Source organism: Patiria miniata, unplaced genomic scaffold (assembly GCF_015706575.1).
Source record: "Patiria miniata isolate m_02_andy unplaced genomic scaffold, ASM1570657v1 HiC_scaffold_14, whole genome shotgun sequence".
NCBI classification, from domain to species: domain Eukaryota; kingdom Metazoa; phylum Echinodermata; class Asteroidea; order Valvatida; family Asterinidae; genus Patiria; species Patiria miniata.
Genome location: NW_024037052.1, coordinates 2,625,756 through 2,732,329, shown reverse-complemented (window position 1 = coordinate 2,732,329; position 106,574 = coordinate 2,625,756). Strand labels below are relative to the sequence as shown.

The 106,574-nt window shown below is 40.2% G+C and overlaps 2 protein-coding genes and 3 long non-coding RNA genes across 6 annotated transcripts; 1 reads left to right on the top strand and 4 right to left on the bottom strand.

Moving 5' to 3' along the window:
* Nucleotides 1–11,856: 11,856 nt before the first annotated feature.
* Nucleotides 11,857–39,139, bottom strand: LOC119721882 (acylamino-acid-releasing enzyme-like). 2 transcript variants are annotated; one of them, XM_038191817.1, is made up of 22 exons: nucleotides 39,028–39,139; nucleotides 37,830–38,089; nucleotides 34,390–34,480; nucleotides 33,450–33,525; nucleotides 32,187–32,341; nucleotides 30,762–30,899; nucleotides 30,044–30,135; nucleotides 29,359–29,399; nucleotides 27,560–27,681; nucleotides 25,943–26,000; nucleotides 24,057–24,166; nucleotides 23,708–23,848; nucleotides 21,878–22,022; nucleotides 20,819–20,905; nucleotides 19,322–19,402; nucleotides 18,650–18,738; nucleotides 17,964–18,074; nucleotides 15,984–16,032; nucleotides 15,728–15,758; nucleotides 14,278–14,383; nucleotides 13,127–13,233; nucleotides 11,857–12,193 (listed from the first exon to the last, which is right to left on the bottom strand). In XM_038191817.1, the coding sequence occupies exons 1-22, from the start codon at nucleotides 39,052–39,054 to the stop codon at nucleotides 12,094–12,096; spliced, it is 2,217 nt and encodes a 738-aa protein (XP_038047745.1). In that variant the 5' UTR covers nucleotides 39,055–39,139; the 3' UTR covers nucleotides 11,857–12,093. The 2 variants fall into 2 exon arrangements, with proteins under 2 accessions (XP_038047745.1, XP_038047744.1); XM_038191816.1 differs by lacking the exon at nucleotides 27,560–27,681 and adding an exon at nucleotides 27,370–27,491.
* Nucleotides 39,140–42,917: 3,778 nt separating this feature from the next.
* On the bottom strand, nucleotides 42,918–53,259 carry LOC119721881. The gene is made up of 2 exons (XR_005270333.1): nucleotides 52,933–53,259; nucleotides 42,918–43,948 (listed from the first exon to the last, which is right to left on the bottom strand). It is a non-coding gene; the product is annotated as an uncharacterized LOC119721881 (long non-coding RNA).
* On the bottom strand, nucleotides 44,664–46,216 carry LOC119721880. Its single transcript, XR_005270332.1, has 2 exons — nucleotides 46,146–46,216; nucleotides 44,664–45,995 (listed from the first exon to the last, which is right to left on the bottom strand). It is a non-coding gene; the product is annotated as an uncharacterized LOC119721880 (long non-coding RNA).
* Nucleotides 47,265–51,577, bottom strand: LOC119721879. The gene is made up of 2 exons (XR_005270331.1): nucleotides 47,664–51,577; nucleotides 47,265–47,446 (listed from the first exon to the last, which is right to left on the bottom strand). It is a non-coding gene; the product is annotated as an uncharacterized LOC119721879 (long non-coding RNA).
* Nucleotides 53,260–54,536: 1,277 nt separating the features above from the next.
* Nucleotides 54,537–101,452, top strand: LOC119721878 (pre-rRNA-processing protein TSR1 homolog). The gene is made up of 22 exons (XM_038191814.1): nucleotides 54,537–54,723; nucleotides 58,677–58,747; nucleotides 59,130–59,216; nucleotides 60,953–61,068; nucleotides 61,530–61,722; nucleotides 62,313–62,383; nucleotides 63,978–64,134; nucleotides 65,423–65,608; nucleotides 66,762–66,912; nucleotides 68,402–68,511; nucleotides 72,099–72,239; nucleotides 83,854–83,921; nucleotides 85,969–86,061; nucleotides 86,764–86,908; nucleotides 88,063–88,114; nucleotides 90,749–90,807; nucleotides 91,635–91,697; nucleotides 92,463–92,546; nucleotides 93,486–93,588; nucleotides 96,150–96,290; nucleotides 98,599–98,673; nucleotides 100,694–101,452. The coding sequence occupies exons 1-22, from the start codon at nucleotides 54,609–54,611 to the stop codon at nucleotides 100,882–100,884; spliced, it is 2,472 nt and encodes an 823-aa protein (XP_038047742.1). The 5' UTR covers nucleotides 54,537–54,608; the 3' UTR covers nucleotides 100,885–101,452.
* Nucleotides 101,453–106,574: the final 5,122 nt, after the last annotated feature.

The following is a 106,574-nucleotide window of genomic DNA, read 5'->3' as shown; positions in this document are numbered from 1 at the left end:
GCTGCGACATCAGACAGATCCATCCGATGTCCTTCTGAGGACACTAGCCTACCAAGATACCGTGTTTCCTTCTGGAATAATTCGCACTTGGAAGGTTTCAAGGTTTCAGCTTGACTCCATGTTCTTTAATAAGGCGCCTCAAAACCTTGCGGAGATTGTCGAGATGAGCCTGGAAGGTGTTGCTGAAAACCAGCACATCATCCAAGTATGTCATTGCGATGTCACCATTCAAATCCTCCAGACATATTTCCATAAACCTTTGGAACACCGCAGGTGCGTTGGTTAGGCCAAAGGGTATCCGTACCCACTCATAGAGTCCCCAAGGCGTGACAAACGCTGTAATATGGCGACTGTCCGCTGACATGAACCCTTGATGATAGGCCTTCCCCTGGTCGAGGGTCGAAAATCAGGAATTTACTCCAAGGTTATCCAAAACATCTCGGATGCGTGGTATGGGTTGGCGGTCAGGTACTGTCTTACGATTAAGCTCACGGTAATTAACACACAGTCGCAAGGTGCCATCTTTCTTACGGACACAGACAATGGGTTAGGAGTGTGCTGAGCTCGACTTTGTTATCCACCCTCCAGCAATGAGATCAGACAAGTAGTTCTGTACCTCCTGAAACAAGGGGCGTGGAACAGAAGTGTACGTCTTTTGCACGGGTTGGTCGTCACTCAACTTTATACTCATCTGCAGAGGATCAATGCATCCCGTGTCCTCTCCATCTCTAGCAAAGGCTGCAGACTCTTCATGGAGCAGCTTTTCTACAGCAACTTTCTGAGGTGGAGACAAATGGCTCAGATCGATGGGGGGTATCCATGAGTCATGAAGAGACATCAGTGTCAAGGACTGCATTTATTGTGGTGTTTTGCTGGGGTACTCTTGTCCACTTATCTTGGGTTGAGAGACATAGGGGGGTGACTGATTGGACCAGTTGCAGTTGACCAAGTGGTGTTCGATGCTTGAGGACGACGGTGTGGTCGGTGGAATTTGTTACTCTGATGGTCACAGGGCAAGACTTCCCTCGAGACAGAGTAACGACAGATTCTTCAACTTGCAAGCCCTCTGACCACTGCGAGCGAACATCAGGTTCAAAGAGGACTGCCATCTTATGGTGCACTGGACCAGCATGAACATGGCAGCGGATGCCGACATTACTCTGTGGTGGAATGATGACATCCTGCTTACCCGATATGACATTACAGAGGTCATCTGAGTCGTTGGATTGGATTAGTTGGACTAGGCTGGCTACTTCGTGGTGGCCAAGACTCCGAACTGCTTTACCAAGGACGTTACTTTTGGGTCTTCTCCTGGACTCTTCACAATTTCCTCGATAACATTGTACCCGATGATTGGTTGCTGCAATTGGCCTACGGTGATTAAGGCAGAAAAGGATACTTTCTTAGGCCTTCCTTCTGGTGCTGTCAATTTTAGCTGAACATCTATCCATTTATCGAAGGGGATAGGGGTTCCATTGGCTGCTTGCAGGTCTACTTTCTCATCGCAGTCCAGTAGCTCAGAAATGGGACGGAGTGGGGTTCCTCGTAAGTTTTGGTCGACCCACGCAGAACTTAACATGGACACCTGTACACCGGTATCCCACAGTACTGTTGCTGGCACATCATTGAGGAGACAATCAACAGTACATCTTCGTCTTATCAGTCTTGTGATTTGGTAGTGCTTCTTTGGACTGACATGACAAACAAAGACATCATTGGAGGATGGTGGATACTTGAACTGGGAGGGTGACTGTGAGGTTAACTGGGACGCTGTCGTTTCGGTTACTCCCTGTCCCGTGGGGGCAACCCTTGTCCGTTTCCCTGCTGTGGTGACGGCTTACTCCTTCAACCACGAGCAAAATGCTCAAGAGAGCCACAGCGATAGCAGTGTGGGCATGTGGCAACGGTCCCAGCACGATCGCAATCTTCACAACCCCGACGAGTTGAAGGTCGGGCTTGTGATCGGGTTTACTGCTGACGTTGGGCCATCTGAAAACTCTCCTGCATGGCTGCTGTCACTCCCGTCTGGCTAAAGCAATTTAAGTGAGTCCCGTTTGGAGACCCCAAACCACTTGTAAAAGACAGAAAGAATTCAATCACAAAAATGATATAAATTTCAAGAAAAATATGAACAAAATTTATTAATAGAAAATAATAATTAATTCAATTATATTTACAATTATATACCGTATATCTAGTCAACCTGGCGAATTTACTTGCAGGCCTCCGTTAAAAGCTTATAGGCCAAAGGTTCAAACAAATTAACCAATCAATGAAATGTACTCGGTAAAGGAATGATCAAGAATTAAACGGAAATGCAAAATAAATGCGTATATAAAATAAACGTCAGATTTAGCCACAAATTGTGCTTAGGAAATCACTCAATCGACCAGTAATTAATCAATTAAACCTACAACTTAAGAGTCTATTGCTAGCTTAAATCAAGTACATATATCATTAACTAACTAAACAATAAATAAATAAACAATAAAATATTCCGGAATAATTATGTGCACTTTTATGGGCCCACCGCGGTTTTGTTGCACCAGACTAGTCTGTGCCTTCTATACCGTTCGTCTAGAGTCCGGCGATCCCCTTGCGTCGGCTCTCTCGCTTACTCGTCACAAGCTTGGTAGACGGTTACAGATGAGCAGAGGCCACGTCCGGCATACTTCACGGCTGATGAGTGTCCATCAGACAGCCTTGACTGCTGTGTGGTGCGCTCGGCACCAGACTATGTGGGCTTTATGGACCTGTCTTGTCTCATATGCTATACTAGTTGCTGGCCTGACATTAGCTCCGGCTAAAGTGCCGTCTTCAAATAAATTAATGTTACACAATGCAAATAATAACAATTTATCTCCAATTATCATAAATATGTGTATCAAAAGACAAACGCTAATTGAAAGCTATCACTCTCATTCGTGGAGCAAATCCTCATAAAATGAATCTAGCATCACTAAATGCCTCAGAATAAATCATATCTTCTCCTTATCCTCATTTTAAGAATTAAGGAGCAAACATTAAATTACAATTACACTGCTAATCTCTTATATCTTATCGTGATCGAATATCTTATCGTGATGGGCAAAAAGCAACTTAGTCACCAGACTATTCTTTTGTTCAAGCCAGGTTTCCGACAATACATTTCAAAATAAATGCAAAATTTGTCATAAAAATCCAAATACACCAAAATAATGAAATCAACCATACTTACAATCAGATAGGGTCTTGGTCCCTTGGACTTCTGGCCCTTCACGACCGATCCCGGTCTCAAATCAGCGAAAATGTCGCTCAAAATTGCATCGCAATTGCGGATCAACCTCTCGGGTTATTTTCTTTCGCGGGGATCCTTCTCTCTTTCATCACATGACTACGGCACTTATTTACATTACAAAATACTTACTAAGACACACACGCAAAAAAACCAAAAGTTTCTACGGCTTTATTCATCAACTTATAAATATTCATATACATGGTTCGCTGAATCTTTCAGCGTACAGGCTATATGCAATTGTATGCGCACGTAGGTATTGTTATTATTATTATTATTATTATTATGCATTTAGGTACGCTATTCATAGTATAACTATATCACAGCGATTACAGTAGTAATGAGCAATATAACAACAAATCATTAAACATTATACAAACAAAACAACAATAATACATCAATTGGGAAAGAGGTATGTTTTGAGGATCTTCTTAAACACATCCACTGATGGAGCAGATTTAATATAGGAGGGAAGTTCATTCCACTCCTTAGCTGCTGTAACAGTGAATGTACGATCTCCTGCCTTACTACGAGTCCTGGGAAAAGTTAGCCGAGATGGATCTGCATTGGAGCGAAGATTAGTACGCAAAGGTCGATACAACTCAAGACACTCATTAAAATACTCTGGGGCCTGATTATGAAAGAATTTGTATATAAATAAAAGAATCTTAAACACAATCCTCTGTTTAATTGGTAACCAATGAAGCGATCTTAGAAGAGGCATGGCATCATGACGGCGATCCAACTTAAAGATGACACGAGCAGCCCAGTTCTGCAAACTTTGAAGTCTCTTAATATGCATCTATTGTTCTCTACGTACGCCATTATACACAAACATTGAAAGTGAAAACATAAGAAAAATCAACGAATAGCTATACTTACCTGACCTTGCGCGACAGAAAAGGAAAGGAAAGTAAAAGTAAGAAAAGGAATTACTTGAAAATAAGGGGAAAAAGATAGAATTTGGCATCAACTGTGACAGCTGCCATTTGGGTCTTAAGTGAGGCCATCTCTTTTGTCAGTGTGTTTGGCTTGGGTGGGGCTTTCTCCTTCTCATCACAATGCACCTCCTGAACGGTGGGGGGCCTCATTTTACTTAGCTTGCTTTGACGCTCGGTTTCTACACTGGAGCAGACGTTCAGCTTTGCAAAAAGAGTCTCATCTGTCATCTTGGGATCTTCCAGGTGGAGACGCAGTTCAGACTTTATGCTGTCACTTCTCAGTCCTGTCATCACAGTGTGTTGGAACATGTTCTGATCTAGGACGGGGTCATAGCGTAGGCCAGACTCGACCTCCTGGCTTGCAAAAACAACCTTTTGCCGGAGATCCAGAGCTTTCATGAGAAATGCCTGCGGCGATTCTGTTGGCCCCTGAGCGAGCTGAGACAACTGTTTGTATAGGGCCGTCGCGTCCTCCTCCTGATAGTGGCACCTTACAATTCGTCTCAGGCCGGGGAGTGAAATGGTGCTCCGTCCCTCCAAATAACCTCTAAGCGGGGAGCCTGGGACAGTCGACCTGATGACGGCCTGTGTGATGTCCCTATCACTATATCCCTTCTGGTGGGCACTCTCGATTTGGTTTGCAAGGCTGGAAAAGGTCAGCCGATCTTTCTGACCTGGCTTGCCAATTTGTCCCGCGATCTTCAGTTCTCTCTTGATGAGACTGGCTAGGGTCACCGATTCCTTATTAACAGACGACTTTACGGCAAGGGGTGGTACTTCCCACTCTGGGGGGGGGGGGGGGATGGTATCTGCTGGGGGAGGGGAAAGGGCTGTTTCTGCTACAGAGTCCACTGTTGCTTCTGCCGCAGAGTCCACTTCGGCCTCTTCTGGAATGATGCTCTCAAGGAAGGTCCCAAGAGCCTGGAGGACCTGTTGTCCTTCATCCGCCATCTCCTGGACCTCATCACTGCCAAGGTAGTTTGTAACTCGCCTTAGAATACGCAGGTAGCTGTCTTCCTCTTTCACCTGCAACTTCAGTTCCGCTGCAACCTGCCATGGGCCGGAGTAGGTAGGCCTCTCAGCTTGGCAGTTACCTTCTCGTACGCTTGAAGTACGTCCTTCATGACTGTGTTGAGGGGCATGTTGCTCTAGCTTTGCCTCGACCACCGTTGATGCTGTGACGTGAGGGTCCCTCCCTCCACTCACTTCTGTTCCTGTGCGTCAGGCTTCACTCCTTCCAACCTTCCCTCGTCACCAACTCATCAGGACTTTCGGCTAAGTGTAGAATGCATCGGTCCGGTTCTGATCGCTGGATGAGCGCTGGCATCTGACTGACATGAAGAGTTGATCAGCTGGACACGCCCATCCGGGTGGTGCCTCAAAAATGTTACACCTGTTGACAGAATAAATCTGTAAGCAAAGGTAGAAAGGGAAGAAGCCATACAGTTTCAAATAAAAAAACTCTACTAATAAAATTTTAAGGGGTTGTGTTAATCCAGCCAGGTAATTTCATGATCTCTACACAAGGAATATGTACGCGAACTTTCAGCTTGCTTCGTCAGGTAAAAATATGAAAAATATGTGTTAACATTTTTTTCGCTATGGTGGTAGAATTTATACCCTGGACGTCAGTCATACTGCAATGAAGACGTCGTCCAACCTGAGCTAAGGGAACATTCAAGTCGGAACGCTCGGAATGTATCATCGGGGAACATCACTTGTTCCAATTGGGAATATGGTTGTTCCCAGTGGGAACAGCCCAGGAATGCCAGGTGTTCCCGCGTGGGAACCTTGGTCTATGCGCGTGCATGCTCGGGAACGGCCGGCTCCAGTTGGGAACACGCTGGGAACACAGCACGTTCCCAATGGGAACTCACATTGTTCCTAAAGAAACATTCCGAGGTTTGAGACGTTCCCTAAAGTGAGTCGGTTTGAACACTTGCAGCCAAGTACTATTTGGACAATTTCTTTTTCGGTTCTGCAGAAACTTGTAAATCATATGGGTATGACTGTAAGATGTGCGGATTTTACCAGGTTAACCCTAAAAAATGAGGGGCCCCCATGCCAAAAAAGTTTGTTTTAAGTCAGGGAAAGTGTGCTTTTTGTTGTAATGTCAGGGAAAGTGTGCTTTAGGGGTAAAGAAACTTGTAAATCTGCTGAACCCTTCTTTCATAAGGCTGCCAAACATACCGCCACCACGTCTGCCTTCACCAGTACCAAATGTCATTAGTAGTAGTAGTATTATTAATTGCTGGTTATGAAACCAAGAATCCCTCAAAAAGGCAAAAAGGCACTAGGCACTATAGCTCGCAAGCCAAAAGAAACCTGTAGAGAGAAGACAATGAGAAGAAATTACAGTTTTAGAGGTGGGAGGAAAACCCCAGAAGAAAATGCTGGGGCAAACCCACGGAATCGGGTAGGGACTGATGAAAGCCCAATCACATGTTGGCCCAGGCAGGATTCGAAGTGGAAGGCGAGGAAAGTATTACTATGCCAACCTCACATACCAATAACTGAGCCTTTGATGTGTTTGTAGGCATTTTTGAAGGCGGATGCTGCAGTTTACAATAACGCCAACGTGGAAGAAACAAATGTGGAAGCAAAGTATTATATGACAAGCATTGTTGAGGTTTTGATGCTGAAATTTTAGAAAATATCAGTGATTCACATGTATTTAGAGGATTTGACAATTAGGATTGTGGTGGCGTGTGTAGCTAGTTTTGAAGAAAAAAAAATATTTGAAACGAAAGTGCAAATAGTTGATGTCTGCCAAGTTATGCAAGGTGTGCTACATAAACTTGCCCTAGGACGTGGGTGTAACTGTGCAGTAGAAAATCAAATGTTGAAATTGTGCTAGTTTCCCTTTTGAAAGTTGAGAATTGATGATCCACTGTCCACATGCAAATGAATATCCATGAGCTCAGTTTAGCAATTTGTATTGGTTGAGAGCCTGTCACATGCACATGGGGGGGGGGGGGAGCAAATTTTTCCCCAAAAAAGTTCCTTAACTTTTTCATTATATTCTCAATTTATCATTTTTCCGAGTGTGAGCAGGGGAGCATTTGGCCCCCCCCCCCATCAAATTAAGAGTAATATGGCTTCGCACCTCTTTTCCCTTTTTTTCGGGGGGGGGGGGGGGGCCTTGTCCCCCTTGCCCCCCCCCCCTCGCAACGCCCATGGTCACATGGTGTCACATCAATGGGCTGTAAAGTTCTACAGCAAAGTTCTACTGTTACATCTTCAAATATATGCTTGTTGAGAAATTGCACTTGCACTCACATTCCATAACAAAGTTTTCAATCCTAAAATACTGAAATGTTTGTTTAAATACACCAGGAGATAGATCAGTTGCATTTATAGCGGCCATCTTTGTGGTGTGGATTATGTTAATTGATTAACAATGAATGCACTAGAAGTCTACTCCTGTGCCCCAAGTGTCCTGGCCTACTTCAGGGCACTGATCTCTATATAAAGACTGGATAGCTAATAAAGAGCCACACAATGATCGAATTTGACGCCATATTGGTGAGACCGGCTGGTGATCTACAAAGGACAAGTTGCCGTTTTTATAGACAGCATGATTTCTTTTGTAACGTCGCGGTTCACTTGACTTATATTTTGACCACCACCACTGACCAAGGTTAACTACAATTTTTTAACGTCGTGGTCACTAAAATGCCGCAAATATCACTTTTTTGGCGTTTTGAAATAATAATTACTACGGAAATGTGTCCCTTTTAGAACATCATAATATGTGTAAGTAACCAAAATGCGCGTCAACTGTTGATACAACGCGCGCGTATTTACGCGTAGAACGTTCGTATTATACGCGGCCATCTTCGTGAGACCGGGGGCGAATTGGTCAATATGCAAAGTCTACTGTGTGAATGTTGTATGCATATCCCCTATCCAGTCTTTATATAGAGATCAGTACTTCAGGGTACCGGAAGGTCAGCATCGCCATTGTAGTAGGCAAAGATCACACATAACGCAGTAGGTACGTGTAGTAGGCAAGCCTTTAAAGCTGAGATGGCAAAACTGTGAGAAAAACATGAAGTCAACACTTATTACTAGGTTGTGTGATTGACAACCTTACACGGCACGGGTAGTGACTATTATGCCTTCTGGTAACGAATTTGCCATTAATTTATGTGAAAATTAGCCCCACTGTGTATTTTACTACGCACGGCGTGGTTGCTATTCCAAACGCACGCCTACTACAATGGTTGCTGATAACGGGAAACTGGATGGTCACTTGGTACGTGACGTCATACGATTGGACCCTATCCCTGTTGAACAACAGCAAACACACTATCTTAAGATAGCTGCAGTGCAAATGATCTATAGACTTTTCACTTCTTCACAGTTAAGTTAATGCTTTTGTCTAAAGGGATGAGATTGTAAATTTAAAAAAAAAGTCAAAAAAATTATGAAATGTCTGAAAGATCGCTATCTTTCTATAGAATTAATGTCTTTCTCTCAGATTTGAAAAGTCTGATTTTAGACAAAAGTCTGAAAAATCTCATGCCTGTGTCTATGACCCAAAAGCTCAATGTAGGCTTATCAGTACATGAGCATGGCCAGTAAATGTCTATACACCTGTATAAAGATGGTTTAAACAACACTTTGTACAAAGAAATATTTTAATATCACACACACTTTATTTATATTTTTGAACAGGGAAAATATTTGTTATTTAAAAGCACTATTGGCTGTGTATATATTAACTTGAGATACCAGTATTGTCCTGAATTGAAACTATTGTATTCAATATGTTTTTAAAATGTAATAAAGTGAACTTTGTGTAAATTGAAAAAATCCTGTGTAACTTGCAACTCGTATGTCTAACGGCAACCCTGAGACGTGATAAAATATCCACTATTTCTTGGCATTACATCTAATAATGGAAGTCAGTTGGGATATAGCCTTGACAAAGACTGTCTACATTGGAAAAAGATAAAAGCTTTACCATGTGAAGTAACAATGTCAAAAAGAGAGATGGATTCAAAGCGAACCAAAGGCTTTACCTTGTGGTCAGTAAGCTCCGACTATTATCATCTTTCACTTTACATCACATATCTGAAAAGCCTTTTTAAGTTTTACCCACAGAGCTATATTAAATTAGAGCGCTAACTCCTCATTCTGCGAGCAGACATTTTGAAATCATGTGTGTTTCGGGAGAACATAATGATATTAGATGGCATGAATTTGTATTTTACATGCAACGCGCAAGAACATCATACGCAAACAAAGATGGAAATCAGATAACATTCGATTAACAATATATAAAACCAAGACCACGAAAATCAAGTAAGAACAAAGACTAAAAACCAAAACTTAAACCTAAAAAAACCCAAGGACTTTAACCAAGTTAAAAACCAACAGTATTTAACCAACACAGTGTGGTATAAGGTGGACCTTAAAGACACTTCTGGCAGAAATCAATAACTCGAGCAGATAAACTCTCAAACAGGGCAAATCGCACCCAAGAAAATCAAGGGGGAAAGAGAGGAAATATAATGCACGGTCCTCTCTCTACTGCCGCTGGTCTGCTACTGATCATGAGGGGTCTGTGGTCTTACAGGGTGGCAGAGCACATGTGCATGGTCTTATCAAAGGGGCTATTGTTCTAAGAGATCATGTTACTGGGGAAGAGGGAAAAGTTAAGCAGGGGTACACACTTCTATGAAAGGGTAGGGGACATCTAAATAAAAAAGGTGATTTATGCAGGGGAGCTACTCCTATACTAAAGCATACAAAAATACATTGGAAAAATACAAGTTAAATTTGGCCCTTCCACACGTGCTTAACCCCAAGTGAAGTGACAATAAGAATCTCCATGCACGCGCAAATGTTAGCACATCCACACGATGAAATAGTGCTTAAGGTTAGCACAATTTACTGCTATAGTTAGCACAACTTTTCTGCTGTTAAAGCCCCCCCCCCCAAAAAAAACATACTTCTGCTTCCGATTACATTGCATCTGAAAACAGGGTAGGTAGGTAGGGATTTTTTTTTGGCCAGTTTTTGTGTGTGTACGATCATATGGAGAGGGTCTGCATGTAGTCAAGGGTAAAAGGTAGAAATTGATGGTTTTGGGTTTTTTCATTTTTCCCATAAAAAAATTAGGGTAGGGGCTATCAGAATAGGGTACGTAGGGAAACTGGAAGCAGAAGTATTTTTTTGGGGCCTAATCAGCACCATGAAAGTGGGCCTTCCTGAACAGTCCAGCTGCTGCTGGTACCGAAGACCTGCCTGTTCTAGTTTGCTCTGCTTTATGTACTTGGTTCGTAACACACCCCCCCCCCCCCACCACCACCATCCAAAAAAAAAATGACCATTTACGCCCATATGAAAATTGATTGGATAATCAACCACTACTTTTCTGTAAACAAAATAATAATAACTATACATATAATCTCCATAGTCAAACAGAAATAGCTAAATATTTTTGTTGACAATATGATTCCATTAAAAAAGATAGAAACTTCACAATTTGGGGAACAACCATTAAAACATAGTGTGTGCATAGAGCCCTTAACCTTTGGCATCTACAATTCTAGCCCTACTTACTATACATCGGAAACCCTGTGAATAACACGTAAGTCACATTTTACATCCTAGTGTTGAAGTTTCTCATTACAAATATGATTCATATCTTTAAACGAGGGTGCACAACAAAAACTATTGAGCACCATGCGGTTCTCACTAAACTTCTCTGTATTGCGGCAAGTTTAGTCTGCATATATCCGTGGTCATATTAGCACTGAATTTCTGTGATCATTAAAGTGGTGGTCATAAGTATGGGGGGCTGTGGTCCAATGGTTATGATGTTCGACTCGTGATCCGTGGTACATGGGTACGACGGGGAACATGGTCCTTGTGCTCTTGAGCAAGGCACTTTACCATTATTGCTTCCTTCGGATGGCATGTAAAGCCGTAGGTCCCGTGTGTTGTGTGATGCACGTTAAAGAACCCAGTTACACATCGCTAAGAGAAGGGGTTTGCCCCAATGTTTCTGGCAGTGGCTGCAATATGCGCCGCAGCACCATGTAAACCCTTTATAAAGGTGCTACATAATGGGTCTCATGTTTCTCATAAACTTTATTTACCTGTCTTTAAAAATAGACATAATTACCAGCGCCTTGAGTACCTAATTGTTGGTAGATACGTGCGCTCTATAAGAGTCCGGTATTTTTAAGATTCTGATTCCGGTATTAAGTACAGAATTTCATGGTTTCCAGAGCGTAAAATTAGCCCCTGCCTTGAGTAAAAGAAAAAATGTACTAAGGCCCAAAAAAAAAAAATAGTCAGTCTCTGGTCAGACCGAAGTTCCGGAATTGATGCGGCGACACGGTTTTTTTTTTTTTGGTGGCTTTTTTTTTTCAAGCTTGTATTGTACAGACAAGGTGGGTACTATTTTGCTTTTTTGTGTCCTCATTATACATTGGTGTCCTCCATAATTGCCTTGGTGCCCTTTATCATTTGCCTTGGTGCAATTTCCCCATTCCTTGGTGCTCCTTGGTACACAAATTTGAGGAGGCGCGGCAATAGAGGGCGCTGTTGTAGCTTCCGTGTTAATTTGAAGTTAAAAAAAAAGTTGACACGCATGATTAAAATCGACGCGCGCGCTGACCAGAGACCGAATATTTTTTTTTTTTGGCCTAACAAGTTCAGATGTGGTGTGAGGGAAAAAAAATACAAGATCAATTCCCACACAAACTACCGATACATATTGCATAGTTAGTATCAACACTTTACTTGTCATCATTATTCGTAATGTCCGCACGTTAAGCCAGCTTGACTTTTGATACAAAAAAACTCAATTATCAGTATGACAGTTAATTTCTAATGCTGTTCAGGAAAGGTGCAACATTTTTATATAAATGAGGTGAACCACTTATACATATTCATGAAGCAATCAGACTCTGCGTCAACTCTGGCCAGACCATGGCAGTTGCCTGCATACACCAACATTCTGAAAAGGAAAAAAATAAAAATATGGCATTGACGGCATAATTCAACATTAACCCTCCTGCTATATTTAAAGAGTCACAGACAGTCAAAATTCATCTCCACTTCCCCTGCTGTACTTTTAACAAAGGCTAGTCACCAGCAGTCAGATCACATGTCAAGCAAGCACCGTGACTTGTCAAACTAAGTCAACAGACAAAACAGGCAAGTTGTGGTCACACTGTTTTATCACTCACCCTGAGTCAACGCATAGCTGTATCAAGTTACTAAAACAGTCCAAGGCAGTCAATCCTGCTTTATGTGGGCTGGGAATTCTTAAAGAGGTTGTGGAATGCTCGAAACATTTCCGTCATTTTTCGGGTATATGTAGCCTAAGGTGTGATGAAATAAAAACGACTATTATGTCTGTCATGAAATGAGTACAAAAGGTACTTTTGAGAGCTGTTTTTCAGGTCCTGTTTCGACCCGAACGTGCAATTTGTGTAAAAGTCGTCATTGGGGGCAGCAAACAAAACATAGAAAATCGTGACGTAATAAACAGGACTCCCGATGCAGCGTAGTATAAACGACCCAAACGTGCAATTTGTGTAAAAGTCGTTGTTGGGGGCAGCAAACAAAACACAGTAAATCGTGACGTAATAAACAGGACTCCCGATGCAGCGTAGTATAAACGAGTCCTGTTTATTACGTCACGATTTACTATGTTTTGTTTGCTGCCCCCAACGACGACTTTTACACAAATTGCACGTTCGGGTCGAAACAGGACCTGAAAAACAGCTCTCAAAAGTACCTTTTGTACTCATTTCATGACAGACACAATAGTCGTTTTTATTTCATCACACCTTGGGTTACATTTACCTGAAAAATTACGGAAATGTCTTCGAGCATTCCCCAACTTCTTTAAAAAACTGACTTCAATGCAATATTGCATACTTACTTTGTGGTGACACCATGTGCCTTGAGAGCCCTGTAGTATTCCTGCCCCTGTTTGGGAGGAACTCGTAGATCCACATCACCGATCACAATCATGGTAGGTGTCTTTACCTATGGCATCAGAAATCATAATCCTTGTTACTGGTTAAAATGCATCCTACTGGAGATTCCCAACAATTACATATCTACAGCCTGTCTCCAAAAAAATGGTACAATCAGAAAACAAATTGGTTAAATATAAAATTTCAAAATAAGTCATTCTTACTTGGCATAATATTAAAGAACAAAGACTGGGCTTTCCAATAGTGTTTGTTTGATCTTATTTGCTTTTGTCAATTCAGAGATATAATCAATTTAGTGCGATACACCAAAATCGATTTTGTGCCACTTTTATGCATGGGCAGAGTTGTTTCGACTACTGTGGCACAAACTCCATTTTCGTGTTCCGCAGTAAACTGGAGTTATCTCTGGATTGACAAAAGCAAATGAGATGAAACAAAAAGTATTGGAAAGCCTGGTCTTTTTTCTTTAATGTGATGTTCAAAACGACTTACTTATGTTGAGATTTAATATTGAAAAAAAAAAATCGTTTTCGATTGTATAATTTTTTTTTGAGACAGGCTGTATACATACAACCACAAATGGAAAAGATATAGTATCCTATGTTGAGTCATGGACATTTTTAAAGAATTTCTTTTCCCCTAAAAGCATTTCTCATTCCCATATTCAATTTTTTGCAGACTCGAAATGACTCTAGTCAGAGACTCCACTCTGGTCTGACTTATGTCACAATTTTCAATGACTTGATTCAAGTCATAACGGGCAAATGACTCGACTCCACTCAAGTCACTGTGAGCAAATGGCTCAATTTGACTTGATTCTCTTATCAAAAGACTTGACTCAGCAGATATCACCATCCTCAAACCAGATGGTGTCCAGATGTCAGCCAATTGAATTGAATCAAGCAAGAGTTTTACCACATCACTCGAAGTAGCCAATGCATATATTTGTATACTCTACCCTATATACAAGTACCTAGTCATTCTAACACAGTGTTTTACTCAAGAACATACATCCTACAAGTAATTAATAAAGACAAACTACAATATAAATCATCTAAGCTCGTTGCCAACAATCTCTGATGCTAAGACGTACCTTGTTGGCATGAATGATGGGTGATTTACTCAGCATAGCTTGGTAAATTTCAGGAGATGGCAACTTGTCAAATTCAAAAGGTCCCACACCAGCTTCACAGTAGTTCCTACGAAAAAAAGAAGAATGTATTAATTTTATAAATCCTATTAATAAATACCTTGGAGAGTTGATGGTTTCTGATTGGTCGAGACTCGATCACGTGGGGGTGTATTAACGGTGATATAAAGATCGGCTTCAAAGAACAAGCGAAAAAATGGCCCCTGAACCAGCATTGATCCAGTCCCATGGAAGGCAATGATTGGCCAAATTTACAACAGTCATACGGCAACTTGTAACAATACAGCACTGCACATGCGCTCAACCACCTTCGCGTGAGACTGCTGCGCGCGTACGCAACACAGTTGCTATGTAGGTGCATGTAAGGAAGTTTTAAAACGACATCGTACAGCAGTGCAGTATACTGAGGATGTTTACGACGCAAGCGTAGATCTACGATTTATTTTCTTTAAACACTTCACCCATCGACATATTTACCTTTTCTAAACCAAGCATCTTTGTAATTTTGGACACAAGGAATGTGTAAACGAAATTTCAGCTTCCTCCATCAGGTAAAAATATGAAAACATTGTTGTGATTTGTTTTGCTACGGCAGCAGAAGTCCAAACCCTGGACATCGTACGCGTACGCAATGAAGACGTTGTCCAGCGCAGCCTGGGCCCGGCTGTGTTGTATATAACAACGCTTATTGAAGAGACAGGGTACCACGCATATTTTGAAATATGGCCCATGAACATGAACACAAACAAGTCTGGAAATATCGCAGAAAGAAAGTCACAAAATTGAAGCATTTTAACTGTTTATTTCGTTAAAAAGGTATTTATTAATTTATTAAAAAGGTATTTATTAATGGGGTGACTGCTGTTAATGGACCTCGACTTCGTCTCGGTCCATTAACAGCTGTCACCCCCAAACCCGGTCATTATCACGCAGTGGAGACCGGCTCCTCACACTGTTATTCCCTTATTGTAGCCTAAAACTGCATAGAGACTATGCTTTATCAAAAAAGTAATTTTACCCTCGAGAACTTTTTGCTTAACCTTGTCTAACACTGTAATACTTCTAACTTATTTTATTTTATGGAAAACAGACAAGAGATCGCCCTCGGATGTCTCACAACCAGTACATTGTCAGGCTTATCAGCATGGGATATGAGTTAACACTGAGAAATATCTCCTCTGTTGCTTAAGATAAGGCCAGATGGAAAGAGATTGTGACCGACTGCGGAGCAGTTGACTGACGATGATGATGTAGGACTATATGTAGTCATTTTATATTCATGATAGCCTATGACACACACATTTAGATTTTTTTTTTGGCCTTCAATTACGAGCAATTCCAAAACAATCCTAAACTGGAAATTCCGCTCAGAATGTTTTTTCTCCAGACTTACCAATCGGGAATGTCTGTGCTTCCTAGCATTGCTGTGGAAAATGAATAACACACCATTAATATGAATTATGATGACCTAATTATTTTTATAACAAATAATTACGACAAAAATCATCTCACTACAACAAAGCTAGGAACTTTTTCCACATTTAAAAAGAAATAAAAAGTACCTTAGAATGTTTAATGCTCATTTTTGTTCAATACAAAATAACTGCAAAACTATCTGATGCACTAGATTCTGGAATACATGTACTCACATGCAATGTTTACAACTGGGTTTCTCGCAACACAAGCTTTGTAGAAGTCCTAAGAATGAAAGCAAAATCGACATTGATAAACAAATATTTGAATATTCAATAATTGAAAATATTTTGTTAACTCAGGGTAACCCCTCACCCAAATTTTATAAAAAGTCAACCCTAAATGAGTTAACTGTCAAGAAACCAAAGGGCTGGACGTCAGTGTATGACAATAGATGCGTTGCACTGCAGCCATCTCTGAGGACTGCGCTTTTGTTTTTCAGGGGCACACATGAGTTGTCCATTAGTGCATTCATTGCTATTGAATACAAATTACCTCCAATGATAGCTGCTAAATGCAAATAGTCTCAGAGTTGTAACGAGTCACTAATTTTTGTGACTCGAGTCGAGTCGAGTCATTTTAAAGAAGTGATTCGAGTCGAGTCGAGTCATTTTAAAGAAGTGACTCGAGTCGAGTCGAGTCATTAGGTCAAAAGGTCGAGTCGAGTCAAATAGTTAGCTCGAGTCAATTCGAGTCACGAATATTTGAACACTGTATACCAAAATTTATAAAAGGATGCCATAAGTTTAACCAGCGTCCGAATCCAAGAGGCTTTATAAGAAATCGCCCAAAGCCAATGATGAAACAGCGAATTAGAAAATGTGTTTAAAAATCTGGTTCCTGGATAGTATTTTGTGCGTTCTAGAACCATGAGGTGGGAGTCAGTGGCACGTTGTATATTTGTACATGACTGCTATTCGCAATGCGAAGTGAGCATAAATTTTGCACCGTAATCATTGCAAATACTTTTCGCAAAGTTTTGCTTTTATTTTGGGGACTCGAGTCTTATTAGCCTTCGCTCGAGTCGAGTCGAGTCTTCTGATGAGGGACTCGAGTCGAGTCGAGTCAATTGCTCGCAGTGACTCGAGTCGAGTCGAGTCAATTGCTCGCAGTGACTCGAGTCGAGTCATTTACCCTTAGGGACTCGAGTCGAGTCGAGTCACCAAAAATGTGACTCGAGTCGGACTCGAGTCGAGTCAGTGACTCGAGTCATTACAACTCTGAATAGTCTATACCCTTCCAACTTGGATGTAAAATGAATTCAATATTACCAGAGGGGGAAATAAGATTGGTCCTCAAAGGACCAACCACAATCAACTTAGAGTTGCTACATACAGTTTAGAATGCACTAGTAGCACAAAATGTGCGTTTGGAAAAATACAGTGCATGGCAGGTGTTCTAGCCTGGTACCCTACCGTAATTTCACTCTAAATCTCTGGGATACTTCAAGAGTAAAGTTTTCAAATATCAAAATAAGAATATGGTTCATGATAACAGACGGGCAGATTTTTCAAGGATATAAGTATTTCAAGCATGTGTTGCAATTGGATGTTTACTTCACTTTTCAAAATAATAGATTCCTCTACTGCTGGGACACACAACTTTCTGTTTGGGAGATTATCTTGAATTCACTCTGTGTGCCAAAAGAAGATGACGCTTTTGACAACTTTCAGGAACTCCAGTGGGGGAGACACACCATGTGTGCACCCACTCTTGTTTTACTATACTCTCGAGGACAATGTGTTGTGTTTCCCTTTGTCCCTATAATATAACACTCTCCCATAGACTAAGCACACAAACTTACCACAGAGGACCGTTTTCAACAAAAGACCCAACTTCCGAGGACTGAAAGGATCTCCCTTTGTGTGTCGGTCCTCAGGGGTTATGTAGAACACGAACACACTGGTTCCCGCATGTATGGCACGAAGTACGCAAGATTATTTGTTTCGAATGTGTATGAAAACAGTGGCGTCCTCGCTCGAGTGCTAGACGCTGTTGGGAATGCGTTCGAATGCTCCTCCCAGTGGTCTCCCCCAACTCTCCCTTGGCAACCGTTGAGGGGGTACTTGTGCACGGAGTCCATATAAAGGAAACGTCAATCAACTTTGTCAGGGTTGTTGATTGGAGGACAGGTACCAATATGCAAATATACTTACCGGATACTGACCAATCAGATGTGTGACTAGAAATCCCCCATGTGATCCTCCCCAAAGAACAACTCTATCTTGATCAACCTTCCCAGTTTGCACTGCTGCCAGCACGGCATCCTGGGAAATGCAAGGCATCATGGGAGTCTAGTTATAATATGAGGTTCCCTTAGAAACATAAGGCGGTGTCAGTTAAGATTTTGGTTAAACATATTTTTACATATTGCCATTTTTTTTTTGCATAAAGATACTGAAAGTAATTCCATTCTTTTCTCAGTAAATTTTCAAATTTCGAATATAATTTTGCAAGTGAACGGATGCACGGCATGGTATTGCACGTGCCATGCTTCATAGTACATGTAAATTGTCAATTTTCACCCTCACTTGTGATAAGTTGTTTAATGTATCATTGATTAAAAGAGGATAAACACATATGCACCATTAGGCTTTCATCAAAGGCTGCCATTTTGGATTAGTAACAGTCCCGATAACTAAGCAACTGCCTTGTGTACATGAAGCAAAACAACTGATTGGTGATAATGGTTCCGAATAGCTAAACGTATGCATACACGTATCCATACTTTTAATTTGCAAGAAGCTTTCACGGTCACTACAACACAAGAAACCTTTAATAATCTTCTTGGCACAAAAAAAGGACGCGTGTCCCTGGTTTCAAGTCAAATGGAGATAGATACCTGCACATCATCCACATCCTGTCGTCCCACGTTACCTGGTAGTGATAGGATACTGGCTTGACCAAACCCTAAAGAGCCTCGGTAATTCACTAGAAATAAGAAAAAAACAACACTGGGTAACAGTTTCCCCGATTAACCCCAACTCCCTAGGCCTTTTTGCTAGGATGAAGCCTCAATCCTGCAAAATCCTCCAATTGGCCTCATGGAAAAATAGCATATAGCCTCAATCCTGCAAATTCTTCCATTATTTCTTGAATATGGTCCATGGAGGGGTGACCACTGCCTGAATCCTGCAAAATCCTGCGGCAGTGACTGTCAAGACTTGGCCAGTGACATCCTGGAGCAGTACGGAGGATTTCAAGCATAATCCAGGCCTATATTTATGCATGGCTGAGCAAAAACAACACAAAGTCCGGCCCAAGACCTTGAAAAAGTGCATCCTACGAAATCAGTAACGCACTTTTGCCATGTAATCTCAATCCTCCAAATTCCTCCACTTTGGCAAAGAGGATTTTGAAGGATTCAGGGCGGTTAGGGTTAAGTATGTTGATTCAACTATCATGTGTGTCCCACATATGTGTATTTAATTGCACTAGCAAACTACCAGTGAATCACAGAACTCAGCCAAATCACCTGAATTCAGACATACAAAAGTCTGTATTATTCTCTTACCCAATAGAATAGCGAATCCCAGCTTACAGAACGCCGACACTGACAGCAGATACTCAGCCGATAGTACACTGTGTGGACCACCTACCGGTACAAGAGATAATAAAAAATTCCTAATATTTATTCTGCCTACCCGAATTTTCAACGTAATTTCGACACGCGCACGAAACATGCACGATTCCACAACACTGCTGTCGGTGTACAGGACTTTTGCACTACGCGATGCGTTGACGGAAACATGGTTGGTACATGTGCCCGGCGTTTTTTGTATTCACATATATGACTGCGATCGGAAACCACCAATAACTGAAATGATAAACCTGATTTCCAGGCTGAATGTACGTATGCTCAGCATACAACATGCCCGCACGCGGTGAAGCACGCGCGAGGCGCCGTTGTATACTATGTGAAAGTACGTTGGCCGACTGCCTGTATCGCATGTAGGCTCGGCAACAACAAAGACTGTTTTTAAGACTGCTTTAACGAACAACGTTGTGCCGTGTGTGCGCCTAAATGTACTAAATCGAGAGCGCTAACGAGGTAAAAATCAACGCATTTCCACAGTTTTTCTTCCCTTTTTCCGGTTTATTTTGACGGCCAGAAAAACCTGAATTTTGTGAGATTTTTTGTAAAATCCGGAATTCCAGTTAAAACCGGAAAAGTTGCATATCTGATCAATGGGCCTGGCGGCAAAAAACGAAAGCGGTCCATTGAAAATGTACAGGGCTACAAACAGTTGGGTCATTTCCCTCAATTTGTCCAGGATTTGTCGCTTTTTGTATCTAGAAATTCCCTATAAATCGCCAGAGGCATTACTTTCTGGCCTAAGTGGGTTTTTTGGGGACACAAAATAAAAAGTGAAAAATTTGCTTTCCTCCCGTGTGCACAAGGATGGAGGAAATCACCGGGGCTTCTTTCTGCATGCGTGAACCAATATTAACTGTGTGCTTCAGTTACCCTGTTAAAGGGAAGATGCAACATTTTCAAACATCAAAAAACGAAACGATCAAATTATCAAAAAATATCTCACTGGATTGTTAGGGAATGACAGTCTAAAACATCCTGTAAAGTTGTGGCTCCTGGTGTGCTGACATTTTCAAGAAAAACTGTATTTTTCCAACCCTGGGCGGCTGACCAGCATTGGGGAAAACTGGCTCTTTTTCAAAAAATGCTCTTAATTTTTTTCATATTTAGTTCGTCTGCATTTTCTTTGCAATGGATTACACACCTGTGACGACTTCAAGTCTGCTAGACTGATTCTCTGATCTTACAATTCCCCAAAGTCTATAAATTGCTCCGTTTCATCTTAAGTGGGGTCAGGGAACCAGACGACAAGAATACGATTGGTTTTCTTGGTTTTTCCAGCATCTACAAACCTAAAACGTGAAACAAGTCAGTGTAACAATAGTGGCTATAACATACAAATCCTCCAAATCCATTTATTTCTGAAAATTGCAGCAAAAGCAAATGTTGTACATTCCCTTTAAGATACTGACTTACCATGCGGTAGAACAATAAGTGGTGGTGGTGAGCCTCCATTAGATGTCTGGCTTGGCGTCAGAAGAATGGCCTCATAGTCAACAACACCTGCAGAGTTCACCATTCATTCAACGCATAAATAAACATCTTTTCATTTTGGGTATCAATGTAGCATTGACTGTCATATGAATTGTTTGCATGCTTTTCACAATCATATTTTTCACAATCAGCAGGTGGGCACCAAGCTGCATCAACACAGCACTTTTCAGATCCCTGAAAAGTTTGACATGCATATATTGTGTAAAAAGCTAGATTTGATAAGAAGCCAGTAAATAGTTTTAGTTGCCTGCCGTGCGCCACACCGCGATATGGCATACTGCATACTGGTCCCAGGGGCGGATCAAGGAATTTTTGTGGGGGGGGGGGGGGGGGGCTGAGGGGGAGGTTTCCATTAGCAAATAAATGCTGAATTGTAGACATTTTTTTTTCTCTGGACACTTGACCTTTGTAAAATCAATTCGGGGGGGGGGGGGGGGGGTTGTACCATACTTTCAGAGGGAGCGCTGTTCAAATCAGACAGTCATGAACACTATATCACAGAATTGTGTACAAATACCCCCGTACCCCAGCTGGCTCAGTATGAATTTTGTGCGCAGACGGACATCATTACCAGTATAATTGTCATAATTTTGTTTCGGGGGGGGGGGGGGGGGGCAGAGCAGGAGGCCCCCCCCCCCCCTGGTTCCAGTGTGCGGGGACAGTACGTGCACCTTCAATCCCAACATGCATGTACTTAGACATGTCCGAACAGCAGGCATTAAAATTATGGTATTCAACTAAAAAACTTGCAGAGTTGGAATGCACAAGTCATTCACAGGTCAACTTTCATGTTGAACCACAAGTCAGTTCAAAGCAACAGGGGATGAACAAAGCAACACGGGATGAACAATGACAAAGGAATGCCTTTTATTACAGTTCATTTGAATAGCTTGTGACTTGACTTCAGACTGCAGGACTTGTGACTGACTTGTAGCTACTCGTGACTCGCTTGATCAGGACACTGAAAAATAATGGACTGACCATGTGAAGGATTTGGTTGCGTCTTGGCCTTGAGTTGAAGGATTTCCCAGGATACATGTAGGTCGTCAGGGTTGGCAGCACTAGCATCTAGTGAGATCCAGGCAATGCCAGACTCATGCCCCTCACATGGTAGCTCACCTAACACCTAAAACAAAACAGCCAATTGGGTCCAAGGTTGAAAACACTATTTGTAAGGGAAGGGAGAAACTACAGGGCGAGTAAAAAAAAGAGAAACCCAAATGTCGGGACTATTGTTTTAGTGAAGTTCTGCATGTAGCACTTTCAAAATCTAGGATATGAAAGCCCAACTCATAAGCTTTTCTTTTAGTACAAGAATCATTCAAATCACTCATGTACTTTTCAAGTTACGGATTTCTAACCACATGCACCGTTTTAAAGTTCTGTCCACGTATCACAAAAAGGTAAGTGTTCTTTCAGCAAAATGAAAAAAATCACATAGGGATGTGTGTGAATTGTTTTCGTTTTGCTGAAAGGTACATCTTTTGTGTGATCCGTGGGCAGAACTTTAAAACGGTGGTTGTGTTTTAACTTGAAAAGCGCATAAGTGATTTGAATGATTTTTGTACTAAAAGAAAGCTTATGAATTGGGCTTTCATATCCTAGATTTTGAAAGTGCTACATGAAGAACTTCACTAAAACAATAGTCCCGACATTTGGGTTAAAATTAAGTCCAGTGGGGACGGCTGCACAACTAATGTTCCTGTTAAAGATCTGTTCCTACAGTGCTCTTAAAAAAACCCTCCTTTTTTGGGGAGGGGTCTGCAACCCTCTAAAAAAGCTTTTGTTTTGGGCACAAAAGATATGTTTTGCGATCAGACTGGCTCCACGTCTAACGTTGTCAATAATGATTGTGAGGCGGGAACCAGCCTATCCCGCGGTAACAGAATGATTGTCAAGCCGCAGCTAATTCATAATTTTGTAAAGAAATGAGTCAATAACTAAGTATGGGTCGATTTTTGAGGGGGTCGATGTCTCTTTTTGGATAACTTTTGTACTGCTAGTAAAATAGCAATGAAAAGGACTCTATTTGTTGGGATGAAACTCAAAAATACGACGGGGAATACAACTTTAAGTTACTGCGACTGTGATGTTACAGTGCTGGGCTGAAAGATGACTTGGGAAGTTTCAACACAGCCAAATTAGTTTTACAAGGATGCCAATACCAAATGAAAACAACTCAGCGTTGTTGATCTTATGTAACCATGGTGTCAAATGACTTCCTAACATTGTTGTCAGTGAATCATTGTTTTACTTAAAGGGAAAATACAACATTTGCAAACATCAAAAAATAAAACTACCAAATCATTTTGAAATACCTTGCTGGACTGTTAGTGAATGACTGTGTAAAGCATCCTGTAAAATCATGGCACCTGGTATACTGTCATTTTCAAGAAAAGTGGTATTTTTGTATCAATTTCCAAGACCAGCGTTGGCTTTTTTTCAAATACTGGCCCCAATTGACCATCGCACTTGTTTGCAATCGATTACACACCTACGAACGGGTAAAAGCCAGCTAGACTGGTTCCCTGACCTTACAATTCCCCAATGTATGTAAACTGCTCTGTTTCTTCTTATATGGAGTCAGGGAACCAGACTACAGGAACATGATTGTTTTTCTTGGTTTTTATAGCATTTTCGAACCCAAAACCTCAAAAAAGTCAGTGTAACTATATTTGCTATATATTTCCAACCCCCTCAATTCCATCCATTTCTGAAAATTACAGCAAAAGCAAATGATGTATATTCCCTTTAAGCAAACTACACCTAGAATTTCCAAAGGATTTTAGTAAAACACTCCTTCATACTCACCAACTCTGGCCGTCTGTTTGGAGCACAGCGTGTGGCTAGTATGATATCATCCATAATATCAAGCACAGTCCATGCCCCAAAGATGGGGTCAGAGGTCAATCTGGTCACTGAACACTTCTCTGTGTTTATGACAAGAAGTTCCTGCGTAATATTAAAAAAGGAAGATTTGGAAATATGGTTAGCAATGCATATAAAAATTAAAACTCTATTCATTGATGAAGTCACTGATGTGCAAAGGTGAAAACAAAGTTAATTTTGCTGATGTAAGTTATTATAAATTTCAATTGAATAAAAGTGGAACTGGTTACTTAACAGGACACGCATGGATACAGCTTATTGAGTGCATTACCTCTTTACTTCCCCAAAAAGAGGCCATCACAAGACGCTTGTTATCACTCATCCAGCATTTATCCACTGGATTAACACCAAAGATGTAGATACCAGGGAAGGGGGAGCCAGCTAAATGACAAAGTGAACCAAAAATACATATGAGTAATTTACAGATGTTTATGCTATATTATAATTATATAATATTGGATGGCTTTGAGTTGGATACAAGAATATATTGCACGAGCTATGACAATATTGCACGAGTCGAAGACGAGTGCAATATTGTCATAGCGAGTGCAATATATTCTTGTATCCACCGAAAACAAGCCATCCAATATTATAATTATTATTTATATCAGGCTGACTTGATCCACAAGAAGCACAATTCAAGACACTGTCTTCATTACATCTTTTTCGTTCACATCAAACGTTTTGAAGCTGCCACTGTAATTGTTAACAACAGTACGCATATACCTGGCCTTCTGCGCGCTGCATGCGCGCAGCGTGTTCCGTGTTCGACGGTACGCGCGCGCGCTACGCTCTGTTGAGTGGTTGACAACTGTGACTTTCTATGCTCTTGATCAAGCGGGAACCTGCGAAAATGCCCGGATTGACTGCAATAACAATGTTATTGCAGTCAACTTTTTATGAAAGCATACAATATGCTGATTTATTTTTACCGCCGGAAGCCTGATATAAATAATAATTTCTAATATTGTATTTCCCAACATGTAACTCAAACAAACTTGAAGTGAACTGAGATTATCTCACAAAACTGAACTTTACAATTAATCTTCAATTTCCTAACAATCAATTTATTTTCACAAACGATTAATCTTTAACCATTAAATTTGCAAATTAATCTTCTTGGTCGCATATTTTTTGCTAAGGTTGATTCTGACTTTCTGTTGAAAAATAACATTAATGGTTTGACAATCTTTGTGAAACACCCTCGGATGTGCCTTTGTGCAATGTGCAGATAATTGAGATAACCTAGAATATGTGATTATGTAGTCTAGGGGCTAGACTTTTTTATGGTTCGATACGCGATAACCCGCCTCAGCAGTAACCTGCCGCCACCGGAGGGCGCTATCACGACCAACCAATATTGCCCACAGACTTGTCAGTACCAACATCGAGGCCACTTCCTAAAATCCCCCCCCCCCCCGAAAAATGAGGGTAACTAGTGCGCATGCGCGACTTCTGCAGGCAATTACTGTTCATGTTCAGTCTCACACATACTACACACAACAAAAGAGCTGACCAGTGAAGCTGCACAAATGTCTTGCTGCATCTTTCACATAACTGGAAGAAATTTGAGAGTTTGCTTCGGAACTACTATGATTTTTTTAATACACGCTACATATGTGATGCAATCAAGCTACATGAGCCGTTTGTCGACCCTGGTCAATTTTTATTTTTTTACAGATTTGAAAAGAGCACAATCTCAGCATTACTGCTGTGAAAATCGCATGCTGATACCATCTTTTAAATTATGGAAGTCGGAACACCAAGAGATGTCAAGAAGTGATGCGATGAAGTGATCTTATTTTGGCCTGTATCTCCAAATAACAATTCCCGACAAACGACTCATTTAGCTTGATCGCATCACATATATTTAATAGGCCAAACAGGTGCGCGTGCATTACACAACCAATAGGAATTGGCCTAGACGTTGTTCTGACGGGTTCATGGGTGATATTGGTTGGTCATGATAGTGCCCTCTTGCAGCAGCGGGTTATCGCTGCGGTGTGTTATCGCTTTTCAAACCATAACGACGTCTAGCCCCTAGACTAGTGATTATGCTATGGGACACATCTGTGACACTAAATATTGTAATTAAGTTTATATCTTCTAATCAAAAGTGTTATCAATTTCATACTTATATCCAGAGTCTAGTCGTACCTGTAGGTTTCTGCACAGTGTCTACAACAATTGTGGTCTTCTTGGAAGCCCAATCATACTGTAAGAAACAGATAACAAAAAAGTCTGCAAGTAACCTACATGTATTTCTCTTGTTGGTGAAATGTGAATAATATTTGGCAAACAGGTTTTATAAAATGTCAGGTTTTGAGACACATTAACTTTGAACTTGTCATGCAGCAGATAATGTGTATCACAATGGTTTGGAGAGGCTGTTGTGTTATGTGAGGGATGCCAAGTACCAATGCAATGTTCACAACAGACGAATATTGTAATATAAAAATAAACATGGGTAAGGCCAAAAAAAAAAAGTCTCCGGTTTCTGGTATGCGCGCGCGTCGCCGTAGCCATGCGCGTCGGGAAAATGAAAAAAAAAAAATTTCAATGAAAGATGATGTCTCAAAACCGCCAAACTCACTGGTTTGACTGGAATCCTGCTACTGCACAATTTTAACGTGTTTTTAGATTGGGTTATGGTCGAGAAAAAGCTTTATGTGGCCTCTCTGGACTCCCATATATTTGCGCTAAGTTTAGTCGGGCACCATTTGCAGTAATCAGCCGACATTTGAAGCAAAAAAGTCAGGTAAAAAAAAAAAAAAAGCCGCGTCGCCGCACCACTTTTTGGACAAGCTCCATACCAGAAACCGGAGACTTATGTTTTTTTGGCCTAATTATACACCAATTCTAATAAGTATCAATGCACGGTACAATGAAAACAAGCATTCCAGATTTGGAGGATGCTGGCACTGTGCTTGTTCCGAATATTGTGATATTGGGGTGCTGTGGTCTGATGGTTTAGTGTTTGACTCATGTGCCGTGGTACAAGGGTTTGAACCCTGACTGGGAACATGGAGCTTGTGTTCTTGGGCAAGACACTTTACTACAAATGCCTCTCTCCACCCAGGAGCATAAATGGGTACCTGTGAAGGTAACGACAAAAAAAAGGGCTCATTCCTGATGAACAGAGATGATAATTGTAAAGCACTTTGAAACCTTAAGTATAAAGCGCTATATTATTACATATTGCCGCATCAGTGCAACAAAGTCGTAACTCCATTCTGCAACAAAGTCATGTCTCGCGCGAATACGCTCCGTGCAACAAGATCATATCGACGTCAGTTGACTTTGTGTGTACATCCGGGTTATTTTAAGTGAGATACGACCTTTTGACATTCTGAAACTTGCGTTTCACGTCGGCCCATTTTAGGAGATACGACCTTGTTACGGGGATACAACAATATTAACTGTGTATTTAGTTAAGGTAATAACTAAATTCACACAAAAATAAAGGATTACGAGATTCAAATTTGAAGGCAAAGAGAGAAAACGTGACTAAACAACGACACTGTGGGAAGAGCACCCCTCCTTTGGTCATGTGACCTCCTTTGAGGTCTATAATTGGCCCTTACCATGACAACCTGACTGCAATGATGATGGGGTCCCCCAGCATCATTACACAAGTAAACTAACTTGCTTTTATCCAGGCTAAATCGGGGGCACCATATACTTTTGTCCGTCGTGCTCAGTAGTTCTGTTCGCAAAAAAAGTAATCAAAAAAACCATTGTGACTTAAACAAAACATTTTGAATGCAATCTTACCACAACGACTTGGCCGCAATGCCGGTGCGGTCCCCCGACTTCATTGCATAAGTACGCCAACTTAGTTTTGTCCAGACTAAAACGTGGACACCACAAAGCCAAGTCTGTTCTACTAAGGGCTTCTGTTAACAAAATGCAAGGTTTAAGAAATCAAACTAAGCCCCCCAAAAAATCAAATATACTCCCTACAATTTGAATTTTCTAGAATTCTAAGAAGAACATGCAGAAAAAAAAAACTCATATAAAAATGGGAAATATAACAATGGGCAATTTTTAATACGACAGTCGAGATTTGTAATGCATTTCTGTTTGAATTTGTTTCTTTTAACTTTTTAAAACAAATGTACACTAGCTAGCCCAGGTTGGACGAAGTCTTCATTGCATTACGACTGACGTCCAGGATGAGAATTCTCTACACAAGACCACCCAAAATTTGGACCAGATTTTTGTTACGTTTTACCTCGTTACAGAAGCTTTTTCACACCTACATTTTCTATGTGTCCTTCTCTATCGATCCAGGGGTTCAGGAATTCCATATGTGATGCTGACCGGCATTAATCAGGAAAATAAACTCTAAAGCAACGTTAACCTTGTATGTGTTTGTAGTCTCTTTTCATCAGTTTTATTTCCGAGTCGTACGTCATGTACGTGCGCACGAAAGCACGCACGCACGCTAGCGCCCTCATTTGTTTAGTTTTGGTTGGAACAGTGACGTCACTCCAGCCAACCGACGTCACGAAAACGCTCAACCAATGACCAAAGCCGAAACATGTTTCTGGTAACTGGCGCAAAAACACGCTCGGTCATTGGATTAGTGATGATTAGATTCAAGTAAGTGCGCGTGCGTATGAGGGTGGTTACTAAGCAAATCGCGCGTGCGCACTGCATATTCACACTGCATAGTCTGGCTCCCAGACCAGACGTGATATGAGCGCCGAGAATAATTGTCAGGTCTAGGGAACCAGACTACACGCTGCACGGACGTACGTCATGTACGACTAGAATAGACTCGGCGGTGAGAAACTGATGAAAAGAGTCTACAAACACGTACAAGTTTAACGTTGCTTTAGATTTTATTTTCCTGATTAAGGTCGGTCAGCATCGCAAATGGAATTTCTGAACCCAGCGGCCCAATACCATAGATAAGGACACATAGAATACTACGACGTAAAAATTGGCTTCTCCAACAAGGTAAAAAATATTGAAAATATTCGCCCGGTTTTGAGCACTTCATACCCTGGACTCCCTCCGTAACGTAGGGAGAAAAGGGAGTCCACCTGGGCTAGTACACTAGCCAATTTGGTATTTCTACAATGCATGTGCACATAAAGTTTTCACAAATTTTACTTGGGACTGAAAACAGCGGATAAATGTGCCAAAAATGCGATCCGTAATTTTCCATTCGTAATCAAAAGAAAATGGAAACTTTTCTTGACACTTGGAGCATACACAATACTGTGCAACATGGTGCAGTGCAAAACTTGTTGATGTTTTGTACTTAAAGAGTCCATAACAAGAAGCTTTCTTCAATTTTGTCAGTATCCTGTATAACTATCCACACATGTGGTAAATTGTTAACCAAGGAAAGGAAAATCATCAAAGAAAGTCGGAATACTAAACTGGCTTATATTTAATAATGAAGGACAAAAGCTAAATTGCTCAAATTGGGTACAATGTTTGCCTCAAACGGCTTAACAAGAGAAGATGTAAATATACAAGTACATGTGGTCCATATTTGTTAGTATACAAATACAACAAACACAAGTATCAACATTTTCAAGAAACAATAATGGACTCACCACAACTGTTGCCTTCAAACTGGGCAAAGTACAAGGCACTCCTGGCAGGAATAGAAAACATGTAATGCGTTCATCTATGAGTAGGTGGTAGACCACATTACAATCTATACACCAGTATACAAATATTACATGGTTTGAGGGTGGACAGACAATATTCACTCCGTGAGGTACCAGTATTGGAAGCTGACAAACTAGTTCCCGAGGCGAACTAGTTTGTCAACTACTGGTAGTTCAGAATCTTCGATTCATTCACTGTAACTATGCCACCTAACATAACTGTATTCCTATGCACTATGATTTTCAAAGCTCAATTTCATAAAATGAAAAAGAAAAGAAAAACAATTACAGGCACAGACTAACAAGCAGGTTTTTAAAATAGTAAGTAAAGTCTGTCACGAGCCAATGTGGTCCATCAGGCCGATGTTTATCTCTGGTTTCAGTAGCATGAAACGACTGAGAGTATTTCTATTCCCCCTGGATGGGATGCTAGTCCATCGCAGGTTACTCCCCAGCTAATGCCGGTACCCATTTATACTCCTGGGTGGAGAGAGGCAAGTGGGGATGAAGTGGCTTGCCCAAGGACACAACATATGGCCAGTGACTGGATTTGAACCCATGACTTTCTGATCATGAGTTGCAAGCCCTACCCACTCGGCCACACTCCCCCAAAACAATCATCCCCTACCTTCTATTATAGCAGTATCTCACACCAAGTCTGTATGGTTCATGAAACCAACCAACAAATACAATGCCAGAGTCATTGGGAGCCCATATTGCCTGTTTGTGAGAGAGAAAAAGACACTAATATTGCAGAAACATTTTTGGTGAATGAACAAATAAGCTATCGAGTTTTTAACAAACTTCCGCAAACAAAACAAGCCATCTACTGAATAAACACAACAGAAATATTTGTGTATGACAACAAAGTGAAGTGGTTCTAGTAACAAAACCCTGTACCAAAAGACACCAGTAGGGCTATGCAGTATGCATTTAGTATTGAATACTCAGATTTCATGGATGAAGATTTCATTTAAGTGGTTTCTTTACCTTGCTTTATAAAAACTGAATCAAAAATAATTACAAAAGATAAATATCAAAGGTGCGATTATTCTGTGTCGAGATGCCGCTGCTTCCACGATGATCACACAATTTTGCAGTTTTGTAACCTGAGCACGACTTTTGTGCTTGATGCCGACGATTCCATCTCAACGCAAGCAAATTATTTGTGTTCATCGCTATGGACTCCATGCCCAAGAACTGCTCAGCAGTTACTACGAGAGAATTGAGACCACTGAACTCTTCATCGCGTTGCCAATGGTGCCTGATGCCCACATGAAGAGGTTACCATTTTAGTCAATTACTCATTTGTCAGTAACATTTTCCTCACTGGAATAACTACTTACATGTCCTGCAGATACTTCATCTGGTACAGAGTCCAGTATGCTGATAGTCTGGTTCTCGGTGTCTAGTACACAGACCACAGGATGATGTTTGGATACCAGTGTTTCACCCCATTCCTCATAAAGGACATTCTCATCTCCCTACAGAATACAACAAAAAAGTTGTAGAACAATGTATGGTCCCTCATCAACACAATGTTATTATGCTTGAATAAGCTCAATGCTTTCTTAGAGAGTCAATGAGGAAAAGCACATTATGTACCTACAATACAGATCCTAAGAGGACAAAATTCCAACCAATCATTAGTTATTCAGTTGACATCTAGCCTTTCGCCAAGGCTTTAAAAATTATTACCCCTGATGATCAGGCACACAATTCCTAGAGCACATATTCCTGATGCAGCAAGGTTGTATTTCACATCCAGTATCTGACTTTACAGATTCATGGGGCAATTCCATGGTACATGTATCTCACGTTACATTTCAGGGTTCGACTTTAGAGGTAGCCCGCTAGCCAAATGCTAGTCAAAACAGCGGCAGGCTCAGTCAAACTTTTCCTTCAATAGCCTGGCTGGCGAGTCAAAAATGATTGGGATACAGCAATGATGAAAGGACAGGAAAAAATAAACAATTAAATTCAGAAAGCAAACCTGTATCAATTTGTGTCCATTTTTATTAACTATTTAGGGTTAAATTATTAGATCTGTTTATTAAAAACACTGACAAGATTTATGTTCCCTTTGACTGGATATCACAGTTGACGTTGCGATGCTTGTAGTTCTCAAGATTTCATTAAATGTTCCACTTTTTAGCCATGTCCACTTTACAGCATTTGCAAACATCGAAGTTTTTACGAAATACCTTACTAGGATGTTGGTAAATGACAGTCTAAAACATCCTGTAAAATTATGGCACCTGGTGTGAAGTCATCGTCAAAAAAATGGTATTTTTGTATACATTTCCAACGGTGGTCGGCTGACCACCGTTGGAAAAACCTAACTATTTTTCAACTACTGCTCCAAATTTACAATTTTTTTCAGTCCAAACTTTGTTTGCTATTGGTTACATGTTCATGAACGGGTGCAGGCCAGCTAGACTGGTTCCGTTACCTTACAATTTTCCGACCTCTATAAATTGATACATTTTATCTTTAGTGGAGTAAGGGAACCAGACTACTTAAACATTTTTGTTTTGTTTTTTTGGTTTTTCAAGCATTTTCGAACACAAAACTTCAAACATTTCAGTTAAACAATATTTGATCTATTATACTAACCCCTCAAATAGTTCATTTCTGAAAATTACAGCAAAAAGCCAATGATGTACATGAATTCCCTTTAATATGGAATTGCCCTTCGATATCCAATACAAGTGTTACTGGGTGTTAGCACCAAACCAACCCTCTATGTACACCAGGAATGAGGCCTTTACCTTGACTGGCTTGTCTTTTCCTGAAGCCTCCTCCTCAGTCTGTACATTTGTCTGGGATTTGGGGTCAAAGTATGAGATGGTCTTAGGCTTTTTCTTCTCTGCTATGTACACCAGACGTGTCTCTGATGAATCCCAGGCCAAACTGCCAAACAACTCTTGAAAAAAATTAAATCAAAATGCACCAATGTTAAGACAATACTTGTGAATAATTGTGACGTGCTCTGTAGAAATGAGTCCGATGTAGCAAATATGACATTTTGAGTTAATGAAAAAGCTTAATAAGCTATTCATAATACCTAAGACAGTTTATCCATCACATGGCTGGCTTTAAACGGATAATAAAACACCAGCTAGGTGCATTACTGGTTTTAAACACTTTTCTGATGTCACATGAAATTTGGACTCTATGAAGTCTGGTCCCTTTTTCCCATTTATTGCTTGAACGTTCACAATTTTCATTTAGGAATACATGCAATACTACCAATGAGTCCATATTTTGAGAGTCCTAAATTCACACTACACTGCCACCGCCGGGTTCTGCACCACATCGCGCAGTACGCGCCACGTGCGCCAATCTCTATATAAGGAGTTGTTTACGACTACTCGCGAGAGGGACATACCATAACAGAGCTAGAAGGGGTTGATAAAACACTAACTGGTTTTAAACACTATTTTCCGGTGTCACATGAATTTGGACTTTTACCCTTTTATTGGTTGAACGTTCACAATCTTCATGCGCAATACTACCAATGAGTCCGTATTTTGTAGAGTCCTAAATTCACACTACAACAGCACCGCTGTGTTCTGCGCCACTTCGCACAGTATGCACCACGCTTGCGCCAATGTCCATCTAAGGAGATTTTAGTACCACTCCCCAGAGACACATACATGTACCATGAACATAGCTAGAAGGGTGTTCTTCAAAACATGAAGTAAATGTGTTGAACAAAATCATCGTTGGAAATCTATAATCTTTTATTTTTTACTTGTTCAGACTTTTTGACTGAAAGATATTTAATGTGAATAAGAATAAATATGTGCTTGGCAGGTATTAAACAAGTAGGTTTAAAACCGGCTTGGGGCCTGGTCGCCAATAATGTTCGGCTCGGGCCATTATCCGCGTCCAGGCCTCAAGCCGGTTTAAATGTACTTGTTTTAAACCAGCCAAACACAAGAGCATAACTTTATTAATTAAAATAGGTAGATGCTTTTCTGGGTAATTGCAAATGAAGCTAAATGGCTTAAACTAAACAAGACACCTACCATCTTCATATACTTTCCCGTGCTTTTCCTGTGCTGATAAATCTATGTTGTGAAGTTTATGGTTTGCATCCCATACCTAACAGAAGAAAAACACATGGGAAAAGGAATTTGTGAAGGTATTCTGAGCTTGTTATATTGTTAACCTTTACCCTCCTTTTGTTTGATCAGTCACAGTCAGTCAAAAATCCAATCCTGTTACCCTACCATGCTTTTTACACAGGGCACAGGCTAGTCACCAACAGTTAGATCATATTTCTTGTAGGCACTGTGACAGCCAAATTCCATCAACAAACAAAAGCAGGTGACTGGTAGACACAGCTGGCTTAGCTGGCCAAAGCAAAGCTATGACAGGTTTCAGAACAATCAAAGCCAGTTAATCCTATTTTATGAACGTCCTTAACCACGACCCTTCAGAAGTCCCTCGATGGGTGTTACACCAGAATGTTGAGAATGGTGCTTAACATCGACTAGAGAGACCACGTGCCTAGTAACACCCTTTACAGCATGCTACCTTGGATCTCACAAAGGATCGCATACAGGCGGATAGGCATGGCAGGGCACTGCTGCAGACACCCTGAGCTACCAGCAAGCCGTCTAGTGCTGTGGGAACCGACTCATGGGCTGAAGCTGAGGGGAAGACAGAGGACGAGATGCCGGGGCGGAGACCACAACAGAGTTGGCTGCCTGCATAATGGATAGGGAAGATTGGAGACGCCGAAGGGGTTCCCGCCTGCAGCCGACATGATGAAGGCAAGGACCACTCCACTGTTAAAGTCACTTGATTTATTTTGACTGCTGGGCTGGCCTTGTGGAAATTGCCAGCCATAGAGACAAGTACCTCATGACTGATACAGCAACAGGTACCCAGTTCCAAAATTACCAGTAAGAGCACAATACAATGAGATAAATCCAAGATGGCAGTATTCCTTGAGCCACTGACCTCTACATATTGCTTCTCGTCTCCCTTCTTGTTCTTGACTTCCCTAATGACTGCCCGCTTAGCTCCAGAAGGACTCACACTGCTCAGTAATCTGAGAAAAAAAAAGTGTGCTAGTTTTTCTCTTGCCATTTGACATACAAAAATGTAACTTTGTAGTAAGGTACAGGCAGAAGGCCATGTTGGCACCAGAAAGCACACCCACATACTTACCTGTTCTGTAGCTGTGGGCACCACACTAGCGATAGTTACCGGTATTGTTAAAAGTCCCCACAACTCCCTCCTAATTTCCCCCAACAATAAAACATACCACCCCACAATGTGGTCACACATACTGGAATTTGTATCCTTGTCATGCTTGTGGAGTCATTTTTTTGTTCTCGTGTCCTAAAGTTTTCGAGTTTGCAAGGGTAGTTTCAAAATGCTCCTATTGTAAGGCCCCCCCAAAAAATAAGTCGGTCCTCCTCAATTTTTTTTTACCAAAGAGCACCAAGGAATGGGAAATTGCACCAAGGCAAATGATCGAAAGCACCAAGGCAAATTATGGAGGGCACCAATGTACATGAGGACACCAAAAAAGCAAAATAGTACCTACCTTGTCTGTACATTTCAAGCTTGAAGAAAAAAAAAAAAAGAAAAAAAAAAAAAAGAAAAGCCGCGTGGCCGCGTCAATTCCGGAACTTTGGTCTGACCAGAGACCGAATATTTTTTTCTTTTGGCCTAACCAGAAATAATTAATGAAATTCAGAATTAATATCCTGTACATAAAATACTTCAATTTGCGACAGATCAACCCACCTTGGAAATTCCTAGTTTTAGAGTAAAATCCATATATCTTTTTTGCGATAACCTTGTGGAGACACAATCATCTATAGAAATTGCTCTGTGGAGACATAAACAATCTTTTGCTCCCTATTATGCACATGTCTCCACAGGGTACCATGTACCAGATTACTGCTAACGCACCTGGAGCAACTATAGAATGCAGGGCCACGCCGGAGCAAGGTTTTTTAATTTGCTTGGAGGCGTGGATGGATAGGAGTAATAGATATGCAAACCTGCAAAAAGTGCTAAGTACAGCGAATGCACTTGTCTTCTAAGCTTCTCATGAAGGATCGGAAGGGAGGGCGTGCTTGTAAACGTGTTGGGGGCACGGTACGGATCGGAGTGGCGGAGGCGCGGAGTCTGGGAGTCGCAGAGTCTAGTCGCGGCCGGAGACGCGGGGCACTGGAGTGGCGGAGGCGCAGAGTCGCGGAGTCGCAGAGACTCGCGCCGATAGAGGGCGCAATTCTCGGCGGAATTTTTTTGAGAACGAAGCATCCGTATCCATTTTAAATGGGCTCGCAAATTAGGAAGGGAGGAGGGCGACGGGGTACTGTCTGGAGTGGCGGAGGCGCGGAGTCTGGGAGTCGCAGAGTCTAGTCGCGGAGGAGACGCGGGGCACTGGAGTGGCGGAGGCGCGGAGTCGCAGAGACTCGCGCCGATAGAGGGCGCAATTCTCGGCGGAATTTTTTGAGAACGAAGCATCCGTATCCATTTTAAATGGGCTCGCAAATTAGGAAGGGAGGAGGGCAACGGGGCACTGTCTGGAGTGGCGGAGGCGCGGAGTCTGGGAGTCGCAGAGTCTAGTCGCGGAGACGCGGGGCACTGGAGTGGCGGAGGCGCGGAGTCGCAGAGACGCGCACCGATAGAGGGCGCAATTCTCGGAGATATCGACTGAGCTGCGGCTCCACGACTCCACGATCGATTTTCGGAGGTAGGTCGACTGCGGCTCCACGCCTCCACGCAGCCGTACGGAGGCGTGGATGTAGAGTAAAGTGGCCCTGCATTCTATAGTTGTACCACGCACCTACATGTACACACCAAGTCTGGTTTACTCTACTTCCAAGGACCGTTATTGTTCCCTTCTTTCGTTCCTATTTTTTGTCCTAAGCTTTGTAAGAAGGAATTTTGCATCAGATTGATGTAAATTCAATATGTACAACATGTAAATTCAAAATTGAATTCAAAATTGAATATACATGTACATCACCCCGACGCAAATTCCATCTTGTGAACAGTTTCATTGCGGTACCCTCTGCTATATCAGATTCGAACCAGCCAACCGATTCCGGCAAGCTCAGCGGAAGAGTGGTAAAACGTCTGCGATAGAAAGCAGGAGGTACATGTAGTAGATTCGAGTCCCACTCGAGTGATTTTTTCTCACTCGAGAGGTAATACACTGAGTATACAGTGTTTATACGTCAGTGAAGGGCAAAAACCAGATTTTGAATGTCCTATAATGTTTGTAATAATAATAATAATAGTGGGTTTTTATAAAGCGCACATATCCACCCGGACTGGTGCTCAATGCGCTACATCATTATTACCCCTGCTCATTGGGCCAATGAAGCATTCCAAATACCATCTCAGCTCCCTGGGGTGTTTATAGCTCAATGCTGCCTGTTAGATGCAAGGAAGCTAATTTAATCACAATAACCATCTCTGCCCTCACAGGTACCTATTTTACCTGGGTGGACAGAAGCAATGAGTGACAAAGTGCCTTGCTCAAGGGCACACGCACCATGACCCCAGGCTAGACTTGAGCCCACAACCTGCAGCTTTACTCGCAGACCATGAATCCAATGCCCTTAACCACAAGGCCACAGCACTCCACTGCACACGAAAACCTTCGGAGGACTTGGGTTCAGGTCCTCAGAAGGTTGTTAGCACAAGTAGCCCATTGTTCAAAGTCCTCAGATATAACAGATAACCAGGTTACAGAAAAGCTGCTCACAGTATAGCAGTGAGGCAGGTCCATTTATGGATAAAATGAAATATGTTGCATTGCTTTTGGGGGAAAGTTTGCAATGTAGCACACTGCATAGCAACCACTGATCTCTATATAAAGACTGGATAGCTAATAAAGAGCTGCACAATGAATGAATTTGACGCCATATTGGTGAGACCGGCTGGTGATCTACAAAGGACAAGTTGCCGTTTTTATAGACAGCATGATTTCTTTTGTAACGTCGCGGTTCACTTGACTTATATTTTGACCACCTCCACTGACCAAGGTTAACTACAATTTTTCTAACGTCGTGGTTACTAAAATTCCGCAAATATCACTTTTTCGGTGTTTTGAAATAATCATCACTACGGAAATGTGTCCCTTTTAGAACATCATAATATGTGTACGTGACCAAAATGCGCGTCAACTGTTGATACAACGCGCGCGTATTTACGCGTAGAACGTTCGTATTATACGCGGCCATCTTCGTGAGACTGGGGGCGAATTGGCCAATATGCAAAGTCTACTGTGTGAATGTTGTATGCATATCCGCTATCCAGTCTTTACATAGAGATCAGTGATAGCAACCCATAAAACAGCTCAAAATATATACACGAATCTAAAACAGCAAGATCTTGATTCTCACAAGACTCACGACATTATAGACACTTACTCTGCCTTAACCTCTGCAGAGTGTCCCGCGTTGATAACTCTTCCTAACTTATTTCCCTCTCCTGGGAGAACCAAGTGGACCGACTGAAATCTCACTTTCTCCGATCTCTCCAAATCTCGTTGGCTCCAGTCAGTTATAACAGAGAGTGCGCCCTCTTTTGTCTGGAGCAGAGTAGCCTTTGCGGGAGTAGGTACTGCTGCAACATCTCTGTAAACTCTTGTTGCTTCTTCAAGACTTGGATGCGAAGAACTGACTGAAGACTAAGATAATCAAAATACAAGTGGCAATGCAATGAATGTTAAAAAGAACATCATTAATAATAGCAAAAATCAAAAGAAAATATTGTCATGCATTTACACGTTTTTTTAGCAGTATGTAAATTTGGTGTCAATTGTGGTTCTGCATGAATCTTGGATGTCAATGAAGAAACATTTTAAATAGGTAGTGGATATTTTGCCGGAGGTAACGCCGGCAAACTAACGTTTACTAAAAGTTTGCCGGCGGCAATCCATATCAACAGAGGGCGCTGTACTCTTTAAGATAGGGCTGAATTATAACATGTATTAAATTCCCACCAAAGTTGTGTAGCACAGTCGGTGCAATGGTTAAGCAATGGCTCTAGTGACTAGGATGTCCCGAGTTCGAATCCTGATCCCCGCCACAATTTTAAGGGTTTTTTTTCCCATCCCCAAATTAATAAGAATATTCTTCTTTTATTATTTTAAAATGTCTCAAAACATTTTATTGCAGAGTATTAATTTTTCTTTTTCAGATTTGTGGCTCTGGAGGATTTTTTTTAAAGGGAAATAAAGTCCAAAGTTATAAAATGGTCTGATTCCCATCTTGTAATTACAAAAATACAACGATAATATTGGCATGGAGCCAGACTAAAATTTGTGACCGGAAAATGTTCAAGTACAAAACAACAGTAACTGCGCATGTTCAGTGCATTTATATCCGGCAAACTAACGTTTACTGAAGGTTTGCCGTCTCCGGCAAAATATCCACTGAAATACCAAATAGGATTGAATCTCCATAGACTTTGTACACAGCCGCTGAAGTGGCGTCAGGTTGCAACATTCTTTCCCCTTTACATAAGATTTTGTATCATTAATTCTCTCACTTGTCAGCTTTTATCATTAATTCTCTCACTGATTCAACAGGGCACAATGTTATTGTTAGAAATACATGAACGAACCTGGGTCTGAGACATGTTGGCTGCCATTTCATGCACGGTGTCAGGTCAACTCGCCCCCTGACCGACTCGCCCCTTACAAGCTCGCCCCCTGGCCGACTCGCCTCCTGACCGACTCGCCCCCTGACCGACTCCCCCCGTGGCCGACTCGCCCCCTCGCCGACTTGCCTTTCCTAGCCGACTCGCCCCCGACCGACTCGCCCCCTGGAAAATGGACCGATCCAGTAAGCTCCGCCCACTGCGCACGTGGGCAAATTAACACGTGCTCCTCTCCAATGCCACGCTGCATTTTTCTTCCGCGCGCATCATACGCGCGTGCACACATGTCGGACTTTTGTGCGCGCATGTCGGACATAAATCACGGCTGTGATTGGTCAGAACACCATGGGGCGGTGCTTACTGGATCGGTCCATTAAAGCTATAGTCCATCATTTGCAGCCATCCGAAAAGTAACTGGCGTAATTACTGTTAAAAAACAAACTTGGTTGAAAGATAGTAATAAGGGGACTAAACTCCCTCTGAAATTATTCTTTCTGGGAAGCTGTCATTTTGAAGTAATCAACGAAAGAAGGCATTTCCAACGGTGATTCTTAAGAAGCACCGTAGGAAAATTTAAATTAGTAGTTCGTTTTGTTATTCAGCGCAGCGCGCACAAGTATTGGAACGACGCACACGCGCGCGCGGTTGTTATAATTCGTCGGATCAGTGCGCGACGCCGCGTATAGCTGCAATTCAAAACAATTCAAAACATGATTCAGTAACTTTTGATTTGAAATTGAGATCTTAGAATGCTGTTTTTTCGGAATGTACAGCTGAAGCTTAGCTGAAACTTCATCAGGTTAGTTGCTCAGTATCCTTCATTAGATTTTGAACTCTTTTGTTGCTTCAAACGAACAAAATGTACAAATTACATTATATTGATGGACTGTAGATTTAAACACCTTACACATTAGAGACACACTCTTGGGAAAAAAATGGTCCGGTTAACTTATTCCTTATGATGGGAGTTGCGGTTTGGCCGAAGTCAATATATAGCGCGTACTACGGAAGCGTATTTAGGACATGACTGAAAATATTTTTTAGGCCCACTACTTCACCCGGGCGGATTACTATTTCGCCCGGGCGGATTACTATTTCGCCCGGGCGGATTACTATTTCGCCCGGGCGGATTACTATTTCGCCCGGGCGGATTACTATTTCGCCCGGGCGGATTACTATTTCGCCCGGGCGGATTACTATTTCGCCCGGGCGGATTACTATTTCGCCCGGACGGATTAGCATTTCGCCCAGGCGGATTACTATTCCGCCCGGGCGGATTACTATTCCGCCCGGGCGGACTACTAATTCGCCCGGGCAGACTACTAATTCGCCCGTGCAGATTACTAATTCTCCGCGGCCGGATTCGCCCGGGCGAATTAGTAATCCGCCCGGGCGAATTAGTAATCCGCCCGGGCGAAATAGTAATCCGCCCGGGCGAAATAGTAATCCGCCCGGGCGAAATAGTAATCCGCCCGGGCGGAATAGTAATCCGCCTGGGCGAAATGCTAATCCGTCCGGGCGAAATAGTAATCCGCCCGGGCGAAATAATAATTCGCCCGGGCAAATTAGTAATCCGCCCGGGCGAAATAGAGGGCCGGACATTTTTTTTTTTGGTCATGTCCTTAATACACTTCCGTAGTGATCGGCTGACTGATTTACGCACAAAAAGGTTTACGCACAAAACCCCGAGCCAACGAGGTTCTGTATAGAAAGCTGCCGGTGTGGAAGGTAATTCTGTCCCCCGGTAAAAGTGTCCTGGGGACAGAATTACCTAGGTAAAAGTGTCCTCCCCGGCCCGTTAATTATGTCCCCCTCCAGGTATTTATGTCCCCCTCCAGGTAATTCTGTCGTCCCCCCCCCCCGGTTTTTTTTTGTCCCCCTCTTTTGAAACCCGGAAGGCCAGTTCTCTTTATTGTTTTGTGAATTCACTCTACAAGGTATACATTTTGGACTTTTAGTCTGCCCTTCATGAATGTAAAAATATTTAATTTGGTCTATTATATGATAATTTTTTATGTGAACACAATGTTTCGATTCGGGGTACGGTGCCTATCGCGATCCTACCGCAATTATAGGTCAACACAGCGGCGATGCATGGCGATGGCCCTCGTCGCATCGACACAACGCCTACTTGGATTGGTTTGTGTTCCCATCATAGCGCTAACGAAATTTCCTATTGGATGAATTTCCATTGTAGAAAGAGACGCATATGTACACATGTGATAATCACTGCCACATATCTTGCAGCGTGTACTGGCGCGCGCGCGACACGCATGCTGCTCTCAGTATATACTGCACAGCTGCATGGGGACACATTTACCAGGGGGACACTTTCACCGTTGGGCAGGGCATGGAGGAAGGAATTCCTTCCTCCATGGGCAGGGGGACATTTTTACCTGGAGGGGGACAAATCTACCTAGGTAAAAGTGTCCCCGGACACATTTACCGGGTCACGAGCTGGTAAATGTGTCCGGGGGGGACACATTTATCAGGGGGGAAAGAATTACCTGTCACACCGGACCACATTTTGCGAGAGTGTGTCCGTAATGGGGTTGAAGCCTGCCGGTAATGCTGAGCCTGCAAACTGCCAAAGTTACCAATGGCATCCCTACATTTTATCGTGCAAATAGGACCCATTTTGGACCCTAATTTTATCAAATCTGCTCTTAGATAACAGCTCAAAAGCTAGGGAGATGATCCTCGGCTCGTTTTTTATAAAAAAAATTGTGTGGGGGGGGCACTTTTTAAGCAAATTAACGACTCGCGTAGAAATTTTTGAAACCCTTATCAAAATTATTGCGCCCGCTGTCTGTTTCATTACGCCATTCCTAAATTATATCTTCTGTCTAGCCCTCCCCCGCCACCCCCCCCCCACCACCACCACATCGAAAAATAAGAGTAATTAATTACTGTTTAAAAATGTCCTCGTTTATTCAGAAATTCATGAAGCATATTCAAACTGATTGGTTGTTTCCAAAGTGTCTTTCCCATTTGCAAAAGTTCTTTTTAAAAGCCCATGGGGGCATGCAAATTGTGATTTGGCCGGCGTATGCAAACTCGGGTCCTTTTTTTGGGACAATTTTAAAAGGCAGAACCTAGGAGCCTAGGAGATTTTTTTTATTTCCGTTTAAGAGTAAAGATTTCCCTTACAAAAACACCTTATTATTTTATATTCCCTGACGTGCCTTTATGTGCGCACCCCGCCCCCAATACCATACATAATAAAACGTCATTTCAGCTGGGTTTTGTTACTTTTGTAGTAGCTTGACCTCCCCCGCCAACAACTAAAACAAAAATAGGCAAAATACTGACAATCTTCCAATGATATCAAGTGTCTCACATCTTTCAAGTTTTATTTATTTTGTTTAACTCCTTAGTCTTATTGACATACAAATATTTAAACCAATTCATACAAACAAATACAAAAGATTCCAAATGAGGGAAAAAGTTGGGCAGAAGGCCAATAAATTTGAGAAATTAATAATCACTTTATAATATAGATGATTATTACATAAGCAACGACTACATGACTGTACACGGTAAAGTGAGCCAGGTTTGTGTATTTCGCCATTTTGTAAATAAGATTTTAAAAAGGGGAGATAAAACTTGGGAATGCCCCCCCCCCCAAAAAAAAATTCCTAGATTATTTTGAAACATTTCAGGACTATATTTTGTCTAATTTAGCTATTATGTGAACAAAAATATTTGATGCCAGGCAAGTTCAACACTCGATATATATTGCGTTTATCCTTTTGTGAGGTTAGTTAATTATTAATAAGAAAATGAAAAGACATGCAAAACCACCAAGAAAAAAAAATTGTGCATACGAAGTAAAAATATAACAGGTAAAAAAGTGCAATGAAATAAATCACAAAAGGACAAACACAAATGTAATTTGAGTGTCACTCATACCTGTTGCAATGCATTTTGATGGATAGAAGTTCCTGAACAGTTTATTCTTTAAATGTTCCTAAAAATTAAACGTTCTTGTGTTTTCTAATAAATATACAATGGAAAGAAAGTCAAGTTTTAGTTAAACCGACGTCTTGTTAAAGACGTTAAATTTTAATAAAGTTTGTTACATTTCTTCAGTTTTTAAACAATAAATTAATCCTTTTTGAAATCTTTCAAAACTCTTATGACTTAAATTGGTTTTCTTAAAAATGCACTTTCAATATCAAATTAAATTTATAGAGCAAAATTCTCCATTGTCAACTGAACAAAAAGCAAATAGAAAGCCTTAGGCGAGACCTCGTTTATAATTTACCGAGAAGATCCAATTGAATGCATGAAAGGTAAGGAGTATGAAATTATTAACTCACTGATGCAATAATTTTGGATGACCCAGGACAGATCAAAGGAACATCCATTCTCCCAGACATGTCACTGCTAAAAAGCCAGTGACAAATCATTACCCTTACAATAATTTTTCAGCAAGTTTCCATTACTGTCCATTGTTAACTGTCTTTTGCAGTATCCGGTTTAAGATTATTTTAGAGGCATAAATAATTTAATGAATTCAAAATTACTTTTTACCCCACAAAACAACACAACGCTATACCAGCACTCGTTGTGGAAGAACACAGAAAAGTGCCAATCACCAATTTTGAGCTCTGTGACTAAGAGGAAGCCTACATGTAAACTAACTTCCAGAATCAGTAATTGGAAGCCCAGCAAGTAGGTCATCTGTTCATCTGTCGGTCCTCCTTCCTGCTTCCGGTTCCTGAGTTTCTGTGTGATGAGGCTGTTGGAGCCTTGGAGGGTTCATTTTCGTCCAGACAAAGCAGCCTAGCTCATCCATGCAGTCTCAACTTTTAGATCATCAGTTTCTTTGATGAAAGCTGCAACTCTTTCCTAAGTGAACAGGGTTACAAAAACACTGGGCCTAGCCCATTTGTTACTGAAGTGAAACATTGCAAATGTAGCCAATAATTATGTCTAAGCCTACCTATAACCAGGTCATGGGTAGGACCCAATGGAAACCAAACGATTCTACCCATGTTTCCATTCCGCCTTTTTAAAACAGACACGACTACTTTGTCATAATGTGCCGACGCTGATAATGGCAGGTTGCTTTGGAAACTGCATATAACTCGCACACTATAAATAACCATTAAAAGAAATTCACGTGACATTAAGATGACAAAATGCCATCTTAATCCTTGCCGATCCCTTCCAAATCGGACTTACATTGAACATAGTACTATACGGAAGGAGGGTTACACGTAGGCTAAAATCAACAAGGAAATAGTAGTTTTCTATGTAACTCTAAACCTGTCGCATATCTTGAAATGCTTTCTTTTGAAATTTACGTTAAGTACGGTATACTCGTAGCCCACAAAGATTTGATCGGGAAAGTCTATATTAGACCGATCTCTTTAACTACTGCAACGCTTTTTTTCCGTTATGGTTTTCGTGTTCTCCCCTTCAATAAAACAGCACTGTCGACCTTATTTATTAATTCATGTCTTTTATTCATTAATCATAAATCAACAACAACAACCAAAAGACATGGAGGAAACCTAGAACATCATGAACATGAAAGACGAATCAAAGGTCAAAGTAAGACAACCAAATGAGTAACTCAAAGGAGAAATATATACTTGATGAAAACATGTATCCCTGCCGATCTTTCCAAATCGGACTCACATAAATGATGTAGATTAAGTTTAAACCTTTACAAAAACACGAAGAAATGTCGCATGCGATAGTAAATATGTCGCATGTCTTATACAGCCATTTTCCCTATCGCTTTGTTGATTACACTTAGGTTGTACCCTTTTACATGCGAACAGCGCTGTCGACCTTGTACGTTATCAAAGGTCAAAGTAAGACAACCAAATGAGTAACTCAAAGGAGAAATATATACTTGATGAAAACATGTATCCCTGCCGATCTTTCCAAATCGGACTCACATAAATGATGTAGATTAAGTTTAAACCTTTACAAAACACGAAGAAATGTCGCATGCGATAGTAAATATGTCGCATGTCTTATACAGCCATTTTCCCTATCGCTTTGTTGATTACACTTAAGTTGTACCCTTTCACATGCATAACCTGGCTATTTTTGGCCTTTTTGAAGGGAAACTTCTTGACAATGTCCCAATTGCAGTTATTTTCGCCGACGAATAATACTTAAAAGATGTGGTGTAGGCCTAGAACTTGAGGAATGCCTTTAACATGCTGCTTTAATTGAAATTCAGTCATTTTCTTTACATCGATACAAGAGTTGTTCCTTAATTTCCGTCATTTTCTAAAACGTTTTTCCTGCCGTCATTTTCCCCACCGTTTACCAAAATTCGCTTTCCGACTTTTTTTAGCAGTGTAGTACCGTACCGGAAGTGGCTGCAGATTATAATTTGAAATTTTTTTAGCAAATTTTTGCATCATGGCATAGGGCCTAGAAGTTTAGAAAATTACCGATTTTCAAATATTTATTTCTTTCGCTGCCGCTGTTAATCTTTCTTACCGTGATTTTCGTCTCTTTAATTTGGTTCTTCCGCAATCGATTTTTTTTTACTTTGTAGGTAAGAAAAATAACACTGATATCAAGTATTATTTCTCTCACTAACGCTGTGATTTTTTAGCCGTGCAAACTATGTTTCGTCACTTCACTTATATGTCGCGTTGATTTTCGGTGTATTTTTTGTAATTTTCCTGTAGCTACCTGTAGAAACAGAGTGCCGTGCTTCGAGAAGAAACTCCACGTACTGTGTGATTTTCGTTGTAATTTAATTTGGACCGATTTGATTTTTGTTTCCAGAATTCGTATTTTCGTCGTTTCTATGTTTTATAATATTGCAAAATAATATGCAGTCTGATTTTTGATCCAATATTCCGCAAATTGGAAAGGATCTGATGAGGGCATCCTTGTCCAGATAGCAGCTTCGTAATTTTCCAGTCTCATCCAAGCTTGGCGTTCCTCCTCTTCTAAAACATGACAAAAAGAGTAAACTAACAAAATTGAGAATTAATATTTAAAGAGGAAATCAAGCATCGTAAGAGGTGACATAGTATTAAAGGAATAACAAATTTAAGTGTAGGCCTACATATCCCTGGTCTCTTTTCAAGTAAACATACCTCAGGAATCGGTAATGGCCAACCAAGCAGGCAGTGTCAGTCAACCGTCTGTCCTCCCAGCTTGAGGCAGGCCCATCCATCATAGGGCAATTCCCTCACCAGTCAGTGGTCCTCACGTCTGTAAAAAGATTCAAATGAAAGAAAATATCCGATTTATTATTAAGAAATATCTGAAAGGTAGAGCAAGGGGGGGGGAGAGAAATGTTCGAATTAACCCCACAAAGCAGTGCCCCACAACCAGCACTCTTTATTTGTGGAGAACATAGAAGAGCGCCAGATCACCCATTTTGATTACTTGTTTCTGCTTATTCTTTAGGTACATGTAACTGAAAACTAACCTCAAGAATTAGTAATGGGAAGCCCAGCAAGCAGGTCATCCGTTCATCTGTCGGTCCTCCTCCCTTCTTCCGGTTCCTCGAGTTTCTGTTTAATGAGGCTGTCGGAGCCCTGACGATGTCTTGAGGCAGGCTCATCCTCATCAGTCAGTGGTCCTCACTTTGCTGAAAGGATTCAAATAACGAAAGGAAACATTTGAATTAATGAGCTGTATTCATGCCAGGGCTCGAAAGGGGAAAGAAAACATTGAATTAACCCCACAAAGCAAAGCCCTGCTACCAGAACTCGTTTGTGGACTAACATAATAACAGAGTCAGATCGCCCATTTAAATTAGTTCTGTGACTTGATTGTTCCTGTTAAGAGGGGGCCTACATGTAAACTAACCTAATAATCAGGAATGGGAAGCCCAACAAGCAGGTCATCCGTTCATCTGTCGATCCTCCTCCCTGCTTCCGGTTCCTCGAGTTTCTGTTTGATAAGGCTGATGGAGCCCTGACGATGTCTTGAGGCAGGCTCATCAATCTCAGTAGAGCAATTCCCTCATCAGTCAGTGGTCCTCAGTTTTCTGAAAGGATACGAAAGAAATCATTTGAATTATTGAGCTGTTTTTGTTCCAGGGCTAGAAAGGGGAAAGAAAACATTGAATTAACCCGTCTAAGCAAAGCCCGCTACCAAGAACTCGTTCTTTGTGGAAGAACGTTATAACAGAGTTAAATCGCCCATTTTGATGAGTTCTGTGACTTGATTGATCCTGCAAAGAGGAGGCCAACATGTAAACTAACCTCAAGAATCAGTAATGGGTAGCCCAGCAAGCAGGTCATCCGCTCATCTGTCGGTCCTCCTCCCTGCTTCCGGTTCCTCGAGTTTCCGTGTGATAAGGCTGATGGAGCCCCGACGATGTCTTGAGGCAGGCTCATCAATCTCAGTAGAGCAATTCCCTCATCAGTCAGTGGTCCTCAGTTTTCTGAAAGGATACGAAAGAAATCATTTGAATTATTGAGCTGTATTTGTTCCAGGGCTAGAAAGGGGAAAGAAAACATTGAATTAACCCCACTAAGCAAAGACGGCTACCAAGAACTCGTTCTTTGTGGAAGAACATTATAACATAGTCAAATCGCCCATTTTGATGAGTTCTGTGACTTGATTGATCCTGCAAAGAGGAGGCCAACATGTAACCTAACCTCAAGAATCAGTAATGGGTAGCCCAGCAAGCAGGTCATCCGTTCATCTGTCGGTCCTCCTCCCTGCTTCCGGTTCCTCGAGTTTCTGTGTGATTAGGCTGTTGGAGCCTTGGAGGGTTCATTTTCGTCCAGACAAAGCAGCCTAGCTCATCCATGCAGTCTCAACTTTTAGATCGTCAGTTTCTTTGATGAAAGCTGCAACTCTTTCCTAAGTGAACAGGGTTACGAAAACACTGGGCCTAGCCCATTTGTTACTGAAGGGAAACATTCCAAAGCATTATGTCTAAGCCTACCTGTAATAAGGCCACTGTTACCAAATAAAAACTAAACGATTCTACCCATGTTTCCACTATTTACTTTTTTAAAACAGACATGACCTTTTTGTCATAATGCACACGAACATGTGCCGACGCCGATAATGGTAGGTTGCCAATAAGTTGTACCTTTCACAATGTACTTTTTTTGAGGGGGGAGGGGGGGGGGCGCAATTAGGTTTTTTTGAAGGCACTTCTCTCGACAATGCCAACAATTTTGATATATTTGAAATGCCGCTGTATATAACTGAAATTTAGTCATTTTCTTAAACAGATATTTTGTTCATTATGGTGTGATTGTTTTTCTCGTAATTTCGTCAATTTCATTTTCTTTTGCTACCGTCATTTTTCCACCGTTTGCCAAAATTCGCTTTCCGACTTTTTGAGGCAATGTAGAACCGGTATTTTTTCTGTGGCCAAATTTTGAAAGGCATCGAAGTTTAGAAATTAGCACCAATTTACAAGTACATGTATTTACTTCTCTCGTTTAAGATGATTATTTTCTATGCCGTTATTTTCGTAATTTTTATTTGTAATTTCCATAACACATTTTGTTTACTTTGTTATTTTCGTAATTTTTATTTGTAATTTCCATAACACATTTTGTTTACTTTGTGGCAAGAAAAATAATACTGATTTCGGGTATTTTAACTCTCACTAACGCTGTGATGTTTTCCCCGCGTTATTTTCATCATTTTCCTAGCGTGTAGGCCTACACGTAGAAAGCGGAGTGATTTTATTTTTCGGAAAAATATTCGCTTACGATGTGATTTTTGCTACAATTAATTTTAGACCGATTTGAATTTTGTTTTCAGTTTTCGTCATACGCGTAGTCAAGTAAATATCCGGGTAGGTATTACAGTAAAAGGTAAAAAAATTAAAAACATTTAATTTTGTCTATTGTCAGAGACAACATGACGGATACCATTAAAAATAATCACACCACACAGAGAGCAATGCACACTAAGGCAAAAAATCAAACATGCAACATTTACAATGAAACAAAATACAATCTACTTTTGAGTTTTTTCTCCCAAAAGTCATTCTCTCTGTAAGCATTTTTTTTAACTCACAGAAAAGTTTATCTTTAAATACTTAATAATGAACCGAGCTTGAAAGCTCTTCACAGAATAAAAATGTCTTTTATATAAATTTATGCAAAGTATAATTAACCAAAGTTATGACTTTTGATTTTACTACGATCATTAAAATATGGTCAACTGTCAACTGTGCCCTCACTGCTCACAGACTAGCGAAGTATAGACAATGCGGCGCTTTTACAGACGCTGTTAATCCCAGATTTTTTGACCTTTTAGTGTTACTATAAGAGCGTGTATGTCACCTTAACAGAGAGCTCATTTAGGAATTAGCGTTAATTATTAACCAAGAGTTTTCTCTGTATGGCTATTTAAGTAGTAACGTCCTTCCGTGTTTTTGTTAAACGGTTTAAGTTTTAATGTTCAAGTTTTTCTGAAGGAAGGGGCCTCTTGGAAATAGGCGCTACTAATGTGCACCGAAGAGGGTATCCCTTACAAGTGACACTGCACCAGGCATGGTCACTGTCAATTGCCGATGGCCTAGAATTTATGAATCTTGTTTGCTCTTGAACATTTTAGACAGTCATAAAGAAATTATATCGTCGTTGGTGAACAACGCACCAAGCATTGCCACTTTCTGTAGTTGTTTGACTAACTTTGTTTAATAATTGTTTTGAGTTGAGCAAAGTACCAGCCCATGTCCGTATAGAGGGCAGCATTCCAGTTGCTCGATAGAACATCACAAAATGACTCTCAATCAATTACAAAATCGACTTTAAATTTGCAAGTGAAGTTTCTTAATAGATAAAATAAAATAAACTACACCAGTACTTTCAAGTTTAGGGGACAGTGTTATTCATTAGACTGATTTTCGTTTGCATTAAGTTAGTGTTAGGCCTATACTTTTTTTGTTTTTTGTTTTTGTTTAGAAAACTTCTAAAACTCCCCATTGTACTGCCTGCAGGCTCAATGTGCGCATGCTCGCAGCGGGCTATGCTTGCTCCCTAATTTTCGTTTGCTTCATTTACCCTAACACTGTTCATTGCACTTTGCTAAACAGTTCCCTAGATTTTCGAAGTATGGTACACGAAATCGCGCGATTACGCAGGTACGCGGATATGCGGATATGCGGATACGCGGGTACGTGGGTACGAAGGTACGAAGACCAAGAGGAGATGAACATAATATTGTTCTTATTTAGGGCCTACTACTTTACATATGACAATCACAACGTACGTACGTGATACATTTAATTTATCACATACATGCGAGTGATAATATAATATTACGTACTAGCGCAATATTAGTATTATTATTGCGTACATACCTGATAAATTAAGTACATATTACGTACGTACATGTATTGCATATGTAAGTGATAATACGTGTATCCTTAAACGAGTATACGTTGTGTATACGTACTTAATAATTATCACGTGGGCCCTACGTACGTAATAATTATCACGTGGGCCCTACGTGACAATATTACCTACGTACGTGATAATATTCAAGTACGTGCGTGAGTTACGTACGTACGTGACAATAACACATACGTAATAGTATAATGAAAATGAAAAAAAATAATAACTCCCATGTCCTTTCACGGTCTTCGTACCAAACCGTCTCCGGTCTAGCCAAAAAACAACAACAAAAAACAACACGAGTTTGCCGAACATTTCCAATGAATATGCCTTATTGTCGAACGGAAAAGCGATAGAACGCGGTGCGGAGGTTTCTAAACGCGGATGAGAATATTTCGCCGAATTTAAATGCCTACAACATTATCCTAACACTCCTACAGATCCAGCAGCTGCTTTGCTTTGCGGATGCTGCATAATGCACGCCTGCAGCGTCTGCACTCCTCCCAACTTGACCTACAAAAAAAACTAATTAATTGTTTGCATCACTTGCACCAACGTTTTGCCCAGAATGTTGATTAGGTTTTATATTGTTTCAATTTATTTTTTAGTTTCTGAGACTGAGGTGGAGAACGTCTTTTAACCCTCTCCAGAAAGGGAGTTACATAAGACCTGCAAGTCAATGTGACAATGAAGGAGACACTGTCACAGGTTTATCATTGAAAATACTGGTGTAAATAAGCGAGTTTAATTATTCAGAGACAACAATTTGAAAAAAAAAAATCCACTGGAATGCTACCCTTCAACTGTTCCACGTGCGAATGCAATGTCGCTGCACGTATCAAATTCCTATGCAAATTAACTCACGTGCGAACACAATGTCACTGCACGTGTCTGACGAATTCTTTCGAAATTGTATTTTCTCCCCACGTGCGAACACAATGTCACTGCATATTTCAGACGAATTTCTATGCAAATGTTATACTCAACGTGCGAACGCAATGTTACTGCACGTATTTTATAAATTCCTATTTGCAAATTAACACACGTGGGAACACACAGTCAATGCACGTGACAAATTCCTATTGGCATTGCATTATTATTGAATAAAATAATCATTTTCGTTCAACCTTAATTCTGCTGTAATTATCTTCCATGTAAACATTTTTTTAACATCCAATGAAATTTAAAGGGAATGTAAAATCATTGGCTTTTGCTGTAATTTTTAGAAATGAACTATTTGAGGGGTTAGTATAATAGATCAAGTATTGATACACTGACATTTTTGAAGTTTTGTGTTCGAAAAGGTTGGACAAACCAAGAAAAACAAAAATGTTCAAGTAGTCTGGTTTCCTGACTCCACAAAAGATAAAATGGATCAATTTATAGATGATGGAAAATTGTAAGGCAAGGGAACCAGTCTAGCCGGCCTGCACCCGTTCATGAACATGTACCCAAAAGCACTAACATTTGGACTAAAAAAATGGAAATTTGGAGCAGTAGTTGAAGAATAGTTAGGTTTTTCCAACGCTGGTCGGCCGACCACCGTTGGAAATGTATACAAAATAACAATTTTCTTGAAAATGACTTCACACCAGGTGCCATAATTTTACAAGATGCTTGAGACTGTCACAAAGTTACCAACATCCTAGTAAGGTATTTCGTAAAAACTTGGTAGTTTTATTTTTCGATGTTTGCAAATGTTGTATATTCCCTTTAAGGAGTTCTCTGTTTCAGGTGACAAAACTCTCTAATTTTACCAGAGCTTCCTAAAAAAATTAAAGCATTTTACTGCCTTGAAATGAAGTAATTTATCCGCTCAGCCAGAAAACAATTCCTGGCCGGCCAGTTGCAGTCTCAAACTTTATATCTAACCTGCTTTGGCTTAACGGAGCCTATAGCCACGCCCCATTTTATTTACAAACGTGCGAACGTAATGTCACTGCACGCGTCTTTCGAATTTCTATGCATAGATATAGAATAGAAAGACTAGATCGCCAGCGCGTCCACACGCGCCCATTCATTGTGCGATAAATCTCCGCCTTTTTTTATTGTGTCTTGTGGACGCGCAACAAATTAACGTCAAGTAATGGAGCTAAAATGTATCTTTCCTCCAGCACCGTGACCAAGCTCAACGCGCGCGAAGCAAGAAATACGCACCGACTATTTACGCGATTCGCCCCCTTGTTAGTGATAATGGGGCACTGTGCGCTTAAACGGCGTTGCGTTCGTCACGTTTTCGCGCATTATTTGTATCTTTCCTCCAGCACGTGACCCTCCATGCAAGTCCGCGCGTGTGGACGCGCTGCCGATCTAGTCTTTTTGTTCTGTATCTATGTTTCCATGCAAATTAAACGTGCGAATGCAATGTCACTGCACGTGTGAGATGGATTCCTATGCAAAGTTTACATTATGCGTGCGAACGCAATGTCACTGCACGTATCTTGTCGATTTCCTATGCAAATGTTATGTTATACGTGCGAACACAATGTCACTGCACGTGTGAGATGAATTCCTATGCAAGATTATATTCTACAATCATCAGAGACATGTAACGTACCTCTTTCTACTCTTGAAGACATTGCCCCTCTTGGTGTTGATCTTGGAGTAAGGGTAACGATGTCTTTGTTAATACAATATAAATTGGACACAATGTGCACGTTCAATAAAAATAAACAATAATTTTATACGAGCCAAAATGATAATTTTGAACAGTGTAATGAGTTGCATGCAGTGAGCGTGAGGAGCACAACGACAGTAATGAAGGCCTAGCCCAGAACCGAAACAACAGCTTAAGATAAAGCCCGTGCACGCTAGGTCGCTGTACCATGGTGATCAGCGAGGCATGAATGTAACAATAGGGCTGGAGTCTGAGTGGAAATCTTCTAAACGCGTTATTTGCATAATGTGCATTCAGCGCAAGCCTGGGTTAGAAATGAGAATCGGATAGAATGCTAATGACGTAATCCCGATGGGCGATTACATTTTGGTCACGAGACTTACTTAGAGGGGTGGCACAGTTTCATACTGATCAACTTGAGTTGAAAAAAATTGCCTGTTTAAATCAGTTGTGAAGGACGAAAACGAAATGTACTGCACCCACTTTTGGGGGTTGAATTTTTGGACTGACCGGTTACAGTCGCATCACCGGGGCACTTGCTCAATAAAAGGCATCTTCCGTTGGTGTAGCAGCGTATCCAGTTTTTTTTTTGGGGGGGGGGGCACATCCGTGCTGAACTTGATGTCGACATGTTTTTTTCACCGGACACTTGGCTTCCGTAAAATCAAATGGTGGTGGTGGGGGGGGGGGGGGGGGGGCTGGGCTGGTACCAAGTTTACAAAAAATGGAGCGTTCTTCGAAACCGGCCATTTTATCCTGGTTCTGTATCTGGTGGAATATACTGCGTGCATAATCTCATCACAATGATATCTTGAAAAAAAAAATGAGTGCGGGAACACATTGCCCAATCGTAGCATGAAACCCAATGGTCCAAATTATTCAAACGCCACTTTTGAAGGATTTCCGGTACAAATGCAAGAAACTATTGATCTTTTATGAAGAATTTGGGTTGGAAACACATTAGCACAGCTATACCGGTATTCGCGGAGTGCCCGGGGCCTATCGCGCGTAGCAGCCGGTCTATTTCGCGGTCCGTTCATGGTGACTGCGGGTGCGCGGCATGTACCGCGTTCACCGTTTGTAAATCTCAAATTTAGGTCCTCAGTTTCATTAAAAAGTATTTTTAGAATTAAGGATGTATATTGCGAAAATAAAAAAAAACAGTTATTTGTTTGGTGTTCTTCAAATGTTATAGGAGGAGCTGAGGCTCAACTTTGAGAATCAAAACCGAAACTCAGATAACAAAGCTTATTTGAACGTGATTTACCCTCTTCTCTTGCGGAAAGGGATTATTTTATTTTCATGCGTGACCTTTTTATTATTGGTTATTATTACCATTTATTATAATAATTATTGTTATTGTACCAGAAATCATTTGAAATGTCGTTTGAATAATTTGGCTCCAGGGGGCAAGTCGGTCAGGGGGCGAGTCGGCTAGGAGGCGAGTCGGTCAGTGGCGAGTCGGTCAGGGGCGAGTCGGTAAGGCGCGAGTCAGTAAGGGTCGAGTCTGCCAGGGGGCGAGTTGACCTGCAATCTCATGCATTTTGCGCTGGCGATGGTGTGGTTCACCACTTGGTGGCGCCCTATTCGTATGCACGTGTGTGTGATTTTGCAAGATGGCTGTGAACAGCGAACAAGAAACACACAGGTCAGGGCCATTTAAACAGCAAAATAAGACGCATAAAACAGGTCGACATCGCAGTAAGGGAAGAATCGAGACACAAGGGAAAGGTGAGCTCTCAAAATTGGTCTCATTTGCATGAACAGTTGAAACATTCCAATTACCATCATTTGCAAATTGCAGTGGCGTAAATCTGTGACTGTGCCGGCGCGGTAGTGGGGGGGGGGGGGGGGGGGGATGACCAAAAACCGAAAATTGCCCGGCCGTGTTTTGGTTGTTGGGTAGTTGGGTAGTAAAAATACCTCAAAATCCGCATTTTTTTTTCTCAGCATGCATAACTGTCATGTAAATTTTCCTCCGATCAGCTAGTCCGAGTAACTTTACTCAACTTATCGCCTTTTTAAAAATTTGGACATGGTCTGGCGATAGTAAGGTCCAAGCTAATACCGCGACCTAGACAAAACAGTCCCAAAAACCAACATTTTCCAACAAAAAACATCAGATTTCACCTTCAAAACGGCCTCCAAATTACTAGATATGCCACCTGAGGTACAAGTAGACATCGATAATTAAGATGGTTGTACTGAAGTTTACTTACGATCCAGAAAAAAGTGAAATTTTCCGTTCATTTCGGATAGCTCCCCTCGCAATCTTGAACACGTTAAATTTCTGATCGTGTTTAATGTTTGAACGACGCGATTTCTTCTACATGACCAGCGTACATTCAATGGTCCCTGTATCCCGTGTGCGATTCCGTTACCGAGCGCGCGCGATGCATCGATTATGATAATGAGTCACGTTTGTAAACACATACTTGTGCATTTCGAACTGTAAAAGGGAATCGGGAACCAGCTTGAACTGGTACCCGCCATAAAAGCTGCGCTACATGTAGTTCCCGACTCCCTGTTATCGTTTGAAATGCACATGTGTTTACAAACGTGATCCAGTCTACTCATTATCATAATCGATGCATCGCGCGCGCTCGGTAACGGAATCGCACACGGGATACGGGGACCATCGAATGTACGCTGGGCATGTAGAAGAAATCGCGTCGTTCAAACATTAAACACGATCAGAAATTTAACGTGTTCAAGATCGCGAGGGGAGCTCTCCGAAATGAACGGAAAATTTCACTTTTTTCTGGATCGTAAGTAAACTTCAGTACAACCATCTTAATTATCGATGTCTACTTGTACCTCAGGTGGCATATCTAGTAATTTGGAGGCCGTTTTGAAGGTGAAATCTGATGTTTTTTGTTGGAAAATGTTGGTTTTTGGGACTGTGTTGTCTAGGTCGCGGTATTAGCTTGGACCTTACTATCGCCAGACCATGTCCAAATTTTTAAAAAGGCGATAAGTTGGGTCCAAGTTACTCGGACTACCGAGCAGCTGATTTCCTCTTTTTTTATTCCCATTTCAGCCATTCAAAATAGAAAAACACTGTACAAAGTCTTCTGAATTTTGGATTTTCTTCTTTTTTGAGAATGTACAGTTGCATGCCTGATGCAAAAGTGTGTGTGGGGGGGGGGGGGGATGATTCAATAGCCCACCCCAGTCTAAAGTGGGGGATAATACTATTATTACTAGTCCGAGTAACTTGGCAACTTTACTTGGACCCAACTTATCGCCTTTTTACTTTAAGCATTCGGATATGGTCAGGCAATTAGTAGGATCCAAGCTTAACCGCATCAATCGGGATCGGTCGACACAAGTTTGTTATTGACCCAAAAACACAACATTGTCCAACAAAAACATCAGATTTCACCCTCAACATGCTCAACATGCTCAAAATGGCCTCTATATACGCCACCTGAGGCTGAGGTACAAGTAGAGATTGATGATTAAGATTGAGGTACTAAAGTTTACTTATGATTGGGATGAAAAGTGAAATTTCCCGTTCAATTCCAAGAGCTCCCCTCGCGATCGACTGTGAACACGTTAAATTTTCGACTCATGTTTGAACAATGCGATGTGGTCATGCATGTTCATTCGATGGTCCCTGTATACCGAGTGCGTTTCCGTTACCATGCACGATGCATCGATTATGATAATGAGAAGACTGGATCAGTAAACACAGGTTTCCCCCCATAAAAGCTGCCCATATCTGGACTCCCTATTATCGTTCAAAATGTATTTATTATAGGCCTTAGGCCTACTCATTAAGATTATCATAATCGATGCATTGCGCTCGGTAACGGAATCGCACTCGGGATACGGGGACCAACGAATTTTACTTTTCATTCAGATCGTAAGTAAACTTCAGTACAACCATCTTAATCATCAATGTCTAAAAGTGTGTACCTCAGGTGGCATATCTAGTAATTTGTGGGCTATTTTGAGGGTGAAATTTGATGTTTTTGGGGGGCAATGTTGGGTTTTGGGGTCAAGAACAAAATTGTGTCGACCGATAATACATGTAGCTTGGATCCTACTATCACCAGACCATGTCTGAATGTTAAAAAGGCGATAAGTTGGGTCCAAGCTACTTGGACTAGGGGGATATATGCCCCCCATCCCCCTACCCCCCCCCCCACCTCCTCCGGAAAGAATGTTGCAACCTGACGCTGCCTTTTTCTTCATACATCATCTCAATGAAGGTCAGTAATTGCATAATGATGATAAGAAATGAGTCTGGGACTGAAAAATATTTTCAATTTTGTTAGGAAATACTTTAGGAAATGCAATTTTCTTGACTCTCCATAGACTTTGTACACAACCGCTGAAGTAGCGTCAGGTTGCAAAATTCTTCCTTACTCCGCCATTGTTTGGCAATTTTGGTCAAAATGGGCGTGGCTGCCAATTTTCAAATGACCATATTTCAATAACTTGTGGGCCAAATTTGTTAAACTTGGTTTCTTTTAAGAAATCCAAATTGACCATTATTTTTTCATGTCGGAGTTATTTGAAGTATGATGACCTTGTGACCTTCTACCTTGAATTTGGATCGCCCGACCTTGAGATGAACTTGGATGAAAATTAAACCCCACCATGTTTTCTACATAATATATCCAAAGATTGGGGGTATAATATTGTTTCAACACGTGACCGTTTGCCAACTTGACTGTTTTGCCAACTTGACTGTTTTGCTAAATTGACTGTTTGCCAACTCATCTGTTGTACAACTTGGCTCAAAACATGGAGTCAACTCGGCCGTTAACAAAGGAAAAAACAATCCACAAAAGTTTAGTTATTGATTTATATCTTTTACCAAACTCGAATAATTGGAATTGTCTAGTTGCCTAGTTGGGCCTTGATATTATATTCTGCAACCAAGAGTATTGTCGTGAATAGGCATATGATAAAATCAAATGGGGGTGCTCACGGTCTGGTACACTATGGTTTAGAAGTGAGATTCTTCAGCACACGCTTTTTATCGCGACTGACCCGGCAAATTCTCAGCCCTGTAACCTGTCCATTTTACCCATCAAACAACACTACGCAGCACATGCTTGTACACGACCAACGTTCCAGAGGCGCAAGACAGACCACTTCCCCCCCTGTATACAATGTTGTATACAAACGAGTTGTGCAACAGACAAGTTGTGCAACAGATGGCTTGAACGCACAGCAGTCGAGTTGGCACAACTGACGAGTTGGCAAACGGTCAAGTTGGTTTGAGTCGAGTAAGCAGATGGTCGAGTTGGTTTGATCACGGATCCTCTACACAAGGATAAATGACTCATCTGAGCTTGTGTACAAAATGAACAGAACAGTTTGTCTGCATGCGTGATGTGCCGCGTCCACGCATAGAACAACAACGCGTAGAACATGAAGAACAATGCGTGCGTCCTGATAGAATTTTGACCACTGAAAGTTGCATGCCGAGGCACGTGCACTCATGATGCCCAAGTGCGGTATCGCGCATCTAACCAGAAATTTAAGGAAGTCGTTTATCCTTGTATAGAGAATCCATGGTTGGATACCTTTGCAATGACTCCATTAGAACCAATACATGAACATGGCATTGAATCAGACGCTAACACATGTACATGACTGTGGCTTTACTATTTCGTAGCATCTGTACCTTGCAACATTTTACTCAACCCTCATTTCATTTCTCACAGGTCGTGTGAGCATCAAGACCCAATCAAAGAAAAACAGACATGAAGTCAGCAAAGTTAACAGGAGACACCAAGTAAGGAAGAATACTGAAGAAATCATTATTATAAATGTCATAGATAACGGGTTCATCACAAATATATTTATGCCCCTCTTTCTAAAATCCCTCTTTGCTGGGTTGCATTTCTCAGTTATAGATTGATTGCATTCAGCCGCCATCTTGGAGGTGTGTTTTGTTATGTTAATTCATTAATGAATTCAGAAGAGGTATTCTCATGCGTATCACTGTTGAACAAAAGCACACATCTCAAAGATGGCTGCAGTCCAAATGATTTTTGCATTTTATTTTTTTAAGAGCAATTGTTCTGGTGACTTTTGTGACATAAGGTTCAAATGTAAAAGAACACAATAAATGTTTGAACTATTATTTGGTTAAGTGATTGTTATCTTTTGCACAGGCCCAGCAGAGAAGACAGCACAAACGTGAGGAAGTATTAGCCAAGAAACGCAGTATTGGTGGTCGGGACAGTGCACCCCATCTTGTGGTAAGACCAGTTAGCAGAACTTGTCCCTAGATGCAGGTTTTGTGAGGCACTATGGTCTAGCCAACTTCAGAACCAGCAAATTGTAATGGATCGTTCCAGTTTTGGCCATCAGCCCCACCCACCTTTGGTGTTAGTGCATTTCTCACAGCGCTTGTGACTGAGTTTGACCAAGCTGTTGTGATCACCTGACCCTAAATCATGATCTACATGTAATTGGTCAATGCACACTGTTAATATTAACCCTAACAGTCTTGAATCCTCTAAATCCTCTAAAGAAAACATTAGGTGACTGACTTTCAGGATCAAGCTGTTCCTGAGGTACGACCATCGGGAACATATCAGTCGCCTATTTTGTTGTGACCTAAGTGCAACTATGACAACATTATTAAGATGATCGGCAAAAACAAATTGACAGTCCCAGAAGTAGAAAAATTTCAACTTCAATTTCAACAGAACGTGTTCGCAACAGACGATCAATCGTAGTTGACTTTTTTGAAGTCATGCGTGCATCCAGATAATGTAATTTTGTTGTAAATTGTTGTCCCGTCATTGGTGACCTGAGCATGATTGTGATTATTTTGTGTTGAGATACCGCTTGTACCACGATAATCACACGATTTCTCAGTTTAGTGACTGGTGACAGGCACATGCCTTTTTTTGCTTGATGCCGACAGTTCCGTAGCAGTACAAGCAAATCGCAGGGCAACCTGAGGCCGGCATAATTTGAATATGATTTTTTTCACACACCATGGGGGGTTACAGTTAAAAGGCAGGAAAGGTTTGATGCTGAAGCAAAACTAGTGATATTAACATCAGACATATTTTTGAATCATTTAATCCTGTATTTGGAAACTACTTCATCAAAAAAAATTCATGTATTTCGATCTTTCTACATGTTCTAGGCACTGGAAAAATTGTCAGTCAAAATTTGTTAGCACCCTAGGATCATAAGATCCTATATGTGATTCCTCTCTGCTATCAGTTGTCAATGAGAGATGTGACCAGCATGACCAAACTCAGCACAGCATGGCCAAAACAAATATGACCATTATGTCATTTCATTGGTACACATTATAAGACCTTTTATTTCATCCATTAGACCTTGTATCATCCCAAACCGCCTTGCCTGTTTTCCCTGTGCCACCCTCAAACTGCCCAAGAACTATATGGTTGCATGGATTCTTCAGGAAATAAATACTATACAAATATTGAATGCTTCGAGTGGTGTAGTTTTACTTCACCACGAGATAAAGCATTCAATATTTGTTTTATAACACTTCACCCACAGATTCTGCTTGATTTTAATATTTTTAATTATTTAAATCTGAACACAGTTGAAATAAACTTCAATTTCAATACAAAATTGGTGGAAAATGTATTTCTCTCTTAAAAACTACCCCTTCACAAAATGTTTGAACCCAAGTCTGCGGCGCGCTCTCTTTGCAATAATACGCGCTACGCACAACGCGCAACGCGCACACCAGCATGCATTTGCACACAAATACCGCGCCGTGGAAATAGTACTTTGGTTGCTAATGGTATAGTACTTTGGTTGCTATGCGCATAGTACTTTTGGCCGTGCACAGATAGATAGCAAAATTAGAAAGTAACATGTGACTCGCTCTCGGCCAATCAAGACACAGAATCTGTGGGTGAGGTGTTATAAAATGTAATATACAATGTAGTACAGTGGCTATTGTGGGTTAACGGTATTTTTTTCTGGATACATACGAAAGGCTGTGATTGGCTTACACTCAGCCTGCGATGTCAAGGGATTGGTGGAGCAACTTCAATCATGTGATGAAACCTCTGTCCAATCACCAAGAAACGATGAAAACATCAGTGACCTCAGGTATGATTATGGAGAAACATGTTACTTTATTTTAATTTTTTTTAAACGTCCAAATTGCAACAGAAATTTCTACTAATACATGTAGGTGGTCTTTATTTTGTCCCAGTACATTTATTCATCTAATGAAATAAACATAACAATTACCGGTAATGGGGCAATAGGGAGACTCTCCCATAGACTTGTGCACACAATTTGTCGAACTTAAATGTGCCCTAACCCAATATTCCCTTGTCCTTTTTTCACGAAATTCAGTATTTGTACTAATTAGACCACGAGCAACAAATATAACTCAGTTGCGACGTCAACATTTTGCCTCTAAAGGGGGTTGTGCCATTAGGGAGACAGTTATGTGTCTCCCTATTAATTGGTGTCTCCCTATTATCGAGAAAATTATGACTAGGTGTCTTCCTAATAGTGCATTTAGTAATATAAAGACGATGTTGAATTTGATAACCTTTCAGTATCCCGAGGTTCAAGCATCGCGTGACCTTTCTGACCCCTCCGGCTGACCTGACCTCCATACTGGATGCAGCCAAGGTGGCTGACTCCCTCCTGTGTGTTGTCTCACCCTCGGAATGCTGGGATATGTGGGGGGACCTCTGTCTATCCTGTCTCTTCTCCCAAGGGCTGCCTGCCACAACGGTGGTCACAAGGGTGAGTAGATACCATCGGTTTGACTGATCTTTAAAGCTGCAATTAAGTTCACCCTAACCATAAATGCAACAGAATGCATTAGATGGTAAAGCAGTAGCTGCACACCGTTGCATTTAGCAGTCAACTCAAGTGCCATGTGTTTTTGCATGTTGTTGCATTTTAATAGTAGGCTAGGCAACCCTGTTGGATACTGTTGCATTATATAGCAGGGTTCAGGACCATAGTGTCGAGACTGGTGCAACGAGAATCCATTGTTTCATGTTGCATTTGGCAGGGTAACTGCATAGTGCCATTGTTGGTGTGTCATTAGCTCACCTCACAATACAACAGAATCCACTGATGCACCTTGTTGCATTTAGAATGGTTTTCATTGCTATTGCTTTTAGCAGGGTGCCTAGAGAAAACCTGTTTGATGTGAAGTCTCATGAAAACTGATGATTCGGAGTGTGCTTGGATGAAACAAGCTTCTTATAAACAATCTCGGAACCACAGTTTGTAGACTCTATCCAACATTTATCAATTGTCAACAAATATAATTTGTCAACAAATATGATCTATTGATTTAAATCTTGTTAATTTGTGTTCTCTAGGGTTTAGATAAAATTCCCATCAAGAAGCGAAACGAAGCCAAGAAAGTTCTTCAGAAAACAGTTGAGAGGAGGTGAGTTTATCAATTCATTCTGTTAAGGAGAATACACGAGAAAGTGTGGATTCGTAAATTAAGAATCCACACTTGCAAGTGTATTCTTCGATTTAAACCATTGCGTCAAAAAAAGTATTGGCATTAACAGTGAGTGGAGATGAAAAGACTATTGCAACCTGACGCCACTTCCGCGATTGTGTACAAAGTCTATGGAGAGTCAGGAACATTTTCTAAGTATTTCCTAACAAAATTGGAAATATTTCTCAGTCCCAGATTCATGTCTTATCATCATTTTTGCAATGAGTGACCTTCATTTAGATGATATATGAAGAAAAAAGTGGCGTCAGGTTGCAACATTTTTCCCAGCTCCTTCCGTCGACATATGGATAGTTCAGACGATGATTTCTTTCTGACTCGAAGTAGGTTTTGTAGTGACAGCGGATGATTTCTTTCTGACTCGAAGTAGGTTTTGTAGTGACGGCGGAAATGATTTCTTTCTGACTCGAAGTAGGTTTTGTAGTGACGGCGGAGAATTTAACAGTGAAGATGCATTGGTAATTTCGGAAGGAAAGTTTTCATGCATACGATCCTATTAATGCTCATTATGGAGAACAATTGTCTGACGTGTTCCAAGTGTGGCCACACTTTACTAAAGATTCTTCATTCCAAATCCACACTTTGTGACCAGCGTAGCAGATTCGTAGTTCCGAATCCACACTTTGCTAAAGATTCGTCATTCCGAATCCACACTTTGTGACCAGCATAACACATTCGTAGTTCCGAATCCACACTTTTAACAATAGTGTGACGTCATAGCAATGGTTTAATACCTTATAGTTTGTTCTGAATTTTGTTTGTGGAAACCTCATTAAAAGTTGTGTAGATATAGTATGTTGATTTTATAAAAAAAATTGGCTGGTTGAAAAGGTATTAGTTCCAAAGTGCTGTCTTTAGTTAAGCATGTAGCCAAAACTAAACACTGCAAGAAAAGAAAGTCCACACTCATTGGAGTGGTCATCATTTTTAATAGACCTTTAGGGAATGTTGTTAGCTACACTTTGATAATCTGTGTGCTACCAAAGACTGTAATCGTTCATCATTGGCAATGGTTTATGAAAAATGATACAGTGTGAAAAGTTGCAAATTTAAAGAGTACACGAATGGAAATTACTGCGTGACAATGTTACACTGCCCAAAACAAACGGCAGGGAATATCAATCGCACAGTGCTTGCATGCATGGGAGCACGCAAATTGAATTACCTGCGCTTTGTTCGGGCACTGTGCAGTCAACAGGGGCCAATTATACGGGCATGTGTGTTTGCACTTAACAATTTCTCCTCGCGTAATTTTCAAACTGCATCATTTTTCATGAACCGTTGTCAATCTTCGACCATTTACAGTCTTTGGTAGCAAACAGGGTATCAAAATTTAGCTGACAAAATTTCCCAAAGGCCTATAAATGGCATCATAAGATGACCAGATTCAAATATATGACCCCTCCAATGAATGGGGACTTTGTTTTCTTTCTGCGGTGTGTAGTTGTGTTACTATGCAGAATGCTATGAATTGATGATTTAATGCACAAACTATTGATTTATTTTGGGGAACCAGGTTTGCAGATGAAAAACTCTACACATTCGACACAGAACAAGAGGGTTTGCTGTTGCTACGTCACATGACCGAGCAACGTCTGAGGCCCATTAAATGGAGGGACGTCAGACCTCACCTTCTCGCAAGAACTGTGAACTTTGAACCCAATCAAGACCAGGTCAGTGGCTTTCATTAGGTTGTAAATTTTTTCGTCAAACTGTCTTTGAATTCACATGCTATGGAATGTTAAGATCTGCCTTTTCATTACACTTTTTTCAGTAAATATACATTCTGCCTGTAAATCTAGATAAGGTCTTTTTTTTCTCACATTGTTCGGCATTTTATGAAAATGACCTTTGTTGAAAACCTGCCCTCCCCTTTTAAGCCTGCTTGTGAATGTTGTACTCTGTTGTTATTAAAGCTCGCCAAAATCATATAGATACACTTTTACTGAGAAGCTAGTTTGTGTAAGGTCCCTCCAAAAAGACCAAAATTGGAAGCCCAGATTATGCTGCTTCTTGAGCTTTGTGATTAAAAAGTGATACAAGTTGCTGTCAAGACGAGAGTGTTCTGCAATTACCATAATGTTAGGTCAACTTTGGCCTGGTCATCTGACACAAGGGGTCAAATTCATGGAGCACTGCAAGCCAAGGTAACTTTGTCCAATGGATAATACATTTTAAATGACAATGGCTGCAATAAATGTTTAACCCTAACTCCCTCGGCTTTTTTGCTAGGATGCAACGACAATCCCGCGAAATCCTCAAACTGCCTCCATGTAAAAATTGCATACAGCCTCAATCCTCGAAAATCATCCGTTATTTTTTTGAGTTTGGTCCTTGGAGGGTTGACCTCTGCCTCAATCCTGCAAAATCCTCCAGCAATCACTGTCAATATGTTGAGGCAGAGCCAGTGACATCCTGGAGCAGTGCAGTGGATTTTAAGTTCAATCTAGGCCTAACTTTATGCACTGCTGAGCATAAAAACACACGGTCCAGCTAAAGACCTTGACACAGTACATCCTCCAAAATCAGCCACACATATTTGCCATATAGCCTCAATCCTACAAAGTCCTCCATTTTGCAAAGAGAAATTTGGAGGATTTGGGAAGGTTAAGGTTAAGAAACAATGGGTCACTCACACAGTGTAGCATCACAAGTAATGATGAGTGTGCAGGTTGTTGAAGCATAATAAGGGTCTTTTCAAAGCAACTTTTAACTTTTTGCTTGCGGTGATGATATTTAAGTCTTTGGATTTATTATAGCTTTAGTGATCTGGCTCAACTATTTCATACAGATAATCAGCTGTTAAATACTTGAAACTGTCTTCTTTGTTATAATTTCTTGAATCAACCAAAATCATCGATAGGGGAATTCGCTGCAAAGTAAATAAGAGTGATAATGCTGTCCACCAATCATATATAAACCTGTTTTTCATTGTTTACATTTCTGTGTGTTCCCTATCAGGAAGCTGTAGGAACTCTGAAGGTGACAGGATTCCTACGTGGTTCTCCCCTGTCAGTGAATGGTCTGGTCCATTTACCTGGGCTTGGGTCTTTCCAGATGAGTCAGATCGATGTGACACCCGACCCTTGCCCTCTGACCTCTAGGGCACCAAAGAAAAAGCCCAAAGAATCAGACAGCATGGAAGCGGTAATTTTGATTCAAGTTTCACTCACATTCACAAAAAAAACACTCACATCCTTTCCAATAATATATAAAGATAGAAATTATTTTTGGAGATATTTTCCAAAATTTACCTCCGTAAAGATACAATCATCTTTATCATTAAAACTGTTTTGTCAGTTTTTCACTGATATCCTGCTTTACCCTCCCTATTTTGCTGATGATTTTCAATCCGTATATATTGGAGTTGTTATTTAGTTGTGCGATTACAAAATTTACACTAACAAATATGGTTGGAAAATTTTTAATTACATTTTGTATACACTTATTACAATGTACATCAGCATCAGCTGAAGTGTTGAATACTGTATAAAAATAGATTTTAAAGATGTATTCCCGTGCTATTGTCGAGTTTCACCTGGAAAAATAGATTTGCTTTTCAACAGCTATTTCCCCAGCAATATAAAAGTTATTCACTTTTGAATGAGACATAGAAGGAAGGAATTCACTGACTATGGGTCATTGAATGATTTCTTCACATAACTCAAATTATTGACTGCCGGACAATAATTCGGCTCTCTTAGGGTGGGTTGATTGTGCACAAGTGAAGGCCATTTTTCAGAAGGTTGCAGATGCCCAAAAGTATTTTTTCGTAACAACCAACATTCAAATAAAAAATTTGATTTTTTTTTGTTTAAAGAGCATGGGGTATGCAACTGTAATGTCTCTCAAATTAATAAACAGTGTTGTCATTCACAGGCTTACTAGAATATTGACCTATCGCGTTAGAATCGCGTCCATGCAGCTTGTGAAATATTGTTCAATTGCATGATATACAAGTGGACGCAGAACGCGCACAATTTGAGACAACAAAACTTAGTGTGCAAAATCTTCATAGGGTTGTCCAAGGGGCGTGGCTAACTCGCAAACGGCGATAGGCAGAATCTACCGATATTTTTATTAAAGTCTTTGTCAAACTAAGAGCAGAAAGAATACATGAATACATAAAAAAAACCTTTCATTATACAAAACAATATGTAAAGTTTACCTTGAATTTTGCTTTCCAGAATTTCACCTCAAACATCTAAAACACATTCCCCTCCTGTTTCCTCTCATTACACTTGCATCAGGGATCCAGTAAAGGATACAGAAATAAATGCATTTTTGTATTTTGTCCAAGGATGATGATGCCAATCCCATGGAGCAGGGTGTGGTAGTCTTAGGACGAGCCAATCCTTCCATGCAGGAGAGCCTAGACAGTGAGGCAATCCCGGATCCCATGGAAGGAGAACAGACCTGGCCAACAGAGGAAGAACTAGCCCAAGCAGAAGGTACACTGGGGGGGGGGGGGGGGGACTGAAACCCATCAAAATCTCCATCAAGTCTTGGTCTGTATGGGTTCTGTGCGCAGACAAAAGAGGGTGCCTTTTCACCACTTTCGAGAGCCCCATGGACGGGACACACCGATGCGCGCACTGGCTTGCGCGTATTTCTTGACTGAGTTCATTCTGAATGTGCACAAACCCACTTCGTCTTCACGTGAGCGTCAGGCATCTTCGGCAATGCGTTCCAATGTCTCTCCCTGTTGAGGGGGTACTTATGCACAGAGCCCATAAGTCCTGTTTTCAGCTATTGTCTGTGTTCCGCGCAGCAGTGGCCATATTGGGAGCCTAAAAAGTGACTCACTTTTGCCATACAAGGTGTGTCAAAAAAAGCAAAATCCAAATGTCGGGACTATTGTTTTAGTGAAGTTCTGCATGTAGCACTTTCAAAACTAGGATATGAAAGCCCAATTCACAAGCTTGCTTTTAGTACAAGAATCATTCAAATCACTCATGTACTTTTAAAGTTACAGAGTTTTAAACGCAACCACAGTTTTAAAGTTCTGTCCACGGATCACAAGAAGGTAAGTGTTCCTTCAGCAAAATGAAAACAAATCACATAGGGATGTGTGTGAATCGTGTTCGTTTTGCTGAAAGAACGCACATCTTTTTTGTGATCCGTGGACAGAACTTTAAAATGGTTGAGACTCCACTATATAACCTAAGACGTTTGTTTTAAGTTGCATTCATAAATACCTAAGACAATTTACCCATTCTCGTTGATTGAGAGTCCGTCCAAGGCTAGTCTTAAACGCATGATAAAGACATGGTTAGCTGGTCTTAAACACTTTTCCAGTGTCACATGAAATTTGGACTCCCAAGAAATCCAGTGCCTTTTACCATTTTATTGGTTGGACGTGCACAATCCTCACGTAGGCATGGGCAATAGTACCAGTGAGTCAGTATTTTGCAGTCCTAAATTCACAATGCACTCGTCACAGCTGCATCTGTGTGACATTGCGCAGTACGTACGATAAAAGGAGTTCTTTATGTCTTACTCGCAAGCTGGACACTCGATTATTTAGCTAGAGGGGTGTTTTGAAAAACATGGAGTGAAATTGTTGAACAAAATTGTTGGAAATTTTAAATTTTTGACTTGTTTTGATTTTTGGACCGAAAGTTTTGATTAATTGACCGAAAAGGAATAGGAATTATGAAAAGGAATAAATATGATCTTGGTAGGTATTAAACACTATGTTTTAAGACCAGTTGGAGTCTGGTTCTGATAATTACCTGAGCCGATTACCATCGCCTCGGCTCAGGTAATTATCAGCATCCAGACTCCAACGGGTCTTAAACATAGTATTTAATGCCAGCCAAGCACACATTTATTGCCTTAGTAAAAAGTGATGGGTACAAACGAAAGCCCAACACCTTGTACCAAAATTATTGTCACCCTTTGAACTTTGACCTTCAATCTTGTATTGGACCCCTGCAGCTGCTTTAAAAGAAGCCAACACCACCACGACCAAAAAGCGAGTACCGAAAGGAACCTCTGAATACCAGGCAGCTTGGATTATTGACAGTGATCATGAAGACCAAACATCGGTGAGTTAAACCGAACTGCTGTTATTCCTACAATTATAATGGAATTAAGGTTGGGTAGAAGTTATCTGCATCATTTTAATAATAATAGATCATTTTTTATGTATACGATACTCATGGGCGTTTTTTCTAGAGGGGGCAAAAAATATTTGTCCCAAAAAATTTCTGTATTTCCCAACACATTCTCCATTTATCAGTTTTGAGGGGGGCAGGGACATTCCCCCCCCCCCCCCCCCCCATTAAATTAGCAGCAATATGACTTTCCGCCTATTTTTTTTTTCTGTGTTGTTGGTTTTTTTTTTCTCTTTAAAAATTTTCTTATGCTTTTCTGGGGGGGGGGGAGGGGGGACAAGCGCCCCCTCCCTTGCCCCCTCCCTCGCTCGCGACGCCAATGACGATATTGGTATTTGCACTAATGAAAATACATAAAAAGCTTATTAACTGACATGAACATAATTAAAAGTACTCAAAAAATATTTAATCAAGTAAAAACTCTTTAACGAGTGAGCATTAAAGGGAATTCTAAAAAAAAAAAAAAAAAAAAATTACCTGTTTCAAGGTCAAAAAGAAAGAGGGAATCTGTGTCATATTAAAGGGTTACATCAGTATGGATTCATTACATGAATTTTGTCAGTAGTACAAAATGCAAAACATTACTTATATTTATAGAAACTTGTGAACCAGTTTCATCCTGTATTTCCGAGCTCAGATGCATATTGTTGCCATTAGTGTCTGAAAAATAACCACAAATACACTTGATCAAATTTGTACAGTGTGTGCTGTCTGAGTTGGTGAAAAAATTTAACAGGCTGTTCAAATTTGAATGTGTCAGTTCGTTATGACAGCTGCTTTTGTTACGAATTTCATCCAGTGCTCCTCATAATGACAGTGGTTTTGTGAAAATTCAGTTGAAATGTTAATTGCACACATTCTGTGCCACCACACCTTCTACACAGGGTCCGCAATAAGCGGTATCGCATCGCAATTTGCGACACATTCGAGGCCGACTGCGACGCAATTTTTAAAGTGCATCGCAAAACTGCTATACAACATTTTGATCATGAAAAGTTGACACAAAGTGTACTTGCCACCAAATTTCGGTCCACTGAATTCCACAACTATCGGACATGGTAAACATCCATCATGTTTTGATTTAGTTAAGCTTAAATACTGAAACAGAACGTCAATTTTGTTCAGCTGTATACAATCTGTACGTGTTTAGTTTGTAAACAGGCGGCGTCTGATAACGAGACCACGTGATAAACGCAGCTAATAATTTGGAATCGCGCTTTTGATCCGGACATAAGGAATGCCCGGAGCGTCAGTGCGATACCAAATTATCCACAGCATGTATCACGTGGTAAATCACGTGCATGATCGGAGGAGTTTGCGGGACGTACGTCGAGATTTTACCTCGTACTTTGAATCTGCTGCGACTGTGCGAGGAATAATTTATGGATTTATAAAAGAAATAATACGTTTGTACACTATCTGGTCAAGTATTCAACAAACTTTATTCTTATTCTCGCTCACTGGTAAATATATGCATGAAATGAGTATTTTGGTGGCTAAAAAAGTTACATGCACGTCGTGCATGCTCAGTAAAAAAGCGTGCCCAAGCTAAAATCTACATGCGTGCACCCGGGTAAATCGAGCCCTTTTCTCATCACTATTCTTTAGATATTTGTCGGTTTATCTTAAACATTTTGCCGACACGGAAAACGGGTTTACCCCTTCAATTAATTCACTTGATACGCACGTGGGATTCGTGGGAACTAAAACGTCAAAATCCCAGCTGTGTTGTCGTTTGTGCGCTGTGTAGCATATTGATGAAAACATGGCTACTCACGAAAACTACCGGTATCAAGGCAAATACTGCCAATAATTGGCAGGCGGATCTAGACCCGGGGCCAGGAATGGCCCGGCCGCCCGGGTTAATAAATTGCTTTTTCACTCGAAAGTTATTCCAGCAAGCATGCAGCTCCTGAAATAAACAGACAACTGATGAGTCATTAAGTTCACAGCTTAACGTAAGTTAGTACTTCTTAGTGCTTTGTAATTTGTACAGTCTGACACTGACAGGTAAATAGTAATTGCAAAGCCGAGGCTAAATTTGAGTATAACAAAACTGCTATGCAAAATTGGTAAACTGCTATGCAAATCAAAATTTGCATAGCAGTTTTGCTATACAAAAAAAAATCCTTAAGGCTTACCCTGCTTCTACATATCCTGAATAAAATCGATCTATTACGGCTGCTCGTCGGTCCCTATTCCTTAAACTATCTCATTAGAGCATATATTGTAATTGCTCCATCCACTCATCGATGACAAAATAAAAAGAAATCTTGTTAAATTAAATCCGTTTTTATTTACGGAATGGGCTCACCATTTTCTTAGTTCTATAAATCTGTTAAACTGATCCAGTTGTTTTCCCAATCACAAAACAAAAAATTGAAAAGATGTGTTAACATTTAACAATTGTTGACTGTTGTGATGTGGGAAATGTTGTTTTTAACACCCAAGCGGCGGGCCAAGTGTGCTATGCGCCCCAAGGGGGTTGAAAACGACATAACCCACATCACAGCAGTCAATGATTGTTTTGTTACATGTACAGGGTGAGTCAAAAAAGCGGAACCCAAACCCCCAATAGTATATTTCATATTTAAAAAAAAATGTAGCACCAAAAACAATAAGCCAATTTCACAAGCTACTTTTAGATGAAAAAATTACTGAAATTGGTCAATCCGTTCAAAGATTATCACCATTTAAACACAATGACCCTAAAACCTGTCTCGTCCAAAAATGCAATTTCAACAATTGTCATCACAATTGTCTTCAAACATCACCAGCGATGAGATCTTAGTTTAAACGTTAACAATATGCAACACAGTCCTTTTGAAGGCCCGTCTTTTCAAAAAGTAGATTTTATAAATCATATTGTTTGCCTAACCAGGGTTGTTAATCAAAATATTGTGTACTACAGTTGGTGACAGTTGTTGAAACAAGTATTCTGTGTCATTTTCTTTGTTGTTCCAAACAGTCAAAACACACAATAAATTTATTTTTTGGACGAGACAGGTTTTAGGGTCATTGCGTTTAAATTGTGATATTCTTTGAACGGATTGAGCAATTTCAGTGATTTTTTCATCTGAAACATGTTGTAAAAGTAGCTTTTGAAATTGGCTTTCCAGTCATTATTATTTTTGGTGCTACATATTTTGTTAAATATGAAATATATTGTTTGGGGTTTGGGTTCTGCTTTTTTTGATTCACCCGGTATATGGTGCCAATAAGTCAAAAAGATAAATACTTGTATTTTACTTTGCAAGATTAAATTAAATCACTACATTGTAACCTTTGACTGCTGCAAGCTTGCTTACCAGACATGAGACAGTGCAGGGGCAGGCCCTACACAAGCGTGCAATGCGTGCAATTTATAAGCAGTGCAGAGATATACCGGTAAAATGGTGTTTACTTATGAAACGCAGTGTTAGACTGGACACGTGGCCATTATAAACCAATGAAATTACAGTATCCAAGCACACGATATATCAAGCATGTATTTAATGCTGACTTCTATTCCTCCACAGGATGAAGATGACAATGATGATGATGATGAGGATGACGATGACGATGATGATGATGAATTTCAAGATGCCATGTCTCAAGTTGACAGTGATGATGGTAGACTTGCCCCTAGTCAAGCCGGCACTGATATGGAATATGACACAGTAAGATTTCATCTGTTTTCATCAGTGTTGTAGTCAAGTACTTTTTTCTGAGTACCGAGTATTGCCGAGTACTTAGGTTGCCGAGTACAAGTACGAGTACTTGTACTTCTGAGTACGAGTTCTTGTACTTCCGAGTACGAGTACGTGTCCTTCCGAGTACAAGTACGAGTACGAGTACTCGCATTTCCGAATACAGCCATACGGCAAATGGTTCATTGAACGTAAATGGCCCAGGCCCAGTCAGACTGGTATACAGACCCACTCACGGCTACCGGTAGCTGTTAATGTGTTTGTCCGGACTTGCACAGAGGAAAATCAGGAAATTTCGATTTCTCCACAAGCCAATCAACCATTTCAATCTGAAAGTATCAATAAAATAAGGCCATAGTAAGTCAAACTATACCACCTCCCCCGAGTACTGCTATTCGAGTACGAGTACTTTATTGATCGAGTACAATTTCGACATGTCGAGAACGAGTACTTTGCTACCCGAGTACGAGTACCATCATTTCGAGTACGAGTACTTTGACATTCGAGTACGAATACGAGTACGAGTACTTCAAAAATAGTACTCGAGTACGAGTACTGAGTATGAGTATTACAACACTGGTTTTTATTCAATAATACTCAATACATTCAAGGGATATATGGGACTCAAACTACCGAATCACCCACCCCGATACTGAAATCACAGCTGCATTAGCAAAGTACATCATTAACTTGTTTGTAAAAAGCAAATAACACACAAACAATATGTGCATCCAATAACTCTGCGTGCAATATAAGATATACATTTTGTACAACTTGCGTAAGTATCGGGGAGAAACAACATTGTACAAAGCATTAACAACAAAGTTGATGGCTTCTTCACATCATTATGGAATTATTCTATAAATAGTCTACATCTTAGGTAAGTCTAGATAGTGAATAAAATTTGATTTACAAATTGAAAAATGGCCTAAAATCAACAAGTTTCATTTTCCAATTTGTCTTAAGAGAGGCATTATCAGCAAGCCGAACTACTCGAATACAGGAAGATTATTCAAAGGAAAATGGTCCTTTTTGTCCCAATACATTCAGTAATACTTAATGCAACACTACCTGACACATTGAGTTAAACATATATTTTTTGGGGTGGTGCTGTTCTAGTTTTAAACTCACCTAACATTTTTTTTTTTAAACTTATTTGAGTCCTCTTTTTTTGGGGGGGGGGCATGATCACAGATTTTGTTTTGGTTATTGTTATTAAGTTTGCTTTAATTAACCCTAACCGCCCTGAATCCTCCAAAATCCTTTTTGCAAATTGGAGGACTTTGCAGGATTGAGGTTACATGGCAAAAGTGGGTTGCTGATTTCGGAGTACGCACTGTGTCAAGGTCTTGGGCCGGACCTTGTATTGTTTATGCTCAGCCGTGCATAAATTTAGTCCTTGATTATACTTGACATCCTCCGCACTGCTCCAGGATGTCACTGCCTCTGCCTCAGCCTATTTACAGTCATAGCCGGAGGATTTTGCAGGATTCAGGCAGTGGTCACCCCTCCATGGACCATATTCAAGAAATAGCGGAGGATTTTGCAGGATTGAGGCTACATCCTAGCAAAAAGGCCTAGGGAGTTAGGGTTAAAACTTTCTTCAAATATTTGTTCTACTAAAGCATCTAAAAATATATTATCCATGTGACATATCTAACTTTACTTTATTAAGTTGGCAAACATGAGCTGGAACAAATTGATTTCACAGCCGAGTTTCCTCTGTTTTATTGTTTGTGATAATATTCAAAGGACTTGCAGTAGCATCTTTGCTATCATGTGCAGAAGACAGTAAAGGAACTTGTGAACGTGATCTCCCTTTGCACTGAAACGCTTGGACAAAGGCAGCTCGATATTGTGTATTAAACACTCCATAGATTAACGGATTAACAGCGCAGTTAATAAGTGTAGGGATGTAAGACATCCAAACTGCTTCCCGCCACACAGAGCTGGAAAAAGGATCAGGGATATTGGCCAACATACAGATCCATTCAGAGAGATTCACAACAGCATATGGGACTTGGCAAGTGAAAAACACCAGTCCGTTAACAATCGGCATTTTGGCCATTTGGTTTCTAGCCCATTGCGCCTTCCGGACTTGTCCGATTCTGCCACTTATGTTCCTACGTTTGTGCAACGTGTGTATTATCCGGACACACATGAACACATTTGCGCCCATGGCAAAGATCCATGGGATATGCTGCAGTGGATCAGCGTAGTATTCGACCCAAGGTTGTATGGTACCGCAGTGTGCAGTTGTCAATGGAAGCTCTGCGTATGCATCATTATCTGGCCATCGCAAGCATTGCTGCTTGAAAATTGCTTCAATAGGCAGTATACTGACACAAAATAGTAACCCTACCAGCCAGCAGATTGCCACCATGCGGTAGGTCTGTCGCCGCCCTCGTCTCTTAAGTTGCTTCAAGGGGTGGCAAATGGCAAGATATCGGTCGTATGTCACTACAGTCACCAAAGCAATGGCTGCGAAGAATGCAGTATTAACAATTACAAAATAACAACAGCAACTGGCCGAGTTGCCAAAGGGAGTGGTGGATGCAACGGGTGATGCCATGTAGCCCCAAATATCTTTAAAAGCTTGTAAGGTCAGAAAAGTCAGATCAGCAAGTGCCAAGTGAGTCAAGTATATGCTGGTGTCGGATCTGATTCTAGGGGTGCGGTAGATGACGAAGAGAAAAGACAGGTTTGTGATGACGCCCAAACCAAGAATAATGGGAATCACAATGGTGAAGAAGACCCTGTCTGTAGTAGTATGAAGCCACCAAGGTACTTTCTCCTCACTAATGTTGAATGTGTCTTGTTCACTGCACTGGCTGGACATTATACTTGATCCCATCATGGGTAGAATCAACCACGCTGTCCTGCAATTACAAATTCAGAAAAGCATTACCTGTAGTAGACAATTTGTCCAAATCGTGACATGGTGAACTGTGCCCAATCTACCAATTAACGTTCATGATCCTGGATATATACATGTACATGTCACAACAGGAAACAGTTCAACCGATATTCATTTGTTTCCATATGCATCTTTTCAAATTGGCACCTCTACCAACTTCTACCTTTGCCATGAAATCCCCATAATTTATTTTTTATCTACTAGTGGTATAAGTGAAATATGTCGTCTTGTCCCCTAATTTGTTTAAAAAAAAACTTTTCTGATTCAATCCAGGGATAAATGGAATACAAATTCTACCCAGTTTTCCCTTGCTAATATTGAGAGAAAAATTGTAAAAGGCGCAGTATGGTCATACTGAATTAAAGTACACATTTTCAGGGAATGCCTTGTTTTAAAATGGAAAATTACAGGTAGTTGCTGAATAAATGGAACCCCCCTCAAATTGCCAATATTTTCTAGGCTGAGATATGGAACACAAGGTATCTGATTTTCTCCTTTTTACTGATTATTCAATATCAGATAAATTGTATTAAAAAGCTTTTGACGTTAGCAGCGACAGCAGGATTGCGAAGATGCAAATTGAATTGAAATCTTAAAACAAATTCTCATTAGTTTATCGAGAATGGACGAGGAACTGTAGATTCATGTATACCTGCGCGAATCAGCAGTTCCGAGTCTATTCTTATTATTATAATATTTATTATTAATTTCTGATACTGAAACCAAGGATTCCTCAAAGCTCGCAAGCCTGAAGAAACTTGTAGAGAGGAGACAATGAGAAGAAATTACAGTTTTAGAGGTGGGAGGAAAACCCCAGAAGAATAGTCTGGGGAAACCCAGGGAATCAGGTGGGGACTGAAAACCCACTCCACATACTGACCCAGGCAGAATTCGAACCCGGGTCACAGTGGTGGAAGGCGAGGAAAGTACTGACTTACGCAGTTTTTTTTCTCTCAAAATAACAAAGGTTTATTCAAATGAGTCCCATGCATCACCCCACTCTCCGTGTTTTTGAATGAGTGTAAATTCGTAAACTTACTCACGGGTACACATTTAGTCAATGAACAGTGAATGGAAGGCGTCAGTATAGTTAGGTTAATGTCTCACTACCAAAAGCAAGTCAAGTCATGTCTTCATAGCAACATTTTCTTGACACAAAATACCTTCAAATCTTCTAGCTTGTACTAATTTGCAACAATTTTTTTTTTGGGGGGGTGTTTTCCATTTTGACCTCATTTCCTCAGTGCAATAATCATAAATTTACAAAAATCTGGAATCCATGGGGTATCTGTGGTTCGTTATGAATCTACAGTTTGCTGTAGATTTGCCATGAATCTGCAGTAAACTGTAGTGATGAATCTGCAGTAAACTGTAGTGATAACAATCCACACTTACAACAATAGTGTGATGCCACAAGAATAGTTTAATGTCAGATCATGTTAGCAAACAACAAGATTAATGAATTAAATTAAACCATACACATACCAATTTGCATCCACCTCAGAATCATCTCTTATGGCCTGCAGTTTCAGTCACTTTGAAATGAAATACGCAACTGAAAACCTCCTTGATACATGTAATTGACTCCTGGAAGTTTGAGATGGCCGTTGGGTTATGACAGAGCTCTGTGCATGTACATGTAGGTTAATTAATAAGCAAACACAAGTCCACAAACAGCTCGTCAGCTGAGTTAATGCCATAGGGATGGTCCATTGTTTGCCTTTTCCCGTGTTTCCATGATAATTGTCATGGTTAAGGGCAGTATTTACAACAAGTGGTATCACCCAGAGTAGCATAAACTGTCACACTCCCACAAACACGTGGTCACTCATTGCAAACATTTGAACGAGCAAACCATCTGTTGGATTTACATTAGTCTTGATGTACAGTTTATAATGGACAATAGTTTTCAATAGATATTTGATGATAGAAAGCAGGTTCAAGTCAGTGTCTATCAATTTTTATTTTGCGATGAGTTCTCATGCCTTTATTGTATCATTGATCAAGTTATTTACTGGTGTCACGCATTGGGAAGTTGTATTCTGTTATTTCTCTTTTAATGAATGTTTACTTTAAAACTGTCATTTACACAATAAATTACTGTTAACTGCTGTTTGTGTCGATAGAATTCGTTGGTTTTGCAACAAAACAGACAGCTGTGCAAGCAATGTTGACCACGGTTGGCGTCAAAACTCATTTTTGATATCAGACATGTCAGATAAAAAAATAATCTGCTTGTTAAACCCAAGCTACACCAGGACAAGTAAGTTTAATGGCCAGATCTTATGAGGTCATTTTTCAACATTATGTGAATCAAGAAAGGCAATTAGTCTTCATGAGTCATTCGCTGTTTTGTTCCAAGAGTTACTGACTTGCATGCAGGGAGCATTAAATTTCTCTCAGGGCTGAAATTTACCCTTTCCTAAAAAGTTTCATATGTTACAAGTGATATTTGCAGAAACCGAAATTGTGTCTTTAGCATGTTTAGGGAAACATTCCCATAGACTTGGGCACGGACAAAAACCCTTCCATAACCCAAATTCTAAAAACTTCCCCCAAACCAAAACTTTTCAATTATACTACACTTTTGACTACAAAAATTCCTTCTAGACATGTTAGTTAAAACATTGGGGAGACATTCAAATGTCTCCCTAACATGCCTAATGCCCAGTGTTTCCCCAATGCCAAAGTGTCTCTCGAAGGTACCATTTGGAAAACAATGTCACTTCAGGTTGCAATTGAATTTTGGAGAAGTTAATCATTTACCATACATGTACATGCCATAGGGTTGGCACATTTGCAGGTACCTAGTTAAACTTAAACCATTGCTATGACAACACCATTGTTAAAACTGTGGATTGGGAACTACAAATATTTTATATTGGATAAAAAGTGTGGATTTGGAACTACGAAGGAGCATTAGTAAGAGGTCTTTAGGGAACTTTCTTCAGAAAATTATTCAAGATTTGCACAATGAGATTCTCCACTGTCAATGCAAATAGTGTTATGAGTCAAAACTAATCATCATCTGAATTATCCATATTGATGTGAAGGTGTGGTCATACAACGTGACTTGTGCTACTTGGTTGTTCAGGTATGGTGATAGACATTCTTTACAGAAACACACCATTATGCAAATTTCCTTTACACAATCAAACTGAGTAATTAACAGTTTTAATCTTGCCAAAATTGTAACAATAACAAATCCATGGTTATTCATTTTTTACAACACTAATCCAGAGCTTGCTTATGTAAGATCCTCGAAAATTCCCCTTAATGAAGATTATGCCCAAATGGGCTTTTCATCTCCACTAAACCAGAGAGTTAGCGACAATACTTCTTTTGATGGCATGGTTTAAGTCAGAGAATACACTTGCAAGTGTGGATTCTTAAATTACGAATCCACATTTTCTTGTGTATTCTCCTTAACATGTGTGCTAATGTTCACTTGAGTAGAATTCTAGCCTTGGCCTCATCAGTGGCCTCTTGAAACATTCCCGAAAAGCTTGGATTTTCTAATTCAAGAGTTGTTTAACAGGAAAAAAAACATGAGCAGGATTTGAACCCACACCTCACCACTTACCAGTACAGAAGCCTAGCCCATACGACCACTTAGCTGTCAGATATGTTCAACTGGTTCTTATCCAAAATAACGGCTTCACAATGATGACAAAGGTTTCTGAGCAAGTCCTGCTACATCTCCACACTGAAAACGTCAGGTTGAATGCGTTTCTGTAGCCTGACGTGTCTCTGATTCAATTTTGTTGCGATGTGTTTACTATAGATCATTTGACATGTTATGTCTCTTTACTTGATTGAGTGGTAGCATGGGACATGTGGGATGTGCTTGACTGCTTGTAATGAATGTTGAAATATAATAAATGTAAACAAATTGACGTGAAAGTGCATTCTATCCATTAAAAGGTTACCATTAGTTGCTGTAGCATTCGGTTATCCATTTACCATTTAAGAAAGATGTATTTAAGGAAAGCAATTCTCGTTCCCCATGTGTGGGATACATGTAATTCCTTTTCAGGGAACTGTAATAAGCTTGAAAGTTCTCAAGGCATATTTTTTTAATGCATGTGCCCCATTTGAAGCGTGAGTCATTGATGACTAAATTTTATTTCCCCAAAGTGGTATACCATAGCTTATCCATCCCTAACCTTCCCAATCTTGCACAAATCCAACACCTGGTTTATTCTTTGGGGTTCGTACGTTTACTTTGGTGCTCCAAGTTTAAGAATGAGTTACTTCTCGGTGTTGTTTGAAGTTTTGAAATGAAAATTTGTTATAGGAGAATTCAATTAACCCTAATCCTCCTCAATCCTCCAGGCGATTTTGGAGGATTGAGGCTGAATGGCAAAAAGTGCCGGATGATTTTGGAGGATGCATTGTCGAGTTCGTAGGCTGTACCCAGCATTATGCTCAATATCATCCGCACTGCTTCTGATAGTCATCGGCACTGCCTCAGCCCATGAACAGTGATTGTTGGAGGATATTGGTAATGGTCACCCCTCCACTGAACAAATTCAAGAAATAACAGGTGATTTTGGAGGAATAAGGCTAAATCTAATGTTTACAAAGTGGCAATAGGAGCATTTTGCAGGATTGAGGACGGTTCCTAGACAAAAGTCCTGGATGGTGAGATTAAAGACTTTTGGTGTATATTTTCCAGACTGTGACTTCAGAGTCAGTATGAGCTTTTGCCCAGTAGTCAAATTCTGTTGTTTTTTCCCTTCTTTTTTTTCAGTCAAAAAAATATGTTTTCTTTGTAGATTGCCGCAAACATGACAGAGTAACCAATCACTGTATCTTACATAGGAGACAGTTCAAATCTCTTGCTGTTAGCAGCAAAGAGGTTTCTTCAAACTCAAGTACAGACTGCGCCTGCATTACCGTCCATTTCCTGCCCACTGTGATTGATTGGGGTTCCATTTTAGAAATTACAAGTCCATTAATTTTTCATCTAGATTGATGGATGATGACTCTAAGGCTGGGAAAATGTTTTGATCGTTTGAAAATATTTGATCATGTGTGGTTGTCTGGGAAGAAATATTTCTTTTAAGGAAATGGGAATGTGATGGGGGGGGGGGGGGGCTGGTGGAGCCTTTGTCCAGTTATCAAATTCTGGAGTTTTGTTTTCATGTGGGCATTTTTCGATTAGGCTGCTACAAACATGACAGAGTAACGAATCACTTCTTACCTAGGAACCAGTTCAAACTACTTCCTATTAGTGGCAAAGAGGTTTCTTCAAACTCAGGCACAGACTGTGCTTGCATTACTGTCCAATTTCCTGCTCATTGTGATTGATTAGGGTTCCATTAAAGGGAATATACATCATTTGCTTTTGCTGTAATTTTCAGCAATGGATGGAATTGGGGGGTTGGAAATATATAGCAAATATAGTTACACTGACTTTTTTGAGGTTTTGGATTCGAAAATGCTATAAAAACCAAGAAAAACAATCATTTCCCTGTAGTCTGGTTCCCTGACTCCATATACGAAGAAACAAAGCAGTTTACATACATTGGGAATTGTAAGGTCAGGGAACCAGTCTAGCTGGCTTGTACCTGTTCATAGGTGTGTAATCGATTGCAAACAAGTGCGATGGTCAATTGGGGCCAGTATTTGAAAAAACTTGAAGCCAGTTTTTTCCAACGCTGGTCGGCCGACCAGCGTTGGAAATTGATACAAAAATACCACTTTTTTTGAAAATGACAGTACACCAGGTGCCATGATTTTACAGGATGCTTTACACTGTCATTCACTAACAGTCCAGCAAGGTATTTCAAAACGATTTGGTAGTTTTATTTTTTGATGTTTGCAAATGTTGTATTTTTCCTTAAAAGAAATTACAAGTCCATTAATTTTGCATCTAGATTGATGGATGATGTCTCTAAGGTTGGCAACATGTTTTGAATGTTTGAAAATATTTGATCACGTGTGGTCGTTTGGGAAAAATTGTTTCTTTTAACCCTCCCATCCTAATTAGGGTTCTTTTTGGGTCAAGGGCCAAATACTACAGAATACTACGTGTGTTGTGCACACTTGTATGGAAAGAATGCATACTACAGGTTACTACACAGTAGTATTTTGTAGCTTTAGGTGAGGTTAGGGTTTTAAAGAAATGAGAATCAGGTACGTTCTCTCTGAAAACATTTCCCTTCCTTTTTTGTGTTTTTTTTTTCTGAATTTCTCCTTAATGTCATTTTATATTATCTGGCAACCTTTCTGGATATTATGGAAGTGTAGATAGGACATGGTTAAAAATAAATCTAATTCGTACGTACGAATTACTAAACCGTACGTACGAATTACTAAATCGTACGTACGAATTAATAAACCGTATGTACGAATTACTAAACCGTACGTACGAATTACTAAATCGTACGTACGAAATAATTAGTAATTCGTACGTACGGTTTAGTAATTCGTACGTACGATTTAGTACTTCGTACGTACGGTTTAGTAATTCCAGTGGCGTAGCCAGGAATTTTCCAGTGGGGGGGGGGGGGGGGGGGCGCCGGGGGGGCCTGGAACATTTCAGGTGGGGGGGGGGGGCGTCATGTAGATCAATGATAATTTTTTTAGAAACTCAAATCTCAGTGGGGGGGGGGGGGGGCGACTTGGGGGGGACAAGGTTTCATGGGGGGGGGCTGTCGCAGTGGCGTGGCCACAGGGGGGGGGGGGGGGGCGTGGGGGTGACAGCCCCCCATGAAACATTGTCGCCCACCAGTCGCCCCCACTGAGATTTTGAGTTTCTAAAAAAATTATCATTGATCTACATGACACCCCCCCATGAAATGTTCCAGCCCCCCAGCGCCGCCCCCCCCCCCCACTGAAAAATTTCTGGCTACGCCACTGCCCCCACGCCCCCCCTCCCGTGGCTACGCCACTGAGTAATTCGTACGTGCGATTTATTAATTCGTACGTACGGTTTAGTAATTCGTACGTACGGTTTAGTAATTCATACGTACGAATTAGTATTTCGTACAGTGTACGTACGAATTAGTATTTCGTACGTACGGTTTAGTAATTCGTACGTACGAATTAGATTTATTTTTAACCATGTCCTAGCTACACTTCCATAGGATATATTTATGATTAAGTATTGAAAAGCAGAGTTGTAATGACTTGAGTCAATGACTCGACTCGAGTCCGACTCGAGTCACAATTTTTGGTGACTCGACTCGACTCGAGTCCCTAAGGGTAAATGACTCGACTCGTCTCGAGTCACTGCGAGCAAATGACTCGACTCAACTCGAGTCCCTCATCAGAAGACTTGACTTTACTCGAGCGAAGGCTAATAAGACTCGAGTCCCAAAAATAAAAGCGCAACTTTGCGAAAAGTATTTGCAATGACTTACGGTGCAAAATTTATGCTCACTTTACTTTGCGAATAGCAGTCATGTACAAATATACAACGTGTCACAGACTCCCATCTCATGGTTCTAGAACGCACAAAATACTATCCAGGAACCAGATTTTTAAACACATTTTCTAATTCGCTGTTTTATCATTGGTTTTGGGCGATTTCTTATAAAGGTCTTGGATTCGAACGCTGGCTAAACTTATGGCCTCCTTTTATAAATTTTGGTATATAGTGTTCAAATAATCGTGACTCGAATTGACTCGAGCTAAATATTGAAAAATTTCTGGCTACGCCACTGCCCCCACGCCCCCCCTCCCGTGGCTACGCCACTGAGTAATTCGTACGTGCGATTTATTAATTCGTACGTACGGTTTAGTAATTCGTACGTACGGTTTAGTAATTCATACGTACGAATTAGTATTTCGTACGTACGAATTAGTATTTCGTACGTACGGTTTAGTAATTCGTACGTACGAATTAGATTTATTTTTAACCATGTCCTATCTACACTTCCATAGGATATATTTATGATTAAGTATTGAAAAGCAGAGTTGTAATGACTTGAGTCAATGACTCGACTCAAGTCCGACTCGAGTCACAATTTTTGGTGACTCGACTCGACTCGAGTCCCTAAGGGTAAATGACTCGACTCGTCTCGAGTCACTGCGAGCAAATGACTCGACTCAACTCGAGTCCCTCATCAGAAGACTTGACTTTACTCGAGCGAAGGCTAATAAGACTCGAGTCCCAAAAATAAAAGCGCAACTTTGCGAAAAGTATTTGCAATGACTTACGGTGCAAAATTTATGCTCACTTTACTTTGCGAATAGCAGTCATGTACAAATATACAACGTGTCACAGACTCCCATCTCATGGTTCTAGAACGCACAAAATACTATCCAGGAACCAGATTTTTAAACACATTTTCTAATTCGCTGTTTTATCATTGGTTTTGGGCGATTTCTTATAAAGGTCTTGGATTCGAACGCTGGCTAAACTTATGGCCTCCTTTTATAAATTTTGGTATATAGTGTTCAAATAATCGTGACTCGAATTGACTCGAGCTAAATATTTGACTCGACTCGACTCGACCTTTTGACCTAATGACTCGACTCGAGTCACTTCTTTAAAATGACTCGACTCGACTCGAGTCACTTCTTTAAAATGACTCGACTCGACTCGAGTCACTTCTTTAAAATGATTCGACTCGACTCGAGTCACAAAAATCAGTGACTCGTTACAACTCTGTTGAAAGTAATGATGATTTGGGATCCTGGCCTTTTTTCTTCCAGATTAGTATCACTGAGGGCAACAAAGCTAATTATGATGCTGATTATGACGAGGAACAAGAACAAGTAATGTGAGTACAAGGAAAAGGTTTGCATTACTGAAGTAGTTTCATCTTTAGTTTAAATTATGTTACATACACTTCCAATACTTTTATTCTTTGCCTCATATTTGTCTACTACGTAAGCCCATTAGCGCCACTGCAAGTATATGTTAGTAATTCGTTATTACGGATATAATTCTATATTACGGATTACTAATTCGTTATTACGGATTGTTTAATTCGTTATTACGAATTATTAATTCATTATTACGGATTATTTAGTTCGTTGTTACGGATTATTTATTTCGTTATTACAAATTATTAATTCTTTATTACGAATTAAATCTGACACTCACATGCGGAGAGCACATGATCAGAAATGCACTAAATGCTGAAGAGGGTTAAATCAAAATTTCGGGAACAAATCCCCAGAATGTCTTAAAGCATAGTATCATCGACCCTGATCACAGAGTGACCAGCTCAAAAAGTTTGGCCAGATCAGACGGAGGCTCGTTGACACCATGCCAAATGGGGCCAATTTTACATTTAATCAAATTTTGAGAACAAGATCAAAAAGTATCATTTGATAGTTTTGAACTTGTGGATTATGGAACTAACGTAAGAGTGATTTTAGATCAGACTAATTAACTTACATGTAAGAGCAGCGCGAAAAGCGCGGAGGGGGAGGAGCGTGGCCGTCACTTTAACCTTTTCCTTTTCGCTCATGCCGTTGCAACACAACGGTAGAGGAGAAAATGAAACCAGCTTGTATTAGTGCCTTCTTGGCACTTGTGGAACATTAAAATATGACTAAATAGTGATTTTGGGTTAGAGCCATTAACTTAAGAGCAGCGCGAAAAGTACGGAAAATTGCTTTGGGACGATTGGGGCAAAAATTTACACGGAGGGGGTTGTGGCCCCGCCCCCCTCCGCACTTTTCGTGCCGCTATTAAGTTAATTAGTCTAGTCTAAAGTCACTCTTAACACTCTTAATCTACAAGTTCCAAACTATCAAATGTTACTTTTTTATCTTGTTCTCAAAATTTGATTAAATGTAAAATTGGCCCCACTTGGCATGGCGCCAAAGGGCCTTAGTCTGATCTAGCGAAACTTAAGAATGGCCATTCTGTGATCAGGGTCGATGATACTACATGTATGCTTTAAGACAATCTGGGGATATGTTCCCGAAATTTTGATTAAACACTATCCAGCTCTCAGTGCATTCTGATCACGTGCTCTCCGCATGACAGTATCAGATTTAATTCGTAATAACGAATTAGTAATTCCTAATAATGAAATAAATCATTTGTAATAATGAATTACATAATCCATAATAATGAATTAAATAATCCGTAATAATGAATTAAATAATCCGTAATAATGAATTAGTAATCAGTAATAACGATTACTAACAATTACTTGCAGTGGCGCTAATGGGCTTTCGCAGTCCACCTATATGCACATGAGCAAAAATGCACAGCAAGAAGTCAGATCCAAGACGTTTTGTGGTGAGGTTTTGACCAGCGTTTGACTAGACATGGCACATTGATTTTAGTGCGCTGGCATAAGTTACGTCATGAATCAACCAATGGTCGACTAATGGTCCTATCCAAACTTACTCTATGAAGTTCTTTGCAAACCCAATAAGAACAAAATTTGTTAGCACAGTATATACACATATTTTTAGCATAAAATTATTAATTTTTTTTTAAAGGTTCTTTTGAGAATTTGTGTCTCATCCTATCTGGGCCTGCTTGTTTCAGTTGTCCAAATGTTGTCACTGAGGGCAGCACAAATGACACAACTTGAATGAATTGTGTGGTTTGGGCATTAGTGCTACATGTCGTAACAGCAGTCAGGCATTGGAATCACTTGATTTTCTGGGGTTAGCTTGAAGCTTACTCCCCTCCCCTCCAAAAAACCCCCCAAAAATTGGCTGTACCATTATGTTTTATGTCAGTCTACCCTAAATATTAAACAGTCCTCCCGAAAAATATCATTACTCACTTTTTCTTTATATTTGTTCATTTGGCTAATGAAATGTTAGTTCGGATGTTTGATTTTTTTTCCACACCAGGCTTGAAAAATACCGAGAAGAACGTATGCAAGTCATGTATCCTGACGAAGTGGATACGCCCATGGACATACCAGCAAGGCAACGATTCGCTAGGTAAATGCAACGTACATCAATATCTGCATTTGTGTAAAATTGTATTAAAATTGGAGGGTTGCTTAAAAAGAGCCAGTTTTTTGGTTCATCTTACAGGTGGGGGTGTATGGGGAGTCCTCTCCCCTCCCCCCCCCCCCCCCAAAAAAATGGAATATTGAATTTGGTATTCTAATACAGACTTCCATTCTAAGTATATATGCAAAGTTTAAGATAAATTGGACAAAGCATTTTGTAAGTTATGATCATTTGTCTTTTGCTGCATTTAGAGTACACTGTCAAAATTTACTCCATCTATTTTCACGACGTTTTACAAACACGCACATGAATTCAAAATGTCTGCGCCCAGGGCGGCTTCAAAGCCTTTCCGCGTGCAAGAATGAAGAGTTAGCGCTCTAGTAATGTAATATAGCTCTATGATTACAACCAACTTGCTGTAAAGTGGTGCCTCGGTTCTTGCTATTCATTTTAGGAGTTTGAAATATTGTAGTATTTGGCCAGTATATAAATCAATAATTAGGGAAGTTATACATGTGCATTAAAGAATCAAACTTAAGTATCCGTAACATGACCAGGATATAGTGTTAAACCTCTGAGTCGTATGTATTCACTGAAGCAGTCTCCTATTTGTCCTGGATTTTGACGAAGCCAGTCACATTGGTAAGACAAGAGCAAGCATATATTGACTTTGATTGATTTTGCTAGGTTTCGGGGACTGAAGAGCTTCCGCACATCACCCTGGGACCCAAAGGAGAACCTACCCCAAGACTACGCTCGCATCTTCCAATTTGAGAATTTCAACCGCACACGCAAACGCATCCTTGGTGAAGCGAGGGAAAGCGGGGCTCAGGTACACCAAACATTGCCTTTGCAGTTCTCTTGCGTAGAAACCCCAAAAGAAGAGTTAAAAGTTCACCTTCTGTTTTTGCTTTGAGGCGTAACATCATGACAGCCGCCTCAAAAGTATAATGCATTCATATATCTCAAGTAATTTTGCAACAGGCTCATCCTTGTAAACATGGGTGATTGACTGTAGTTGGTCTTGCTTTTATTTCACTTGTGAAACACACATATGATGAGCACAGAAAAGATGCCCATGTCCATTTTCTTAAGAGCTTAAAAGCTTTTGCTACTTAACTCTTCACGGATGGTGAGCCAGTATATCCACTTAAAACTCCATCTACTATAGAAGAAGAGCTGATGTATTGACTTAATCGTCAAAGTGCTTTGTTAATATTTCATTTGGAGTTGAAAGCAAATGGAAAAGTACTTACTAGAGTGCAAGTGTGCATAAGCTTTCATAGCTATAACTACTTCAGGCCATTCTTTGGTCACTGTGTGACATAAAATTGGGCTTGTCTGATTTTTGAAGCTTTACCCCTTGTTAACTACATCTGACATGTTACTTTCACTGATTCGTCAGGTTTGTACTTTTTACTCCCTACCTCAGAGTGTAGTTTCTACTTTCACAAATTGTGTCAAATGTTAGGAGGGGGTCATCAAAGTTTGGTCGTGTGTGACATCAGACGTAAAAATGTTATCCGGTCCATACTGGAAATTCACACTTTTCTCCAGTGTTCTAAGGACACATAATTTGGATTAAGACTAGTCTTTTGTGATTTACAGAATGCATAAACAATGTACACCCTCTGCTTTAGTTTTACTAAATGGGAATTGTTCTGTGGTCACGTGTGTGACACTTTGATCGGTCATGAGTGTTACATTTTGTAATTAAAATTATGCTAATTTATGCTCGGAAAGACCAAATTATGAAACTTCTTTCGAAAGTTGCATCTTTACTTTCTAACAAAACTTTAGTGAACAATAACCATTTGTATTACATCACATAAAAACTTTGTTTTTCCAAAAAAATTAAGTTAGGTTCAATTTCTAAAGAATCGCCTTTCAACAGATGAAAGCGCACAGGTCAGGAAAACAGGAATTATGGACAAGGTACCTGTATGAATTTGTCGGTTAAACACACTTTCCCTTTTTTGTTTACAGACGGGAAGCTACATTACCATCCACATAACCAATGTCCCTCGCAGCTTTATGGGTAAGAAAACGTTCATTGAAACCTTGACACAGTCCTTATACATTATGAACGTCTTTAAATAATGATATTTATTTATTTTTATTTATGTATTACATTTTTTTACCCAGGGTATGCCCAAACAGTTCAAAACTGGTTTCCATTGGGGCCCTGCATTCAATAAAAAAATGACTACAAACATGTATACAAATACAATACATTACGAACACAATACAATACAATACTAGAGTTTCCCGTTTGTTTAGTTACAAACGCAGAGTGGTCGGGCAGACAGCCTTTTCATTATACACTGCCCAGTTAAGTTAAGAGTATATGTTTATGTAGAAAAAAGGATCAGGACATTAAATCCCTTCAAGTACAATCAATGTTTCAAAAAGGTATCTTTAACGGTGTAATAAATTTCAGTAAACATTCTATGTGCACAAAAAGTTATTTCTGGTTTGATGACGTCATCAGTCAAAAATGGTGAGTGAATACTGATTAAGTTCGTAGAGGATAATTTCTCATTGTAAAGTTAAAATAACGTATGAAAATATGGGAAAAATAATTGTTTGTATTAATAACACCTAACTTCCGGTTTGATGACGTATTGATAACACCTAACTTCCGGTTTGATGACGTCACAGCATTAGAGATCCAAAGGTGAACATTGTAATGGATATCATTATTTGGACTTCGAAGATATGACAGGGATCAAATGATAGAATTAAATTAAAACTATGATCTTTTTCAAATTCTCCTTAAGGCAACTTCCGGTTCGATGACGTCATGAATTTGAAACCTTGCCAAGTTATCTGTGGTTAATCAGAGAATGTCAAGGGGCGATTTGGTAAAATTTGGACGGATGGTTTTACAATTAAAGAAGGGAAACTCTATTTTATGTGCCGATAGGGGGCGCCCTTTCGGATGATGACGTCATCACACTGTTTTTTGCATCTTGCATTCCTCACTAAACACTTTCATAATATATATGTCTGTAGTAAAATGCTTCCGCTTTTGAGTTATATTCAGTTTTTATTGCACTTCCGGTAACACCGGAAGTAAAGGTCAAGCGGTTTTGCGTCCGGGAACACGAAATGTTTCTCACGGCATAGTCTACAACCTCACGAAAAAACGAACACGATACTCTATTTAGTTCAAAAGATATAAAGCAAACTATTTTGTCAAAATTTGCCCTTAAATCGCTTGTAATTTGATACCTGATGACGTCATGATGACGTAACAAAATTTATAACATCTTCGTAACACGGTACAAGTTCACACAAGGTTTTGTGATCATACCGTGAACCGTTCGGAAGAAATGTTGCTTTGTTTTGATTTCAGGCTAACGTCTTCATTTTGAATTCACCTAACTTTGACCTTCCGGTAGACCCGGAAGTAAAGGTCAAGCGAGTTCACGTACACGACAAAACCTGTTAAGCGATTAATGGTCTATCTGATTTACAGAATACAAACATCATTGAATGTTTAGTTCAAAAGTTATAGGTAATTGGTCACTTTTTCAGATAAAATCACTTGTAATTTGACACCTGATGACGTAATCATGATGTCAGAGTAATATGCACCACTTCGGATGAGGGTCGATATATATTGAAAGTTACAAGTTCATACCATATACCGTTTAGGAGAAAAGCCGCGGAGAAGTATTGTCCGGAAAAAAGAAAGAAAGATTTACCAGAACAATAACAGAGAGTGGTCGGGTTGTGCCCGACCACTCAATAATGGGATTTTAGTGGGTGCCAGATTAGTTAAATGAATAATAAATTGAATAATTTCAGTGGCTAACTTTCCAAATTAAGATTACGTTTCTGTGGCTTACTTTACCAAAAAGATTAAGTTTCTGTGGCTATCTTTGCCAAAAGGGAAATACAATTTGACAGGCTTTACTCTATAAATAATATAGAGTAAAGTATTTTTGCCAGTGAAAATCAAGTAAGGCTTGTATTTATTTGTAAGAAACACAGAATATATAAAAGGAACCACCTGGGGTATCGGTAAAAGTAATAATTAAATGCGACGTCACCGTAGCTCATTTAATAGACTGGAATTGCGGAGCATGTCGATGTAGGCCTCTCTTGCTGCCGATGAACACAATACAATACAATGAGATAAAAGCATTATTTGATTAATGCATGATTGTAATAAGCAAATATTATAAATACAATATATTTTAAAACTATTATAACTTCTTGTACAGTGTGAAACAACATTGTTAACAGGCTTTACTATACCGCGAATTCAGTGCACACAAAGAATTTGGATCTATCTTGTAAAATCAAGAAAATATATTGCTATAATTATATTTGCAGATTCAATACGGGAGGGGCGAAAAACCTGTGAAAAACCCTTTTGTGAGAAAAACACGGGGAAATTTCCATCCGGCTGCTTATTATTATGGGTTCATTGGTGTGCATTTATTGAAAGCGGTTATTACCAAGATATCTATCTGTCCATCTTTGGGACTGAGCAATATCAAACTGTATCCCCTAAAGATTATTTCATTTTTAATTTGGTTCTAACATTTTGGGAGTAAGGTAAAACATTCAACTTGTATGTGTGTTTAGTTTGTCGTTTAACAGCATGCACTCAAAAGAACAGATACTGATTATTACATTTTGAATTACCTTTTCTATTTAGATGACTTTAAACCAAGCAATCCACTCGTCGTATTTGGCCCTCTACCCCACGAACAAAAGGTAAACTTTGCATGTTACAGGTACTTTTTAAATACAAGGCGAGTCAATAAAAGCAGAACCCAAATGTCGGGACTATTGTTTTAGTGAAGTTCTGCATGTAGCACTTTCAATCTCTAGGATACGAAAGCCCAATTCATCAGCTTTCTTTTAGTACAAGAATCATTCAAATCACTCAAGTACTTTTCAAGTTACGAAATTTTAAACACAGCCAACATTTTAAAGTTCTGCCCATGGATCACAAAAAAAGGTGTGCGTTCTTTCAGCAAAACAGAAACAGTTCACACCCATCCCTAAGTGATTTGTTTTCGTTTTGCTGAAAGAGCACTTACCTTTTTGTGATCAGTGGACAGAAATTTAAAACGGTCATTGTGTTTACAATTCCATAACTTGAAAATTATGTGAGTGATTTGAATGATTCTTGTACTAAAAGAAAGCTTATGAATTGGGCTTTCATATCCTAGATTTTTAAAGTGCTACATGCAGAACTTCACTAAAACAATAGTCCTGACATTTGGGTTTCGCTTTTTTTACTCAACCTGTAGTGGCATACATTAGCAGCATTTCCAAAAGGACTTTTGTCTGAGAAACTTATAAACAAGATAAAACAAAAAAGTGTAACAATTCTTGAAATTCACACAACATTCATTGTATGGAAAATGTTGAATGGGCACGGAAATCAAATGTTCAGAGAAACTGGTCACCAGCAAAGTTTTAGTTTGCAATTTTTTTTTTGCCTGGCAGCCGCTTTTGCTGCATTCAAAAGTAAAGGAAACTACGTAAATATTATAATTTCATTGCTTTCCTATGTCTTTCCATTGATTTTGCAGATGTCAGTGATGCATTTAGCAATCAAGCGTTATCACAACTTCACAGAGCCGGTAAAATCCAAGGTAACATTGACATTTTTGACATGGTTTTGTTCACGGATTTTGTTTATATTTGTTTGTTTTTAATTCTTACTTATTTATTTTGTATTTCTTGTGTATATACAAATTGGTCTTGTCCAAACATGTGTCTAATAATGGGACGAGGACCCACTCATACAAGTTCCAAGTAATTTGTGGTTAACTTGCCACATCTCTTCATGTCTTTAGAAGTAATATTTTGTTTTATATAACCGACATACAGATCCTTGTCATTTGATTGGTGGAACTCACATCACGTGACATTCGTTATTGCTCCCATTCACGCCGCGGCTCAAAAAGTGCTATCCGCCCATGGGGAATGGGAAATACTATTGAACAGTTAGGATCATGACGCGGTATTTGTGTGCAAATGCATGCTGGTGTGCGCTTTCAGCGTTGCGCGTAGCGCGTATTGTTCCCAAGAGCCAGCGCTACAGCGTTGGGTTCAAACATTTTCGTGAAGGAGTGGTTTGGAAGAGAGAAATACATTTTCCTCCAGTTTTGTATTGAAATAAAAGTTCAAATATATCAAATGACAAGGACCTATATGTCAGTTATATAAAACAAATATTAAGTGGCTTTAAATTGTGAAATTGGAGGAATATTATCGCTCGGTAAAATCTGGACTTTTCCAGTTCACTCGGCTTTGCCTCGTGCAATAGAAAAGTCCAGATTTTACCTTGCGATAATATTCCTCCTATTCCACGTTGAGCCACTCAATATTTGTATAACATCCATGTCTTGTTTCAGGAGCGACTGATCTTCCAAGTTGGTTTCAGGCAGTTCTCAGCTTGCCCGATCCTGTCACAGCACTCAAACGGTGACAAACACAAGGTAGGTGGACTATACATTTGGTATGCTTGCTAATTAACTGCTAAAGTTGGCAATTAAAGATAATATTGCGATAAGTTGAACCTTGCCATTGGGCAAATCGAATAAATGGAGCTGTGCACAGAAATTATATCAACAAAATTGTTTGTGCAATCTGTGTGTAAGTACAAGAAAAGACCAAAAGGGTACTTATTTTTATCAGGTGTATCCTTGTTCTTAGTATTTATACTAAAATCATTGCATACAAAACTTTCAGTCTTTTTAATCTTATCTATCAGTTTTTTAAACAAACAGGATCTTCTTTTAGTTTGTTTTGGTGGTTGGTTCAATTTTTCTTACGATTCTTGTCTTGAAAAAGTTATTTGCAGCATTTGCATTCAGTTTCTTCGGACGTTTTCTTTAACAAAGCAGTTATTTGCATGGCTGGCATAAAACTAGTACGGTAGACCAAAATGATTTTGAATCTGATGTCATGCAGAGAAGAGGAATTGATTTTATGCAGAGAGGGGTGCTAGTCTTTCTTAAATTGTAAGTCGTCACATCAGTACAACAAGGTAGTAACTCAATTCTGCAACAAAGTCGTATCTCATGTAAATATGCTCCGTGCAGCAAGGTCGTATCTCGCGTATCGCGACGTCCATTTGTGTTTGCATCCCGGTTATTTTAAGCAAGAAACGACCCTTTGACATTGAAAACTCTCCTTTCATGAACATGATGTCACATTCCATTTTAGGAGATATGACCTTGTTTCACGGACACGACGAGTTGTTACTATGAGATTTGAAAGTTTGCATGGTGGAAAGATACTAAGACAAGATAAGTTGTCCACACAAACTCACAAAAGAGATTTATTCACATGGCGCTACCGCAAACTTATCTTGCCTGAGTTGTTACTAATTTTGAGGTAGAATTGAATTTGTGTTCTGTGATTATCCCTTGCAGTATATCCGTTTCCTGCCCAAGGATGACATCGTCGTAGCAACAGTGTATGCCCCCGTTGCATTCCCTCCAGCCACTGTCATGGTGTTCAAGGAAAATATGGATGGTAAGTGGAATGACATGAAAACCAAATGTCAGTAAGCAGTGTACTACCTAGCCAGAAGGCATTAAGTCTGACACGCTGTATGGGGTAAACAAGCAGGGTTAAAGATGATAGGGCCCTGAGCATCATAATGCTGCATAGTGTGTGCAGATAATTTTCAGTATCATTAAGGGATCAGGGTTAATAGCACAGCAGTACTTTCCTCACCAGCCAGGGCTGTGACCCGGGTTCCAATCCTGCCTGGGCAAACATGTGGATTGGGTTTTCATTCCCTACCGATGAAGTTTGTTTTCCACAAGTGTCATGCAAGTATTTCTTCTCCTTCCTGTGAAATGGTAATTTCCTTCTTCATGTTCTACCCAGGAGCCTGACTTAAAATAGATTGTAAGACTTTTGTGGGCTATCCTGGCAACTGCTGAGTAAGATAGCTGCTAGCTGTGTTTTATTTTTTTGCTTAAAGATATAGTCCATCATTTGTAATTTGTGCATTTTGTTCTTTTGAAGCAACAAATGTGTTCAAAATCTAGGGAAGGATACTTGATGAAGGATACTTGATAACTTGATAAAGTTTCAGCTCAGCTTCAGCTGTTTATTCCGAGAAAAACAGCATTCTAGGATCTCAATTTCAGATCAAAAGTTGCTGAATCATGTTTTGAATTGGGCTTGAATTCAGCGTCCGAGACGCGTTCTTACTGAGCCGATTGCAGCTATACGCGATGTCGCGCACTGATCTGACAAATTATAGCAACCGCGCGTGTGTGTGCATCGTACCAATGCTTGCGCGTGCTTCGCCGAATAACAAAATGAACTACTAATTTAAATTTTCCTATGGTGCGTCTTAAGACGCACCGTTGGAAAGGCCTTCTTTCGTTGATTACTTCAGAATTACAGCTTACCAGAAAGAAAAATATGACAGGGAGTTTAGTCCCCTTACTATCTTTCAACCACGTATGTTTTTCAACAATAATTACGCCAGTTACTTTTCAGATGGTTGCAAATGATGGACTATAGCTTTAATAAGGGAATAAATATGTGCTCGGGAGGTGTTAAACAATCTGTTTAAGACCGGTTGGAGTCTGGATGCTGAATTACCCAAGCTGAAAAATTTTCGGTCCAAAATTAAAAACAAGTAAAAAATTATAAAGTTTGAACAATTTCGATCAACAAAACATCCAATGAGCTATACAGTGGTAAGGTCCTCTGGTTAACAACTCCTTATATGGAGATTGACGGCGCGTACATCATGATGTCGTGCAGAACGCAGATATACTGCACCCAATTTCATCAAACTCTTCGTAACTTACGATGTATCGCAGCGCTGCGACGCGTCCTATCTCTACGATGCGTCGCAGCTGCGACGCCTCCTGCGATCCATTTCACAAAATACGTCGTAAGTGTGACGAGTCGTTGGTGTATTTATAGCACAAGTCGGTGACTGTTTTATGTCTTTAGTCAACGTACAGTCGTCTGATATTCAACAAAGAGTCGTCGGATCTCAGCTCAAAATTTGTTAAAACGCAAAACAAAATGGCGGCCTTGCGATGCAATTTTGAAGGAAAACAAGCTCTCAGTGGACTGTATAGCTACTTTGAAATTTCTACTGCAATATTCCTGTGTAATTCATAATTATTCAATTAATTTTCTATTAACAACTTTACGCACATTGCCTTGGTATTATAATGTCGTTTTTGTAATGTTTATGGCATGAAACTGGCTAAAAAGGGGACTCTTCTTATTTTGCAATGACCACTAGACACGTCGTAACTTGCGACGTGTTTTAAGCCGTTGTCAAGGAACTTACGACGCGTTCAACACATCGCAACTTTCGTGAAATGGATGATACGACGCGTCGCGAGTTGCGACATGTTACACGTCGTAACTCGAGTTGCGACACGTCACAGCGCTTCGTGAAATCGGGTGCTGGTGTAGTGTGATTTTAGGACTAGGAAATACTGACTTGCTGGTTGTATTACGCATGCCTACATCAAGGGCGGATCCAGAACACAATTTTTTGGGGGGGGGGGCCAAATAAATTTTTGGTCCCCCCAAAAAGTGGGTCCCAAAAATTACGGCATGGGGTTCGGGCCCGCTTAAGGGCCCCGAAAAAAAATTGGATTCTAGATGCTCTGTGGTGCGATCTGAGGCAATTTCTGACCACTTTAACCAATGTTTTTTTTTAGGAAAAGACGGTGGTGTACTCATTGCCTGTCACATAAAAAAAAAAAAAAAAAAAAAAATTGGTCTCGTTTTTTTTTTGGGGGGGGGGGGGGGCCATGGCCCCCTTTGGCCCCTCCTGGATCCGCCCTTGGCCTACATGAGGATTGTGAACATTCAACCAATATAATGGTGCTGGAACCAGATGTCATAGGAGCAAAATTGTATGTGACACTGGGTAAGTGTTTAAGACCAGCCAGCCATGTCTCTATCAACCGTATAAGACCGGCCACTTGATGGGCTCTTGACCGATAGAAATGGGTAAATGGTCTTAGGTATTTATGAAAAACACCATAATAAATAAACAAATAGATCAATAATAATTATCCTAATTACCATTGTTATGACAGGAAGTCACTGTCTAGTAGCCACCGGTTCCCTGCTGACAGCTAACCCAGATCGCATCATCGCTAAGAAGGTTGTTCTGAGCGGACATCCATTCAAGATCATCAACAAGCAGGCTGTGGTCAGATACATGTTCTTCAACAGAGGTAACTCAAATCTGCATTTCGTTTTCATGCACCTTCTTTGGACAAGCCGGAAGTGTGCAGTGAAGGTACATGTGTCCCTGCATTGTGGCAGTGGAAAACAGTCATACTACTCTGTGCAGAAATTGTTACCTCTAACACCAGTGTTTTCCAACTTCGAAAATTAAAGGCCGTCAAATAGCGGAGGGGGGGGGGGGCGCTATAATTATGTTAGGGGTGCTATTTGCTGTCTACTTTTCTTTATGCTAGGGGGTGCTATTTGCAGTTGAACATGTAATTTATGTGCGGATAGCAGCTTTTAGGCCATTTCTAACACAGTAACACTAACAATTAAGTACATTACTGGCTCAGCATCATCTTTTTTAACACATCAGTGACCAGGGACTCTGAGGCAGTTTTGGCCTTGAGACTTTTGACCTGATTGATTGCTACAATGGGCAGGCTTGTCAGTTTGACAAGTGTTGCATGTTACTGCTTTTGGCAGAGTTTCTGGCCAAAATATACCATGAAGGCTAATGGTAGTGGCACTTGTTTGTCTTTTTCATCATTTTTTCTTTTTTTTGTAAGCATGGCGGGCAACTTTTTAAGCTTGGCGGCAGCTTTTGAAGCTTGGCGGGTGCCTCAGAAAGCTTGGCGGGGCACCAGGTTATTTTTACAGGTTGGAGAACACTGTGTGCGTGGGCTCAAGTTGAGAAACCAGTTTTGGTAGGAGACTGGATTTTTATTTTATTCCACTGATGCAGCCGGTCGATGACAAGCACGGTCAAGCCATGAACAAGATGTTCGGTCGCCATGAACAAGATCTTGGAAACTTTGGCAGCGCTAACCAGGAAATTCCAAGCATACCTCAGGTGCACACACTATGTATGAGGTATGCTTGGGTAGAGTGCCAAAGTTCTCAAGGGTTTATTTCATCCCGTTGATCTCTAATGCAGAGTTGGCTTGACCATGCTTGTTAGGGAGTACATGTAGTTGTATTAGGGGAATAAAAGTTAAATCCAGTTTTGACTTACTCTAATACTGGTTTAGACAAAATAAAACCATCCAGTGAATGTGACAGTTTGGCAACTGAATGTGCAGATACAGAAGTATATGCTTTGCGCTGATGTTGACCCTCAGAGAAACATGAGCTGTACATGATAGAATAATCCTGCTGTGCTCTCGTGCCTACAATAACTGTCGTGTTTTCAGCACTAGAGGGGCAGATATGCACAGAGCCTTTACCATCCTATGTGCATATATTCTATGCCAAGTAGTCCTTTCAGTCAAAATCAATCAAGTGACTGTTTTCAACCCGTAAGAATTCCCAGCCCACATAAAGCAGGATTGACTGGCTGGGACTGTTTAAGTAACTTGAAACAGCTATGCTTTGACTCCGTGAGAGTGGTGATAAAACAGCTGTGACCACAACTTGCCTGCTTTGCCTGTTGACCCAGTTTATTATTTCAGTAACTCACTTTATAGTAACTCACGTTACAGTTTGTCTGCCTATCTTTGGCACAAGTTAAATCAGAAGTAACTAAAAATCAGACAAGAAAAATCTTTTCGCATGAAATGTAAACCTTTCTTTCTGCCTTAAAAACAAAAAGTCACAATAACACTTGCATTTTCCATGCAAAAACAAAGATGCCAAAGGAAGTTTGACCAAAAAACACACTTAACCATATCCCATCTCACTGTCACATCACTCTAATGAAAGGTCATCTTATCCACTTTAATAAGCCTCTGTACCAATGACGTCACACTTTGTTTACGTGTGTGCTTTCCTATGGTGCTCAGTGGACCATGGGCCCCCACTGGCTCCATAGGAAAGTGCACATGTAAACAAAGTGTGACGTCATCAGTACAGAGGCTTATATGATACCCCATTGGATGTTGTGATGCTTGCAATTTTGAAGATTTCATAATTTATTTATCTTTTAGCCATGTCCATATTCTCATGGAATTGCCGGCACATTGCTGCCACATAATTTGACACAACAATCCAGCTTACTGAAACATCATCATGAAAATTCTATCCATAGGGTTTCGATACACATGAATAAGTTTTTTATTTCAATGTCTGTCTGTCTTTGGGGCTTTAATATGTATTTAATGGGACCAAACTGGCTGCCATCTTGAAAGTATTTAACATCCGTTAACCCTAACCTGACCAAATCCATCAAAATCCATCCCCCAATTTGAGAGTGAGTGATGGATTTTGACGGACATGGTCCTCTACTTAGTAAAACTAAGTAGGAAGTAAGTGTTAATGATTATTTTCAGTCTTTTCAGGAATTCTGACTGTTTGTAACCTCCATTTGTTTTTCAGAGGACATACTGTGGTTTAAGCCAATAGAGCTGCACACCAAATGGGGCCGTCGTGGACACATCAAAGAACCATTGGGTAAGGGTCTCCATGTAATGTCATCTTAAACACCAAGCATGCTTGTCTATGTTTGACTGGTGTGTTTGAATGCTGTAAATAAACAATATTGGGAAGGGGTTCTAATAACTTCCGAAACTTAGCTGTGTCTTGAAGACTTGATTTTGGAAATTTCTTAAAAATTTCAAAGTGTGGAGGAATTTTTGGAATTCCTGATAAACGGTTGGTCTCCGGAAGCCCCTGCCACCAAGAACTGATCCTGACTACAAGGTTCCACACACACACACACAAATTGTTGTATTGGTTTCAAGTTCAAAAACAGTAGTTTCCAAATGGCAACACAAAGAAACATATGAGCTTCTTAAGGGAAGAGAAATTAAACGGGCAGTAACACGAGGTTTACCTCAAGATTTGACAGGGTTTTACAGAATTTCTCAGGGTTCAACCTCTAGCTACTGCTTCTTTAATTTTGCATTCTTCCCTAACGGAAGTATTTAAAATACGACGATGCTTCTCGAAGTAATCATGTCAGTGTTGTAGTCGAGTCCATCACAAGTCCTTTCATAAGTCCAGTCACAAATAACAAGATGAACAATGACAAAGGAATACTTTAGTTATAGTTCATTTGAATAAGATTCGAACCAGCTAACCAATCCTGCAAGATCGGTGGTCGAGTGGTAAGACGTCTGCACTAGAAAGCAGGTCGTGGGTTCGAGTCCCACCCGAGTGAATTTTGTTAACTTTCACTTGGGAGGTAACACACTGAGTATACAGTGTTTATACGTCGGTGAAGGGCTAACCTAATATTGATTTACATCACCCCAACACAAATTCCATCTTATGAATAGTTTCATTGCGGAACCCGCTGCTACATCCTATTCGAACCAGCTAACCGATCCCGCAAGCTCGGTGGTCGACGCAAATTCCATCTTATGAATAGTTTCATTGCGGAACCCGCGCTACATCCTATTCGAACCAGCTATATAATCGATCCCGCAAGCTCGGTGGTCGACGCAAATTCCATCTTATGAATAGTTTCATTGCGGAACCCGCTGCTACATCCTATTCGAACCAGCTAACCGATCCCGCAAGCTCGGTGGTCGACGCAAATTCCATCTTATGAATAGTTTCATTGCGGAACCCGCTGCTACATCCTATTCGAACCAGCTAACCGATCCCGCAAGCTCGGTGGTCGACGCAAATTCCATCTTATGAATAGTTTCATTGCGGAACCCGCTGCTACATCCTATTCGAACCAGCTAACCGATCCCGCAAGCTCGGTGGTCGACGCAAATTCCATCTTATGAATAGTTTTATATGAATACATGTAGCTAGTGACTTGACTTGAGACTGAAAGACTTGTGATGGACTTGCAGGGACTTGTGATGGAATCATGCCATGTTCGACATTCCTCCCTGGGCTTGATCTACCTTGCACCAGTCTGGTCCAATTCAAACAATTCAGAAATTCTCCTCCCATTTTATGAAATACAATGCTCATTTTCCAAAGGATAGTGATTCTTGTAAATTCTGACCGACCTTTTTCAGGTTTTTATTGTTCACAATATGTGACCCGCTATGCAAAAATGAGTCTGATGTCGCATAGCTTGAATTCCAGCTTTTACCACTTTTAAATGGAAACAGTGAAAATTTGCTCAAAATTTGGATTTTTTGTTCTTGTTTTATTTTGGTTGTTTGATAGTTTTAGTTCAGATATCTTACACAGAAATTTAAATATTGTAAGAAAAAGACTAACAAATTTATGATTTTTGGTGCTTTTCTTGGTTAGTTACAGTGTATTTGTAATTTTTAAACCCTTTTTTCTTCATTGAGACATTTCTTGCTTTGCAAAAACTTGACAGAATTAAAAAAGGCACAACAGTGCAACCAAACGTCCTAGAGAGGCCCATGATATACCAAATGAAAGCTTATTTCATTCCCATTTTATTACTGTAGTTAACTCAAAATTTCAGTTTTGCCACAACAGACTCATTTTTGTGGAGCGGGTCACATATGTCCTCCATCATTATTCATTTCCACAGGAACTCATGGTCACATGAAGTGTATCTTTGACGGCAAGTTGAAATCACAGGACATGGTGTTGCTTAATCTGTACAAGCGTGTGTACCCCAAATGGACATACGACCCCGTGGGCACACAGACTCTTAATATCTCAGCAAGCATGATGGGCGATTCCAAGCAGGCGGACGATGGCAACGACAACATGGAGTGAATCGACCAATCAGATAACAGAAAAGCGGTTACCATGGTATCTCTTAAGTTCCGTTAAACACACTTATCAGTCAAGCATTAATTTAAATTGCCACATCAAGTACACATTTAAATGTGAAAGTTTGGGGGACAAAATGAGAACTTTTTGCAAAACGTTTAGCGAAAATTTGACTGTCACTCCATTATTTATTTGACATGTTCGGTTACACAATAAAAGTCTTTGTAATGATAATATTGTCGTTTGTACAAAATTACAAGGCAGTGTAAAAACATACACAGAGTTGCTTAATAGTGCACATGCACGTGTAAGTTTAGTGAAAAATACTTCTACTTTTCAGCAAATGTTTTTCTTGCATTTTGTTACACATAAATATCGCCAAATGAAATCACTAGAGGTAATACATTGCAAACAGCCTATGCTCACTACCAAGCAACACATTTGTGATTTTCTTACAAGTGATGAACAGTATTTAAGATAAAGGCTTACATCTTAAAGATTGTTATTTTGTCAAATCTTCATGGATTTAATCCTGTAAAGGAGATATTATTTTAAAGAAAGGGAAACAGAATTTACTCAAAACAGAGGGTTTACTGTACCCGACACAACGCTGGCTTGATATGCATGCTGCCAACCTCGTCCCCAGTGCTTACTTTATTTCCAACTTCGTTTCTAATGTATAGTAAGCCCTGGATAGGAAACTTTCTTCCTGTATCCTGATTTGACACCGCAATTTGCTAGTAATGGATTTATATCGTGTACTTGGTGTTGTTCTTTCCAACATGCATTACGTGTTTCCACAATCATTGTAATTTTAACGTCCACGCCTTCTCAAAAACACTCCTCTCCTTTTCAGTTTGCTCATATTAATATGAAATGTGATACTGCATACATGGGGGGCCAGATTGTAACATTTTAACTTCCCAAAAAAAATTGTGTTTTCATAACTCACGGCTCGACGAATTGATGCTGTTTTTACCCCAGACACCGCATACAAAAACAAACGCTAATGTAACGCACATGCAGGCACCTGACTATTTCTCATTAGCATACGTGTTCAAAAATCTTGCACATGCAAATGATCCAATACCAGGGTGAGAGAGCAGGTAGTGGTGGGCGCGAGGTTGGCATGCTGCTGTCTGTTCAAATACAATGGGAGACTTTGGAGAGGTTGGTGGCAGCTAACACACTGGTTCTGTTTCAATTTGCGTCATATTGAGCATGTCGCTTCAGCTTAAACATGGCGTAAACAATTGAAAAGGACCGGTGTGTTTGCTGCCACCAACATCTCAAAAAGCTCCCATTACAGCTGCAAATGTTTTGAGTCGAACTAAATTTCACAATGATGGTTTAGTGAAAAAAAAAATGAAATTGTAATTTGCTCCTAAATTGATTTCAAGATCTAAGTGATTCTAGGTGATCAGGTTATCACACTATGCAGTCCATGTATAAATGTGACCAGTTGGAATTGAACTATATTAGGGCCGTGCAGTTTTCGAATAATTTATTATTCTATTAATCCTACTTGGACTGGATTGAATATTCAAATATTAGATTGTATAATGCACTGATCAATGTAAACATTGGCCAGCTTTAATTGGTCGCTGATCTGGATTTGCATGCACCTGTCGAATATTGACAAAGAGTTAATTAACCCTAACCTCACCTAAAACTACAAAACACTACTGAGTAGTAACCTGTAGTCATAGAGCTATATTAAATTACTAGAGCGCTAACTTCGTGTACAAAGTGATGCCTGCTGGGCGCATGCATGCTTTTTGCCGTCACGGTTTTTTTTAACCGTCAATGACGCGCTAAATTGTTTGCGTATGTTCTACTTGCGCGTTTTATGTAGAATACACTTTCAAAATTCAATCCATCTAATTTCATTATGTTCTACAAACACGCACATGAATTCAAAATGTCTGCGCCCAGGACAGCTTCAAAGCGTCTCCGCGCGCAGAATGACGAGTTAGCGCTCTAGTAATTTAATATAGCTCTATGCCTGTAGTATACATTTCTTTCCATACAAGTGTGCACAACACATGTAGTATTATGTATTCCCTGTTGGGACTTGACCCCCACAGGGCCCTTAGGTGGTTGGATAGGGTTGAAATAATGTAAGGATTAGGTAGCGGGGGCTGATATTTGACCGAGTTAAACGACAAAATTGGAGCTAATATTCCTAGTGGAAGCTCTCAAAGCATGCGTGTCAATGTCTTTCAATAAAAGTGTGGCATTTGACAAACATTATAACCACACAAATATACAATTTTCATTATTTCCTAAAGACAACTTATATATTTCAAATACACGTATCTGAATTTTTAACATGTCATTCGAATATTTGGTATACCGGTATATGCATAGCCCTACATTGTAAATAATATTAGAAAGGTATTTTGAATCGAATTTTTTAAAATCTTAAATTTGAAACTCCCCCCCCCCCCACAGCAAAACAATTGCTGTATATATTCAACAGGAATGGAGGCAAGGTTAATTTGAAATACCCCCCCCCCCACCACCACGGCAAAACAATTGCTGTACCGGTAATATATTCAACTGGAATTGAGGCAAGGTTATGAACAACAACCTTGTTAATAGTCTGGTGCCATTATGCTATTCCTTCCCACTCTGAACCATGTACTGTTGCTGGACTTCTCTTCCATAACTCTGCCAGGCCAAAGTTACTCATATTATGTGAAATTGCAGTTTGAGAGTAAACGCCTTTGCATTCAGAAGCCATCTTTGTGGTGTTTTTTTTCTTCTTTTTTTTCCAATAAAATAAATGCACAAAAGGCCTACTCGCATCCCAGTGGAACCAAACCACACATCACAAAGATGGCTGTGAAGAAAGGATCTAGTCATATTTAAACTAGGAGTTTGTGCATTTATAGGTACTACAGGAACCGGGTATCCTACTGAAATACAGGTAAAACATGGGTACCAACCCTAAAATTCAAATCCCGCAAATTGTCTTAAGGGCTTTATAGCTTGGTGTAAACTGCAACTTTCAGGAGCGTCATCTGTAGCGCGTTAAAAGCACGTAAACATGAAAACTGTTTTGTTTTTCCATGTAGCCTGGTTTTCATTTTGAAAATTCCAACAAATAACATTCAAACGCTTTCTTTTCAATTGTCTTAGAAGTAACTGAGTAATTTGTAAAGTTGGCTACAGGTGCCCGACTCCGTAATAGACCACGAACAGATTTGCTGATCAATTAAGCAAGACCCGCCTCTTGACTTCCTAGATTTTGACAAATCAGCTGGCGCTTTCTATAGGTCTATCGGGTCTTCGGTCATTCACCCGTTGCGCGTCATAGACATGGATTAAAAAAAAAAGTCGCGGCGCTCGGTATCATGTTACGCGAATGCGCTCCTGGCTATTGTTGTATTACAAAACGCTGCATTGGAATTGACCAATCATAGCGTTAGTCCTGATTTTGGGATGAAATGACGTCACGATTTAGTAAAGTCGACTCCGATTGGCTGACGTGCGTCTTGCATAAATCTGCATGCTTTGACATATCAGACGTTAGACAGGAGATGGCTCCGTGAAAACGGGTGATACTCAGACTACCCGACTCCGTAATCTGGAACCGGTTCCTGACATAAGCGGTTGGGTATTGGGGTACCCAGTTCCAATGCACACCCCTAATTTAAACGTAAATGCAATTGAAATTAACACTGTGAACGGGAAATTTTGTGAAAATGTTTTGTGAAGAGATATTCCCCTTCCCAGGTTAACTTTCATTTGCAATGTACTGTACACTGTACGTGGAATCAGAAAAGCTGGAAACTGACCTTTTTTTGACAACAATGTCTTACAGAAGTAACCAACCATTTGACCTGAATCATAATGACACAATGCTTTGTTTCCATGTGTGCATTCCTATTGGAGCCAGCTGGGGACAAGAGCCACCAAGCTCCCATAGGAAAGTGCATGTGTTAACAAAGTGTGACGTCCAATTTAGAGCTCAGTATACTAGACATATTAACACAAATGGGTCTTGTTTCATTTGGGCTCTTTGAATTTCGCACTGGTACTCGCACTTTACCAAAAAACTTATTTTGGAGCCTTCAATTTTGTGTTTAAAAACATTACAAAACAATACACATTTCTCTGCATAATTTTAAGTAGAGTAAATGTAGGTAAGCACACTTTTGTAATATAGTTTTCTTTGTTAAAAAATGTCAAACTTGCTACTGGAAACAAAACAATTCATTTGAATGGCAAATTGCATAAAAAATAAAGTTGTACCCTTTTGAAGCCAAAATAAAAACACGAACTAAGGCCAAAAAAAAAAAAAACTCGGTCTCTGGTCAGTGCGCGCGTCGATTTTAATCATGCGCGTCAACCTTTTTTTTTTCTTCGAATTAACACGGAAGCTACAACAGCTCTCTCTATTGCCGCACCTCCTCAAATTTTTGTACCAAGGAGCACCAAGGAATGGGGAAATTGCACCAAGGCAAATGATAAAGGGCACCAAGGCAAATTATGGAGGACACCAATGTACATGTATAATGAGGACACAAAAAAGCAAAATAGTACCCACCTTGTCTGTACAATTCAAGCTTGAAAAAAAAAAAAAAAGCCAAAAAGCCAAAAAAAAAAAAACCCTGCGTCGCCGCATCAATTCCGGAACTTCGGTCTGACCAGAGACCGAATATGGTTTTTTTTGGCCTAATGTGCATAAAATAATGTGTTTAATTTTTATTTTACTTAAAAATGACACTTATGAATCAAGTTATATTTGCTGTGATGTGGACATGACATTTTTAACACCCAAGGGGTGAATTCACCTAGGATGCTTTGCGCCCTGAGGGGGTTAAAAAAGGCATGTCCCACATCACAGCAAGCAACAATTATTTTGTTATATCGTGCCAACAGTCAAAACGACAAATGGTTAAACTTACGCCATCAGTTAGGCCATCAGCCTGGGGGTTTGGTCGGTATCAAATCAGGGGAATAATGCTCATTGTGATTTTTGGCAAGGTATGCACCCCTGTAGTTGAAAAATATGTGATGGCATTGCAGTGGTGGCAGCTTTTTCGGTGCTATCGCTTGTACAAGAAAATATGGCGGCCAAAACATGCTTGTGCCGCATATAATTAATCTGGTAACAAGCGTATTGGCGGCCATTTTGAAGGAAAAAAAAATAGAAGTGATAAAACCATAAAACTGCCACCGCTCACACAGCAAAGCTATCACACATTTTCCAACTCTAGCTGTGCATACCTTGCTAAAAATCGCTATGAGCATTGCTCTTTTCGATCATTTGATACCGGTGGCCCAATTTCTGGACCGAAGCTGATAGCCTACTATGCAAGAAATATAAAATACTATTCATTGGCCGTTCTCAGCCAATGAAATTACAGTATCCAAGCACACGATATAACAATAACATTTATGTCATTGAAAAGCCTAAAAATGTGACCAGTGTTATTAACTTGTAAGTATATATTATGCATAAATAAACGTAAACTGTACACACTAGTAATTATGCACTGTTGCTCATAAAGAGCAGTACAGCTGTACATTGTACATGCATTGAAAACAAGAACGCCTGCTGCAAAACAAGTTGCATAACTCAAACAACATTGTGCCATTTAATTTTGCATCATAAAAACATCTACCTTAGGCCCAAAAAAAAAAGTCTCCGGTTTCTGTTATGGAGCTTGCCCAAAAAGTGG

Coding starts and splice junctions, on each gene's coding strand:
- LOC119721882 (XM_038191817.1), bottom strand. CDS start 39,054: ATGGCAGCCAACATGTCTCAGACCCAG. Junction 18,739..19,321: donor GGGATTCGCTATTCTATTGG/GTAAGAGAATAA, acceptor TCTTATTTCTAG/TGAATTACCGAGGCTCTTTA. Junction 16,033..17,963: donor ATCTGATTGGTCAGTATCCG/GTAAGTATATTT, acceptor TTTCATTCTTAG/GACTTCTACAAAGCTTGTGT.
- LOC119721878 (XM_038191814.1), top strand. CDS start 54,609: ATGGCTGTGAACAGCGAACAAGAAACACACAGGTCAGGGCCATTTAAA. Junction 93,589..96,149: donor GTTCAAGGAAAATATGGATG/GTAAGTGGAATG, acceptor TTGTTATGACAG/GAAGTCACTGTCTAGTAGCC. Junction 98,674..100,693: donor ACACATCAAAGAACCATTGG/GTAAGGGTCTCC, acceptor TCATTTCCACAG/GAACTCATGGTCACATGAAG.